The following is a 114,008-nucleotide window of genomic DNA, read 5'->3' on the forward strand; positions in this document are numbered from 1 at the left end:
AACCAGGAAATGTAGACCCTGTTGTACCTGTAGTCATGAACTTACAGCACAGGTACTGAGAGCTGCCTCAAAGCATACATGCTTGATTTCTCACAGTTTTATTTCTGCTGGAAAGTCCAGAGGATTCCTGATAATGCTGTTTTTTTCAGACATTAAAGTTTTTGGTTTCAAAATAAACTAACCAATTGACAAAAACCTTCTAAATATGTACTTTTTATCTTATCACTTTAAACTCAGTTTCACACATCAGCCTGTCCTTTAAAAACATACGGATGTTATTTAGTGCAAGCAAGGACGGCCATAATGGAAGATAAAGGGGAGAGATTATTTTAGGTCAGCAAAGTCATGGTCCATTAAAGTAAAGACATAATAACTATATTTTATCTTTAACCTGCATAATAAGTATTTTAATTGAAGCAACAAATATTATTCTATTCATTTATGCTTTAGTATACAGCCTTCTTAAAAATGTAAGCCTTTTATTTAAAAAGAGAATTAAATGGGTTTGATAAAAATTGGCAATAAAAGGTGGTGAAATGGGATTTTTAAAGTATTAATGGGTTAAAAGAAGCACTAATTAGATAACAGACAAAAAATGGTGGAAAGTGGCAAAAATGGTTGAACGCAGCAAAATATGCATAACAAATAGTGAAATGTATCTAAAATTGGCAAAGAGGGCATAAAAATTTTGGAAAAAGGGGTTAAAAGTTGCAATAATAGAGCATCAGAGGCAATAATAGGCAGAAAATGGCAAGAATGGGGAAAAGGTAGAGAACTGGGAATTTAAAAATAACAAAAATGGGTCAAAATGATGCAAAAATTTGTTTTAAGATGCAAAGATGAGATAACAGAGGTTTAAAAAATGGGCAGAGAGTGGTCAAAAAAGGGTCAAAAGTGGCTTAACGGACAAAATAAATTGTGAAATGTGGTTAGAAATGGCACAAGAGGGGAGCACAAATGGTCGAGTGGTTTAAGGCGCTACCCATGTACGCGGGCGGCACGGGTTCGAATCTGGCCTGTGGCCCTTTGCCGCATGTCTCTTCCCTGTTTCCGAGTCTATCCACTGTCCTTCCTCTATCTAATAAAGGCATGAAAAGGCCCAAAAATAAACCTAAAAAAGAAAATAAATGGCACAAGAGCCATAAAAAGTGGTGAACAGGTATTTATAGGTACATTATTGGAGCAACAGTGATATCAATAGGTGGAAAGTAATAAGAATGGGGGGGAAGGTGGGGGAACAGGATTTTTAAAAATACCAAAAATGGGATAAACATGTGGCAAAAAATGTATTTTAAGTTGCAAAGACAGAATAAAAAAGGCAAAAATAGATAGAAAGTAGTAAAATGGGCATAATGAAGAGTAAAATGTGGTAAAAATCGGCAATAATGGACACAAATAGTGGTGAAATTGACTAAATAGTGGCATTAATGGAGCAACAGTGGCAACTATATATATATATATATATATATATATATATATTATTATTATTATTATTAACAATAGGTGGAAAGTGGTAAAAATTGAGTAAAAGTGGCAAAATTTGATAATGGGACAAAAAAATAAGTAGAGATTGGCATAAATGGGCTAAAAGAGGCAGAAATAGGGGAAATGTGGTAAAATGGGATATAAAAAGTAGCAAAAATTGGTTAAAAGTGGCAAAAATGAGACAACAGGGTAAATAAATTGATGGAAATTGGCATTAATGAGTTAAAAGTGGAAAAATTGGGCATAACAAACAGCGAAATGAAGATATATACTTTATTAATCCCTGGGAAAATTCAAGTGGTGAAAAAAAGGTGAAAAGGGTTTAATAGTGGCGATAACGGGTCAACAGACACAAAGATAGGACAGTAGAAGATTGATTAAAAGTGGCAAAAATGTTTGGAAAAGTTAGTGAAATGGGATTTTATAAGTCGCACAAATGGACAGAAAAAAGTGATAAAAGAGGTGAAAATGTCGTAAAAACTAGTGTAAGAGCCAAAGACGGGTAAAATGAAGCAAAAATGGGCTTTACAAGTGGTTAAAAATAATAAATTTACCATCAGGACCCAACAATCACGCTTTTCAGCTCCAAAATGAGGTAAAGGAAGCCAGAATGTTTGCTAGCACCAATGTTACTGTTCCAACACATATATACAGTGCTTAACAAATTTATTAGACCATCCTAACCCTAACCAAAGTAAGGTTTATGCCACAGCTGAACTAAATTAACAGCATTGGTAATGACCAAAATCATTTTTTATGTTTCTGCAATGGTTAATACACCAATATGTAGAAGCTCTTTAACCCAAAGGATATTTTTAATGCTAAAATATAATTATTATTGTTATCCATGAATTTTCAAATTTACTGATTTACAAAAAAAAAAAGAAAAAAAAAATAAGCACATGATCATTTCTTGATTAGTATGTCAAATTATAGTTTTTTACTTGCATTCCTGAACAGAAAAATTAGTGATAGTGGTTGAATGTTATGCTTGATTAATTTCTGACTTCTCAGAGAAGCCCAGTGAGCCGACTCAAATTTGGGTGAATTCAGTTTGAAATTCCTCATTCCTGTTCAAAATGGTAAAACGTGGAGAGCTCACTGAAAATGAAAGAGTCCACATTAAAGCACTTCATATGCTCGATGGTCTCTGAGACAAATATGACAGGTGGTCTAATAAATTTGTTAAGCACTGTACATTGGTACTATTAATAAATCACAGCTGGGGAGGGCCCATTCTCTGAATTTGTCAGAGGCCCAGACAAATCTGTGGGCAGGTGTGTGTACAAGCACTGATCAAACTGTATAACTGTGTTTCTTTTGAAATACCATGTCTGTTGAATGTACCAACTCCCTCTGCATGTTAGGCCTGCTTGGATGGTTTTTTTTGTCATTATCCCAAAAAAAGAAAAATATAAAAAAAGTTTGACTTCCTTCACAAACACATGAGAAGCCTGTAAAAAAAGATCTAACTTTTATGAGTGGATGTTTTAAATAATGAAAAAACAGCTCTTAATGTGACCTGCTGTGATTCTTTTCTTTTGTTCTGACATTCCTGTGACCTTTCTCAAAAGAGAAAAATGATTATGTACCATTATTATACCTGTTTACATCAAATAAAAAAAAATCTAGTTGTTTTATGAGAATTATAACACCTTTATTACTCATGTCTACTAAGAATGTAATTCTATTTTAAATATAAAATACAAACTCATTTCACTGTTTTGGACCATTTATAACGTTAAAACCTTAATAGATAAAAGTTCAAGTAACATTCATGTCAGTGGAATTCACATTTAACTTATTATTATTACAAGGAAAAAGCTCTGAAATAATCCATTGTTGTTAATAATTCACCTTTAGTGTGAGTGCACACCTTTACAGTCATTTCATTCAATCCTTTAAGAACGCCTCTTTCACAGAGTATAAAAGCACCGCCAGGCAAACTCTCACTGAGTTATTGTTTAACAAATAAGCAAACATATGAAAGATTATCAGAGGAGAGCTGATAATGTGAAGTATTGTTTTGTGTGCTAAAAGTCAGATAGAGGGTTAATATTGTTAGCAGCATTGTAATAATATCAAAAGTCATTAGATTTAGAAAAAGGCCATCCATGAGGAGGGATGAAGGGGAGAACTTTCTTGGGCCCACGGAGGTCAGAAATATCATGATCAATTGTAAAGTTAAGCTTTGAAACCATGTTTTAGTTTTAACCTGAATGATACTCATATATTAGAAAATTAATGTTGGACTTTATAGCCGAGCCATGATGTCAGGATGCCAGAAAATAAAGTAGAAGGAACTGAGACAACTTTTATAGAATGTAGTTACTAATGGAATAATTGTGAAAAGAGACAAAAATGAGTGAAAAGTGGAAAGAATGGGTTCAAATGATAAAAAGTGTAGTATAAATGGTTTAGAAGTGGTAAAAAAAGAGTAAAAGATGGGCTCAGAGTGACAAAATTGGGAGAAAGTAGAAAAAAAAACACAAAGAGTGGAAAGAAATGGGCAGAAGAAGGCAAAAAATTGGGGAAAGCAGCAACAATGGGTTAAATTTAGCAAAAACTAGCAAAAAGCAGCTAAAGCAGGCAAAAAGTTTCAAAAGATGATGCATCGATTAGAAAAAGTGACAGAAATGGGTTAAAAAGGGCAAGAATGAGGTAAAAATGGCAAAAAAGTGAGAAAAGGGGGGAAGAGTGGGCAAAAAGTAGCAAAAATGGGCAAAAAGTGGCAAAAATGGGTAAAAAAAAAAGTAAAAGAAGTCTAAAGTAGTCAAAAAGTTGTTGCAAAATGGGCAGAGAGTGGCAAAAAGGGCCAAAAATTGGAAATATTGTAAAACAGGGTAAAAAAGTGGCAGAAATGGGTGAAAGGGAAAAAATGGGATAAGTGTGGCAAATATGGTTGAGATGTGGCAAAAATTGAGGAAAGCAGCAAAAAATGGGTTAAACACAGCAACAACTGGCAAAAAGCAGCTAAAGAAGGCAAAAAGTTGCAAAAAGAGGTTGCAGAAATGGGCAGAGTGGCAAAAAGTGATCTAAAAGTGACAGTGAGGGTTGAAAAAGGGCAAAAACGTGAAAAAGGTGGGGGGAAAATTTTGAAAAAAATGGGCAAAAATAGGCAAAAAAGAGACAAAAAGTGGCAAAAATGGGCAAAAAAGTGGCTAAAGTCGGTAAAAATTAAAGCAAAAAGATGTTGCAGAAATGGAAGAAAAAGGGCAAAAATGGGATAAAGGAAGCAAAACGTGCAAAAATGAGTGAAAATGAGCAAAAAACAGCATATATGGATTAAAGTGGCAAAAAGGTGTGGTAATAAAGGATAAAAAAAGTGGTGAAGTGATTAAAAAGTACCATAAATAAATTATTCGAGAATCAGACATTTTTTTAGTTCCATAATGAGGTAACTGTTAGTCAGGATGCTAGCACCAATAATACTGCTCTAACACACACTAATGTCATCAATAAATCTAAACCAGTTAGGGCCCATTCTCTGGGTTTTTAGGGGTCCAGCCACTTCTGTGGCGTGGATTTAGGGGGTAGTGACTTTTTCACATCGGGCCAGGTAGGTTTGGATGGCTTTTTCCCTTAATAAATAAAACCATCATTTAAAATCATTTTGATATAAGTGAATTACTTTTTTCCTTGGGGTTTATGTGTGAGCTATGAGATATATAAATCAGATGTTGCATTCTACAGTAATGGTTATTGATAAGAGCAGCATGTTCCTCAGCCCTCCCTCTTGGATAAGCTGCAGATAAGGCACATTGTCCTGCAGGTTGAGACATGCAATCATACGGGAAGTGTTGATCTGTCCTGTCTTTGTTGGTGTGGGAGTGTCTGAACTGAAACAGCCTGCCTTACCTGCATGTTAGAGAAGTGTAACCTGAGCAGGAGGAGGGCGGTGGTAAAAATAATGTGACCCAAATCACGGGGAGGTTTCTTCTCTCCGGGAAAGGAAGCAAATCTGTGGTTGGGACAAAACTACAAAAACAAACACATTTAATGAATTTACTCTAAGAGAATAAAACAGCATTGTCTTCATAGCTGCATGAATTTTTGACTTCTTAGCAGACATGATGTCGAGTTTAGGACCAAGGAAAAGGGACAATGTACCTAAAGTGGATAAACACATAGACGACTTACCACAGGTAAGACATCATTTCATATACTTAGACACAAATCTATGTATAAAGGTGTGAAATCTTTGCTTCTGTGAATTTCAGCTTGACTAAAAGCTGTGTACAGTTAAAAGAAACTGCCCCTGTGCTTTCATTAACGTCACAATGTGCAGTGAAGCTAGACTTTTTTTAATTCTGTGTTTGGGGTTCTCTAATGTTTCTTACTTCCTCAATTCAACCAGACTTCCCTGCTGTAGTTTCCCACAGTGATCACACACTGCTATTACTCAGAAATATGTCTGACAACGACTGATTTAACGCTGACAGTAACAGTCCTGTAGTAGCATTAAGATGTACATAATGACTGAACTTTAGCAGTTCCTCTTTCAGATTCCAGGGAACAGAGGCTGATTAATTCAGTGGATTATGGATATCTGTATGAACAGAGCAGAAATTCACTATTTTTGAAGATAGGCTCTGCATATTAGTGTGAAACATTGGTCATCAACTGGCGGCCCGAGGACCATATCAGGCCCCCCAAAGCTTCCTATCCGGCCCCCGTTAGATTTAGAAAAGATGTTGAGGTTTTCAGGGTATCTTTTGGCTGCAGCTGTTAAATCCACCCCAAAATAATTGAAATTGAAATGGTTTTAGAATGACTTAAAATTTGATCTGTGTTTACAAAAATTCAGACTGGCAAAAATGTTGCAAAAAGGGCTAGATAACTGTCAAAATGGGTTGTGGAGTGGCACAAAGCGGCAAACATTGGCAGGGAAAGTGGTGAAAAGAGGTTAAAATATAGCAAAATGGGTAAAAGAGGAAAAAGGGGAAAAAGTACCAAAAATGTGTTGAAAGGGGCAATAGTTGTGCAAAAAAGTAATGAAAGAGGGTTTAAAATGAGATAAAAATTGACAAAGGGGATAAAACATGAAGGAAAATGTAGTAAAAGGGATAAAAGTATGGAAAAATCAAGTTAAAGAGGCAAAAAGGAGCAAAAAGTATAAAAAGTGGTAAAAACATAGCAAAAATTCCCTGGCAAAGTAGTAAAATTGGGTTTAAAAGTAGCTCTCATGGGCAATAATTGGCAGGAAAGTGGCTTAAATAGGTAGACAAATGGGCAAAAAGTGAAAAAAATTGGTTTAAAAGTGGCATATTTTTAAAAATGGGTTAAGAGTGGCAAAAAATGTGGCAGTAATGGCCAAATGAAGTAGTGAAAAAGGGTTAAAAAGTGTAAAAAAAATAGTTAATATTGGTGCTAAATTACCATTGGGGAGGACCCATTGTTTGGGGTTTGAAAGAAAATATTAATACAATAATTTGTTAATTAGGCCAAAATATTATCTTTTTATTTTTATTTATTTGAAAGTCCAGCCCACAGAACCTCTGTCAAGACTAAATCTGGCCCTTGTGCAAATGTACTTGATGACCCTTGTTGAAAAAGGAGCACAAAAGCCTCATGAAAGGTTGCAAAATGCTCCAAAATAGAGAGTAATGCGTTATTTATTGTAGGATCTCTTGCACATATAGCTTATTACATTACCATGCATGCTTTGGAAAATATAAACCAAATATTTAATTCATTTTTCATAAATTGCGTGTAACCTCTACTTTCTAGAAACAACAACAAAAATGGTGCATAATAATGCAGCTGCTTTTAATTTACCATGTTTTGCTTTCAGCTGAGCAACGAGATGCAGCTGAGCATCATGAACAAGGTGAAGCGAGGAGAGCTGTCCATCGATGACGCTCTGAACCAGGCCATGAGGGACAGGAAGGAGCTGCAGAAACAGAAGAGCCAGGGGGAAGAGGTATCTGCAATTTAGATCAACTTTCATTGATATTTTGCTGGTGTAATCTAAGAAATGCTCACATTTACTTTACTAAAATGGAGATTTAAGGGTTGTATTGTTGCTTTAGACCTTTATGAGCAGAATAAGCTATGAATAGTGTTATTACTGAAGAGAAAAGAAATCCAAAACATGAAGTTAAAATGCTTTGAGTCCTCCATGGAGCTTCATGAAGCACAGAATCAGAAATCAAGCCCCAACTAATCTCATATGAGCTTTGAGTTACAATGATTGCATCCACTTTAATAAGCATCCATGCATAATTCAGGTAAGTTAAAATGCATAGCGTTCATTTATTAATGTTGCACACTCACTACTAGGTAGTTACCATGAGTGTAACAACAGGAGGGCGAGGGTTGACCATGGCTAACCTAGAAACTCATTTATTCAGCAAACCCCTACGGTCATCCCAGAATTCTTGACTGTGATTGGCTGCATGCTTTGTCAGAGAGAAGACGTGTACTTTGGTCAGTTTCCAGGTTGTTTTGCAGTCTGTTCAGAGCTCTCTTTGTGTGGCATGTTTGCTTTTGTAAGGACATGTATATATATATCATAATCTGGTCAATAAAAAGTCAGTGCTTTATCAGGGGCTTGAGCCCCAGCAGAGGGCCTAGGACTTAGTTTTGAATTAAAATCAGCTTTACTTATGCAAACAAGGAACTTGTTAAAAAGGACTATAATTAGCTTTGCTTTCAATGTAACAGAATTAGACAGGGATTGTGTTTACATGGGCTTTGTATCCTGGTTATGAGTCATAGAAATAATTTTATGAATATATTTTCACAATAATTTATATTTAACATTTTCTTTCTATTTTGGAAGACATCTCAGAGGCCACCTTTGAATACCAATGCTGTTGCTTCATTAACTAAAAAAAGTGACAACACTGAGTAAGCGCCAGTGATATTGATGTATTTTTAAACTTGTTTCTGCCGCCCCCAAGTGGCCAACATGGTTATTGCAGGATAAACGGAAAAAAAAAACCGCACTTATAGATTTTAATTTAAAAAATACCGGTGTTATAAAACAAATATCTTATCTCATAGGATTCATATATGTTTACACTTTGAAAATGTTGGGTTAGCTGCATGTGTCCCTCTGATTCTAGCTTCTTTTCGGCTTCCATTGCCCTAAAAACATCCAATAAATGACCTGCTTTGACTCTTAAGTTTCAGGAAACCTGTCTGGTAAATTGCACCCATGACCTACTTTTGTCTTTGTCTTCTCAAACAATGCCGCGTTAATAAGCTGCTCAGCCGGCTGAAGTGGTTAAAACAAATCTGTCTGACTTGTTTGATTCACTCAACAGTGTATTTATACAGGAATGTATGCCAGGCAGCGTCTGTGACACCTTAGCAGGAAAAGAAAACAAAGGACAACAGCTAAAAGATCCTTACAGGTGCTTTTTTTGTCTCAGTTTGAAATATCTAACTTTGTCTTTTTCTGTCTGCAGTTAGAAGAGCAAGAACCCTCCCAGTACAACTTCAGTATTCACAAACATGGCCGCTACAGGTGGCAGAAGCGGGTTCTTCAGGTGAGTTTAAACAAGCAATAAACCATTAATTAGGTCTAGACCGTACTTTCTGGCCTACTATAATAAAGGCTAGTGTTAATTATTGATACTATAATAAAAGACAAAAATACAAAACCTGACCAAAGGTTAAGAGCAGACTGCTCCCCAGGCTGAACTTCTCGGACTTGCTAACGTCCTCATAATACAGCAGCAATGCTAATATGACGTCAAGACAATACTCTTACCTTCTTATTGTAGCGTGTTACCATGTTAGTGTTAGTTAATATGCAGTACATGTCATTAGAAGGTGAAATATGAGAAACTTCACACTGGAATTTTCGTGCGCAATACCAAAACTTATTGATTTATTCATTCATTTATTAAATGAAGAATTTTAATGACAATGCTTGGCCTTACTGGGAAACTTTGTGGCATGATGGAGTCACAAAGTCAAATTAACTGATGTTGCAGGCATCTGCAAGGTCACCTTCTATTCACTTTTCTAAAATTCATGTCTCCAAATGTGCTTTGTGACTCTGAAAGCGCTCTCCTTGCAACTTTAATGTCTTCAAAAGCACTGATAAATTCTTAAAATCATGAAGGGATCAGTGCTCTAGAATGTTTAACGGTGCCACTAGGTAATTCAGCACCAGTTTAACCATGACACCCAGTGCAGGGGATGTATACCCACCTATTTTTTAGTCTCCGTAGAGTATACTCACTTATAAACCCCCATTTCAGTAAGGAGCACTCTTGTCATACATTTAACCATTTTTATTGCCAAATGGATATACAGTTTAACTTGGTGGAGAAGGCTCTGCTCTAACGATGCTGCCTGGGTTAGTCAAGCAGCATGCTTTGACTTTCCAGAAAATCCAGAAAATAGCCAGAAATCCCCATATGGACATATACATTTATGACAATCCATACTGAATACAATGGAACAAATTCAAAAGCAGTTAATCCATAGTAGCGTGAATCTGAATATGAGGGTGAAACAAGCTTTATGCTATAAATGAGGAGGCTGGGGGGGAGGAGGTTGAGCTTTGCCAGTTGTAGCGTGGTGCATCAGCAATAAGGCAAGCAGGGATTAGTGAGGAGTACCGCATATTTAAAATGCTTGCTGTGCTGAGGGAAAGCGCTGTAATTGGCTGTGGGAGCTAGGAGGCAGGGCGTATGACTACCATGTGCTGCATGAACTAACGCTGACCTTCATTTGGTTGGATAGGAATATTAACATAAGCCTGTCAGAGGCAGAGTCATACTTTTACACTTCTCTGCTGGTCGCTCTACTTTCTATCAGACTGCTTCCCTTATCTTTATTCCATTATGACCATTTTTTCCTGAAGTCAAGCAGCAGAAACTGAGAGTCTGTTTCAATACCAAAAGCCTGTTTTGAGATGCATACAATTTAGGAATGAAAAGTAGACTCACTTTTGCAGACATGGCTGCTCCAGTGACGACACTGGTTCTTATCAGACAAATTCACTGATCAAAAGGTGACATGCAAGTTAACTCTTCTGGTTGTGTTTTGCTGCTCTGGATTTTTTTAAAAAGAGGGTAGAAATGTAATCTAGTTTTACCAGTATACAAAGAGAAAACCAGGCCCTCCAAGCATGAAAAAATGAGGATGGAAACACCATTAAAAAGCCTTTTTTATAATGGCCAAGTCACAGGAAATCTGACATGTTTTGACCACATTGGTCTTCATCAGGACTGAGACACCATGCTTGGTTAGGATTTTTCCTTCTGTTTTCCAGTAGCACCTAACTTTGTTTAACAATTCTTCCACTTCACCCACACTGAGCAGCCAGTCATCACCCCTTTGTCTCTACATTACGTTCTTGATGAAAATCTGTGCAGAAATATAAGAATAAAAACTTAACCTGCTGGTTAATTTCAAGGTTAGAATTAAAATCAGCCCTGAATATCTGAGAAGTAGAATTAAACCATATATTTCTGCTTAAATTAGCCCATACACATGGCTTAAAAATATATAAAACAACATATTAAAGGATGAAATCTGATCATTTTCGTAGTTTTAATTAAATATGAGAGCTGCTCTTAATAATTTAAACCCTCTTTTTTCACCACCCAGTTTGACTTCAAGACCAAAATGCTGTGCAGCATAGAGAAAGGCATCATCAAACGACAACTCCTCTTCTCCAACGTGAAGAGCTGTGAAGATGGAGCAGGCACCAGGTTCTCAATTTCCTTTAAAGAACATCATGATTATGAACTGGAGGCCAAATCAATGGAGGACAAATACAAGGTGACAACACTGCAACTAGATTAAAACAGTATGTTTTAAAACTGCCCTTTTAAGGGGAAAATATTTAATTGTTTTCATCTTTTATGGCTGTTTTGTACTGAAGCTTTCTTTGGGACCTTTCTCGTGTTTCTGGTCTTGTTTTGGAGCAGATGATGGAGCTGCTGAATCGAATCATTTATGGGAACATTTACAGTGATTCGGAGGAGGGAAGTGCCAAAAAAAGTCAGCAGCCTGAAGCATCAGAGAGCCTTCGGGAGGGCGTCCTGTTGCTGCACAGAGGAGGCCTGGCGTCCTTCAGATGGGTGAAGTACGGGAGCATTGTTCTCTTCACAAAAACATCTGAAAAAAGGCGGACCTCCAGTTTCTAACACTACTTTAACCTCCCTCTGACTTTAGCTTTGTTTATTCAGAGATACCAGATCAGAAAGGTCAGAGATGAGACGCTTAAGCCAGAAAAGACGAGCTATAAAAGTGGAATATTTTTTTTTCTGAATGCACTACTTTAAAAAATGTTCACCTTCTACCTTCTTTGGTCAAACCTTGGGTTTTTTTTTTATTATGACTTGAAAGCAGAGTTTCAAAAACACTTCTCTACTCTACAAGCTTTTAAAGTTTAAACTTGGCTGAAGAGAGGCTGATCTGCAGATAACAACCCATTCTGTAGGCAGGGGGCTCGGAGTGTTTGAAAGAACCCCTCCTCACGGCTAAAGGTCCAGAATTTAAGTATTTGTTTGAAAAACATAATGGAAGCCCAAACATCAGCACTGACCTTGTCAAAAGCAACAGTTTAGTGATTCTACTCCTTTAATGGTTTAAAACTTGAACGTGTGCTGTTGTCCCAACTGAACATCATCTGAGCTGCAATCGTGACTGAGACTATGTCATGAATAGGAAGGAATAGCATTTTTTATAAAACCCTATAAGTAAAATTGCTTATTTTGCAAAGTACAAGCCCCAAAAATTCTGTTCAGTAACAGTAAACAATTCAGATAAAAGCAGACAGAACCTCTCAGGAGCTCAGGTCAGGTATGGGAGCATTTGCTGATTCAGCAATTCCCCGTGTCAACCTTGGTCCTGTACTGCTCCAGTCTCCTAATGGCCATCTTCCAGGCCTGAGCCAGGCCCATGCCCCGTCTCTCCAGGTATCCTCCCAGCTGCCCTCTCCATGATGCACACAACTGTCCCCAAGTGTCTAGACCAGATTACTGAATCCTTTATTTGACCAGGAGTATTCCCACTGAGATACAAAAAAACTCCCTTACAGTCATCATTCAGTTGGAAAACATGCATACACTGGTCGAAATTTCCCTAAGGCCACACACTACAGGATTTTATGCCTGCAAGATTTGCCCCCCCCCCAACAATCGTGGGGGCATATCCCGAGAGGAGCCTCGTCGCAGAGGACTGCTTGCCTGAATAATCCTCAGGTGTGTGGTGTCAACACGATTGTTTTACTGCTCCAAATCGCATCGTAGCCAAAATTGTAGTGCTGCTGACGAAGTACCCACAACAACCAATGAGAGCGAGCAGACAGGGTAGCATCACAGTCGGATCATACATACTTTCACTGCTCACAACCGGAAACACTACTTTAACTTAATTTCACCAAGGATTTTATCCTGAGTCTTTCCCATGTTTTATGATTTTTGCTTCACCTGTAACACATGCCAGGACAGCCTATTGTGGAGAGACAGCAAGATGGTATCGACAGACATCTGTGCTATTTTATTTTATTTTATTTTTATTTTTTTTTGAAGTCACGTGGTCACGCGAGGTCGTTGGCAGGTCGGCAGGTGTGTTGTCTCCAGTGATCTGACAGTCTGGCTGAGTCGTCTAGTGTGTGCGTTCAGAGGATTAACGATGAAAATCTTTGAAATTTGTCCTGAGGTCTGTGGGCTCTTGCGGTTTAAAAATAATTTCAGATTAAAAAATCGTCTAGTGTGTGGCTGGCCTAACTCTGGCTTTGAAATTTCCTAAACTAATACAACGCTTGAGCTTAAGATGACCCTGATGTCTGGCCATCAGTCAGCGTCCAGGCCTCACAAGAGTAAAGTAAGACTGGGAGGACCAAGGACTGAAAGACTCAGACTTTTGTCTGCATGCTCAGGTACTGGGAGTGCCACACTGCCATGCCCAGCAAACCCATTGCTCCAGACGTTAGGCCAAAGTCTGCTGTTGATCTCAGCCTCACAGGTAGTGGATTGATGGATTACACTGTCAGGATAGGTGAACTCCTCCACAACTTCCACACTCACACCATTCATAGACTCATGAGTTAATAAGCAGTTCCAAATGCCAGTCGTTTTATGGCAAAAATATCTCCGGATATCTGCCAGAAAGCCGAAGATGAAGAGGAATTTAATCTTTGAGTGTGACGTGACCTAAGACATACATGCAAATCTACAAAAGAATGTTTTACCAGAAAATAAACATGTTGGACTGGCCCATCCAGAGTCCAGACCTTAATCTGCGGGTTGACATGAAATGTTCCTGTAATCGGACAGATTTTGAATTGATATGGGGGTATACAGATAGACGACTACTATCAAAATAGTCCAAATGACAAACTGAAATTAATGCAACCAGGGTTTTGTTATAGTAACTCATTTTTATCCATTTCTCCTAAATGATGTTGTTATTTAATCAAAATCGTGTATGTTTAAGGTTACAATAACTCTCTGGTATCACTGGACATTTTTATCCAAAAGGGTGAATTAATTTTAATTAATTAATTAATTTTTGGTGGGATGGTTTATTTCTTGATAAATTTTTAAATTCCAATTAAAAATTTTTATGGGCTTATAGTTACTTGGTGCAAATTTTGCTTTCTATTAGGTCATTCAGGACAAAAATGTACACTTTTAAAAAACATTCATTAAAAATAGTGCTGCCATTGGATTAAAAAAATAAACTAATTACTTACAGGCTTCGTTATTGATTAATTGAAGTTTATCACATATGTTGATAATTTGAGAAAGATTGCACTACTGTAAGATTTCATATTAATAGTTACAAAACAATCAGAAAGGACGTGTGTCTGAATCACATCAAAACTCTATTAATTTAACTTTCTTTATTAATTTCTGAAACGGAAGAAGTTGAGACCAAGCACAGACTGTCCACTTATGAGTCAATCTAGGATGGTGTTAACCGCTAGAATATGGATTTTTGTCCATAAAATTGAAAAAAAACCCAAAAAACTAAGAGCAGAGAGAATTTTTACATGCTGGAATTGAAGCTACAAAGCGACTTTAGCTTGTTGAGAGATGACATCAGAGTGTGGTTAATCAGCAGACATTTTTGATTGCTTTTGCATTTTTTGACCCTGTGATTAATTAATAAAACAATTTGACTGCACTGTTAAAAAGTAACTTAAAAACATTTTTTTCATACCCATTCTTTAATTTAATTCTTTTCTATAATGAGTCCTGATCAAACTATAAAATACTTGAGTATTTTAACCCTTTAAATGCCAGTTTGGATGGGCAAAGTCACTGTTTAATATGAAAATTACAAATACAAAAAAACGTATTTTTTATAAATGATGGGGATTAGCTTATTTTTTTAAAATAAATGTCTTTGATGTGTCAGAGATAAGCAATAAAATTGATTATCATGCGTGCAAAGTTTTTTGAAGACATTTTTTCTGTACGAATGACTTAGTTGGGTGGTACAGTTTAAATCTGACCGGATAAACCCTCCCCTAATTATAAGAGCTGAACAATGAGTGAACATAATTTAATTGCGATTTTTTTCCCCAAACATTGCGATTTAATGTTTGTTGATTTTTGGGTTCCTTGTCTTATATATTTTTCAATAAATAATGGAAATTAAGTATTCTTTTATTGTAACCTACACAATATTAGATAGAATATAAAAAAATTAAAACAAATATCTAATTGCGATTTTTTGGCTCATATTACAAATATGATATCAGTGGCTATGTTGAAGGGATGATTGTTTTTATGTCATCTTATTTTTAATAAAATAACATTTACATAAATAAAGCAGAAATTCTTATTCTAAAAAAATTTGAACATTTACATAATATGCATGAAATATCTGCTGCTGCAAAAAATATTAAACTGGTTTCAAGTTTAAGAAATATTGCAGCAGGTCATATTGTGATTTAATCTAATCTGCAATTAATTGCCCAGCCCTACTAATAATGCATCTAAGTCAATTTTGTTGCTCCTGTTATGAGGTATTTAGGATCATGCTTAAAAAATTCCCACGGCCACATGACAATATTTTTTCTTGGAAATGTAACTAAATTTTCAAAAATTTTCACAAGAAACAACAGTGACTTCTTGGATTCAACCCATCATTTCAGGGGTTAAATCAATATTTGGTAGTTTTAATCAGGATTGGCTTGATGAAAAGAATAAATTCAGAAAGTGGGGAAAATATCTATATACTTATTTAATGACATTTTTGTCCTTATTGACCTCTTTTTTCACACCTCAAAAATATGGCATTTAATCAGGAATTTCTAGACTTTTTATATCCACTGGTCATCCTGAGAACATGTTGGTACTGTTGCTCTATGGACACTTCTCTGCCCCATAGTGTTGGAACTTATCCTCAAATTGATCCCTCATATTTCTATTTTAGATACGAGGTCCAGCTCCACCCGGGTCAGTTAACCCTGACCCCCTTAAAGCGGCGAGCCCCTGCTGATGGTGAGGTGACCACGTGGGTGCCTCAGTCCACCGTGATCCACCTTTCAGACGGAGACACCAGCGTTCAGAAACCTCCCAGCCCTGACGCGTTCACTCTGGTTACACCCAAAAATAACTACCAGTGAGTGATACCTTCCCCTTTTCTCCAGCTGCTTGCTGTGTTATATATGCATTTTCATTACAGAAATAATGATGCAGCCTAATCTGAGTTATGATGTCACAAATCTAGACTTAAAGTGTTATCCAGCTGGTGAATTTCAGCTTTAAAGAAAGATCAAATTTGGTGGATTCATTGCAGGTTCAAGGTTCCTGCACCAGATCAGACACTGTCCCCTGGTGCAGTCCAGAAGGAGCGGGATGCTTGGGTCCAGGCCATCGACAAACTCTGCAAAGACTGGAAGAGGAAGTCCATGGGTGAACAAGTGTTTCTGGAAAATATGACAATCAGAAACATCAGCATAGCCGAAGACGTGGAGGACACAGAAGACACAGAAACAGAGCTGGAGTCAAGCGGAGGTTGTACGAGCATCATTCTTCCTCCGGTTGATTATAGAAATGCAGATCCTCCTTCGAGTGCAGGGGATCATTTATCAGCAGGAGACACGAGTCAAAGCCATCCTTCAGCCGATTATACAAAGCTGGTGCCTAAACCTCGCAGCCCAAAAAAGACTCAGTCTCAAGTTACTGAGGCTGAAAATTCACCTTCTGTGCCATCTCTGACCTCTCCTGGTGTCTTCCCCTTATCTTCACCCACCTCTCCTCAACCCTCGCCCCTTCAAACCGCCCCCAAATCCCCTTTAATAGTGCCAGAAACCCCCGAATCAGTTACTCCAGTTGTGAAACCTCCTCGACCTCCTTTCATCCCCGCCCCGCCTCCTTTACCCTTAAAGTTTGTTCTAAATCCACGAAAACCTCGAACCAAGGCCTTCCACTGGGACCTGGTCAGCTCAGAGAAGGTAACACTAACAATTTCCACTTAAAACCACATCTAACAGAAAAAATACCTTCAGTTTGCTATGTATAAATCTTAAAAACAATCTCATTGAGAAACAGCCCACACAAAGGTCAGTTTCATCTCAGTTTCACTTCATTATTCCTCATTCTGCATCATTGTGGTGTATTATTCTTTGTTTCTCTCCTTAGAGCTGCTCTTTTCTATTGCAACCATTGATTTCCTCCTAATGTAGACTTGTCTGAGATCTAAATTAATTTGTTTCTTTTGCAGATTGCAAAATCATTTTGGGTACATGCAGGAGATGGGAAGATTAAAATCGACACGCCGCGCTTGTTGGAGCAATTTGCCGTTAAAGATCTGGGGTCGTTCACCGTGTCTGAGACGAATAACATGCAGCACATCATCCTCAATGAAAAGATCGCACACAACTTCAGTGAGTAAAACACATCATGATTGAGTTTCTACACCGCCTGTCACACCCAAAGTCCTAACATTTAGCCAGAAAACCTCAGGAGAGCTTGTTCCTAATGTTTTTTAGAAGTTCCCTTTCACACATGGCTCTCACAGTGGGAGGTTTTCCCAGTCTGATAGGAGTCAAAGGGTGCTGTGGAAGTCAGAATCTGTTAGTTTAACATGCCAGGTCATTTAAGACAGTTTTACAGTCATGGACGAAAGTATTGGCACCCCTGAAATTTTTCCAGAAAATACACCATTTCTCCCAGAAATTGTTGCAATAACAAATGTTTTTGGTATACATGTGTTTCTTTCCTTTATGTGCATTGGAACAACACAAAAAATCTTAAGAAAAAAGACCAAATTTACATAATTTTACACAAAACTCAAAAAAATGGGCCAGACAAAATTATTGGCACCCTCAACTTAATATTTGGTTGCACACCCTTAGAAAAGAAATAACTGAAACCAATCACTTCCTATAACCATCAACAAACTTCTTACACCTCTCAACTGGAATTTTGGACCACTCTTCTTTTGCAAACTGCTCCAGGTCTCTCAGATTTGAAGGCAAACTGCAAAAGCAGTTTTAAGATCTCTTCATAGGTGTTCAATGTGATTTAGATCTGGACTCACTGCTGGCCACTTCAGAACTCTCCAGCACTTTGTCTCCAACCATTTCTTGGTGCTTTTTGAGGTATGTTTGGGGTCATTGTCCTGCTGGAACACCCATGACCTCTGACGCAGACCCAGCTTTTTGACACTAGGCCCTACATTGCGGCCCAAAATTTTTTGATAGTCTCCAGATTTCATGATTCCTTGCACACAGTCAAGGCACCCAGTGCCAGAGGCAGCAAAATAACCCTAAAACATCACTGAACCTCCACCATGTTTGACTGTAGGTACTGTGTTCTTTTCATTGTAGGCCTCATTCTGTTTTCTGTAAATAGTAGAAAGACGTGCTTTTCCAAAAAGCTCTACCTTAGTCTCATCTGTCCACAAAATGTTCTCCCAGAAGGACTGAGGCTTACTCAGGTACAATTTAGCAAACTCCAGTCTGGCTTTTTTATGTATCTGTCAGCAGTGGGGTTCTCCTCGGTCTCCTGCCATAGAGTTTCATCTCATTCAAAAGACGACGTATGGTGTGAGCTGACACTTTTGCTCCCTGAGTCTGCAGGACAGACTGAATTTGTTTGGAAGTTGACTGAGGATGTTTATCCAACATTCCAACTTTCCTGCGTTGCAGTCTTTTGTCAGTTGTTCTCTTCTGTCCACATCCAGGGAGATTAGCCACAGTTCCATGGGTTATAAACTTCTTGATTATATTACACACAGTGGACAAAGGAATTTCTAGATCTCTGGAGATGGTCTTGAAACACAACACAACACAACACAAAGGTTGAGTCAACTCTTAGATATTCTAACTGGCTTCAGGTGTGATTTCTAGATTGCCAGCACCTGTTACTGCCACAGGTGAGTTTAAATGAGCATCACATGCTTGAAATAAAATGATTTACCCACAGTTTTGAAAGGGTGCCAAAAATTTTGTCCAGCCCATTTTTTGAGTTTTTTGTAAAATTATGTAAATTTTGTCTTTTTTCTTCAGATTTTTTGTGTTGTTCCAATGTGTGTAAAGGAAATAAACACGTGTATACCAAAAACATTTGTAATTGCAACAATTTCTGGGAGAAGTGGTGTATTTTCTGGAAAAATTTCAGGGGTGCCAATACTTTCGTCCATGACTGTAGCTCACTTAGACCTGGTTAGAGTACTGTTAGAGTCCAGTATACAGGTACCTGAGAATAAATGCCTTAACTGAAGGATCTCTTATTCCAATTCAGGTGGTAATATGCCCCCTTTCAGCTACTGTAGTTACAAGAACTTGATTTAGACCAGCAGTTTTCAAAGTGGGGGCAGCCAGAGGACTTCAGAGGAGGCACTGGATGAGACAAAACGAACCACAAAAAGTAATCTGCTCAGCTAACTTCATCTATGAATGAGGTAAAAGGGAGAAGTTGCTATGGTGGGAGTTACTACTGGAGAGAGCAGAGAAAAAGAGGAAGCGCAAACTTTGAGTATTTAAAGTTTTGGGTTTCTGGATGGCTCCTGGCCACAGAGTATAATTTACAAGAACTCTAGTGTCATATTGAGACAAAGCACCAAAGTTTGTTTACCAAGCAATGGGAGTTTTTTGACAGCAATTGCAGTCTCATTAAAAAAGGAACTGAGATACTGAGTGCTGTAAATACCAGGGCCACTGAAGCATCATATTGAGTGGCTTTATTCATAGTGAAAACAGGAAAACCCCACAACATAGCTGTAACATTACATCCCCTACTGCTAGAGAAAAATGCAGGTTTGGTAATGATGAGAACAGAGTTGGATAAAGAAAAAGACTACTGGACTCAGGTTACAGTGCAGTTACTTGGTACTAGGGCCTGCTTTTCTTGACAGATGCAATGGGGGCCGGACATTGAAATATACTTTAAATGTACTGTTGATTACTAAAATAATTGCCCCCTTTCATTAAAGGTCTATAAAATGGTGCAATAAACTAAAATCAATTGAAAATCAAAATTTGGTGTAGTTTGCATATTCTTGTGAAAACATTGTTGTTTCCATCTAAAATTAATGGCACTTTTGCCTTTCACAGTGAGATCAGTCCCTATCGCCTATACTGCAGCCAGCACAAGGGGGTGATTGAGATATTAAAGCCATAGATATATATATATAGAAGAGTGGATACGACACGCCCTTTTGAGCTGCGTGCCTACGGCGAGGCTAAGCTAGTGCGGGCAAAAGTGTCGGGGCATTCAACGGTTGTAGATGGCACGAAAACTAAAACAACAAGGATGCCTGCACATTGTGCTGCATACAGTTGCACACTACACCGTACGGTCGAAACAAGGAAACTAGAAATAACCTTTCATAGGTAAAAATAGTTTTTGGCTCTTTTTTCATTATTAAATCTTGTTGAGAGCTTCAGTAACTACCTGGCTACTAGCAAAACACTAATGCGAGCTAGCAGCTTGACAGCCAAACACCAGACGATTAATAGTAGCTGTAGTATAGTTGTATAAGCAGCAGTAGTAGTATAAATAGCCGTTAGAGTTGTAGAAGCAGTACCAGCATTTGTAACAGTATTACCAGTTGTAGTAGCAGTGCCAGTATCAGCAGTAGTAGTTGATACTACCACTACTACTAGTAGTAGTTATATAAATTATATACGTTATAGATATATGTATAGTTATATACGGTATTTAAGTCCAAGATGAAGTGTTACTGTTTACTCAGTGACACGCACAACAATTTCAATGTACCTGTTTCTATTATTAAAGTACCAAATTACTTTTCTCAGTATGTAACGCAGTAATCTAACAAGTTAGTTTCAAAAGTAAGGCTACCCAACACTGGTCTTAGTCTTAGTCTAGTTTTTGTCATGGTGAAAAAGGCTGTCGACGAACATTTTTTCATCATAGTTTTAGTCGACGAAATTAACATTTGTTAATTAACAATTAACAAGTGGTTATTTGAGTTATTATTGCCTTTCTATCATCTTGAACCAGTCTGCCCATTCGTCTCTGACCTCTGACTTCCACAAGGCATTTTTGTCCTCTGAATATTTTCCCTTTTTCTGACCATTTTCTGTAAACCCTAGAGATGATTTTATAAGAAAATCCCAGCAGATCAACAGTTTCCGAAATACTCAGACCAGCCTGTCTGGCCCCAACAACCATGCTACATTCAAAGTCACTTAAACCTCCTTTCTTCCCCGCTTTAATGCTTGTTTTGAACTTCAGGAAGTCATCTTGACCACGTCTACATTCTGAAATGCATCAAGTTGCTGCCATGTGATTGGCTGATAAGCTATTTGTGTTAACAAGCAATTGAAGACATGTACCTAATAAAGTGGCCGGTGAGTGTATTATGAATATGATATTGGGCAAGCCTTTATTTGTAGCAGGCCATGACTCTGACTGTACCAGGTGCTGTACCAGGCTGCTACCTGGCCTGTTTGACCTGTATTTCAAGATTTAGTGTAATAAAGAAGAAAAGAAAAGAAAAGTTTACAGAAAAGTCGATTAGACTGAAAGATTCCACATCAGTTTGCTTGAGTTTGATTAAACTTTAAATGTATTACAGCTTGGACTAACTTTTTGAAGTTCTAAAAAGTGTTTTTTTAAATGAGTGCATGTGTGAAAGGGACTTATGAGTGTTGAAGAGAAGTAATTTGGAAATACTGTGCATGCAAAGATAAATTTTAGCACTTTATGTTGGAGATTGGATTTCCACAGTGGAATAATAAGTGTAATATCTGTATTGTGGAGCCCAAATAAAGGAGCTTACACTATCTCTGTGGTTGAAGTGAAGCTGTGGTGTGAATTAAACCCACACGTCCCACCACAAGAGGGTGGCAGCAGATAGAAAGAGGAACCAGGAAGCCTTCAGAAGGAGAGTTAATGTCAGATGTGTTCGTTTTCATAAATTAAACTTTAACAGGCCAATTAAGAGGAGGTTGACCTGAAAAGTCTTTACCAGAGAGCCTTTAAATGCCGCCATTTTGCTCTTTTAACTGATGAAAGTAATGACAGCTGTGAAACACAGAAATGGATGCTGCTTTTTACCGCCAGCAGGGGGCAGTGTGTCACTAATTTTGCAGTGTAAAAAACTGCCCAAACAATCTGCAGAGCAATTGTGAAGTGGAACATATTCTATATCTCGTCTAATGGCTTTTCACTTTTGATTATGCCAGCGTGCGTGGTTTGTATATTTCAAGAGCCAAAGCCAGGGGAGAACATTTCAGAATCTTCCTCTCACAGCTGCTCAGACACTCACACACACACACACACAGACACGCAGTGGGAGGCGATACAGATGTGGTGGAGGTGGGCTGCTAACAGGAATCAGCGTGAGTGTGCAGACCGGGAACATAATTAGAGTTCACATGTTTATAAAATATGGATAAAGGAGCTGAGCGACAAAGACAGCGATTTCCTGTCTTGATACAGAAACACAGACGGAGTTTGTGCTCCTCCCTGACCTGAAAACTTTGAGAGTGAGAGGAGCAAGAGCAGATTGATGACAGCCTGAAGGCAACCCGAGGCTGTGCATCTTCCTGCTCTATGATTCAGAAAAAAATAGACGCTTGAAGTACAAACGTCGCCCCGTATGCCCCATTAAGGTCTTATTAACGCTAATTTACAAAGTGACATTTCGGCTCTGTGATTCACATCTTTTACTTTAAAGCAGTGATTCTATGAAACAAAAATTCCCCACTTCAAGAAAATATTTTCTCAATGAAAACTCTTTTCAGGTTCCCAGGAAGTTGGATGGATGTTTAAGGCTCAGTCCCATTCCTAATTCTTACCCCTATACCTCGATTCTGAGCCTGTCTTTTACTTTGAAACAGATTTACCAGGTCTTAGAATGCTGGAGTGTTTTTGTGTGAATTTGTGCCCATAACTGTACAGCTACTTGAGGTACTCTAACACGTTTAAAAGGGGCTATATCGTATGGATGTGCTATATATGGTGTGTCTTGAGATTTTGGCTTGATGTTAGGTGTGCCTTGGGCAAAAAAGGTTGAAAACCACTGCTGTAGAGCATTTATGAGATCAGGCACTGATGTTGGGGGAGACAGCCTGGCTCTCAATCACATTTCCAGTTCATCCCAAAGGTGCTCGATGGGGTCGATGTCAGGGATCTGTGCAGGCCAGTCAAGTTCTTCCACATTGAAACCTTTATAGTCCTTGCACTGTGCACCGGGGCGCAGTCATGTTGGAATAGAAAAGAATCTTCCCCAAATAGTTGGATGTATAGCATTGTCCAAAATGTCTTGGTATGCTGGAGCATTAAGATTGGCCTTCACTGGAGATAAGGAGCCTAGCCCAAACCCTAAAAAACATTCATTATCCTCCACCAAACTTCTCAGCTGGTTCAGTGCAGTCAAGCAGGCAACTGCTAAACCCGGACTCATCCATCTGACTGCCAAAAAGAGAAGTGCAAGTCGTCACTCCACAGAACACGTGTCCACTGCTCCACAGTCCAGGGCCATTCTTGCCCCCCCCTTTTTTTTTCACCTTTTAGCCGTTTCTTCTTTCTTTCTTTTTGCTACTCTTAACCCATTTTGTCTCTTTTTGCCCTGTTCTGCCACTTTTAATTCAACTATGCCACCTTTTGCCCATTTTTTAGCCACTTCTCTCTTGCTACCCTGCCCTGTTTTCCACTTTTTCCCACTTTTCACCCATTTGTGCAACTTCTTTACCCTTCACCTGTTTTTTACCACTTTTTTGCCACATTTGACCAATTTTTGTCCTTTTTGCTACATTTTTACACTTTTCAGCTGTTTTCGCCACTTCTTTTTGCTACGTTTAACCCATTTTTGTTACTCTTAAACCGTTTTTACCACTTTATTCGACCGTTGTTTGCCACATTTGACCAATTTTGCCTTTTTGTCACAATTCTACCACTTTTAACCCATTTTTGCCACTTTTTGAACTTTACAGCCAGTTGTTCTACTTCTTTTTGTTAATTTTAACCAACTTTTACTGCCTATTGCCCTGTTTCACCACTTCATGTCAATTATGCACCCTTTCATCCATTTTCCCCTTTTTTGCCTCTTTTCACCCACTCGTGCATCATGTTTTTGCTGCGTTAAACCCATTTTTTTACCCTGTTTTGGAACTTTTTTGCCACATTAAACCATATTGTTTCCCTTTTTGGCCCTAACATTACTAATTAAAAAGGTAATTCTGTTTTAGGGAAAGGGGTGTACATTTTTAAGAAGGCTATATTGTACCAAAGTTTGGACAACTAAAACTCATTTTTGTTGCTCTATTTAGAGTACTTCTCACATAGGTTTAATATAAAATATAGTTATCACAGCTTAACTTAACAATGGAACATGATTTTTCTGACCCCTATGGGCCCTCAGTTTGGCTGAGCCCCAGATAGCTCTCCTCTTTATCCCCCTTTACGGGCGGCCTTATGGAGGACTCTATTTGTATTTACTCTGCTGATCTAATATTAAAATATGTTAGATGATCTGAGACATTTAAGTGTTACAAATATGCAAAACAACCAGAAATGAAAACCACAGTCTAGGACCTGACTGTTTGATGTCACTGATATTAAGAATTTTAAACTGTTCCTTTAATTAGGGTACTTTGTAAGTTAAATACATCATTCTGTTTCTGTTAAAGTGAGATTAAGTTACAATAAAATTAACAGAAAGAAAGGAAAAATGATTAATTGGGGCTTTTTGTTATAAAATTAATCAGAGAACACTGAATATTATTTTGTTTACACAGTAAACCCCTAAACTCCTCGGGGGTTCAGTTTCTCGACGCCTCAGAATAAAAATCTGTTAATAAGTCTCTTCTTTGTCTTTCCTCACTCCGGCCCCTCCCTGTTCCTTTCTTTCTTCTTATCACGACAAACCTGTCTAAATTTGTGCTGTTTATTCAGCTCATATCGCATTCTTCACCACACTATTTATTCATCTGATCCCATTACAGTCAGAGGCAGTGTGCATGCCAGATCTCACATTGTTTTTAGCACTAGCTCAGCAGACACTTGCACTACAGCCGATCAGATAAAACACGAGTACGAGATCAATAATTAACAACAAACCAAGAACTGTTAATTAGCATCAGGCTGTTAGCTGGCGCTCAGACCGCGTCTGTGTGTGTGTTGACTTTAAAAACGCCACGCTGTTTGCAGTTCCACGCTGAGGCAGATGGAGTCAGACAGCTTGAGCAGGTGGTTGTATTACTGTTGTACTGCGGTTTTGAGTGCTTTCCTCTGCTAATCAACATGATCCTTGTGGGCAAGAAACAACATCAGCTGCATCCAGAGTCCACAGGATGACGCTGAAATGATCCATGCGCTTATTTATAGCAGGTCTAAGTGCTCCACAGGATCCAAAACACATCTGACAACAAGATTGTTGCTCATATTGATCTTTTGGATTGAGTTATTTTAGAAAATACCCGCGTAAAGATGGTGTGAGTATATATGTGGGTGTTTTTATGGGATTCTGTAACATTAAATGACGCAAATGGCTCGTCTCCAAATGCCACAACAACATTTAAATCAGTTAATCCTTAAAAAAAAAAGTCAGATGTAGAGTTATGTCTTCACACAGTCTTGCTCCTGAAGTCACCTGTCTCCTTTATTGAGAGCAGTGATGAAGGTCGTATTCAGGCCCTATAATTGAGTAAAACAACCACTATAACTTTGTTCAAGCAAACAAGTCCTTCATAAAAGCTCACTTATGCAACATACAAGTACATCACTGTTTGAAAAATACATCACATAATAAGGGGCAGCACGGCGGCGCAGTGGTTAGCGCTGTTGCCTCACAGCAAGAAGGTTGCTGATTCATTTCCCAAACAGGGCCTTTCTGTGCGGAGTTTGCATGTTCTCCCCGTGCATGCGTGGGTTCTCTCTATATGTCTGTCTCTATATGTCAGCTCTGTGATTGACTGGCGACCAGTCCAGGGTGTACCCCGCCTCTCGCCCAATGACAGCTGGGGTAGGCTCCAGCCCACCCTCGACCCGGAATGGAATAAGGGGTATAGAAAATGGATGGATGGATCACATAATAAGCCTTCTTAATGTAATGGGCAGTTTTATCATTCAGAATAGTAATAAAGGTATATTGCATAACTCACAGTTTCTCACTTTTGTTAGACACAATACCTCATGAAATGTCCTTATGAAGAAAAGAATAAAACCACAAAAACATTTTCTATATTTTCTGCACAAGTTGTCAGTGTACATTTCCTCAAAAATATAATTTTGCACTGAAACAACGTTGACTGCAAGCCCAGATCAGCGACTGGCAGATCCAGGATCCAATCCAGGATTACAACTTTTTCTGCACCTACTGATAACAAAAGTTTAACCCTTTCCCCTTCTTACTGACATTCTAGACTTTTTAAAAAATAAAATACTGGAGATGTTTGAAACATTTAGCCCATGACAGAGTCAGTCTTTAATTTGCTAACTTGATGCACAAGTAAAGCATGCCGTTCTCACTGCCCAATCCAACACTATGATTGAGTTCATTTTCTGCTATCTAGAAACCCTTAAATCAATTATCAGAAGACTGTTTTTGAACTTACAGGCAGGAGAATTCTCTCCTTTTGATGATAAGCGTGAGTTATTGTTTGTTTATTAATGGCAGAAAGGTTTACAGTTTGATTTTTGCTTTAAGAAATGTAAAGCCAATCAGTACTCTAGTTTAAAGGTAAATGGCTGCTTATGGCGATAACAAGGAAAATCTGATTGCTAGCATCTGAAAATACTGGATGTAGATTTTCTCACCTATGTTTCTCACATTGGTCGAATGATGCGAAGGAAGAACAAAAAAGTTTCCTAGACTCAGTGTAAACCAGGCTTATATATTCACTGACATGCCATGTTGAGTGATGTCACATCTAAAAGTAACTCTTTGCCTTTCAAGATTACTGCCATTAAAAAGTAACTTGTCAGATTTCTGTTACTTATTGAGAAAAATAACACTTTTGCATGACTATTTTTATTTTTATTCTGGTGCATCGTTGTCCAAACCGCCTTTACTTTAGCAGCTGTATTAAAGATACAATATGCAGAATTTTTTTAACTGAATTGTTACAAAATATTAGTTTAAAAAAGTCACCATTTGCATGTTACATAAATGCCAGAGCATATGCAAATCCTTGGACTCTGGAGCACATGTTAATCTGGCACCGATTGCAGCGCGAACGTGGAAGTGCACTTTTCAGTGCGTTTCTCCCTTATTATGACCAAACTTTGTTTTTGTGATCAGTAAATGTGCCTTATGAGGTGCCGTTTGATTTGATCAGAGTCTGCAATTCAAAACAAGAAGTAAACAATGGATATGAGCAGAGATGTATAGCGCTGGTCTGTTTATTGTGTCATTGACTTGATTGAGAGCCCCTTGGCTGCACAGTGAAGTTATTTTTCAGTACATGTTGCACCGGGCTGCAAAATATCTAGCTTTTGCTTTGTTGTTCCAGTAGAAGCATTTACAATAAACACATCATAAAAGTCTGAATCTATCAGAAAAGCTCTTTATTTTAGCCAGCTTTGCTTTCACACCCAGTATGTACACATATTACTGGCAAATGGAATCCTGGATGTTAAGGCTATATGCTTTTTCTTCATGCTAATGCAGTCAGAACAAAATCAATCAAGTTATCAGCTATCAGTCTGTTGCGGCAAACTTTTTGTTTCATTTTAGATTCAAGAGAAACATGATGAAATAGTTCTGTCTAACAGGGGCTCATTAAGATTAGTTTAGTTAAGGGATTTTCAACGTTTTTTGCCCAAGGCACACCAAAGATTGAGCCAGAATCTCGAGGCACATCATCTCCGTATTCACGCAAAATCTATAGTTGTAGTAGTAATGTATGATTATTCAAATTCACAACACACCTAGACATGACTGGTCTTCACCATTTGGGACAACTGAAGCACACAAATACAGTCTAAAGTTTGTGTTTTTGAAGCGTATGTTTCAGCTATATCTGCCTGATTCATAGTTGCTGATTAAGCAAACTGCTGTAGCATATCCATAACCTTTTGCATCTGTTATAGGCATTTTTACACTTAATTATCCCTAATATATAGAGTTAGAAAATACCAGAAATACCACAGAAAATGTTTAACTTTCAAAGTGGTTGCCCAGTTTTTGATACCTTATGATAATGCACGTTTTAAACCAATTTTACCATAACAGTGGTTATTTTAATCAGTGATAGGATCAAAACCTTCCAGTGCAAACACATGTAAACTATCTTAAGTAGTTGTATGGCCAAATCAATCATGCATGGTTAAACAAATTCACAAGGCACACCGAGACTTTCCTCAAGGAACACCAGAGTGCCTCGCCACACCATTTGGGAACCACTGGTTTAGTTGTTGCTCCGCTTATTATTAACTCAGTATACACAGTGTTATTGCACATCACAACTTTTTTATGCAGGTGAAAACAAACAGATTTAAATGCACAGTATGATAATTCCACCACCAGGGGGCCTCCCAATTAGTGCTTTACATGAGCTGGTACTCTGAGGTAGGGGCCAATTTTTTTACAGCTTTTCCTGGGTATTCACGATTAAAAAAAATGCATTGCTGTGGCACACTGTTTTTCAAGCTACTCGCAAAGCAATGTGAACAAGGAAGGACACTTTTAACAGCTTTTCTCCCTCGTTATAAGACAGAAGCTGAAACAGGTTGGTAAATACCCCATTTTGAGTGCTGTTTAAAAGAACAGGGTACTCAATTCAAAACAGGAAGTAAGCAAGCAATCGATGGTGGCACTGACCTGCAGACCTGGTGACATGGAAATGTCTACTGGGGCCACAGTGTAGTGAGTGGTGGAAGGGTGGAGTGAGCTTAGATGACTGAACTTGTAACCCCAAACAGTGTAAAAACTTAACTAAAACAATAAATATATGACATAAGAGCAGTCTTTTTAATTGATATAGACATTTCATTATAACAATTTTACATATTTTAACTTTAAAGTACAAAATAACTACAATTATGATTGTGTGATTGTTGATTTTCCATATTTAAGCCTACATAAAGTCATTTCATTTGGTTAACCTGCAGACAGAATAGATCTCACAATGCCAGATTTCTCAGCTATGGTTCAGCTCTACTGAATGACACCTTTTTCTAACCCTGGGGTTTTGGCCTGAGGGGTTATGAGATGATTCATGAAGCAAAAATCAATCAAACGAGCCGCTTATAGCTCCCAGCAGGGCAGTGTTTCAACATTAACAAAGATCTTCCAGACACATGCTTTTAAAGGTCACACTGAGGCTGAACTGCTAATATTCAGGCAAAAACACATTTATCACACAGGTAGTTTAGATCTACATGATTGAAGCTCAGGCCGCTGGGAGATGAGCTGAAAATAACTGGATTCTCTCTCAGGAGGCACCAAGTACGATTGTTTTAAAAGAGGAAAAATAATTAAAACAATCAAAGTAAGTTTCAGTCTGTGTTTAATGCAAATGAAACAAATGAAAAATGTAAGTTTTCAATTACTCATGCTGCAAAAGAGAAGACAAGAGGACATTTTGCTGCACAAATTATAATACTGCCAATTTTTAGACTCTTCTGAAAAGTAAATAAAGAGGTAAAGTGACTGTATTGGATTATAAAATACAACATTTCCCATCTAAAGTGTGATGCATCAGAAGTTTGAAATAGTACAAACTTGAAACGCTCATGTTCAGAGTACAAGGTCTCCAGAAGAGTACTTGTGTGAGTATTTCCTCCTCTGGCCGCGCTCCGCTGTGGTTCTGCATGATCAAAGTGCACGTCTGTGTCCGAGTAATATGGTTATTTACCTTGAGAGCCGCGGTGCATGCTGCCTATTTAATGACTGGAAATGTCGCACTCCTAATTAAAAGTACACCTGTGGCTCGGCGCGCTCAGTGGGATCACTCTCCGTCTCCAAACTCTAATTTGCCAGGGCAGTGCCCAGTTTGTCTGAGTGCCAATCAGCAGAGGCCTGATTTGCACTCGTTTTTTTTTTTTTTTTTTTCCATGCCGGAAGCTGATCCTGCACTCCTGAGGACACGAGCAGCAGCGCTCGTCGTTATTTGGATGTTTGAGGCTGTGGCTCCTCATCTGAAAATGTGACACGAATGTCTCTGTTGGTCCTGGTGAGGGAATTATCGCCTCCAGACTTTAATGTCAAGGATTTAGAGACGTGCTGATTGCAGCTTTGTATCTCCAAAATGCTTCTCATTTAACATGATTATCTTATTCACTTTGTCATGATGAGATTTTTAATCAGTTTGTTGATATGATTCAGTAAGCTCTGCTGGTGGAAGTCAACTTTTAAGGATGGATGAATATTCTGTTATCTTAGGGAAAAAACGTAGTCAGGCTTTAACCTCTCGAGGTCTGAGCTTTTGTTTGGGGTGCATCATTATTTTCTTTCACTTATTTGGGATCAGTAAGATCAAAAAAGTTCAAAAGCTCAGCCTTGTCTTTGAACAGGAAGTAGTTTTTTTTACCACAAGTGATCTCGACAGATCTCCTGAAGGTCGTGTTTCTGCACTGGATTGGGTTTAAGCAGATGTTTTGGTTGTGCATCAGTCAGTTGTTGGGAGTCTTCAGACATTATGAAATGGAGAAAGTCATTTGGGATGGTGGGGTTGTTTTTATTTATATTTGGTGATGGACCAAGCATGAACAAAATGTCCCTCTTTTTTCACAAAAGCTCTGATTTTTTGGAAAATTTTCCATTTAAATTCCTTAAAATTTCAAAGAGGTCAAAGTATCCCCTGAAGGTACCCCAATATTTCTTCAAATATTCCCCAAATATTTTAGTGAAACTGTATAATAATGCCTAAACATTTCAATTAACATTCCAAGTAAATTCCTAGAAATTTTTGAGCCAATCACAAATATTTCAATGCAAAGTCCCCAAAAAATCTATTGTTTTAAATCCTTAAACTTTACAAATGACGGAAAGTCTGCCCCACCCAATTTCCCATCAAATTCCACAAAAAAAACTAACAGATTCCTCATATTTCCATGAAATTACCTAAAATTTCAAAATAAATTTAACCTAAAAACTCAAATAAGTGCACAAAAATTACAAATACATTTACCAAAATCACATGAAAAAAGAAAACAAAAATTCAAAGCATATTTAACCCAAAACTTTCAATAAAACTCTACAATTACAAAAACGCCCAAACAAATTCCCCCTAATTTCATGAAATTGCCTACAAAATTTAAAGCAAGTTGTCCCTAAAAATTCAAATCAAATCCCAAAAATTAAAAATACATTTACCAAACTTCCAAAATGCCTAAAAAGTCCCAAACAATACGACCCAAGCATCTTTTCCAACACCCTAAAATTCCCATGAAAATACTCTAGGAAATGTCAAAGCAAATTTACCCCAAACCTTCCAGTGAAACTTTCCAAGGACTATAAATACATCTAACAAATTTCCAACAAAATGTTAAAAAAATTACCCCTAATTTCCATAAAAATGCAGGAAAATTCAAAAGAAATTTCCCCAAACATCCAAAACCAATTTCCCAAATTCACATGAAAATACAAAAAAATCTAAAAGCAAATCTACCTCAGAACTTCTAATGAAACTCTCCAAAGACTGTAAATACATTGATCAAATTTTCATGAAAATGCCTAAAAATTAAAAAAGGAAAATGTTTTGCTTGCTACTCTTGTGTTTGTCGAAGCCTGCTGACCAAACATCTGATCTGGAGATAACAAAACGCTGAGGTGGAAGAACACGCAGCCGATAATCTGGCAGTGTGGAGGAACCAATTATTTGAGCTATACGGCAGAGTAGAGGCCAGTGTTGGCATTTTGGAGACATTTTGACATAAACAGGGATAACAAGAGATGGTCAGACTGCACACTACCACAATGTCAAGCAGAATAAATAACATCAGCTTTAATTATGAACATGTGACATCTGCTATTGTCGCATAATGCATGGTACTTAAATCCTCTGTATGTTACAGGTTACATAGATGCAAATGACATGACATTGCCATGTCTGCAAAGATAACCTTTCTCTATTGGTAAATCTTTATAAGCATTGCAGGCCTTATTTTGGTTTCATATCATGGACTAAGATATCAAACCAGATTTATTGGTGAATGAGACTTATAGTAAGTGTTATTAGATATTTTTGTCTAGAAATCAGACACATAAATTTGCTTAAATTTAAGTTTTTGCAGTGCAGCATCCAAGAACACATTGTCGGCTGCATTTATCTGTTTAGAGACATTTATTTTGTTTTACCCAGTATGAAGGAAGAGACAACTGCTTGCAAGCTCAGCTTAGCTTAGTTTAGTTTAACATAGAGCTGTGGTCATTAGTTTTTATCATAAATGACTTCTTGTTTTAACCCATTTTTGCAGAAATCCACCTGTCAGCCATTTTTAGTAAATACTGATGCATGATAGACACAATTGGATTATTTTCCTAAATCATTTGGCCCTAGTTAGAATCAAAAAACCTGCTTCCTGCACAAGTTTCTCACCAATAAGGATTCACCTTATGAGCTTCAAACTCAGCGATGGACAACATGGAAACCTGAGAAATTAGTGCCTAAAATAAGCCCTTGTAGGCGGCTCCTGTATTAGCATTAGGGACTGATCTCACTGCGTAAAAATGACTTACGTTTTGAAAGAAAATATAAATATGAAAACAATTAGATGTTCATCAGACCAAAATGTTGATTTTATTTTAGTTAATTTGAAAAGCACTGCTCCATAAGTGTCTGTCAAGGCAAAATCTGGCCCTTAAATAGAAATAGTTGAAGACCCATTGCATAAAGATTATAAACTTCTGCTCTGCCTCAAAAGTACAGTGCCCCCTAAAGGCCAAAAGAAGAAAATTTGAATCCATTTGCATATCCACCTCATGGTTAAGAAATATGGATTTGTACTCTGTGTACTGTTTAGAATTTGTGCCAGTGGATCTGTTATCAGGACACACTGTTTTTTAAATAGGTGTGGTTACATTAACTGTCATCATGAATTTCACTGTGAATCCACTGCCGACTCTTCTCATGGATTTGTAGACTTGTTCCTCACCTGAACTTTGCACGACTTCAAATAAAAGTAAATTTATTGGTGTGTCTTCATGCTCAAAAAGTGTAAAAATCGGTTAAGACAAATTATTTTGCAATACTAAGGTGCACATGTAGATTTTGCAAGACCACCCTTGCTGTTTTTATCAGTCTCCAGTCTTTATGCCAATGCATTCATGAGAATTTCCTGGTTGCAGCTTTATATTCACCAGACAGCAGTTTCTGTCTCTAATCTAACTTTTGACAAGAAGACTTATTTCAAATAAAGCTCTCTACTTCCATGACATAAAGTGTTCCCTTTATAACTGTTCCCATTGTCATGAGTCACACAGCAGAAGTGCAAAGCTCCAAAAGTTTTGACCAAAAGTTGACAGATTGAATTCAAGAGGTGGCAGCTTCTCAATGTGGAGAAACTTGGCTATTATAAGTCCACACATAGATATGAATGTAAAGTGGTAGCTCGATGGTGGATTCAGGTAAGACAATGTGATCCTTTTGTGTTAAGATGGTCCCAGTGTCAGATAAGGCGATCACAGAGACATTAATTTGTGCCATGACTTGACCAAAAATGATCATGACTGACCTGATGGCATTGGAAGGAAGAGGGGCTGGGCTAGGATACACATTTGTTATTCTCTCTGATCATTATGATGAATGAACCGCCATCTTGGGATTCAGGGGTCACAGTTCAGTTCGTACCTTGGAGTTTGGGTCACGGTTTGGTTCATCTGCAAAAAGCGACATAAAGTCATAGATTTATAATGCTAGTTCAATCTTATTTTGTACTCTTAACTGAGAGTAGTGACAGAGTTTGTTTCATTTAGTTCGCTGGAACTATGTATGATAATTGGTACAGTCTGTAGGGCAGGGGTGTCAAACTCAAGGCCTGGTGGCCAAATCCAGCCCCTGGAACAGTTAAATCCAGCTCGCAAGATGATCTCATATTTCTGTTATTACTGGCCCATCACTATGAGGTCTGCAGATTTCCTAAAGGAAAAAATGTGATATTATCCTTAATGATTTAAGATATCCTTGTTAAGTCATAAAATCTGAAAAAGTAAGGAGTAAAAATAATCGGATAAGAAGTCAGGAATTTGGGAAAATCAACTGATTTATTTTAATTTCATATTTTCAATTTTGCATTTCATAATAAGGACTCAAACCGGTATTTTAACTTTTTATTTTATACTTTGAGCATTTCAAGCTATAATTTTGACTTCTTATGTAATATTTTGAACTTAAAAATTCATAATCTAAAATTTTAAGTCATGTTTTGACCTTTTAAACTAATTAATTTTCATTTTTTCTCATATTTTCAACTCCTTACTTTGACTTCATAATCCCTTAGTTTGACCTTTCAGACTCACAATTAAAAATTTTGCATCATATTTTGACTTTTATTTTCATGATTACAAAATTGTATTTAATATTTTTACCTTTTAAGCTCATAATTTTGACTTTCTTTCTTTCTTATACATTTGCCTTTAAAAAACTTTTTTTTTTTAATTTCAATTTCATGTTTTGACCTTTTAAACTAATATATTTACTTTTATCATATTGTGAGCCTTTAAATTTATCTTTTTCACTTTTTAACCTCAAAATCATTTGTCATCGGTGCAAAACTTTTTCATATTTTATCACTGGTGAAATGCAGTTGCCAGTTTAGAAACAGGTTAGACCTGAATCCAGAATGCGGCCCCTGCTGTGACTGAATTTGACACCCCTGCTGTAGGTTATCAAACATGAGACAAAAAGAGGACAACCCCCCAAAATTATGCAAAATAAAAAGAATCACAAAAATGAAATATGTTATGTCTCCTGATTTGATATAATAAAAAATTGCTTGTGCAATTTAGAGCACTGCAGCAGTGTGCTGTGACAAAATTACATTTGTTTGCTTACAGGTGGTGCAGCAATGGCTCATGCAAAATCCTAACTCGTATACACCAGTAAAGCACTGTAGACTAGCGTATGCAAAACAGGATGGGATGTTGTTAAGGAGCCTGAGCAGTGCACTTAAATACATGCTTGCATACAGACTTAAAAAAACAGCTCAGAGAAGTTAAGGAGAGAGATAAGAAGCTAGCGGTCTTGTTGCTCCACTGTTCCTCTTTGTGTGTTTTGTTGTGCCTGTTTCTTTCTCTTCTCCTCTAGTTGTTTAATAGCAGTTAACCAACAATTATGAGCGTTACTACTACTTAGATATACTGCCATCTGTGACTGCCGTTTTCCTCAATTTAGATGCATTAGCTGGGTGACTATGTGCAACTGCTCCAGCCTGACTAATGACAGTCATTCACCCAGTTGCTGAAGAGCATCTGCTAATTTTCACCAGCATTTCTCCCTTTTCAGTCTGTTGTTGTGGTCTCTACAACACATCATTACGGCAGGGATGTTGTTGCCAGAGCTCACCAAACTTTTCCTCTGTCTCATAGTTTAATCTTCTCCCATCGGCTTCTTAGTGAATGAGCAGTGTGCTGCAATAATCACTAATATGGCGGAGGGGATCCCCAACTTTTCTACCACTAATGATATGATTAAGTCCACTTGGTCAGTCCACTCTGCTCCATCTTTCACATTATAAACCTGTATGTTCTGTCTGGATTTATTTTCAAGACACCCCAACTTTTTATTCATCTTTTTATGTTCCTGCAGCAAAAGTTTTAAAGCTGCGTCTGCTACCTCTCTCTCTTCCAGCTGGTGGATCCTTTGCTCAGCTTGCTCGATTTTGTTTATGGCTTTTCCCAGATTAGAACACATTTAATTCACCTCTTTTTGTATTTGCTTCGTGAAAAGTTTTTAAATTACAGTCAGTTCTCCAATATGCCCAGAGATATCCTCTTAGAAGTCTGTCAGCAGGCCATAAGCAGGACTTCACGACTTCAGACCTGTCGCTCTGACCCCTGTGAAGTCTTTTGACCGCCTTGTGCCGGCACACCTTAAATCCGTCCCAGACCCTCTGCTGGACTCCTGGCAGTTTGCCTACAGAGCCAACACATCTGTTCGACCATTTTTATTTTTTATTTAACCTTTATTTAACCAGGAAGAGACTCGTTGAGATTAAAAATCTCTTTTCCAAGAGTGTCCTGGCCGAGACCATAATCCCAGCTCTGCTACAGGAAGGCACTCCCAGTCAAACGTGCCCAACTCCAGGATCACAGACTTCCTGTCTGACAGGAAGCAGCAGGTGAAGCTGGGGAAACATTGTCTCTGACAGCAGAACCATCATCACCGGCTCCACCCAAGGCTATGCTCTTTCTCCTCTGCTCTTCGCCCTATACATTAACACCTCCAATCACCAGTCCATCAAGGTCCTCAAGCTGGCAGATAACAGGACCCTCACTCATCTCTGGAGGGCATGAGTCCACCTACAGGTTGGAGGTAGACCATCTTCAAAACAACCTGGAGCTCAATGCTCTAAAGACAGTGGAAATGATTGTAGATTTCAGGAAAAATGCTGCTGCCCATTCCTACGCCCCTGCCCCTGTCACCCTCTTTGACACCCCAGTTTCCACTGTGGACCCTTTCCCCTTTTAGGGACCCTCATCTCCCAGGACCTCAAGTGGGATCAAGAATACCCAACAGAGGATGTTCCAGCAGCAGTGTAAGAAATTTAACTTGCCAAAGACAATCACTTCTAAACCGCCATCATGGAGTCCATCCTCATATCATCTGTCAAAGTTTATTCCCATCACTTGCCTTGGCTGCAGCGTATCAAATGCTCTGCAGAGAGGGCGACTAGCTGCAATCCTCTATCTCTCCAAAATCTGTAACCCTCCAGGACTCTGAGGTATGCAAGTAAAATTGCAGCTGACCCCTCTCACTCTGGACATGGACTTTTTGAGGCCTTCTCCTCTGGCAGGACCAAAACCTCCCACCACAAGAACAGTGCCTTCCCCTCTGCTATCAGTCTCATGAGCAGTACTCTGGCCCTCCCCTACAGACTCTCACTGACCTCAGAACCAACAGACAAAAGTAATGCAGGTTTGATAAGTCTTTATGTGTTATGTTAACCCGCAATTCCCACATACAGCGACTGCATCAGAATTCGCTAGCGAATCATATTTCAGAGCAAATCACCTCCTCTCTGGTCAGTCAGTTCCACTGCCCGTACTACAGTCTGGCGTGTCCGCTGCCCTTTGTTGGAGATATGCTGCAGGTCTATTTTCAGCGCCGGTCGCTGCAAAACAGCATCAACTCCCTTTGATCAGTAAGCTCCAAACAAGAAGTCGAAAGCGAAGAGTATCTGGTACTTTCATGATACAACACAATGCACAGAGTCCAGATCATAAATCATCTATATATTTCAAAATTACTTCTCCTGCAGCAAGCAAACCTTCCAGGTTGGTTGGAGCAAAACGGTGGAGCTGTGGAGCGCGGTGCTGCTGTTGTATGTGGAAATTGCGAGTAACGTACATCAGACTTAATCTTTTTTCTTTACAATTGCACACTGTGTGTGTTAAACTAACTAAAGAGAATTGCGCTATAACCTATCCATCAGTCTACCCGCACATCTGTACATTTTCTTCCTTTGTATGTTTGCACACTCTTTGTGATGTTTATATTCTTTTTTTAACATTTTTGTTAGGCTTCTTCTTGTTCTTGTAACAATCTTTTTAAGTTTTATAGCCCTTTTATATTTCTATTAGCCTCTTAATACTTTTATTCTTACTCTGTTATTTGTTTTGCACCAAACACAAGTCAAATTTCTTGTATGTGAAAATGTACATTACAATAAAACCTGATTCTGATCAATTTTAACACTACAATGGCCATCAGGTAAAATTTACCCAAAGATATTCTTAATGGCGTCTAATATAGAGACAATTGTAAAGTCTGTCAGTTGTTTTTTAACACTGGCATCATAAAAATATATTTACATAACTCTAAATTTTATAAATAGCCATTGATATCTAGAACTGCCATGGAGAAAAAATGTGTGAGAAAACCATTGATTTTCTTTGTGTTTTATTTCACACTAGTAGACAAACAGTAACCTTGCAAAGCAGATGGATTTGCCCACTTCTGAGTTTCTCATTGGTGAATCCATCTTGCAAAGCCCCCGTCTGAACAGTTTGGGCCGGGTTAGAAAGTGACAGGACCAATCGGCGACGAGGGGCAGTACTTCTGAGCATGGCAGAGTCGTGACGTAAGCAAGCAGCAACAAGAGGCCGGTGCAATTATGGCGGAAAACATTAGCGTGGATGCTGCAAAAGCGCCAGTTTTATCAGAACTTGACGACATTTCTTCGTTAAAAGAAGAACAAAGAACAGCAGTGAGTTTTTGTCTTTTCAAAAACGACAAAAGTCATATTCTGACATGTCTAGAGATGGATGTGTGAAACAAATCCATCTGGCGGGCCAGGTTAGATAAACAGTAGATGTTGCAGTGAAAACACCTTCCCTCTCTTCCCTCTCAAAAGTCATTGACCAGCCTTCAGCATGGGTACCACAGGAAACAAAGGAAATACATTATTATGAAATGTACTTAGAGTTTCACAATGGTTTGAGTTAAGAAGAATTTGATGTTGGGGAAATTTTAGGACTGATCAATCAGTCCTAGGACAGTTTTGGGTGTGACGGATCATCATCCAACAATCTAGGTCTCTTTCTGTGGCCAGTGCTGTTAAGATAGCTGCTCTTGATCAGTGCTATTAATGAAAATCAATGCACTTTAATAGTCTAACAGGCTGTTTTAGGTATATTGAGATCCCTGGCAGGTCTAGCTTTGTTAGAGGCTTCTCACTTCCATTTCTTGCTTTGATTCGTTTTTTCCTGACTGCATGGTCCCAAGCTCAGATTTTTATTATCTAAGAAAATGAATTAGTTTATTTTAACTTGAACTTTTCAAGACATTTGGAGGTTTGAGAAGATCTTCTCTCATAGTGGCACTACTTGCAGGCCAGTCAAGCGAAAGTCTGGTAGTTTGATAGTTCATTACCACCTCACCATGGGGCTTGTTTATGCTTGTGACTTTTGTGCCAAGAACTGTTTTCTCATAGAGCACATCCTAGGAGGCAGAGATTTATTTCTAAAATGCTAGACTTTCTGTTGGGAGGTGGTGAGGCTTCACTCACCACATGTGGCTTTGGTTGTCCTTTACTGTGACATGCTACATGGAGGAAAATAACGCTGATGGGTCCTTAAACTACATGTTTGCTCACTTATAGTCTGACCTCGGCCTGAGTTGTGTTACTTTACTTTCCCTCATCGAGCAGAGCGCCTCACCTCCAAACTCATAACGACACATTTATGTTTGTCTGTGTGAAAACGAAACAACAGACACATTTCAATGAAGGGGTAGATAAAGAGTTTCCTCTGTTTTACAGTCAGAAGAAGCCAGATGTGACAGTTTCAGATCAGCGCCTCAGTCGGAGTGACTGGCACCAACGTCTCAAATGTGCTTTGTAGAACTCACCATTCATTTTACAGACGTCTTAAATTCCTGGCTCCTAATGAAGGCTTCTCACAGCTCCTGATTTATGCAGAGACATTTCCTGTAAAACAAAAAAAAAATCACATCAGCTTTCACTTGATAGAATGCAAATTTGTGCATTTCCCTCAGGCATATGGGGGAAAGTAATTAAGCAAAGGACCCTTTGTCTTCACAATGCTTTTTTGAGTCATTTCATGGCGGGATAAGAAGACTATCTGTCAAGAGAAAAGCTTTCATGTAATACTGCATGTTTTGACTTTTTCTAATCTATTGTTCTTCCAGACATTTTCCTCAAAAGTTTCCCTGTGCAGCCGGGAGAGCTGAAGGACAAACTGTTCATCCTTAATGAGGAAGATGGAGGCCTGTCTGATGAGCACATCACCTCTCTGAGGAGGTACGACTTTGTGCCAAAAACAGCTGATTTGTATTCACTCCTAATCATGTCACAACTGAAGCTGAGAGGTGAATGGCTTTATGTGCCATGGGCGGTTGATGTGTGTTTCACTTGGCAGGAAGATTATCTATGGTAACAAGCAAACAGGGTAGCAAATAACCACTGAAGTATTAAAGTGCATGTTACAGACAGGGTGATAGGAAACCCAAAATAGTCTCCTCCAGGCTGAAAATAAGCCAAAACACAAGAAATAGTGCCAAAAACTGCAAAAGTGATCCGAGCCCAACAGAGACACATATGAAAACGATAGACTGTAAATCAGGATAAACATGTTTACAACCCTCAGGGGCAGTTTGAGTCATTCTGAGGCCCCAGGCAAAGAACAATGTGAGGCCTTTTTCCACGTTTCTTAAGAAATGAAGAAAAATGTGTTTTCAGTTAAAAAAGCCAAATAAAAACAAAAATACTGTATGTTCACAAATGTCAGCTAGCAGTACCTGACTGATAAACTCCACAACCAAACAAAGCTTAACAAGTCTTGGCAAAGTGTAACTTAAAGACCCTTCAAAGTGATGATAAATCTGTATTTAGGTTTGTTGTATGATAGCTCACTGTGTTATAAACCCACAGGTCAAATTTTAGTAAAATAAAACGTTTATAAAATTAAGCTTGAAAGTCATGAAAAATGAGGAAGTAAAGTCTGCTGCAGGATAGTGTGGGCGTGTCTGTTGAATCAGCTGAAGCCACGCCCACTCGTGTTATAAGCCCGCCCCTTAACCTTATGTTGACCTTATGATCAGAGCACAGCTGCATGGCGCTGCCAGAGCAGAGGCAAAGTCCCTTTTCTGGCTTAAATCTCTTGTTTTCTGATTCTTCAACGATCCATATGCCACTGTGGCTGATAGATTTGGCAAATTTACCTCACAATGAACAGAAACACAGCATGTATCTTGCTGTGAACTTTCAGTGAAGGCAACAACATCGGCTAACAACAGACTGTACCAAGATGAACTGCTCTGATTTTATATTATTGTAGCTTTAGGAGGGCGGGGTAATTCTCTAATGTAGGCCAGTGACATCACCAGTCCACATACTTGCCCTGCCCAAATTAAGCCATGCCAGGAAAGAGGTGAAAACCTTTCAAATGGTCTAAATCCAAAATTCAGTCAAATGTAGATCTAAGTGTTTTCACATGTTTACAGCAGCTTTATTCCAACATATCTGGTGTGTTAAGAGACACATTTTGGTTTTCACTTTACAGCAGCTTTAAATAAACAACATACAGTATGAATATTGCAGGTGTAATATCTGATTTATGAGTTTTAGAATCTGTTTTATACCTTTTACTACACAGTGATGCACTTTTTTCCTAATTTGATGTTTGTTAAACTGAGATCATAATTTGCTTGACATTTAGACACATAGGGGTTTTAAGAGGCTTAAACCTCAGTAGGGGTGCAGAGCCCTACCCAGGGATTCTTTTGTGACACCTCATTAATAACCTGACACACAAGATAGACTGTTTCATTTATCCATTGAATGATAAACAGTGAATTCAGACAATATTCAGACCCCTTTTACTTGTTTCAGTTTTGTCATGTTGCAGCCTGATGCTACAGTCGACTGAATTCATTTCTATTCTCATTTATCTACACTCACTTAACCTCGCAAAGCAGATGGATTTGCCCGACTCCATCTCTGCCATCAGGCAAATCCATTTCAAAAAGCTCCAACCTGCAACGTTTGTGCTGAACCCAACACTGTTCAGGGGAATCAGCGTCATATAAGGAGAATGAGGCGGTAGCTACAGGCGGGGTTTAGTTTGCAATGGCTGCCCCCAGTGCAGTGATTAGCTTAGATATAGCTCTATTATAGCATCATGTTTACCAGAACTTGACCATGTTTCTGCATGCAGTAAAGAATAAAACAACACTGAAAGCTTTGCATGATGGGAAAGATGTTTTCGCTCTTCTGCCGACCTGCTTCGGCATGAGTTTATGGGAGTTTCTTTAGAAAATGGTTATTGGTAATGTGAATGAGTGTATACAATGGCTGCTAGTGGAGTGTTAAGCTCGGACTTAGCATCAGCGTCAGGCACAGCGTCAGTTTTGTCAGAATTGAACGTTTCTTGATTAAAACAAGGGCAGAGAGCAGAACTGAAAGCTTTTCATAACAGAAAAGATGTTTTTGCACAACTCCTGACCGGCCTTGGCATCAGTTTTATTCACAGAGAAGCTCCACCATTAATAATCTACACAGCAGTGACCTGTCAGCTCAAGAGTAGCACATGCACTGAATGTCAGTTTGTCTTGTTGCTCTGATTGGCCCATCATAAATGTGACAGACGTTTTTGAAAAGTCCTGTCCTTCCCAAACACTTTCTATGGGGGCCTTCCCAGATGAAGGTGAAATATATCCATGCAAAGGAGATATGAAACAGTCCATGTGCCGTGACAGGTAAAACCATCGCTGCAGTCCTCCACTGATCTGGCCTTGACGCCCGTTTCAGACTGGGAGCGTGTTTTGCTGCTTACGTGTGTCGCGCAGTCTATACAAGTGAAAGGAGTTTCTCTACAAAAATACTAAACCGGGCTTTTAATTTGAAAAGCACAAACCAGAAAAGCATTCATACGGTGTTTATCTTTCCTGTGACATAATCTACCAGTGTGGAGACATATAGCTTCACTAATAGTTGCTCTTTAGAGAACAACTTTATCAAACAGGCGCATCTAAGCTAGTGGCTTTCCTCAGGGTTATCAAGAGACACATTGTAAACATATTCTATGTGCATATTTGCCACAACAGTGTAAATATGGCTCTCCATTGATCATTTTCCTGTCTAATATGGTCCAAAGCCACCTGCGGTGCGTGGAAAAAATAGGCAAGACTTCGAATCTCTCAACCCTCCACGCCTGAGCCGGGCATATCAGCCCCGCGAGATGCAGCGCACATGCAGGCAGTCTGAAAGCCCTGACTTGTTAACATGCAATCAAACTGAAAATCCACGCGTGTCGCGGTAGAGACACACGCGTCACGCTTCCAGTCTGAAACAGGCTTAAAGCAGACTGGCTAGACAGAAGCCTCTCAACAAAGCCAAGTGGGCTTATATTGGTTCTTCTATGCTTCTTTGGACTTATTTGCTTGTGTTTAATAAAGAAATGTGGCCCAATTTGGATGAAACTGCTGCTTTGGCTACATCTAAGCTTATCGCTCAAGCAACACAGCCATTTCAAATCCCAGCTCACAGTACAACTGAAGCCCTACTGTAGCGATTGCATGCAGATGCAGGGCAGAAGAAGAGTGAAAATGTCTTTTCCATCATGAAGAGCTTTCAGTGTGATTCTTTGCACTTTAATAAATAAATGTGGTCCAGTTCTGATAAAATTGTCTCTATCCTATAGCTATATCCAAGCTAGTTGCCATGCCAGTGGTAGCCATTATTACCAGCTCCCAGTTCATCTCAACCTCACCTGTAACTACCACCTCGTTCTCCTCAAATGATGCTGATTGATTCTGTCCCTTCTTAGATCTGGCACAATCATTTCACATTGGAGCGTTGATAACAGACATAGAGTCTGATAAGTCCATCTACTTTGCAATGTTAGAAAAAAAAGCATGTCTAGACTTTGAATTTTGTTGATTTGTGACCCGATATACTTGGAGCTACATTTATCAACAGTGGCCAAGAAAATCTTCAGTTATAATTTTTGAAGAGCCAACACTGCTGGCATGGGAAAAACATCTCTGGTGGAAGATTTTTCTCTAACTATTTCATTAACTGAAAATCTTTCTAGTATTTCGAGTTGTGGAGTGCCAAGCACAGGGGTTAGAATTACCTACGAAAGAGCCCTGTTATGAAAAGAGCACTGGTTATTTTGTTTTTCCAAGCTGTTTATCCACAGCTTCTTATTCTTGTTAAAAATCCCCTCTTCTATCTCTTTCTTCAACAGCATTCAAGATTCAAGTCATTATTTCCTTTCTGCAAATCAGTGGAACAACAAAGCATTTCCCTGAGCGGCATGGTGCTGAATAAGATGAAAGCACTTTTAGAAATAGGATAAACAAAATTTTTTAAAAATGACAAATGTTTAGGGTTCTAGTTAGTTAGTTTAGCAGTTAGATCGTGAGTCCCATGTACAGAGGCTGTGATCATGACAGTGGGCAGCACTGATTTGACTTTCTTTGGCACCTTTCTGCATGTCACCCCCCCACTTTTTACACTATTTACTGTCCTATCCTCCAAAATAAAACATGAAAGCCCAAAGTAGATTAAAATACAGCCTGCTGAATAAAAAAGATATGAAAGGTTGATCATCTTATCGACACTTAATGAATTAGGCAGTCATGGAGATGGGCTTTAGGCATTGATAACATGGTTTCTGCCATTCCCTTGCTGCTCTCTTTCACCACCCTTTTACCCAAATATCATAAACTATATGAACTAAAAATTTTTGGCTACATTTGTTCATTGTCGAACTCAGGTGTTACAGTCAGACCCATTGCCACGGGTAAGTGATATTATGAGAAAGTGGAAGCGTTTAGGGACAACAGCAACTCAGCAACAAAGTGAAAGACCATGTAAAACAGGGGTGGCCCTGGACCAAATCCAGCCCGTGGTTCATTTTTGATTGGCCCTCAGAAAATTCTAAAAATAGAATAGAAAATTGCCCACTTTAGAGCATGAACTTTGTGCATGACTGAACTGTACTTCCTGTTTTCAGCACAAGGCGGAGCTACCATGCTAATTCTGTAAACAAACATTTTGACACAAAGAATTTATTGATGTTGTGGTTTTTTTTGTGACCAAATTGAGACAACACTGTAAATGGTAAAAATGTTGGCAACCAAAGTGATAGCATTATTTTTATTTATAATGGCCTGATTGACTGCTACACTAAACAGCAACACCAATAGCATTCCAGGGATGAAGCCAGTGATAGCCAGGGCCAACCATGGCCTCCTGAAATCCAGTTGGCCTCCCCAGCATCCTTAAAATCTTTAGCTATTTGACTTGTTAGCCATTAACTATCTATTTCAGCATACTCAATCAACAAGCTTATCTTAACCTGCATTAGACTGGTTATAATTGTAATTTCTTCTGTATTTCTGTATGTGGCCCTCAGTGGAAAAGTTTGGACATCCCTGATGTAAAATCACAGAGCAGGGTCAAAGACTGCTTAGGTGCATGGTCAGTACAAGTTGCCAACGCTCTGCTGATTCCATAGCTGAAGAGTTCAGAACTTCTACTGCCATGCAGTGCAGTGGGAGCTTCATGGAATGGGTTTCCAAAGCCAAGCAGCTGCATGCAAGCCTCATATGATCAAGTGTAATGCCAAGCATCAGATGGAGGGGTGTAAAGCACACCGCACTGGGCTGTGGAGCAGTGGAAACGTGTTCTGTGGAGTGATGTTTGGCAGTCAGATTGCCAAGTCTGGGTTTGGTAGATGCTGGCAGAACATTACCTGTCTGACTGCACTGTGCCAACTGTGAAGTTTGGTGGAAGAGGGATAATGGTATGGGACTGTTTTCAGGGTTTGGGCTAGGCCTCTTATCTACAGTGAAGGACAATCTTAATGGTTCAGCATACCAAGACATTTTGGACAGTGCTTTGCTTCCAACTATGTAGCAACAGTTTGGGAAAGGCCCTTTTCTATTCCAACATGACTGTGCCCCAGTGCACAGTGCAAGGACTATAAAGACATGGCTTGATGAAATGGTGTGGAAGAACTTGACTGGTCCTGACCTCAACCCCGTTGATCAACTTGATGATTTGAAACAAACACAAGATACTTGTGCATTACAGAAAGGATTAGCACTCTTCAAAGAAGTCCCTAAACCCAACCAAATCCTTTCTATTTGCCTCCACAAGTCAACCGGCTGACAGATGGTCATCAAGACGCCAACACTTAACCAGGGTTGTCAAGTTGGAGCCTCTCTTCGCCCGTGTTTCGTTCAGTTATTCACACGACACCTCCAGAGGGCTGAACAGTAACGTCCAGCATTCTAGAGCCACCCCCCTACATGCTACCTCTCATCACCCACCATGCCAACATGGAGACATTCTCTCTCTTACCCACCTGACCACCTGGCTAAATTGCATTGCCACCTTCAACAGACTCAGGCTTAGCAAGAGGGTGGAGGGAAGCAAAGCTTCGTCTGGGGTCAGCACTCACCCCCGCCAGACTAGGCTGATGTTGAACTGGAATGATTTCAAGTCAGACCTTCTTGTCCGACATCAGTCTATGAACTGTTCTACATAATGAATGGGCTTATACTCCTACAGAAACACTCCAACAGAATAATAGAGGCTCCATTTTAAAGTACATGTATTTGTATACAATGCCATTACAGTCCCCGTTGAAATGGTGAGGCAGCCACATACTTTCGTCCATGTAGTGTACATGACTCCAAAAACCAACACTGCTGCAGACACAATGCCTAACGTGGGGCTTCAATATTCAACAAACCAATGAGTGGCGTCACAGAGACCGAGTCCATTATTTATATAACCTTGTGTGAGAAACAGCTTGAACCACTGCCAGTTCTTGTGAGAAAAACACACGTTTTGCACTTCAAGCCTTCCCTGAGTTCTAATACTAAAGAGCAGATGCCAGAACCTTTTACCAGAGCAGCTTACTAATAAAAGTTTTATCTCGGGTTATTTGCGGAGATGGAAACTATTGACATGCCCTCAGGAATATATGACTGAAAGTGGGTAAAATGCTTCCTGAATCTTACCTGTAGTTTACTCAGCTGCTCTGGATGCTGACCTCCTTGAAGGCGAGTGATCTAATGTACTGTGTGGAGGATTTTATTTATTCTAAGAAAAACGTAATATATATTTTAATGCGCTGTGGCGTAGGCCTGAGGAATACAATCTTGGAGGAACCACTCCCTAAAGATGCTGCAATATTAATGACCGGTGCTACTCCAGCGGCACATGGAGCGGCTCATGAAAAAGTGAATGTGCCTTCAGTCAGATCGGAGGAGGTCCACTTTAAGACAAGCGGGGTTCAAATTCAGTACGATCGAGTAAATGGCCGTTTCCATCAGCACCGTGTCGCTTTATAGGAGCTGACAAAGAGCATCAGCACTTGGCTTTTAATCACTTAACTTTCTCCAGACTTCTGGAAATCAATGTCATAGCACAAGTCTGAATGTGGTAGCTGAAGAACATGGTGACACACAGAAGCAAAGGTCAAAATGAGAGCATACACATTATAAAAAATAAACTAAAATCCTTATCTGTGACATCAATTTTTAAATTAATCTATCTTCCTTGTGTGTTTTTGTTGGACAAAAATGGCTGATGGCTTACTTGAACAATCATTCATGATCATTAAATTTTAAATAAACAAACATAGCTGAGAACATAGACAGTACATAAAGATGAACAGGAGCCTACAGCACCAGAAGAGGGGAGGGCCCGCTGTTCATGGGAACACAAAGCTGACATCAACAAATCCAGAGGGAGTTTAAACCTCATCCCTCTCATTAGGAGGTGATTACTCCTCAATCTATGTGCAGAGGGTCTATGCATTTTCATACATCCATTGCATTTTATAACTTAAAACACTGTATTTGCAATCCCAATCCAAAAAAGCTGGAGCACTGTGTAAAATGTGAAAAAAACCACCATAATGCTCTGCAAATCTCATAAACCTGTCTTATTCACCTAGAAATCATTAACATCAAAATACTGAAATGAGAAATTTGACCATTTTATGAAAATCTTCTCATTTTAAATTTGTTAGCACCAACACATCAGGGCCATATTTACCATTGTGTAACATCCCCTCTTCTTTTGTTAACAGTATTTTGGGAATAAGAAGCCATTTGTTGGAGTTTTGGGAGAGGAATGTTGTCCCATTCTTGTCTGATTTAGGATTCTTGTAGCTCAACAGTCCTGTGTCTTTCAGTGCTTATTTTGGCAGCTATTTTTAATTTTAGTTTTAGTTTTAGTCGTTAAAGGAAATGCATTTTAGTTTGAGTCCCATTTTAGTCATTTCTACCCTTTTTAGTTTTAGTCTAATTTAGTCGATGAAAACTCAAAACATTTTACTCTAGTTTTAGTCCATAAAAAGTCCTCACATTGTAGGCTTTACTTTTAGTCCACACATTTATTTTCTTGCCTAAATCTGGTACCAAGTCATGGTAGTGTGTTCTCTGTACTCTGCTAAACCTGAGGTCCCTGCAGAATAGCTACAGATGCATTGCAGATTTACCTACAGTGGAGAAATATCGCAGATTTTGAATGTCCGTCGAAAAATAAATTACATTTTAGTCTAGTTTTAGTCATCTTGACGAAAACTAAACTTAGTTTTTGTCAGTTTTAGTAATCACAGATCTGTTTTTGTTAGTTTTAGTCTAGTTTTTGTCATGGAGTAAAAGGCTGTCAACCAACATTTTTAGTCATAGTTTTAGTTGACAAAATTAACACTGGTGACTTTGTCAGATTTTTTGCCCTAAGATGTGCCAAATGTTTTCTGCACCTGGATTCTTCTACTATGAAGCCATGTTGTCTTGCTGAAATTTACAAGGCCTTTCTTGGAAGAGATGTTGTGGGGACGGAAGAATATGTAGCTCAAAAACCTCTGTCTACTTTCAGCATTGATAGTTCCTTTCCAGATGTGAAAGCTGCCCATGGCATAGACACTAATGAAACTCCCTACCATAAGAAATGCAGGCTTTTGAACTGTGTGCTTATAACAAGCTGGATGGTGTCATCTTTAGTCTGCAGGATATGATGTCTGGGTTTCCAAAAAGAATTTCAAATTTTGATTCATCTGACCACAGAACAGTTTTCCATTTTGCCTCAGTCCAGCTCTGGTCTAGAGAAGACAGTGGCGTTTCTGGATCATGTTCACATATGGCTTCTTCTTTGCACGATACAACTTCACCTTGCATTTGTGGATGGCACAGTAAACTGTTGATGGATGATGATTTCTTGAAGTGTTCCTGGGCCCATGCAGGGATTACCAGTTCAGAATCATGCCTGTTTTTAATGCAGTGGCCCCTGAGAGCCTGAAGAACTCCAGCATTCAATATTTAATTTTGGCCTTGTCCCTTGCTCACAGAGATTTCTCCAGATTCTCCGAATCTTTTGATGATATTATGTACTGTAGATGGTGGGATATCCAAAGTCTTCCCAATTTCTCAATACCCAGTGATATTATTAACCTTTTGCCAATTGATAGCCTGATTAGTTTCAAAATGCTCCCCAACTGTTTTTTATCAGTACCACTTACTTTTCCAGCCATTTTTGCTCCATCTCTACTTTTTTGAAATATTTTGCTGCTATCAAATTGACAATGAGCTAATATTTCATGAAACCATAGAATGTCTCAGCAACAACATCTAATATGGTGTTTATGTTTTATGTTGTGAATAAAATATGGGTTTATGACATTTGCAAATCATTGCATTGTCCTTCTATCTACATTTTTTGCAAATTGTCCCAGCCTTTTTGGAATGGGTTGTGCATAAACCTCTGAATGTTGAGGGGTTGAACCTAGATTTACCCATCTCAGGAAAATTTAAATAATTTTATGGAGCACATTCTGACAAGAACATTGGAATAATTATATTTATTCTGTTTGTTTAAGGTACATCCCCACCATGGACGACGTGGAAAAGTACAAATCCCACAAAGGACCAGTATCAGAGCTGCACATTGTGGACCAGTACATGATGGAGGTACTCTTCTTCCCTCCCTGGAATAAATTTTAATTGTAGCTAACAAATTAAAAAATGAAATTTCCTCTGGGACTTGAATCTATCACCAGAACCAGAGCCGGCTCCTTTGCATGACGTACTCCCTTCAGGAGGGCTTGTCGGGCCTTCATGCACCTGCCACCTCGTTCACACACTGTGGGTGTCATGACGAGCTCTTTGAATTCATCCGGTTATCACCTTCAGCATGCCTGGCAGTCATCTGACCCGTGTGTGCCGGGCTAAAGACTGCAGGAGGGATGACTGATGAAATGCATTGCAGAGTATTTGACTCCAGATATAAGAGGTTTAGCATGCAAGACACACCCTCATGTACTCCTGGAGGCACAATTTTCTGTGCTAGACTACAGTCAGTCTGAATACTTCTAAATAGATAATCATCACATAATATCTCCTCTGTATGGCAGCCAGCTAAAGCAGGTATTTAAGTATTACTCTTAATAAAAACTGAAATGGCTTCAGCTGAAGTCCTGTGATTAGACATGATTGCTGCCTCTTTCGTCAATTTTTTTCTAAATCTAATGTTCTGCAATTTATCACTTATTGGACTCATGCTGCCCCTTTAAAGCTGTTATGTTCAAAAACTAACAGAAAAGGCTGACACGTACTGTATGAATCATCACAGTTTTATAATTTCAAACATCATTATGGTGTGGGGTCATATTTTTCCTCAACATGGTGCTTAGTTCTGCCTTGTTTCCTCCATCATGTTAGCAGCATGTGTTCATAGCCTGAGGCTAGGAGGGGCTGGAGTGGGGAAGGTTGGTCTTGCAGACAATAAAGAGGGGAAGAAATCAAAAACATGATTATTTTGATTGATGTCACGAGCAGTGTAGCAACTGCAGACTTACATTGTGAAGAATCTTACAATTGAGAGGTTAGTTGAGTGCTGATGGTCATCAGATTATCTCTGTGACTGTTGAGTGGTCGTCAGAGTAACTCTGTGACTGTTGAGTGGTCATCAGAGTAACTCTGTGACTGTTGAGTGGTCATCAGAGTGACTCTGTGACTGTTGAGTGGTTATCAGAGTGACTGTGACTGTTGAGTGGTTATCAGAGTTATTGTGACTGTTGAGTGGTTATCAGAGTGACTGTGACTGTTGAGTGGTCATCAGAGTGACTCTGTGACTGTTGAGTGGTTATCAGAGTGACTGTGACTGTTGAGTGGTCATCAGAGTATCTCTGTGACTGTTGAGTGGTCGTCAGAGTATCTCTGTGACTGTTGAGTGGTCATCAGAGTGACTCCATGACTGTTGAGTGGTCATCAGAGTGACTCCATGACTGTTGAGTGGTCATCAGAGTAACTCTGTGACTGTTGAGTGGTTATCAGAGTTATTCTGACTGTTGAGTGGTCATCAGAGTGACTCCATGACTGTTGAGTGGTCATTAGAGTAACTCCATGACTGTTGAGTGGTCATCCGAGTAACTCCATGACTGTTGAGTGGTCATCAGAGTGATTGTAACTGTTGAGTGGTCGTCAGAGTAACTCCATGACTGTTGAGTGGTCATCAGAGTAACTCCATGACTGTTGAGTGGTTATCAGAGTGACTGTGACTGTTGAGTGGTTATCAGAGTGACTGTGACTGTTGAGTGGTCATCAGAGTGACTCCATGACTGTTGAGTGGTCATCAGAGTGACTCCATGACTGTTGAGTGGTCATCAGTGTAACTCTGTGACTGTTGAGTGGTTATCAGAGTTATTCTGACTGTTGAGTGGTCATCAGAGTGACTCCATGACTGTTGAGTGGTCATTAGAGTAACTCCATGACTGTTGAGTGGTCATCAGAGTAACTCCATGACTGTTGAGTGGTCATCAGAGTGATTGTAACTGTTGAGTGGTCGTCAGAGTAACTCCATGACTGTTGAGTGGTCATCAGAGTAACTCCATGACTGTTGAGTGGTTATCAGAGTGACTGTGACTGTTGAGTGGTTATCAGAGTTATTGTGACTGTTGAGTGGTCATCAGAGTGACTGTGACTGTTGAGTGGTCATCAGAGTGACTCTGTGACTGTTGAGTGGTTATCAGAGTGACTGTGACTGTGGAGTGGTTATCAGAGTGATTGTGACTGTTGAGTGGTCATCAGAGTATCTCTGTGACTGTTGAGTGGTCATCAGAGTATCTCTGTGACTGTTGAGTGGTCATCAGAGTGACTCCATGACTGTTGAGTGGTCATCAGAGTGACTCCATGACTGTTGAGTGGTCATTAGAGTAACTCTGTGACTGTTGAGTGGTTATCAGAGTTATTCTGACTGTTGAGTGGTCATCAGAGTGACTCCATGACTGTTGAGTGGTCATTAGAGTAACTCCATGACTGTTGAGTGGTCATCAGAGTAACTCCATGACTGTTGAGTGGTCATTAGAGTGATTGTAACTGTTGAGTGGTCATCAGAGTAACTCCATGACTGTTGAGTGGTCATCAGAGTGACTCTGTGACTGTTAAGAGGTCACCAGAGTGACTCTGTTACTTTTTGTATATGCTGTATAATATCAACTAGTGCATCACGCCACACAACCTAAATCATAAATATGATACCTCACAAAGGCTTTAAAATACATGCATTTTAGTTTCATCATTACGTTTTAGTAATTTCATTATTCTAAGGAGAAATCAGACTTTTAACATTTTATTGATTTTCTTCTCTTTTTTCAAGTTAATACACCACAGGTCTTTATCAACTATTACAGGCAGTTCTCACAGAAAGGATCAAACTGTACGCTACACTGCTGTCAAGTTTAAAAGTAATAAATGAAGTAAACCTGGAATTAGGTCTAGAAATCAGGACTTACCCATACCAAACCATGGCCCAAAAAACTCTGAGACCTGTAACACCTCTACTATCAATGCAAAACATTTGATTGGCATAAAACCACGGTTATATGATGTCCCCGTTTCTGTGGGAGTTAGGGTAGTTGCCTCAAAGCTGACTGCTGTATTCAAACCCTCCACATTTAGAGAGGGAACTTGTCAGCTGAGGTTCTTTCCGTGTATAAGTTTGAAGGAGAGAGAGCACTTTGAGAAAGGCCATATTTTTCTTTATGATCCTGTTTCCAGCCCTGCAATCTCACTCCCTTACATGGAAATTAAAAGGGAGTTTCTCTAAAATAATAAGAAAAAGCATTGACAGGCTTCCAGCTCACAAAGACATAACATTTATCAGTTTAAGAGCACAGGAGGAAAGTATTCTCCATTTCAAAAACAGCTCCATGAAGACTTCTTTGGGTCCTTTAAAGAATAAAATAAAGAAAAATGTTAGGAACATATGAGTGAATGAGGCCCATGGCTGTTTTTCTTTAAATCAATGAAAAAGGTATGATGTTCTATCATGTAGTTCAGGTCGATCATTTACCATTTAGGACGTCTATAGAGAAGACACAACTGTCATCTGCAAACAATTTTGCTACCATAAAGAGACCTCTCCATCAATATATTAAGGTAGAGGAGGCTCTAACCTTTTCCTTAAGATGAATCAAATCCTAATCATGCTTTGCTCTGCATTTGAGCTTGTTTCATGTTTCTGAATCGGGTTTGTATGCCACATTGGGAGCTTAAACCCTGTGCTTTGCCAAGGTAGAAATCTACGAGAGTCCTCCTTTTTTTTACTCTTTTAATTTAGTGAACATGAGCGCTCCTGTTATGGATGTGAGACAAAGTCAGCACACTATGAGAATGTGATTGCTGACTAATGTGAGAGCAAGTTCATTCCAGAAGGGAACAAATTATCCCGGAGCTACCTTGGCGGAGAATCGATGTGATCTGTTAACATGCAATTAGAAATTTAAAATGTGTCAGAAAATGTGACAAAACAAGGTGCACAGGGCTCAGGAATATGGAGGATGACAAAATCTGGCTCTTCACTTTTAAACAAATATTTAAACGACGATATGTTCTTGATATTTTTTACACCTATCCTAATATCTTCCCCGACCATCTTTCAGACTGAGTGCCCTTTGGCTTCTAGGAGACGCTACCTGAGCGTGAGTGGGGCTGTCTGACAATGTGGAGTGATTTATTAGAGGTTAGCACAGACTCAAAGGTCGACTAGGCAGCTCAGCCAATCGTTTCAGGGTGTCAAGCCTTCAGTTTCTCTATTAAATCAGCCTGTCGACAGGCCTGCAGCACTCCTCTTTTGCCCGAGGTAATCTTAACACAAAGCCTGTGAGAGAGAGGTGCAGCCGTCCAACAACTATACCACCCTGCAGCACATCTTAAGACATAATTCTATATAATCACTTAAAATAGGCCGTATGATGTGATAATTGTAACTATTTCTCCCATTACAGATGTGCAACATCCCCCATCTGAGCACACAACTGGATCTGCTGCTGACTCTGAGAGAGCTGCCGAACAGCATGAACGATCTGCAGCCAGTGAGTATAAATGGGCACCTATTGAGTCAAATCTATTGGAGATCAGGGCCATATGTGAAATAATGTTTTCATGCTCTGGGTTTAAAATGCAGAATTGATTCTGTTTTCAGAATCTCTGGAATAGTAACACCCACAAAACAGATTCAAAGATAATCTCTCAAAGCTTTCTTTGTGATGCATTGATGAGTAAAAGACATAAATGAAACCTATGACCTTTGACCCCATAAGTCTAATCAGTTCATCCTTGAGGGAGACTTAACATTTGGGCAAAGTGAAGAAAATTGGGTACCATATCTGGCAGGATGTCAGATCTGCTTGGGGTCCAAGTGATGTCACATAATAGTGGCTGTATGTTGGAATGATCATGTTCATGATATGGCGTATTGTGATTGGCTATATGTCAGAGAGTTTAAAGAGGAGTTTGCAAAACCTTGAAAGTTTACTTTTATGTAGTGCTGTGACTCAATTAAAAAAGTTGAATCAAGTTAATCACATCACTACCTGTGATTAATCATAATTAATCACAGCATTTTTTTTAAATAGTTTAAGTATATTTTTATGTTTGTAGATTTTTAAAGGTTGTTCTAGCCAAGTGTTTCTATAGTTTGATGGAAGGACAAAATAGGGGCAGACAAAAAGACAAAAAAAAAAAAACAAAATAAAAACACATATTCACACTGTATTCATTGAAGTTTCTTATAAAAAAAATTAAATTTCCCATTTTATGTGACATTTTAACACATCATAACTTATAGAATACAGTTGTCTAATTTACTGAGATTGGTAATAAATCTTACACCGCTGGAAAGCCCGTTTACTTCCCTTTTAAATGGTGACACATTTGTAAGGAACATGCATTTGTGGGACGAGCAGCAGAGCTGAGTATGTGGGTTGCACCCATGAAAATCTGCCAAATCTTTTCTTCCCAGCTGCCCTCCCCACAACGCATGCGGTTTCCCCCGGAGTCTGAACCAGCCCACTGGGTCCTGGGCACCCAATATATGTTGGGCAGGATCTGGCCTGGGAAAGCGCGTCATGTGCCTATAAAAAGCACAGCTGCCATTCCTGTATCATGCAGTTGAACCTTCCCATCCCTGCTCTCCTGAGCACATAAGCATTAGACCGATGTTCTTGTCAACGATACCCAAAAATGTGAAGAGAAGTTGTTACAAAGGAGTCCAGCCTGAGCCTCTGGCCATTAGTTAACGTCCAGGCCTCATAAGAGTAAAGTAAGACCGGAGTGACCAAAGACTGAAAGACTCTGACTTGTCCACATGCCTGGAATGCTACACTGTCATGCTCAGGGAACCCGTTGCCCCATAGGGCAGCCTTTGGCATTGAAAAAAGAAGCTGATATGGAAGTGCATAAAACCGCAGTTCCTCAAGTGTCCACTTGAGGCTGACTGCAGAGAATAATAAATACTGAAAGAGTGTGTGTCCGTTTCCAGCTGCAGCCCAACTGTCTGTGTTTGATGATAAAAGTGATGACAGAACTCCTGTATGCCTCGTTTGTCAAAAGAAACACCTGTCAAACTCACAGCAGGATGGAGCCTGACATGGTTGTGCAGGCACTGAGCTGTCTTGTAGGTCTTTATCAAAGTAACCAAAGATGCTTGATCATCCTTTCAAACAGAGCAGCATGACAGGTGTCTCCTTTGGAGCCCACCAATGCTAATACAAATGTACTGGACACAGCCCAGTGTTCATTTAACAAAGAGAAAGAGTGAGTATGTGTGCCATTGTACACAGAGGAAGAGGCTGAACTTCATTTGATCATCTGTCCAAATTTAACCTCCAGAGAATCAGTTCACCAGTGAAGTGTGTGAACAACTTTAAATCAGTACTTCCATGCCCACTATAATGAGGGCTGTAGCGTTCTTAGAAGGATGGAAAAATATTGGAGAAAAAAATGACTTTGCCTTATTTTTCTTTCTGCAGACTAAGAAGAAAACTAGTATAAATACATTTCTGTTCTGCAGATTAATACAGTTTTCAATCAAACAAGTGGATCATTTTAAAATCATTTTAGGATTTTACATCCAAACCCCCTTCATCTTTCACCCCAGCCCTCTGACAGCAGCTCTGATCTGTTTGTAGGTCTATAGCATAAGCCCTGAGTGTAACCTCTAATTCAAAGAAAGCTCTTGAGCTGTCTCTGCAGTGTACAACTACAGGTGAAATGTAAACACCAACAGTATGTCCATCATGTTAACAGAGCGTATATGCATCTGCAGGATTAATAAGCACTGGGACAAGGTGCTGGTGGTAGTAGAAATACACACACTTAAGATCAGCATTGTGTGACTTGAATGTCTGCCTCGAGCATCATGCTGGTGTATCTGTGATGGCAGAAGAATCACCTGTAGCCAGAAGTGGAAAAAGTACAAAACCATTATACTGAAGTAAGAGTACAGTTACTCTGGCTACAATTTACTTTAGTAAAAGTAAGATTACTGGTCTATAAATCCACTCAAGTGAAAGTATAAAGTATAAAGTATACTTAAATAGTATAATAGTATATAAAGTTTACTTAAAGTACAAAGTACTGAGTAGCTACTGAGGAGCTGTACAGTAAAATCTAATATTTCCTTATTGGCAACAATGACAGGAGAATAGATCTCCAACCATTTTTTCAGGTAAAGTCATAGCACTATATTAAAGTGAAATACACAACAAAATTGAAAGTGTTAATTCTCATACAGTTAATTTAACAACTTAAAAGTGTCTATATTAGTCAACACTACAGTTGAGCTACACTTTCAAATTATTTTTTTGTAATTAGACAGCTGCAATAATTTTTAAAATCTATGGCAAGGTGGGTCTTTTTTAGCAACAAAAGAGCCAAGCAACGTTATACCAAAGCAATACATACTGTTGAAGAATTGTCACTAGCACCGCTTAGAGACACCTTAAGTCACAGGTGGAAACTTTAACTAGAGGGATAACTTCACTCATGGTGCAAATATGTATCACATCAAAACCAACAATCCTCTGAAAAAGTAAGTGCAAGAAAAAACCCAGCAGCCATCAGCTGTTTTGGGTTGTGGTGTGGAGTTGTCCTCTCTCTCTGTGCTGCTGTTGTGTAGTCAAAAGAAGGAAAAGATACAAAACTATCTTAATCAAGTAAAAGTACAGCTACTCTGGTTTAAACTTACTTAAGTAAAAGTAAAAGTAAAAGTACTGGTCTCAAAATATACCCAAAACAGTACAAGTACCCAGAAAAGCTACTCAATTACAATATTTTGAGTAAATGTAATGTGTTATTTCCCTGTGGGTTACTATTAATGCCACATATGGCTAATTCAGTCAATGAATAATCATGTAATCAAGACTGAGTACATCATGCAAAATATGTCTTCTGTGAAGTTTAAAACTACAGAAAACTATGCAGGAAAATCATAGCATGAAAGGGTTTTGATTCAACATCGATGGTAGATATAATGAAGCTAAAACCTGGAAGACTGCAGACAGATAAGCAACATAATCACAAAGCAACAACCCTGAGCCTGACTTCAGCTGAAGACTGCTAAACTAGAGGAGAGCACCGAAACATCCACAGTAGATGTTTTTCTCTTTCTTCAACTGCTCCAGATAAACTACGGTAGTTTGACTTTATAGTTTTAAGTAGGGATGCGTACAGTTAAATGGTTCAGTATGTTCATGAGCTGGTGTGAGATTTATGGGCTTGAAATCCTGGTCTGTAATGCTCTTTTAAACTGTAATGAACTTCCTGGCACTGGAGGCTGCTGTAGCTTCAGTTAATGGCCACCGCCCTCCTTTTGGAGCTTTCCCCCGGCACTTAGCCGGATGCAAATATGAGAAGCTTAGCGGCAGGCATGTTGTAGGAACAGTACGGTATGATAGTTTTTCTAAGTAGTAAATGGAAATAAAGTGGTGTGTAGGCTGTCGAGGGTTGCACTCATGTATAACTGATCAGCCGAAGTAAAAAAGGAGGCCACATGTTTAAATCTGTGAAGAGGAACAAAGTCTGGCGGAGCTAGCTGCTAATGTTAGCCACGCTGTACAGACCCATATCATACCCACTGACACAATGACCATGTGGGAAATTTGACTGTTTTCTAAGTATTTTCTTCTCTTTAGACTAGCCTGTAATTTAAATAAGCATTTAGCCATATAAGGAAATAGACGCCTGGAAACATCCTTAGCTTTAAACTAACAGTGGCTTAAGTTGAGTTCATCAACCTATGAGGAATTGGACAGTGAGGTTCCAGTTTAATTAAAAGGCTGACTTTTTATGTGGTGTCTAACATTATATGACTGTTGGCTAGCTATTAGTTGTAATAGTTTGTTTGTATTTATTCACACAGATGTTATTTGACTGTTAAATGATAGTAGCTAATGTGCTAAATGAGAGCTAGCGTGAAGCTACGTGTTGTTTACGTGTTGAAATGTAACCTGTATATTGTAACTGACTGTGCACGTTAGGAACAGCTCATTGTGGCATTATGTTTAAATAACTTACATACAGATAACATGTTTATCTGTGTAAAAAAGCAGGGAAACAGCTCAGGTTCACTGTCGGGGTCAGTCTCTACAATATTAGGTTTAGGGGACTTTCAGACAGAAATATGTGACTCAGGCAGGACCAAATAGTGGAACATTTCTCTTAGTGGAACATTTCTCTTATACAACAGGCCTTCTGTGCTAATTATGGTAGCTAACATAGGATTGGACAGTGACCATTGTAAGGTCAGTTTGGGGTCTCCAGTTAGCTGAAGGAGCATGTTTTTGGACTGTAGGCAGAAACTGGATTAGCTGAAGAGAGCTCACACATACATTGTGAGAACATGCAAACCCCACATTTAGGGCCCCAGTCTAATAGTTTTCAAATCAGGAATCTTCTTGCTGTGAGGCACAGCGCTAACACCAATGCTAGAATCAAATATACCCAGATTTGAGCAAAGGCTCTGTAGCTGGTGGAAGTGGTTTTATTTCAGAAAAATGAATGAAAATAAAACAGTTAATGCTTCAGTAGTTTTACTGTTGAAGTACACTTGAATTTCTATGAATTAATACTCACGCTTTGTCTTTATTTAGTTCTGCCTGCCTTCATTTATAAGTGCTCATCTTGAAAGAAACTCTTAAAGTTTTGATTGAAGTTAAATTCATGAATTTCTCCTGAGCTCTTGCCAAAGTGGGTGTCTGATAGAGATAACACCTCTCTACGTTTTACACCACCTACAGGAAAAATGGAACTTGATTTGATTAAGATCCATCTTTGCTGCTCCGTCAAACGATGAGAGGTGTCTTAAAGTGCCTCTCATGCCTCTCTGTTTTTCAACACTCTAACCCATCCAGCAAATCGAACACAAACTTCTTCAGCAGCACTTCAAACATAAAGCTTAAACTGCAGGGTGAAAAAAGCCTCCCTGTATTAATTTAAGTTTGCACCAAGATGTTCTTTTCATTTATAGCTAAAACCACACATGTATCTTAACATTTGCATTTGCATTATAGAATACATTTGCATGCTCATGTTTGATCGGGTGCTGAGTGAGGAGGCTGATGTTTTACCCTTTTTGTGTTCCTAGGAAAGTGGCAGACTTCTCATTCAACTTTCCATTCTTATAAAGGGGGATTAAAACATCTATGGGTGATTTCTTTAGCTCAGAGTTTAAAGGCACCACTTGGAGATTAAAGTTTATTCTGGATTACAATTACCACATCACTGCACAACTTATTTCTAAAATATGATAGTGAGCGACATCTCAGAACTGTTTAACATACTGCTTACACATATCCAATCCTGGATTTTTTAAAACAACAAGTTAGCATTTTACCAAGTAATATCAAGGAGAATTTTCCTAGTAATAATATATTAACTATCAAAAAATTCTTGGTAATATTGTGGCAGTTCTCTGGTAACTAAGGGATCTTTTACTCTAACCCTAACCATAAACCTCATGATACTGTGCGATGTTTTGGTAATTAGGTGGTCTTTTACCCTAACTCCCTAGCTCCCTAACCCTAGCTGTAAAACTTGTAATACTGTGGGAATTGTCTGGCAATAATTTATTTATTTTTAACCCTAACCCAAACCCCCTTACCCTAACGCTCTAATATTGTGGAATTTCTCTGGTAATTAGGTGGTCTTTTACCCTTAATAACTCTAAACCTCCTAATATATTTGGGGGGACGTTGTCTGCTCTGAGGCTGCCAAAATTAGGTTTGTAAATATTGACAAAAACCATGATAGAGCAGTTATTAAGTAGTAGATACAAAGTTTTATTGATAAGAAAAGCATTCATGGGCCTTTTTTAGGGTTTTATCAGTGAAATAATTAAATTCTATGTGGACAGTGTGAAATAAGATATACATTTGCTGTATAAGTTGCATTATAATTCCATGTTAGTTTCTTTATTTTAGCCTAAATTAAAGTGAGCCCTTTCTGAATAATTTTCAAGTAATTTTAGGATTAGGTTAGGGATTAGGGGGTTAGGGTAAAATACCACTTTATTACCAGGTAAGTTTCCTCAATACTACAAGGGATTACTTGATAATAAACACTTTATTACTAGGTAAGTACTTCCTTAATATGACCTTATTTCCAAACTCAGTCAGGATATGGATTTATCAAAATAAGTGTGCAGTTTTACTTGGCAGAGAAGGCTCTGCTCAAAAGATGCTCCCTGGGTTAGTCAAGCAGCATGTTTTGACTTTACAGGGAATGCATATGGATCAATACATTTATGACAATGCAAATTGAATATAATAAAATGAGTTCAAAAGCAATTAATCCAAAGAAGCATGACTCTGAATATGAGGGTGCAGCAAGCTTTATGCTATAAAGGAGGAGGCTGGGGTGGAGGAGGTTAAGCTTTGCCAGCAGCAGCCGCATAGTGCATCAACATTTATGCAAGCAGGGATTAGTGAGAAGTGCATCATATTTAAATACACGGCTGTGTTGAAAGAAAGAACTGTGATTGGACGTGGGAGCTGTGAGTCAATAATTCTGTCTTGAGATGGGTAAAAGGAGTTTCAGGTACGCTGCTCCTGCAGCCTGGAATCTTCTTCAGGAGAACTTATTTGAGGAGCAAGTCTCCTTTAATCTTTTTAAAGGTAGATTGATGGCATTAGAGGATAATGTGTCAGGTTGTAGATGTATCAACTGATGACTTTCTGATCTGTGACTCAGATTTGGTATCTCTATGATTGTAATTGCTTTGTTTTTTGTGTCTGTCTTTGTCAGGACACCGTTGTAAATGAGACTTTTAATCTCAATGCAGATTTTTCCTGGTTAAATAAAGTCAAATAAATAGATAAAAAATTTGGATCAGCTGTCCATCAGCTGATCATGGCTGGTAGTATGACTACCGTGTCCTGCATGAACTAAAGCTGAGCTTAATTTATTACTTAATGCATGCATAGCTAGAAATGTGTTGTTACAAGGTTATTACAACCTTTCTTTTGGGAAATGACCACTTATTACCAAAGGATTATCAGGTAATTAGGGTGCACTAAAACAAAGTGTTACCGGGTGACTCACTCTGATGACAGTTTTTATTTTTATATTGATGCTTGTGATGTATTCAGATGCATTCACTGTACTTTCAAAATAGCAGCAACAGCCATTGAAGTGAGCTGAAAAGAGTGTGGAGCAGCTTCTTTTCGTGCATGACTGCACACCAGCCATGCACGGTTAAAGAGATAAAGAACATCCCTAACCTTGCACACCAGCTCACCTCGGTTTTTGCTGAATATTTCCCTGCTATTCAGACATCAGAACATCTCAACTTCTCACAAATATGTTATATTAAAGCCCAGGTGATGTCAGGATATCAATAAATGCAGCCAGTTTTCAACAACTGAGGTTGCTATTTTGTGTCAGTTAATTACATTTTGTATGATTCACATCAATAGAGGATGACCATAAATCAAACGTCCAAAAGGGGGCACCTTAATTTAACAAAACCCACATGTACGAGCCCATGGTACAACTGGATTGTTCATCAGTGCACCTTTCAGCACCATGAGAGCACCTTAGCAGATAAAAGAGCATGCCTCTAAATGTCAAACAAAAACTTATTTGAAAGTTGTGAAGCATACAGAGCATTCAGAAAGTATTTAGGCCTCCTTCATGGTCAGTGCTCAGTACTCAGTCTTTACTCAATACATAGCTGAAGCACCTTTAGCAGCAATTACAGCCATGACTCTTTTTGAATATGATATAGCAAGCTTTGCACACCTGGATTGGGGGATTTAAACCCTCTCATATATTGTCATGTTGGATGGGGACAGTCATTGGACAGCCATTTTCAGGTCTCCAGAGATTTTTGATAGGGATCAGGTCAGGGCTCTGACTGGGCCACTCTAGAACATTCACCGAGTCGTCCCTAAGCCATCCCTGTGTGTCTTGCCTGTGTGCTTAGGGTCATTGTCTTCAGCCCAGTCTGAAGTCCCGAGCACTGCAGAACAGGTTTTCACTGAGGATATCTCTGTACTTTACTCCATTTAGTTTTCCCTCAACCCTCACCAGTCTTCCAGTTCCTACTGCTGACAAACATCCCCACAGCATGATGCTGCCACCACCATGCTTCACTATTGATCTGGCATTGTGCAGGTGATGAGCAGTGCCTGGTTTCCTCCAGACACAACATTTAGAACTGAGGCCAAACAGTTTAATCTTGTTTCATCAGACCAGAGAATCTTGGTTCTTACAATCTGAAATTCCTTCATACTTTTGCTTTTTTGCAAACTCCAAGTGGACTTTTCATGTGTTTTCGTGGAGAGGCTTCCGTCTAGCTACTTTACCATAAAGCTCAGATCAGTGAAGCACCGCTCTGGTGGTTGTCCTTCTAAGACTTTGTCTGACCATCAGGTTATTGGTCACCTCTCTTACTAAGGCCCATCTCGTCCAATTGCTCCTGGTTGTGCCAGACTTCTTCCATTTGAGAATTATGGGGGCTACTGCTCTTGGGAATCTTCAGTGCAGGAGAAACTTTTTTGAAGCCTTCCTCTGATCTATGCCTTGCAACAATCCTGTCTTTAAGCTCATGGCTTGGTTTTTTACATGCATTGCCAGCTGTGAGTCATCATATCCATTCTATTTAATTTACCCCAGGTTGGCTCCAATCAAGGTGTAGAAACATCTCAGCAAAGACCAAGAGAAATGGGAGGAACCCAAGTCAGATTTCAAGGGTTTTTGCAAAGGGTCTGAATACGTAATTTTAATAAATTTGCAAAATTTTCTAAAACTCTGTTTCCACTTTGTCATGATGGGTTACTAAGTGTAGATTAATGGGAAAAAAAATGAAATTTTTTGACTGTAACACCAGGCTGCAACCTAACAAAATACACAAAAGTGAAGAGGGTTCGGAAGACACTATATATAAGCAGCCAGCTCAGGATTTTAGCAACTGTCTTATTGAAATTAAAAAAAAGGAAATCAGGAGTTCATGTATGAAAAGTGCTATTAATATGTAGTTTTTCCCTTTTGATGTAAGTTATCACAATTTTAGGGTTATCTTACAGTCGATCCCCAACTTACATTTCCTTTTGCCCCAGATAATTTCATTTTATATGCAAATAGATGATAAAAAGTCAGAGTATCTGTAGTTAATTGTGGTTATTTAAGTGTTAATCTTTCTTTTAGAGCCAGATGTGTCAGACTTTTGCAGTAGCAGCACCCTCACATTCCAGGCTGACATTAGTCAGACTAATCGTTAATACTCCTATAGAGGATTTCTGTTTATTGGCATCGGGGACTGCAGGCTGTGAAGATATTGCAGTCAGACAAGAATACCTCCCAGCTCCTTTGTCTTTTATTTTTTTCTTTTTTTATGTGATTCTCTGAAGCTTCTGTTCCTTTCAGCATCAGTGCCTCGGTCCTAATCTCTTGTCTGCTGACTGTCTGTGAAGCAAGAGAAACAATGGATAAGAATGATGGCCTCGTAATCCATTGACTGTGACAGCAATTTTTCTTTGTCTAAGACTAGGAGACAAACATATCGTGCGCTCTGCTAGATGACTCGACAAGAAAGATTAGCAATTTCATTAAGTTTCAATTTGTTCTGCGCTTTTTCTCTGTGATTTTTTTCCTCTTTCTACTTTGTTATAACTCAGAGATATTAAAAAACGGTCATTTTTCCATCAAACTGTGGCATTTGCAGGGGCTCTCCCTGACAAGAGCATGCCTCTTCTTAATCTGCAGTCCTCAGTGTAGTGTGTCACTGTTTCACAACACAATGCCTTCAAACATGGAGAGGTTAGGGTCGTCTCTGGCAGAATACTCTAAATCCTTCGATTCTCTGACAAGACAGACTTTTTAAAGCCTGAACATTTAGGAGGATTTACTCGCCACCTGACAGACCGGGCTGAAGGAGAGAAAATGGAGAAGTAACCACCTTAGGGAGGATTTTCACCTACAATGTGCTCTTAGGTGCAAACTTTCACTGCCAGGGTGACGGGCTGTACTCTGCATTTTCCACCCAGCCCTGTCTTTAAACTGTTTGCTGTGCTCTGTGAGAAACCATTTCCAAATATAAATAGAAGAGTCAAAGGCTCAGGAGCAAAGCCAGCGATGCAGAAGACAGGAAGGCATCTCCTGAAGATGTGATGTAGGCAGACTGAATGGTAAAACCACAGCACATTCACATACTTTTTAATCACAAGCCCTTTTTCTACTTTAAGTAAAAATGCACCAGAGGATAGAGTTTCTTTAGCTTCTGTAAGATAACAGATTTTGAGAGTGAAGCAGAAAACATCGCTCTGCTAAAGTCATACAACCAAGTCTCACAACAGCTTGAGAGATAGTCGAGAAACTTTCTCCCATTGTGCGCATGGATATAATTTCTGCATAAACTTTAAACTGATGGATTCCAGTTGGATCTAAGTATCATGCTTACAGTGAGAAGGCTTTAAGGCAGGGGTGTCAAACATAAGGCCCGGGGGCCAAATCCGGCCCATGATAAAAAGTCAGGAATGTGGTCTCACAGTTATGATGCAAAGTTTTGGTTTTGACTTTTTATTTTATATGTTGACATTTTCAATTCACAATTTTGACTTTTTATCTTATTTTTTGACCTTTCAGATCCTCAATTTTAAATTTTTAAGTAATATTTTAAACTTTTAAACTCATGATTACAGATTTTTTTCCCATGTTTTGACATTTTTTGCTCCTTACTTTGACTTTTATATCATAATTTGACCCTTTAGATCCTCAATTTTAAATTTTGAGTAATATTTTGACCTTTAAAACTCAAAATTTAAATGTTTTTCTCATGCTTTAAAATTTTAAACTGATGACTTTGAATTTATCTCATATTTTGACTGTTAATAATCATGATTCCAACTTTCTATCTCATATATTTGCCTTTATAAACATTATTTTGACTTTAAATGCCATGTTTTGAACCTTGTGAGCTAATCGTTTTGAATTTTTAACTCAGATTTTGAGCCTTGAAATGTACCATTTTGACCATTTCACTTTCAAAATTCTGTATCATCAGTGCTAAGGTTTTTCCACCCATAATTCATTGCAGGTGAAAATGAGGTTGACAGTTTTTGGTTAAATTTGGTACCCTGCTCGGCCCTCAGGTTGGACCCAAATTCAGAATTCGGCTCCTGCTGTGATTAAGTTTGACATCCCTGCTTTAAGGAGTTAAGTTTGGTGCACAAACTATATAAGAATGGACAGGGCAGCAGATGCCTGAGAGTGAGGCCAAAAAATAGAGTCTGCCTACTGACTGGCTGCAGTATTGACCATAAACACAGTCTTCTCCATGATAACATTCATTTTAATCAGTTCAGTCAGGATCACTCTCATCATACATTTTACCATTTTATTGCAAAGTGGATAAACAGTTTTACTTGGAGGAAAAGGCTCTGCTCAAAAGATTCTCCCTAAGTTAGTCAAGCAGCAGGCTTTGACATTTCAAGGAGTGCATGGCTAGAAACGTTCATATGGATAGATACATTAATGACAGCTGTGTTGAGACAAAGAGCTGTGATTGGCTGTGGGAGCTGGGAGCAAGTGGTTTTGTTTTAATTTGTGATGTGCACTGCTTTAAGTGGGCCAGAACACTGGCACACAGTACCACCACTTCTAATCTTCACCCCAGCAACTTTTTCTGGTGTACCGGGACACCTCTGCTGAACACGATCTCTGGCTCTCGGTCAGAGTGACCATAGGGTTCCTGGCCACCTCTCTTACTAAGGCCCTCCTCCCCTGATTGCTCAGTTTGGCCGGGATCAGCTCTTGGAGACTCCTGTTTGTGCCGAAATTCTTCCATTTGAGAATTATGGATGCTATGCTCTTGGGAAAAGTCTGAATCTGTATGTCAATGTGATTTTTTTTCTTTTTGATAAATTTGCAAAAATGTCCAAATTCTGTTTTCACTTTTCATGATGTGTCACTGAGTGTAGATTAATTTACAGTTTAATTGATTGTGGTTTCGTTTTTTTTTTTTTAAACTTTGCATTAATTTCCACCGTGACTGAGATATAAACTTTTTAGATTTTGGAGATTTTAAGTCAAAGTTTAAGGTCATAGTACATCATGTTCATCTCCACCTTGTGAAAGCAATATCTCAAGAATGCTTGCCAGATATTCTTCAAAGTTTTCACACATGTCCACTCTGACTCAAGGTTGATATTCTCGGGGTCAAAGGTCAGGTTCATTGCTCTCTCTGTCATCTCTTTATCATAAGATTTCTACTCTGAAACCACTAGATCTCCTCTTCTTATCACTGTACTGTCACAGTCCTGCCATCATATTCCTCACAGAGGCATATAACTCCTGGAAGTAGTTTAAGTTTCGATTAAATTAAATTTAACTTAAACACTGAATGAAATGGCACTGCAAAAACCCTTTCTCTCACATCCCGGCTGAGCTATTAAAGTATTTTTAATTGAAGCTGCATTCATTTGTTTAAGCTGATCCAGAGCAAACAAAACCAATGAAAGATTGAGCCAGACATCTTCATCTCCTCTGTTATTTAAGTCTGCGGTAGTGGCAGCTTTGAGAAAGTTATTCTTATAAAAAGGAGCATATGGTGAAGGTGTTTTTGCAAGCTGGCACACACCTTCCTCTGCAAAGTTAACTCTCTGTCAAGGACTGTGATTTCCTCAACATCACGTCTTTTCTGCTCAGACGAATCACTGGATAACATTTAATCCCCTATCTATTTCTTTTCAGTAAGATTTATATGAGACAGGGTCTGTTTAGAGCGGGCTGCAGGGGAAATGTACAATAATCTTAAGGGAAATATGTGTCTGAATTAATTGCATGCTATCATAATAATCTCCTCAAACAACCAGGCCGTGATTATTCATTTTTAGGTCAAATGAGGGACTGTGAGATGGCTTTTTATCGCTCTAATGTAAATTACTAAAGCCCTCAGTTATTTGTGTCTACGCTTTATCGGCACGCAGACTTCCTAAACAAGCTTTATTCCACTTAAATTTCACAGTTGTTGTGAGGAGGAAATGAAAGCTAGAGCTGGTGTGTGGTTGGATTACAGAACAAAATGACTCTGCTCTGTGCCCCTGTGTTTGTCTTCCAGCTGATTAACCAGAAGATCAGAATGTGCACGCAGCTGAACAACTGCAGGTCATTTGTTTCCGTGCTGGAGTACCTCCTCGCCATCGGCAATTACCTCAACGAGAACGCCAGGAAGGAAAAGGCCAAGGGATTCCGCCTCTCCTCCTTAACTAAAGTACGACTCTTCTGCTCTTTCCTGACCTTTGATTGAGTTGCAGCAGTAGGCTAATAAGACTACTCATTGATATACACGGCAGGCCGTCTCTACATCCTCTCAACCCTCTCTCATGTCTTTTTGGCAGCAGTTGTTCAGATTCACCCCGGTTTTATTTTTCTGTTAGATGTGTGGTTTCATGTCACTGCCTGGCTTCACAGAGTGTGGTCGTTGGTTTGTGAATCTCTTAGATGTGAACATTCATTAACCACTGTCAGTCAGAGCTTTGATAAAAGCAAAATGTTTGAGCCCATTTTCTACTTTATTTAATGAACACTTTGACTTTGAAAGGGAAGCTTGTATGCTTTAGTAAATGTGAGTATTTATACCTCTCACAAGTCCATCCAAAACCTGATTTGTCTCAAAACAGTGTTAATTTTGGCAGCTATTTTTAATTTTAGTCTTAGTTTTTGTCCTTAAATGAAATGCATTTTAGTTTAGTTTTAATCATTTCTATCCTTTTAGTTTTAGTCAAGTTTTAGCTGACGGAAACTCAAAACATTTTAGTCTACTTCTAGTCCATAAAAAGTCCTCACATTTTCGTCTTTACTTTCAGTCCAAGCATTTATTTTCTTGCCTAAATCTGGTACCAAATCATGGTAGTGTGTTCTCTGCACCCTGCCAAACCTGGGGTCCCTACTTTCTACAGCTGAGAGGCAGACTAGCTACAGATGCATTGTTTTTTGACAGATTTACCAACAGTGGAGAAAAATTATAAATTTTGAGTGTCAGGAAAAAAAACTACATTACTTTTTAGTCTAGTCTTTGTCATCTTGATGAAAAATAAACTTAGTTTTTGTCAGTTTTAGTCAGTACAGATCTATTATTGCTAGTCTTAGTCTAGTTTTTGTCATGGAAAAAAGGCTGTCCACATTTTTAGTTGTATATTTAGTCGACGAAATTTACACTGTCTCAAAATATTGGAATATCGTGAAAAAGTTCATTATTTGATGTGATTTAACGTCCTAACACTCTGAATGTACACATGAGGACAGATATTTTGGCTTTCCTTCAACATAGTAATACTTTCTGCTGTTAGAATTTATGACATAATTGTCTAGAATGTCCATTGAAGTTCAATAATATTACTTGACCTGTTTAGAGAATTTACTATAGTCAGGAAATTTTTAAGAATTTGAACGTCTTAGGGATTTTATGTGCACATTTTCAAGTAATTTCATGTACATTTTGGGGATATACAGTATCGGTATGTTTTGGAAAGTTTAATTGTAGGGGAAACTGGGTATTTGGGTTTTTTTTTTTTTTTTTGCATTTTTCATGGAAATTTCAAAATTTGTTTTTGCTGCTTAGGGGAATATATTAGAACATTTTCAGGCATTGAAATAGAAATGCATGTATAATGTGGAATTTGATTAGATTTTTTGGAGTGAATTTGCCTTAATGTTTTAGGGGATTTTCAAGCAAATTTAGGAAATCATCTTGTATATTCATCAAGATTGCAAACCTTTTATCTCTGACGGCCGCTCTCACAGCCCATTCATCTGACATGCCACGTATCTCAGAATGGAAACAGACACAAAAACCTTTCAAAATAAAATCAGATTAAACTTCTGTTTTGCATTTAGGCGCAATTATCATTTATTATTGAAACTGCTCTGGGACTGAAACTGCTCTGGGTGGCTGGCTCTCATTTGATGTGCTTTTACTTTTCCAATGACTCTTTATGTCAGAGGTGCACATGAGAGACACAATATTCTTACTCCAGTAGAAGTACAATAGAAAAACTCCTACTGGCTCCAAACTATGGTGGCCCACCAGGAAAATACCCTGTATGCCAGATTGCCAGTCCAGCCCTGCACCAGATGTTCTATTAGTGAAAGGTCTGGACTGAAGGCAGGCCAATTCAGCACCTGGACTCTTCCACTGAAAAGCCATTCTGTTATGATGGATTCAGCTTGTGGTTTAGCATTGTCTTGCTGAAATAAGGCCTTCCTTGAAAAAGACATTGTCTGGATGAGTGCATATGTTGCTCTAAAACCTCTGTGTACTTTAAGCATTGATATGCTGTGAAAGCTGCCCACGTCATAGGCTCTCATGCAACCCCATACCATCAGAGATGCAGGCTTTTGAAGTGTGCACTGATAGCTGAATGGTCCCTCTCCTCTTAAGTCTAAAGGACATGGCGTTTGTGGTTTCCAAACAGAACTACAAATTTATCTGACCACAGAAGAGTTTTCCTTTTTCCCCCTCAGTCCTATTTAAATGAGTTTTGGCTCAGAGAAGAAGCTGTAACCTGGATTTGTGGATGGCACAATGAACTGTGTTGACAGACAGTAATTTCTGCAAGTGTTTCTGAGCCCATGCAGGGATTTCCTAACCTGACACACCAGATGGATTTGTTTCACACATTCATCTGGGAAAGCTTCAATAGGAAACGTCTGAGAAAAGGCAGAGGCTTTGAAAAAAACTCGGTGTGTGATTGGATGAACTTTCTGTCTGTCACATCTCTACGGGCCAATAAGAGCAACAAAACACGTGACGTAGCTGCTGTAGAGCTGCGCGTACGCAGCTACTGTGGAATAACACAAAACATGGCGACTATAGACATGTAGTACTCGACTTTTGTCGTTTTTGAAAAGAAAACAACTCACTGCTGTTCTTTGTTCTTCTTTTAATGAAGAAATGTTGTCAAGTTCTGATAAAAACTTACGCTTTAGCAGCATCCACGCTAATCTCTTCCTCCATAACTGCACCAGCTCTTGCTGCTGCTTGTTTACGTCATGACTCTGCTGCACCTGAAAGTACTGCCCCTCGACACTGATTGGTCAATTTCGAATTAGGCCCAAACGGTTCAGATGGGAGCTTAACAAGATGGATTCACCAGTGAAAAACAAGGAAGGTTAGGGATTTCCAGCACAGAATCATACCTGTTTTTAATGCAGTGCTGCCTGAGGCCTGAATATCATGAGCATCCAGTATTGACCTTCAGCCTTGTACCTTGAACAGAGAGATTTCTCTGAATCTTTTAACGATATTATGGACTGTAGATGCTGGGATATACAAAGTCTTAGCTATTTAACATTGAGGAACACTTTTCTGAAATTGCTCCATGACTATTAGATGCAGTTTTTCGCAGATTGGCAAACCTCTGCCCATCTTTACGTCTGAGGCCTCTGCCTCTCTGAAGTGCTCCTTTTATACCCAGTCATGCTACAGACCTGTTGCATATTAACCTAATTAGTTTCAAATACTCCTGCAGCTGTTTTTTTATTAGTACCACTTACTTTCCAGCCTATTGCTGCCCCATTCCTATTTTTTCCTAATGTGTTGCTGCCATCAAATTAAAATAAGCATTTATTTTTCATGAAATAGTAAAATGTCTTAGTTTCACCATCTGATATGTTGTTAATCTTAATTTTTGAATAAATAATATGAGTTTATGAGATTTGCAATCACTGCATGCTATTTAAAATTTCTAACATGTCCCATCTTTTTTGGTTCTACATCCTGCTTAATACAGGCTTGTGTACACAGACACACTTTTCTATGTGCATATGCAGTTTGAATCTCTAGTTAATTTGGGCAAAGATTAGTTCAGGAACTGTGCTTAAATACTAATCTGGACAGGGATTTTTCTCCTTTGAGAGGCCCTTTTGTTATTAAAAGTTTAAGAGTAGGCATGCACTTAAGACTTTGGAAAGTTCATCACATAATCACTGCAAACCCCTTTTGTTTTCACACATTGATAAAGAGGGAACAAACACGCCGTAATAATGCACTGGTTTGTTAAACAACTCTACCTTCTTTCTCCTTTTTCTAGGCATTGTGCTAAGCTGAGCTAACCATCCACCAGCTTTAGCCTCCTTTATTCTGAGTAGTTAAAAGAGTGGGCCAATCTTCTTATCTAACGCTCGGCTAGAAAGAGATAAAGCTTATTTCCCAAACCGTTGAACTCCTGCTCTTAAGGTCTGCTACTTGCTGGAAGTGTTAGGTGTATTTTCTGCCTTTCTCTGAATGAAGTTTGAACCTCTCTTTTGTGTGGAAGTCTCTCTGCTGGGATGGTTTCGGGGGCCGTGCTCTCGGCACAGAAGTAAAAACGTCCTCTGCTCCTTTTAATGAAGCCGGGCCCTTGTGTTCCCTCTGAGGGGTTTCCAGGTCTAATTGAGAATAGTAAACTGTTGCTGCTTGAGGGACACTCTCAGAAAATGAATAGACGGCTACTCTGAAGAAAAATGAATCAAGGCTTCCCAAGGTGTTTTTGACTCCTGTTTTTACATGTGAACATCAGTACTTCCTGTTTGTCTCGTCTATGTATGGGTGTTAGATCTCTAAACTATGAAACAAGTGCCTACAGGTGTTCATCTCAGGATTAAAGAGATCCCTTCAGCATTTTAAGCATTTGGTACCCGCAGCAGAGGCATGGCATGAATTGTAGATTCATTATTACAATTTAACACTATCATATGAGAGCAGCACCAACTGGTGCTACCACTGCTAACTAGTAACACTATTAATCAGTGTTACTCAACCCCTCTCAACCAAAGAGCCTAATTGTGACAAACTGTTGACAATTAAGTTTGAAAATTAAAGCGTACTGTATAAGTGTGGGAAACAAACTGATTAATGCTATTTGCAATGGATAATTTCAGAGGTCAAAGTTTCCTTTTTTAAAGGTTTCCTGGGGGAATAATATTTCAAATTAAGACATGAAGGAGCCACAAATCATAACAAAAGAACCACATGTGGCTCCAGAGCCACACGTATATAAATGGTCCACCAAATAGGCCCTGATCCTGGATCAGCATCACAGGTATGCATTGATTTCAGACAGCCCTCTATAACCATTTGCTGCTTCTTAACAGTGAAACTGACATAATAACCGATTGTCATTGATTTTTAATCTGTTTAGACTAGTTTGGTGAATTAAAGCCAAACATGCCAGGGATGGGCCATAGGTGGCTACATGTGGCCCCTCTCTTCACTTATCCATTTGAAATATTGGTGATTATGAGCACAAAGAAAACAAAGTTTTAAAAGCATAAACCAAATGCATTTATAAAACATCAGAATCTTTCTTAACAAGTGGATGTTTTGTTCTTTGCAAGAATAAGTTGATACAGATTGCTTTTATTATTGCGGTGAAATGAACGTTGGAGCGTGTAAAATACACCAGATACGTCTCCAGTCCATCTTGGCTGCGCTGCAGTTTGACTGCGTGCCCCGCCGTCCCTCAAAACCCACCGACTGTGTCAAAAGTGCCATAAACTGAACTGCAGGAGTAGGATTACCTTGCTTTGTTTTGTTTCTGTTTTGTCCTTTCATATGAATTTTTGTGCTTATACCATAGGTCAGTAACCCTTATGAATACATGTGCTTCCTCCTGCTCCTCCAACCTGTAGACCACAGGCTCTGCTACGCCCCATTACTACCTTTTGTGGATGTAATGAAAGGAAATATGGTCTGGCAATTGTCTGGCGTTAACATAGAGCATTTAATTTGGAAATTTAACCGGATATATTAATTTGGTTTCCGTAAAACTTCCTAACCCATTCAATCTGCTCCGTGCTGAATTTATGCGCAGGTCTACAGCACCCGGCAGAAATAGAAGTCCAGTGTATCTGCTGCGAAGGGCTCCTGACTGCTGGAGCGCTGGCAGAGCAGAGAATGTACACTGCCTGGCCAAAAAAAAAAAAGTCACCACCAAAAAAAGGTCACACACTCTATTCCGTTGGACCACCTTTAGCTTTGATTACAGCACACATTCACTGTGGCATTGTTTCAATAAGCTTCTGCAGTGTCACAAGATTTATTTCCATCCAGTGTTGCATTAATTTTAATATTAAAGATGGGAGAGTCTGACCACAGCGCAAAGCCTTCTCCAGCACATCCCAAAGATTCTCAATGGGGTTAAGGTCTGGACTCTGTGGTGGCCAATCCATGTGTGAAAATGATGTCTCATTCTCCCTGAACCACTCTTTCACAATTTGAGCCCGATGAATCCTGGCATTGTCATCTTGGAATATGCCTGTGCCATTAGGGAAGAAAAAATCCATTGTTCAAGAAATGAGAAGTTACTCATTGCATCAGCTGGGGTTAAATAACTTGGTGCCAGCTGAAAGATAAATGCCCAGGCAGTAATTATCCAATAGGAGGCTGGTACCTATTTGCTAAGTGAAATCCAGGTGGCGACTTTCTTTTTTGGCCAGGCAGTGTATTTTCCTATGCTTTAATGCACTTTCTGTACTGTAAATGCACTTTATATCTATACCTTATTTTCTCTTTTGACTGCCACAGGGACTGCAGATGGAAATTAGCTAGAAAGCTATAATCTGGTGCAGAGCATCTCTGCACCATCTCAAGTGCAAAAAATTGCAATGCAGTGAGAAACACAGGCTGCATATTGGCCCAGAGATTAGCGCTGTTGCTTCACAGCAAGAAGGTTCACTTCCCAGTCAGGGCCTCTCTGTGCGGAGTTTGCATGTTCTTCCCGTGCATTTATAGGTTCTCTCCGGGTACTCTGGTATCCTCCCACCACCAAAGGCATGCTAGTTAGGTTAACTGGTGACTCTAAGTTGGCTGTAGATGTGCCTGGTTGCTCATCTTTGCCCTGTGACTGACTGGCGACCAGTCCAGGGTGTACCCTGCCTCTCGACCAATAACAGCTGGGATAGACTGCATCACAGCACAACCCCAAACTGGATAAGCGGTATAGAAAATGGATTGATGGATGGCATAAAGACGTAGATCTTAATTCAAAGATCTCAAAAATTAGTTTTCCTGCAAATTACTCTAAGAAACTTGATCAAGCAACTTCTACCTATTAACCAACTCAGGCCTTATTTTCTGCTTTATCTGGACTGATGAGGTGAATGTGGCTGATAGTAAGTGTATTTACACATTTTTGACAGCATAGAAGAGTACACTCTTATCTGTTGACTTCATTGTCAATAAGAATTACTACCAAGGATGGCAACCAAGGATCATGACATGCAGCTTAAGCCACATTGTGTCTCTATAATAAATGTGTTAAATTAATCAATGGATGAATTAAGAAAGCACTTATGAGCATGAACCCATTAACAAATCAATTTTCTCTAGTAGGGGAACATGAAGTGAGTCTTTTAAGCAGAAACTCCAAGGTCAAAATGTGTTGATTAGAAATAACAATGAATGTATGTCACAGAAGAAACATCCTATATGAGTAAACAGGATCTGTGTTTGCCCCTCTATTCTTCCCCTGGCCTTGAGTAAAGAAGCTGCATTTTTCAGCTCTGCACACAGGAGCAGATATCACCGCTTACATCTGTCTTGCTTCCTTTAGGTCCTCATGCTGATCGGCGGGGGACAGCTTTGTACAGGCCGTGCCCTTTTTGTTTCACTGTGGGTTTTTTTCTCCTCTCCATTCCCAGCTCTCGCAGCTCCGTGGGAGAGACAAGAACTTCACCTTGCTCCATGCCCTTGTGGAGCAGATTATGTTGCACGAGCCGTGCTTGGCCACTTTTACCCAGGAGCTGGCAGAATTTGAAACTGTCCCGGGAGGTATGTGCTAATCGAGATTTAATCAAAAAGCTGGGAGAAAGCTGTGTTGTACTTTTCCAATCGAGGCCTGTTAAGTGTATTTTCTGTCTTTGTGTGTCTCTTTTGGACAGCCTCCATCAAAGGCCTCACCGCAGAAGTAGACGGTGAGTAGATCGGATTTACTACAGCGCTTGAAGACTGCTCTCAAATCTGCTGAGATCACTGTAATACTGACCCGACTTTTTTTGTGCCAACGTAAGCTTTTCTGTGCGGCGCTGTGATAGTAACATTTACTAGCTCCTTCTGTAATTGCACTTCCACTATACTGTGTTGAAACAGTGCTGCCTGTGGGGAATAAATGGGCTCAGTCCAATATATTGTCTGTATGATGACTTACAAACAGTTACAACAAGCACGGATACAACACTCCACATGATCACACGGGAGACAGCAGCTGATTTAAAGCAGCTATTTGCCTCAGTGGTCAGATATGAAGGATGGGAACTGATGTTTGTGTGTTCTTTCAGTCCTGAAGAATGAACTACAGAAAGTCGTTCAGTACAAAAAGGCTGCCAGGAAGAGAAACCCTGGACTTCTTCACCCCAACTTCTCCAAAGACCTGAAGGTGCAGCGCTTAATCTTGCTTTTATTATTTATTCACACATTCATTTAAAGGTACAATGTGTCTTCTTGTAAACAAACACAGTATTGATCACACTCATTGTTCCCTATCTGCTTTCTCAGCTTGTGATCTTCTTCTTCTCTGCTTTTATTGGCATGTTGCTGCTTTAGAGGAAGCTTAATGGCCATTGGGGATGCTATCACATACATTACCCCAACATGCACTAAAGATTTCCTCTTCCAAAAGCATACACACAGACCTCAAACACATTATTAAAGCCCTCCTAGCAAAGCTGACAGTATCTCAAGTCCATAAATCTGCAAAAAATAGAGAATAAAAGCTCCGCCAAAGACATCCAATATAGCTTTTCTTCTGTTTCAAAGTAGTGTTTAAAAGTTTGACACCCAGTGAGGTTTATTCTGAGCATTTTTCATCAGATTTCATCAGTTTCTAACAGATCTATTGGCAAGAAGTAGGATACAGCCGGACTGATGATGCTATTTTTACCTCATGATGGCAGTCTGCAGTCCAGGCAATAGAACAGTGAAGAGATATATACAGTTAATAAAAGTCACACTTAATAAAATCATGTTTCATTTAAATTTGATTGCAGATGGCCTAGATATGATTACTTTGTCAACATTAAACCGTCTAAAAGATGAGTAGCTCACATCCAACGTCAGCCGTTTTTATACCTCTATGCTGGTAAAGGCTGAGGCTGGAGGAATAATGTTTTCAGACAGGCCGTCTCTACCTCTGTTCATCTTTACAAGCCATTCTTGTGGGTGCTCTATCTCGAGGAGGGTGTTCTTTAAACTTTGCACAAGCGTTCTTCCTAGCTCAAGGATGGACTGATGGGATTTTGGAGGTCATAGAATAGTGTTTTAGGGCCTCATATTCATCCTTTGCTTTTCAGTCACTGTGTGTGAAGATGATATCTCAAGAGTGCTTTCAGGGAGTTCCTTCAAAATTTGCTCTAATGTTCACTCTGACCCATGATAAACTGATTTGATTTTGGACATTAAAGGCGAATGATTGCAGTTATAGCACCTCATATTCATTCATTACTGTCAGGGCCATTTTTGTGGATGTAATATTTTCAAACACCTTGACAGTTTTTCTTCAACTTAAGCCAAAAATCACCCTTACTCAATGATGTACTACTTGGATTTAGGAGGCCATAGAATCCTTGTATCATTCATTCATTTAAAGTGTAAGTAAACCCCTAGCTCAGAGCTAACTCCGCCCACTTCAGACTTTTGAATAATGCACAAAAAATGGGCAGTTTGGTACTGAGAAGTGGGAGGTGAAAGGACTAAGTTTTCCAGATGAGGCGGGAGTGACAGTAGCGTCCCCTTGCCAGAAAGTGACACAGAGTCCCACAGCAGTGCATCCACATAGCGATCTTTAAAGGTGGAGGATTTTTTCCCCTCCGGAGTCCCCTGAAGTAGGCTGTGGAGTGGTGATGGACCGTGGTGGTCCTGAGCACTACCTGTCTCCTGCACCTGTGCTGCCTTGGAGCCGAGGCAGTGCAGGTGCAGGAGAGGCCATAAAATGCAGATTTTTATCAGTTTGGTGCAAATGTCAGAAATAACACCTGCACTGATGTGTTTTATCATAGTTCAGTCAGATACCTCAGTGTTCAGCTGAGAAAAAATGTTAGTGTTCACTACTTCTTTAATATTTAATCGATAATTGAATAACAAATAAATGGAAAATGGCTTGTTTTTAAAACCAAATCAAATATTGAAAAATGATTTGTTTTCTCGTTTTTGTTCCTGAAACTCAAATAAACAAATTACAATTTAGACATTTAACCTCCCAAAGCCTTACAGCTCAAATAATAGCCAGAGCCAGGAGATGGGACAAAGTTCCAGAAGGGCAAACATCACTGCTTGGGGCTTTGGGGCAGAGTCACTAGACTAAAGCCTCAGCTCAGTGCAAAACACGTGAAAGCCCACTTTGAGTTTGCAAAGAAGCACCTGAAGGACTTTCAGCCTATGAGAAACAAGATTCTCTGGTCTGATGAAGCCAAGATGTTTGGCCTCAATTGTAAACATTTTGTCAGGAGGGAATCAAGCTCCACTCATCACCTGCACATTACAATCCCAACAGTGAAGCATGGTGGCGGCAGCATCATGCTGTGGGGGTGCTTTTTAGCAACAGGGACCAGGAGACTGGTCAGGGTTGAGAGAAAGCTGAATGGAGCAGAGATATCCTCAATGAAAACTGGTTCCGTATTGCTCAGGACCTTATACTGGGCTGAAGGTTCACCTTCCAAAATGACAGTGACCCTTAGCATACAGCCAAGTCAGCACAACACACCTGATTGTAGCATTAGGCCTCTAAGTTAACAAAGTGAAGTGGTCTGAAAACCTTCTGAATGCACTGAGCTTAATCAGCTGACTTCCTGCTTTTTTCCTGTTACAATCAGTGGCTACAAGGGGTCACCACAGAACGATAAACATACAAATGGTAACATAAAGAGCTTCTTGTACTGGCAATCTACAGTGTTTACAGGCATTTTTTATAGAAGGTCAGAGTAAGACATGTCCAGAAATCAGGCCTTGAGTTGTCCATTCTTCCGAGCAAACACATTTATTGTTAATAGAAATAGAATCACACTTTCTGTTTGGTTTGTAGCTTTTCCAAGGGCAAAAATACACTGTGGAATGTCACTGTACTCTTTTTAAAACATGTTTATTTACCCTAACATGTATATCATAGGGGTTTTTGTTCTGGTTTAAATTTGAGCAATGCCAAGTTCAACTTCTTGGAAATATCCACAAAGTTTGAGGCATGGTCTACCAAAATAATGGCAAAAAATCACAGGGAGTTTCTATTTCTTCTCTCTATTCCCCAGATGGCAATTGAGAAATACAACACGGATCTTTCTGCACTGACGAAGACGTGTGAGGAAATGAAGAAACTCTACTCTGTCATACTGGTAATCCTTGAGTTATTATTTCAATATCTCTTCTGTACAGCCTCAGAGATGGATTGCCCCCTGTTCCAGTAGTCTCTGGATGGCCCTCTTCAATTATTTGTCATGTTATCTCCCTCTCTACTCTGGGAAAGTACATATATTTCAGAGTAAGAAGTCCCCAAGGTTACTTCTTTTTCACTATAGGTGTCCTTCAGGGCTTGCCCAAGGACGCAATGCTGCAGCATGGAGCTGTGGCCTTGGCATCCTTTAACAGCAAACATGAGTGAAAGCAGCTTTTGGAAAATACTACACTCTTTGGGTTACTTAATTAACAACTTCAAATCCCTCATGTAGCCAGAAAGTGTGAGAGACAAGTTCATCTCGACCCTTGATATGAGGCATCGATGAATGGTTGTGAAAACTTTGGGAAGAGAAGCTGTTAGAGCCCTCCTGGTGGGTTTCTGATGTGTTTTTATAAGAGGCAATACATGAGGAAAAAAGGACACATACCTCAAAGTTCTGTGGTTGATTTCTGCAGAAATTAAGTTTGTTTCCATTTTTCAAAGAAATGTAAAAATATCATGCATCTTTCTTATATCAATGTTTGGAGTCTCATGCAGCAGCTGCTGCAGTTTCAGTGAGAGTAGGCATTCATACAAAGTAGCAGAAAGGATGAAGTCAATGCAATGGCTGAAAATGTTCTCAGAAGGAGAAACATGATTGCACAAATTTTTAAAAGCATGCAAAAGTCATGCATAGGGAATTAGCTTTACATTTAAAAAAGCAAACTCAAAAAACAAATGCAAATCAAGTTATCACAACCACTACAGTGGAGAGGTGGTTGTTTTGCTGTTAAAATATTCCCTGCGGTGACCAATTAATTGTTTTTACTTCAAGCTGGTTCCTGATTCATGTGTGACAAAATACTTTGCTTTCCACATCAGAAGCCTGGTGAACACGTGTACTGAAATTTTCCCCCCAAAAACAGACAGTTTATTCACTCTGGCATTATCAGGAGGCTAAATAGTTCGAGGCAAGAGAGGGATTTATGGGTGATACTGGTATAAAGTGAATTGCAATCACAATCAAGTCCAGAGAAGGTAAAGGTGGATGACTCTCTGATGTCATTACTTTCCATTGTTGGTGTTTTGGAGCTGATGCATAATTGATAGAGGCATGACTGTACTATTGTTTTTATGTGTGGTTACAATGAAAAGTTGTGGTCAAAGAATACTAATACATCTCTAGTTTTCTGCACCTACTTCTTCTCATTTTTTTGCACCTCCTCTTGTTTGGCGTCTCTTTCTGTATCTCTCTCTTCATTCTGCAACTCCTTCTTCTCTCTTTCACATCATCCTTTTCTGTTTTTTTCCATCTCCCCCTTTTTTAATTTTCTTCTTCTATCTCTTCTTTTGGCATTTCCATCTTCAGTCTGCATCTCCCTCTTCTCTTTTTTCTATACCTCTATCTCTGTTCTTTTTGAATCTCCCTCTTTGTCTTTCTGCATCCCCCTCCTCTTTTTCCACCGGTCTTTTCTGTTTTTTAGAATCCCCCTCTTTTCTCCCTGTGCATCTTCTCTTCTCTTTCTGTTTTTCTCTCTTTTTAGTGCATCTTCCTCTAATCTTATCCTTTCTGTCTCTCTCTGTCTGCATCTCCCTCTTTCTTTCTACAACCCGACACATCTTCAGCAGATCAACATGAGCATTCTGCTTGAGATTTCAGCCTTGCAAACAAAATGCTTTTCCTTGCATTAACTTTGCAAAATGTTATATAGTGCTGAGCTCATGGTAGATTAATGTTTGTTCTTTGAGATAGCATTGGTGATGAATTGGTTCTATACAAACAGTTTGATTGCTCAAGACTGACTGGGTGTAAATAAGACACTTTGTTATAAAGTTGGGGTCTGCATGGTGATGCAGGGGTTAGCGCTGTTGCCTCACAGCGGGTTCGCTTCCCGGTCAGGGACTTTCTGTGCAGAGTTTGCATGATCTCCCTGCACATGCGTGGTCCAGGGTGTACCCCACCTCTTGCCCTATGTACGGGGGGGATAGCCCCCCCCCCCCCCCCCGCACAACCCCGAACAGAATAAGCGGTATAGAAAATGGATAGATGGATGTTATAAAGTTAGATGGCTTTTTGTGTTTGGGTTCTCAGTTGCTTTAGGCACTTTTTAAAGTCTGGTCTCTGTGAGAACGATGATGATGATAAACTTTAATGAGTTTGTCTGAGAACTTTAGTTTCCTGTAAGCATTTGTCTCGGCATAAAGGTCTCTGATAAAAATAATTCCTCTGCCTCACACAGCAGCAGATTCAGTGGAGGTCCCTGTGTTTTCCTTGATCCCATCGTCTATAAAGGAGGACATTTCCTTCGCCCACTAACCTGGTTAGATTAGCTTTATAGAGCTCAAGCCTACTTCTGACATTTTAGCAGGTACTTTGTCTTTTTTTATGGAGTCCCCACCAAAAACAATCAATACAAAAGCAGAGCCTATTTTCTCACCTTTCCCATATCTCTGAGGACGATCCATCATCATAGAGAGTCCACTTACCCTTCCTGCTGTGTTTGAGCGCTCACATATTATAGAGTGAGCTGTGAGCTTTAGGCCTGGTAGGGAATTGTGTTATATTAGAGGCACAATTAGATTCCTGTGCACTGCAAACTTTTCCCACAACTTACACGCAAGTAAGCAACAAGGAAGTGACTAAAGACAGCGTTAAAGTGAGCGTGTGAAATAAAGAGGCTTAACACAGTGGGATTTTGCAACAGTGCTGCAATGAAGCCATCATTATTACATTTTTATAATCACACATCACATCCTCCGGTGTGTGATACTGGTGTCCCAGTGTGAGGGTTCATGTTGTGTTGCAGTTCGTCATACAAGGTGTGAACACATATCAGGAGCTCATCAAACACAGGCACTGTTAGACTTTACAGAGGTGCAAAAGGGGCGTAAACATCCCACCTCTAGCTAGCAGCATGCAAGAAAAGCTTGTTTTAACTATCCCTAGCTCTAGACTGATCTCAGAATAATGAGCCTTATTCACCAATATCTTCTATCTTCCTTCAGCTATGAAGAAAAGTTCCTAAGAAACTCTATTTCAGAGACCTGTTGTGCTGTTAAACAGGGCACTGCAACTGTTCTTATTCCTGTTTTTGAACTGATCATTGCAATGGCCCATGACCTCATAAGCATAAACAGCTGTGCATGTTTTTCTTAATTAGCATATGAAAATGCACGTTTACACCCATATTCCTGAGACTGCAGGCCGCTCATTTAAGACACCTGCCCCTGCAGACCACCTCTGCCAGGATAGAAATACATGCAAATCTTTCAAAATAAATCGGATTGCACTTCCAGTTAAGGTTACGAAAGAGTGGCTTAGGGCATCAAAAGTTACTAACCTAATTTGAAAAACCGTAAACAGCCGACTTAACAGTGTGTAGACAGCATAAGCTCATCCTCTGTGACAACAAGCTAACACAGCTAACATAACTTTAGCTCCATCTGGCCCATACAGTGTATTTGCTGTGAAAGCAGAACCATGGCTAAAATTAGTTACCTAGCTTTAAGCCGGGTGTACACTGTGCGATTTCAAGTCGACCATATGACAGTGGCAGAATGTCATCTCATACTGTGCGACTGAATTGTTTACGATGTGTGAGCATCGTGCACGAGTTGCGTGCTCACACTGTACGATCCCACAGTCGTGCCGACCTGAGTGCCTACACCGTGCGACTAAAGTGGGAATGGACTGTGACAGAAATCCGCGGGGTTTCCTTTTTAAAAAGTCACACACTGAGGGTGAGGTGTTTCCAGTCATATCCTCTCTTTCTCCCCCCTCTATCTCTCCCGCTCTCTCTCTCTCTCTCTCTTTCTCTCTCTCTCTCTCTCTCTCTCTTTCGCTCCTGCTATCTCTCTCTTTCCCACACACACAAACAGCATCACCTCTGTATCAGCTGCAGGTCTTCGGGTAGGAATATTTCCTGCTCATTTATTTCCTTTATCATCTCTGGCGTGCATCAGAAAGTCATTCTAGCCATTGTCATGGTAATTTAGGATGTTGTTTGACAGTTTACAAAGGAAAACAATCCCCCAAAGTTGTTTATTCTGCTCGCGTTTCTGCTCTCACTGTGAAGTGTCTGGAGTCATACGACCAAAATATCAAACATGCCAGAAATACTTCCGACCAGTCGGGAGCAGGTTGTCAGGTTGTAGTCGGGCCATGGTCAGCCGTCGTACTCCCCCATACACAGCACGACAAACAACGCCTGATCCGACTGAGAGTCGGCCCGACTTCAGAGTGAGTCGTGCGACTCGTATCTTATGCGGGTATTTTAACTTTGGATTACGGCAGTTTAAAGATTAAACATTTAATTGCGATTAATCTCAGACAAAGATCAAGTAAATTTGTTTGGTCTCCTTTTTTTGTTTATCTATCTTGTTTCTCTTTTTCACTCAAGGTCCTAATGGCAAAAATCTGATGTATTATTTTTTTCCACCTTAAACAAGCCAATCATTTAAAACGACTTCAGCCTGAAATATACATATCAAATATTAATGATATTCTTGGGGTTTTAACCCTTTAAAGGCCAGTATGTTTGCACAACTCCACTGTTTTTAATAAAAACACACCATTGCCAAACACACTTAACATATCAGAGGCATGCGCCCTTGCAGAAAACAGTAAAAAGTGTGAAATTTTGCAGCATGCTTGGAATGGAACAAGTAGCCGTGGACAAATGTGGAAATATGAAACTGAAAGCTATTTGACCAAAATGAAATCTTAACATAAAAAATGCATTAGTTTATGTTAAGATAAATGTGGGATCAAAAATCGCATTTTTAATGGTTTTCAATGGGACAGTTTTTGTGTGTAGGAGCTAATGTGTCGGTTTTATGCCTTTTTAGGCCAATTTAAGGAACTGAGACAACAATTCTAAAAAAATGTAAAAAGTAATATACTCTGGCAAATTTGAGCCTTATTCATTCAACACAGCCAAAATGGCTTTGAAAAAAAAACCTTAATGGCGAAACATGTCCCTAGGATCTCTTAAGGGCTGAACTTAAGTTACGGCACAGGGGTGGTGTAGAGTCTTTGCAGCAAGACCCGTCTCAGATCTTTTGCACACATGAATCACAAGGGATGAGTATCGAAATCCAGTACCAACATACTACTAGTAGAAACACATCCATAACCAACCATATAGAATTATGAGACAGATTTAAGTGCTTCATTTTGGTACCAAAGAAAATGCACAAATGTCATCATGTAAAGAAGTTAAACCTGTTTCCTTCACACATATATCCTATTGGCATTTCATTTCTGAATCATTTAAAATACTGAGACAGCTTTTATTCAGCTGCTGACTTTTAAAACACTTTTTTTCTCTCTATTAAGTATTGATATTTAGGCACTGTAGGTACCAGCATCTTTTATAAACTGTCGATTTATCACCGGCATCAGAAAAAAACTAAATGATGTATAACCCTACGAGTCATACAGGATGGAAGAGAGATAGAGAAAGAGTGCATATGTAATAAGTGCATCAATATGTGCAGAAACGAAAGGCTCATTTTCTTGCATTTTATGAAATTAGATGCCATGAGGTGGATAGCTTTTGCTGGACGGGACACTTCTAAAATGTTGGGGTTAAATTAAGAGTGCACCGTCTTGTCCAGCTCAAGGATTAGAGAACTACAACAGGAATCGATGTAATCAGGTTGATTTTGTTTCACTCTGCTTGAGAGAGTTTTAAGAACAAGTCTCGTGTGGTTGGTGTATTTGTGCACATTTAAACAGAAAGAGATGGAAATAAGACCCACAGAACATTTGGTCATTTCACTGTTCAGCTCCTTATATGACTTTGTTCCCCTTTTAAAGTAATAATAGTTAACAAATGAACATGGGACCTCTGTAATCAAAAAGTATAGCTTTGAGAGTTTGACATCCTCTGACCATTTGGCTCAAATCTGGTAAAATCTTTCCCCTTGGACTCTGAGGGAAAATGACAGCCTTTCCACAGTATTGATTCATGTATTTGGACATGTTTCAGTCATTATATGACAGTCTTGAAAAGTGGGTCAGTCAGATTTTAGCCTTTTCCTTACAGCAGTGTTTTGCTCACTGTCAGAAGAATTGAGTGGTAAAAAGTCTACTTTATCTGCCATTTATACCATAGATATATTACTGCATCACTTTTTAGTAAAAGGCTTCTGTACGTGTAAGATTATAAAAGACAGCCGATCTGTGTGGTAGATATGAAGTTACAGCAGAAAATAGAGAAAAACTGGTAGCTTTGCAACTGCCCTATGACAAAAACATATTACATGACCAAGAAGTCTAATCCATAAGACCTGATGATTCATTTGTTCATACCTTCTGGTACAATCAATAAGTGCTTTCAGCGCCGCTTTTGATGACAGGAAACCCTGTCACCTCCTTCAGTACAGCAACATTCAAGAGCTGGTTCATGCAGACGACTTGAGCTGCATTGATTTCACACTTGACATACGTCATTATCCACATTCACCTGACAAACGCATTCTTCCTCTTTGGAGTCTATTAAAGCTGAAAGAGTTCCAGTTCCTCTCTGTGCTCTGTTATCACCATCTCTCTCAGAACGGCTTTCTTGCATTTAGCCCCCCGACACTCAAGGATCCATCTAGGCTCTGGCTGAGGGTTAAGATATGATATATTTTTTGCTGACGTACAAATGTTCGATGGGAAGAAGGAAGTGAACAACATACTCATGACTTTCTCTGCAAGTGGAAGAAAGCTAAACTTGTACAAAGACAAATGCATGCTGAAGATTTATAAAGCTCATACAGGTGAAAGAGCGCAGCAGTAAATAACAGTATCATCTGCAAAAAGATTTAACATGAATTGGGAATATTCTGCCTAAGGCAAAGTTATAATAGTTTTGGATTTCTTTTGCTAGAGGGGGTGCAGAAAGAGAAGAGGGAGATGCAGAACAGGAGAGGCGGGGATGAGGAAAGAAGAAGAGAGGGGTCTGTAGAATAGGAGAAGAGGGAGAAGCAGAAAGAGGTAGATACTGAAAGAGAAGAAGGGAGATGCAGAAAAAGCAAAGAGGATTTTAGAGTATGTATACTGGATGCTAGCAGCCATACTGACATGCTCCAGGTAGGGACCCGCTTTTCAGTTATTAAGCCCTGCTGGCATCAGGATCTGCTTCTGCATGGGCCTCAGTCCAGCTGCACTGTCTTCACTAGCCTCTGGCTTAAACACTTTAAAGCTTAACCTTATAAAGTAAGCTTTCTAAATGACCTTTTAAAATAATCTTTTATACTTAGTGAGAATGAGGAAAAAATTAACAGCTGCTTTTTTATGAGATGGGAGTCATCATTTATGCAGCATCCTACATCTTAGATATGAAGAACCAATTAATTTCAATAACTCCTTGGAGAATATCCTAAATTGGTATTTTGTATTATGGATGATATTTGCTACAAAACATCATTAAATAGGAGCACATTAATCCTCTCTCTGTGTTGTCCGTGCTTAGTTAATGAATTTAAAAACATTGTAAATAGTCTTCTTACAGACGGCGTCTTCCCTCTTCTGAGCGTATATCACATAAAAGTCAAACTATTCTTTTAAAGCAAGATATAACATGATAAATCTTAAGATTCAAGAATTTCTCCTCACTCCATTCAATAAATCACTCCAAGTAATATTGAAAACAGTCTGCTGGTGAAGTGGCGGTGGCCTTTAAAACTTTTACAATTTGACCTTTAGCTGCAGTGTTCCCCTTTAGGCCACAAGTTGTTTTTAATCAGCAGGGAGCCGTGACAAAATGCACCGTCATCCCTGCATGTTTAAATAAAAGCTGCTCTTGTGACTTATCCAGTTTTCATACTTTTAATTATTAAGAGTTACTTTTTAAACTGTGGCAGTCCATTCTGTGTCCTCTTAAAATATTGGATGTCAGGTTTAGTCACGATCAGATCATGGCATTTAAGGTTCCACACAGTCCAAGTCCTGGTCCCGGAGCTCCACCTGCGTTCCCGATTTCAGCGTGTGGGAGCCACCACTCTAATATTGTGTCTGTGAAAGCTCCTGAATATACAATAACGCCCTTCAGGAGCATCGGAGAAAATGATTGAGAGTGACTCGGCTGTGTTTCTGTGCAGAGGAGCAGCAGGTTTGGGAAAAGGCTTCATATTTAGTCACATCTTCTCACTGGAGAGGAGAATTTATAATGATGCCCTTGAATAGCCAACATGCAAATTTATTAATCATAGAAGAAGAAGAAGCTCATGAAATTTTTGGGGGGTCTGACTCTGGAGAAGTATATTTTTGTGGAAGTTATTCTGCAGGCATGATTTTATAAGAGTTTAAAATAGAAGCAGACATTTTATGTAACATGCTTTTCTTCACTCCTGTATTGAATCCATAAAAGCTACTAGTTATGACATAATCATAATATCTCCTTATACAGTCAAATATAACTTTAATACGCCAATACATTCCAGCTGAGTGGCAACAGATAAAGTGCTATTAATCATGCTTTTCATGAAAAAATAGATTGAAGATCATTCCAGCTGCTTCTAACAGGAGTCATGACTCACTTTAAAGACTTAGAACTTTCTTCGGGAAGCAGCCGTCTCCAAAAAATCACATTTCCATACAAGTTATGTGCACCAACAAAGACACAGGGAGGTATCTGCAGACAGATTATGTTTGCTGCTGAAATAACAAAGAAATATGATGAGGAAAATACCTAACAAATCTCCAAAGTGCATAATCGTCTCAGATCATTTATAGGAATAACAGTGTTGAAAAAGTATTTGCCCCCTTTCTGATTTCGGATTTTTTTGCATATTTATCACACTTAAATGTTTCGGATCATCAAACCAATTTTAATATCTCACAAAAACAACCAGAGTAAATAGAAATGCAGTTTCTAAATGATGATTTTATTTATTAAGGGTAAAACAATCCAAACCTATCTGGCCCTACAGATAGCCCCCCTTGTTGAATCATGACTGAACAGTGGTGAGCCTTCCCAGGAGAGGCCAGGCATAATCCAAGAGTGCAACAACAACTCATCCAAGAGGTCACAAAAGAACCTAACCTGGCACGCCAGATGGATGTGTTTCACACATCCATCTGGTAAATCTTCCATAGACGGTATTTGGGAAAGGGCAGAGCCTTTGAAAAAAAACTCGGAGGGTGATTGGATGAACGTTCTGTCTGTCACATCTTTACGGGCCAATCAGAGCAACAAAACACGTGACATAGCTGCCACCAAAGAATAAACTCCACATAGAACTGCATAACGTGAACCATGGCAACTGTAGACATGTCAGTACATGACTTTTGTCATTTTGAAAAGAAAAAAACTCACTGCTGGTCTTTGTTCTTCTTTTAACGAAGAAATGGATGCGCTTTAGTAGCATCCACGCTAATGCCTTCCACCATAACGGCACCAGCCTCTTGTTGCTGCTTACTTACGTCATGACTCCGCCACGTCCGAAAGCACTGCCCCTTGATGCTGATTGGTCCTGTCACTTTCTAACCAGGCCCAAGCTGTTCAGATGGGAGCTTTGCAATATGCATTCGCCAGTGAGAAACATGGAAATGGGTGTATCCATCTGCTTTGCAAGGTTACCTCTGAATGGCTCAAAAAAAAAAAAAAAAAAAAAATATATATATATATATATATATATATATATATATATATATATATATATAAAGGTTTTGGAGTGGCCAAGGCAAAGTCCGAACTTAAATCCAATTGAGATGCTGTGGTGTGACCTTAAACGGGCAGTTCATGCTGGAAAACCCTCCAATAACGCTGAGTTAAAACAATTTTGCAAAGAAGAGTGGGCCAAAATTCTTCCACAGCAATGCCAAAGACTCATCACCAGTTGTCACAAATGCTTGATTTCAGTTATTGCTGCCAAGGGTGGCACAACCAGTTAATAGGTTCAGGAGGCAATTACTTTTTCACATAGGTCCAGATACACTATATTGCCAAAAGTATTCACTCACCCATCCAAATAATTGAAATCAGGTGTTCCAGTCACTTCCATGGCCACAGGTGTATAAAATCAAGAACCTAGGCATGCAGACTGTTTCTACAAACATTTGTGAAAGAATGGGTCGCTCTCAGGAGCTCAGTGAATTCCAGCGTGGTACTGTGATAGGATGTCACCCGTGCTACAAGTCCAGTGGTGAAATTTCCTCGCTCCTAAATATTCCACAGTCAACTGTCAGTGGTATTATAACAAAGTAGAAGTGATTGGGAATGACAGCAACTTAGCCACCAAGTGGTAGGCCACCTAAAATGACAAAGCGGGGTCAGCGGATGCTGAGGTGCACAGTGCGCAGTGGTCGCCAACTTTCTGCAGAGTCAATCGCTACAGACCTCCAAACTTCATGTGGCCTACAGATTAGCTCAAGAACAGTACGGAGAGAGCTTCATGGAATGGGTTTCCATGGCCGAGCAGCTGCATCCAAGCATCCAAGCCATACATCACCAAGTGCAATGCAAAGTGTCGGATGCAGTGGTGTAAAGCACACCACCACTGGACTTTAGAGCAATGGAGACGCGTTTTCTTGAGTGACGAATCGCGCTTCTTCATCTGGCAATCTGATGGACAAGAACTGACGAGTCTGGGTTTGGTGGTTGACAGGAGAACTGTACATGTCTGACTGCATTGTGCCAATTGTAAAGTTTGGTGGAGGGGGGATTATGGTGTGGGGTTGTTTTTCAGGAGCTGGCCTTGGCCCCTTAGTTCCAGTGAAAGGAACTCTGAATGCTTCAGCATACCAAGAGATTTTGGACAATTCCATGTTCCCAACTTTATGGAAACAGTTTGGGGATGGCCCCTTCCTGTTCCAACATGACCGTGCACCAGTGCACAAAGCAAGGTCCATAAAGACATGGATGAGAGAGTTTGGTGTGGATGAACTTGACTGGCCTGCACAGAGTCCTGACCTCAACCCGATAGAACGCCTTTGGGAATGAATTAGAGTGGAGACCGAGAGCCAGGCCTTCTCGTCCAACATCAGTGTGTGACCTCATAAATGCACTTCTAGAAGAATGGTCAAAAATTCCCATGAACACACTCCTAAACCTTGTGGAAAGCCTTCCCAGAAGAGTTGAAGCTGTTATAGTTGCAAAGGGTGGACCGATGTCATATTAAACCCTATGGATTAAGAATGGGATGTCACTTAAGTTCATATGAGTCAAGGCAGGTGAGTGAATACTTTTGGAAATATAGTGTAGGTTTGGATTTTTTTCCTCCTTAATAAACAAACTGTAATAAACTGTACAAGTTATGTGCACCAACAAAGACGCATGAAATAATCTGCAGACAGCCCCATCCTGATGGGGCGCAGCCATGCCCCATGTACAACATGTAAGTGAGAAATGGCACCATGACGGAGTTGTTATAACATTTTTTGCAGTGATGTTCAGTATTTCCAAATTTTTATTAATACTCCTAAAATGCAGCATTTATGAGGTTATGGCTGCTTTGTTACTTCTATTTTCTCTCAACACACCAGCCTCCACTTAAAGATCCTCACAGGTACACTTCAGTACAGTAAGCTACAACTAATTATGTCATCCTTACACTGTTAAGTGCTAATGAAGGTTAAGTTTGAATTGAATGTGTTTCTTTTGCACCTTTGACTCATTGTAACTTTATCATTATAGGCTATATTTCTAATATAGAAATTCTTTCACTCCCATTGGTGGATTAGTTTCACTAAATATGAATTTCTGATGCCAGCAGGGCCACAAGGCAGCTTTGAATTCACTTTTTACTCTGAGTATTTTCCACCCTGGTGTGATACACAATGCAGTCTCATTATCCTTCTTATCCCCACTTGTTAAAGAGGAAACACATTGACTCATAGAACAGGCGAGCCCTTTATTCCCCCTAAAGCCGTTTGGAAGAGTGACTGTAGATCTGTTGGCTTTATTGGCCACTGTATGTGTTTGTAAAAAATGCATGCAAATATTTAACGTACACAGAAAGCAGCCGAGCTGATCAGCTAACAGGCAGAGCAGAGGAGGATTATATTACTCAGACTGAGAATGGAAAAACAAAATCTCTCCTGCCTTTGTTGATAACTCATGTTGTGCATTCCTGACAGATTGGGCAAAAATTTTGGGTAAAAAGTATGCAAATAGACTCATTTGCACACCTTCTGTGAGTGTTATATAATATCAAGAGGCAGGTGTGCAAATATGACATCTCCCTCATGTTAATAGGGAATTTGTTAGGAAAAAAAAAAACGTGTGTCTCACACCTGTGTAAAGCTTTCAGAGAAGTCAAGAGAACCTGATAATAGAATGTCCTCACTGTCAGCGGGACGACTTACGTCAGTGCTTTTCTACGTTTATCAGACCAAAATGTCTGGCCGATTATTTGGAGACTGCTTTGACCCTCACAAGCACTGGGGTTGTGGCACATCGGGACCAGTGATGACTCCTTTGCATCCTACATGTTTAAAACTTGTGCACATAACTGTAGCTTAACCCCAGAGATGGCCCATCCCTGCTATTCCCAATCACAGTCTATGGGGTGTTTCCAAGATGGATATGAAATCCATACCTGGTGTATCAGTTAGGTACATGGACAATTTTGATGACACAGCTGATTGTGCATGCAAACACAAGGTTAAAATACAGCCTAAGTGAAATAAAGACCATTTGTTTGGAAGGTTAATAAGTCATAATTCATGTTTAGTAAGTTGTCATTTAAACAGAGTGGAGTTATGTATCGCCTAAAGGTCTGCATGAGTTAAACAAAATAAGTAGTGAAGAAATTTAGAAGAGTGACAGCCTGAGCTTTAACCTGCACAGTCAACAGCATATAATAAGCCAATTAGTCCACTCAGTCCCCATGACCCTTTCTGACAAAGTTTGACTTCAGAATTAGCAACATTTCTCTGCACAGGACCTTTAACCTCCTCTGTGTATGTCTTAATTCAGCAGTAAATGTTCACATCAGCGTATGAGGGCTCTCAAGGAATGGGTTGCATGCAGAGGAAGTATATGAGGTAATTATATGAAAAGCCCATTGTAAGGAGGAATGTGCACGACCCAGGTAGCAGTTTACTAATGAAAGCTGTTAATTGGGAAATATTTTAGTAAGCTCGGAGGTCTCAGAAAGTGTAATTACTGTCAGACTAAAGTTTCTCATTTCAAAGACACTAATGCTGTATGTTTTTTTCTCTCTTTGTCAAGGTTAAATTCGGAGAACCGGCAGATCAGGACTCTCAGGAGCTCTTTGGGTTGATCTGTCAGTTTGTCCACGACTTCAAGAGGGCCCATGCTGAAATTATATGAGTTATGGAGGACATCCTGGTTACCGCCGAGACTGCAGGGATGCCTATTAAACAAACTGGAGATATCCTGCTGGCTTAGTCACAGCTCACAGAGATAGAGATCAAAGAAGAAGATAGAGCATGCAACTTTAAATGCAGTATTTGATACTAAAGATGAGAAAGTTTTGTATGGGTTTATATATATTTTGGAGCTGTTTGTTTTCTCCTTCTGTATCTATGAGAGAAACAGGTTGTGATTCATTGTATAGACATTGTGTATGATATGTACAGTGACATAAATGCGCCCAGACAACAGGATGACAATGTAAATCCCTTTTGTAAATATAAATCTTACCTCTGTTGAATAATTTCATGTCAGAGAGGGCTTTTGTTTTGGGCTGACTTCATGTTTTCTGACATTTGTTTTGGAGATGAATCCATAATGAAGGCTGTAAGAAACTCTCATATGCTGAAGAGCGCCACTAATACCCACCGCTCCACGTTGGCGGAGGAACAAAACAGACAGCACTTCAGAGGCCGGCAGAGGCTGGTGTACTTTGGGTGCGTGATTATTTTGAACAAGGAGTCACGCTGTGGTCGGGGACATCTCCTCTCACAGCGCTCCAGGAGGAGCTCCAAGGCCGCCTCTGATAAATAACCAGGTCTGCACGGCGGCAATGACACCACGAGAAACACCACCCCCACCTTCAAAGAGGTTGAAAGGTATTCTTAACCCTGGTTGGATCTGATTTATGTCTTATACTGGGTCTGTGTGACTTACATTTTAATCAGCTAACAGGAAATTACTATTTTTAGTTTCCACATGGAGGTACGCTTTCATAGAACAGACCTCTGACAGAGAAGCAGAACTCTCTCCTGTAAAAGGAGAGAAGCCACTGATTTTAATTAAAACTTTATGTCTGCAGAAGAAGGTGATTCATTAGCAGAAAACATGCACAACTCTTATTAAATGTTTCCTTTAAAGTGCTTTATCTTTCTATTAATTTTTGAATTTCCAATTTGTCATAATTATAGCTGGATGGATTATTAGAGCTTCTTTTTAACTTTTCTGTACAGTGTAGTTTTTTTTTACCACTTTAGAAGTTAGAAAGGGAAAAGTAATCCAAATTTAGCAAGTAATAAATCAAATCCAAAACTCACCTCAGTTGTTTAAGGTATTACTTTTCTCTCAATAAATTTACACTAGTTTTTTTTTACTAATAACAAACAAAATTCCCAAAAAGTTGGGATGCTTTGTGAATGTATATCGAATAAAATGCAAAAAAACAAACCATTTTATCCACAATAGAACATAAAAAACAACAGATGTTGAAACTGAGACGTTTTACAATTTCATGAAAAATGTTAGCTCGTTTTACAAAACAGTAGGGACAGGACCATGTGTCCTGAAACAAGCCATTCTCAGATTTTCCCCTCATGATGTCATGTGGGGAGTTAGCTCCGTCCCCCAGGTTCGGTTGGCCCCTGCTTGGAAGAAAGTTCCACCCTCCTCTTCTTATCCTCCTCTCAGCTGGCAGTTGAGAGGAGGATCAGGAGAGCCCCATTCAGTAAGCCATAAACTCATTTCCTGAGAGGGGCGTGGTCATGGGCGGAGTCAGGCAACTTAGTAACATTTAAAGCCACAGACACAGAAACAGCTCGTTCTGAGCAGGGCTGAAAAAAATCCAGTACCAGACTGTTTATTCAGCAACAAACTTCACAGGCATGTTTTGGGACCTCTGAGACCAATATAAACTTGTCTTAAAGGTAAAATATGTGACCTTTGACAAATGCCTGGAATGAAGAGAGTTTTGGGAGAAGAATGCTGTCCCATTCTTGTCTGTTGTAGGATTCCTGCTACTCAACAGTATTCTTTGCTGGATTTTTTGTGTAATGATGCACCAAATGTTTTATATCAGTTAAAGGTCTGGACTGCAGGCAGGTCAGTTCAACACCACTACTCTTCTACTGCAAGCCATGTTGTTGTGATAGATGTGGTTTGTGGTTTAGCATTGTCCTGCTGAAATATGCAAGGCCTTCCCTGGAGGTGATGTTGCTTAGATGGGAGCATATGTTGCTCTGAAACTTCTATATGCTTCAGCATCAATAGTGCCTTTCCAGATGTGTAGGCTACGTGTGCCATAGGCACTAAAGCTGAGCAATCACAGTATGATCTTAAGGGTCACATATTTTACCCTTTTAAGACAAGTTTATATTGATCTCAGAGGTCCCCAAAACATGCCTGTGAAGTTTGTTGCTAAATAAACACTGCAGTATTGGATTTTTGCATGTCTGAAAAACCACTCTGTTTCAGCCTTATTCAGAACAAGCTGTTTGTGTGTCTGTGGCTTTAAATGTTACTGAGCTGTCTGACTCCGCCCCCATCCATGTCTCAGGACATGTTGTGCTTAATGGATATGGTTCTCCTGATCCCTCTCTAGAGGAGGGCGGAACTTTCTTCCATGCTGGGAGGGCCAACCAAAGCTGGGGGCGGTGCTAACTCCCCACATGACATCATGAGGGGAGAATCTGAGAACAGCTGGTTTCAGAACACATTTCTGAAAGGTGTAGGAAGAGAGGAGGGTAGGGCATGGATTTTTCTGATTTTTGGGGGGATTGCCAGGGGCACATATTTTTGCCAGAAAAGCCTGTAAAGGTGAATTTTGCGCAATATCTTTTTAGTCTTTTTAAAGTTAAAACTACAAAGTTTATTCCAATCTTAACAGACTCGCTGTAGGTGCTACTTGCATTGAGTAAAATAAGAAAACACATCTTTCCCTGTATGCATTTTTACTTAAACCAGATGCCTGTAGATGACTGCAGCTGAGAAGTATGGGAGGTAACGTAGCTACATACATGTAACTACATTACCTGCATAGCTAACTTATCTACGTTAGCATTAACTAAATTTACTGTGGCTCATGTTGCCACAGCTAAAGATAATGTAGCTACATTGCTTTATGTAGTTACATTACTACATAGCTGTTAGGTAAAGCTACGACTACATCTGACACGCCTGTATTGTTTCTCACGCACAGAGAATCTAGAGAGTAGAGGGCTTGCCTATTTTTTTCCATGCCTCAGCACACTTTATAGAAAGGAAAATGAAAGAGAGCCTTATGTGAACTTTTGTTGAAAACAGAAATATATACATCAACATAGGTAAAATGTATTTGCAATCAGTTCTTATTGACCCAGATGAAGGTCACAATCTGTAATCCAATTGGTAAAACTGAAGCTGTCTGTTTCCACACTAGTACAGTGTCTAAAGCCCTTTTTACATTGCTGCACGGTAACTACCCTGAAAACCACCTCCCTGCTGAAGGAGTGCCCCGAAATGCCTAGCGTTTTTTAAAGTGACTGCTGCCGCCGCGGTACAAGGCAGCAATGATGTAGAGGTGCTTTGGTGAACGTCACACCAGAGCCCACCCACAAGTACATCACAACCCCCCTCCCCAAAAACATGTAGACTACTTCACAATCTCTGTATATTAACATGTATAATGTACTATTAAACTAAGGGAAAAATAGGTTCCGTCATAAAAATAATTCCCCCTAGAAAATACGTTTCAATGATTGGTTCCACAATTTTTCTTCTAGTTGTCTTTGTATGATGGTAGCTGTGTTGTAGAGCTTAGGATATTCATGATACACCAGCATTATGAGCTCCTCCATTATTTGCTTAGACCCACGAAGCCTGCTTTTTCCGGGTTCTCTCTCTCCTTCGAAGTGTTTGGCTGCTGCCAGGCGGCTGCCACCAGAAAGTTCAACACGCTGAACTCAGAGCGGCAGGGCAAAATCTGTGCGCGTTCATGTGGGCGGCAACCGTTTCTGGGTCCTACCGCCGCAGTTAAAACCGCTTCCCGTCTGCCGCCCATCCCTCATTAAAATGACAGGAGGCGGCAAGTTGCCACGCGGCGGTGTGAAAAGGGCTTTACAGGGAAGATAAAAACAGTTTATGTAAACTTCTGATTTGTCATTTTCAAAGTAAAGGCCTAGTTTGGCACTTCGTTGGATAAACTACCTTCATTCAGACAAACTGCTTTTATTTTGAAAAGCTCCCGTCTCGGTTCCACTGTACACTGAATCAAGTCAATTGTAAGGAGATTAATTGAGGTTAAACTTATGAATAATGGCTGTGCTTTGACATTAAGAAGTTGGGGCCAACACAAAGCAGGGCCTCATATCTAAGCTGTGACGGTGCATACCAGAGCAGACATGCACAGAAGCAAAACATGCTGCCAGTCTAAAACAATGTCACACCTCCTCCTCCACTCTGCTTCTGCCAGTCACGTGTATATCCTGCATTAGTTCATTTTTGAGGATGTGCACAGCTAATGTATCAAACCGACACTGTGGATGCATGGCAGCCATGATGCATCTTTGTATGCATAGTTTACAGCAAGTACATCTCTGACCTTTATCTTCTTTGATTGCTCTTTGTTCAATTTAACAGTCCACAACTTCACTGCCACAGCTCTGAATTTAGCAGAAAGCACTCATGAATATAACTTTTATATGTTGGCTGCCAATTTGAAAAAACTTTGCAAAATTTCCCTCACTTTATGGCGTTCTAGTGTGTATTTACAGCTCCATGCCAAAAAACGTAACAGACACAGATCTATTAATATAACTTGTGAATTTAAACTTCCTAATCCTCTCTTTCTGGCAGAATATAAGTGAAAGCTATCTGTGGATTGACAGCCCGTATCTCTGCTTGCCTCTGGCTTATTCTCCTTTTAATTGCTCCCAAAATTGGCACATGCACCGTATTAAATTAATGTTGAATTAGTGTAAAAGTACATACAATGACTTTGCAAAAATGAGCCTGTGCTTTTTTGAAGATTACCAAAGCAGCTCATTATGTGCGACGGGGCTGTTGGACATGATCAGTGTGTTATATCTAGAGTACATGCTCTCCTTTTGACCGCTAATTAAATTCCTCCGAGACCCGTTCTTTTTATCAAGTCCCAGTCATGGCTCTGAGCTTTTTTTCTTTTATTTGTCACTTTCAGATGATAAAACGATGGCTGTCCCCTTTGGATGGCATTGGCCTGAGGCAGTAAGAGCAGGACAGAGAAGGTAAAATGTTAACCTGTTTGCTTTAAGAGCAGCTCTGGAGGAGCTGCTGCCACACCTGGATGGAAAGTTTGGCACCAGCGTATATTGTTGCACGCTCTCAGGCTGGGTTTCTAATCACTGAACTTCACCTCAGCCTTACATGGTGACACATGAGTGCTTCAGGTGATGTTATGTGCGCTCCATGTTGAAGTATTTTTCAGCGACACAGCACAAAGGAGCACAGCTGTCACTGCTACGGAGCCCAACAAGGTCATTTCTCAGGAATCCTCACAACTACAAGCTGAATTCTTCACATTGGCTGCAGAATTGGAGCTGCCTTTAAAAGCAGAATGCTTTGTAATGACCTAAAATAAGAAGATTTCCAAAGCCCTGCAATTGTTTAAAAGAAGACTTCATATTTCTTTTTCTCTGAGGTCATGGTTACACTGCTCCTGACATAAAACCTTGAAACATTTTGTCTTTGTCTCTTGCAAAAAAAAAAAAAAAAAAAAAAAAATGTGGTGGGTTTTTGGGTCTCTACAAAAATTAACTTAGGAATCTCAGTGAAAAACTGAATGACTCTAAAGAAGTCCAACACATTCATGCACCACAGAAATACTGAGATTCAGTGTAAAATCAAACCCACAAAAAATTAACTAACACCGCTGTGATACAAACTGTGTGAATGAGAATCTGTTGGATATTTTTTCAGTTTGGAAACATCCTGACAGATTTAATACTTATGAAAGATTTAAATTTCATATCTAAATGTAGCAGTAACAATTTTTATTTCACTCAATACTTGGTTGGGCCTCCTTCTGCATGAACTACTGCATCAGTGTGACGTGGCATGGAGGCGATCTGCATAGTTGGGTCTGGTGTCTCATCTTCCTCTTGACAATACCCCATAGATTCTCTATGGCCACTTTGCTGGCCATAGAGAATCAAGCACAGTAACACCATGGTCATTGAACCAGCTTTTGGTGCCTTTGGCAGTGTGGGCAGGTGCTAAGTCCTGCTGGAAAATGAAATCAGCATCTCCAAAAAGCTTGTCAGCAGAAGGAAGCATGAAGTGCTCTAAAATGTCCTGGTAGATGACTGCGTTGACTGTGGACTTCAGAAAACACAGTGGACCAACACCAGCAGATGCCATGGCAGCCCAAATCATCACTGACTGTGGAAACTTCACACTGGACTTCAAGCAACGTGGATTCTGTGCCTCACCACTCTTCCTCCAGACTCTGGGACCTTGAGTTCCAAATGACATGCAAAATGTACTTTTATCTGAAAAGAGGACTTCGGACCAGTTCTTTTTCTCCACAGCCCAGGTAAGACGCTTCTGATGTTGTCTCTGGTTCAGGAGTGGCTTGACACAAGGAATGCGACATTTGTAGCCCATGTCTAGGATTGGTCTGTGCGTAGTGGCTCTTGATGCGCTGACTCCAGCCTTAGTCCAATCCTTGTGAAGCTCCCCCAGATTCTTGAACAGATTTTGCTTGACAATCCTCTCAAGGCTGCGGTTCTCCCTCATGCTGGTGCACTTTTTCCTACCACACTTTTTCCTGCCACTCAACTTTCTATGAATATGCTTGGATACAGCACTCTGTGAACAACCAGCTTCTTTAGCAATGACCTTTTGTGGCTTACCCTCCTTGTGGAGGGTATCAATGACCGTCTTCTGGACATCTGTCAAGTCTGCAGTCTTCCTCATGATTGTGTAGCCTACTGACCCAGACTGAGAGACCATTTAAAGGCTCAGGAAACCTTTGCAGGTGTTTTGAGTTCATTAGCTGATTAGGGTATGACATCATGACTTTCCAATATTGAACTTTTTCACAATATTCTAAGTTTCTGAGACACTGAATTATGGGTTTCCATTATCTGTGAGCCATAATCATCAACATTTCAAGAAATAAAGGCTTAAAATATTTCACTCTATGTGTAATGAGTCTATATAATATGTGGGTTTCACTTTCTGAAATGAGTGACAAAAAATATTGAACTTTTTCATGATATTCTAATTTTTTGAGATGTACCTATACAATGTCTTACCCAGTTCAGATTAGAAATTATTCATGCATAACTTAGTGGTTGACTGTGGATCAGTAGGAAGAGTCGGTCATCTTGTAATGGGAAGGTTGAGGGTTTGATCCCCAACTCCTACAGTCTGATGTCAGTATGTCCTAGGGCAAGCCACTTGACACGATTCACTTTCACTGCTTCATTGGTGGTGTGTGACTGGGTACGGGAGCTTATGAATGGGATTAGCTTATACTGATGGTCAATCTATAGCACCTGTGATGTAAAAGGGCTTTGAGTATTCAGATGACTAGAAAAGCATTATACAAGCTCAAGTCTATTTATATAACTTGGCTTTACCTCATTTAAAACTGACTTAGCCGAAAATGGAAAACTGTTCTGTGGTCAGATGAATCAAATTTGCATTTCTTTTAGGAAACAATGAACACAGTTTTCTGCCGACTAATGAGGAGCCAGCTTGTTATCCTTGCACAGTTCAAAGCCTGCATCACTGTTGGTATGGGATTCCATTAGTGCCTATGGCATGGGCAGCTTACACATCTGGAAAGGTGCCATCAATGCTGAAATGTAGATAGAGTTTTAGAGCTCCCATCCAGACAACGTCTCTTTCAGGGAAGACCTTGACTATTTCAGCAAGACCGTGCTAAACCACATACCACATCCATCACAACATCATGGCTTCACAGATGCAGAATCCGGGTGCTGAACTGGCCTGTCTGCTGTTCAGACTTTTCACAAGTACAAAACATTTGATGCATCATAATAAAAAAAAAAAAAAAAAAAAAAAAAAAAGAAGACCCAGGACTCCTACATCAGACAAGAATGGGACAACATTCCTGTCGCAAAATTCAAAAAGAGGTAAAATGATTAAAATGTTCCAACAACTGATGTGTTGTTTATGTTCTACTTGGAAAAAAATACGAGTTTATGAGATTTCCAAACTATTGCATTCTGTTATTATTTGTATTTTACCCAGAGCCCCAACTTTTTTGGTAATTGGGGTTGTACTTTTTGTCCATGGCTGCAATGTTTACAATACAAAGAACAAACTTTTGCTATTGATTTAATTCTTATCTGTGAGCCTGCATACCAGTCAGAAGTTTTGTCTAAGTGTACTGCAGCTATCTGCTACCAGTCGTTCATGGGCCTGCTCTCTACCAAACTGTTAGATGTCATCCAGCACACTACAGATCACACTTTGCCCGGATTCTGATCGAGGAAATGGAGATCAAGTTGTGTGAGGGCATTGTCAGGTCAAACTGGCATACATTAAAGATCTCTAGCACTGACATTTGGATGTTACCACACTGTACAAGGCTGATTGTAGGCCGCTAGTGCTAGCACTGCTAATTTTAGCCACACTAAGATAACCAATTGACCCTTTGTTGGCTCACTGATTGGTGAGCCAGCCTCCCTCTCATAGCAAGTGATGCTGGGTTTCTTACAGTTATGCAAACTCTCACTCCTGCCAAGTCTTTTCAGAGAGTTTCAGTGAAAGAGTGACCTTAGTTTGTTACTCCAGCGTGTTTAAAACGTGTGCTGAGGGTGTTAAAGATACCCACATGATAGCATCCTGTTTTCTAAACTGAAGGTTAATCATGAAAAATGCATTCTTTGACTTCAACTCTGCAGAGCTAACTTGTAGCTGCCAGTTTGTGCAGATAGTGAATAAAAAGCTATGTTAACAATGCTGAAACTAAAGATTATGCACAGTCAGAAAATGCAGAATGAAGGGAGAAATCCCAAGAAGCACATTTAAGCAAAGTCACAACTCTCTGGTCCAGTTCTCCAGACTTTCCTATTCTCTATGCAGTACTTGTCTGTGGATCGTTTGTTGAATGCATTCTTAACTGCTTGCAAACTCCATCTGGTTTGTGTGACTGATGGTGTGGACACAGAGCATCCTGGAGAGACTATCCTGTTTGGTAACTTTGTTTCTTTAACATCAAAACTACTTATCCTTGGGTGTATCTACTATTCCACTAAAGTGCAAATATACTAAACAGGAAAGCAGATGAATGCACAAACCAACTTTCTTGCAGTGGATTCTCCAGACACCTCAGCTCATTCAGACTTTACAGGAAGATTATGCTTGGAAGCTGGTGAGGGAAAAGTCAATTTTAAGTTTATTTTGGCTGATGGAGGAATTTTCTTCTTTTATGTACAGCCCCCTTTTGTTGCATGTCTAAACATGCAAAAAGGTTCTAAATTGGCTGCAATGCACCAGCTTTAATTCACTGTTTTCTTCCAGGTATGAACGGCTCCACAGAGATTGCTTTGCAGACTTTTATGAGACAGTAGGCGTTGGTACCGATGCTCCGGATGAACTCTGTGAACCTACTGTTGTTTAAAAACCAAGTGAACCACTTTACATTTGAGGAATATGGATAGAATATTTAAGCAGAACTATTTTACCCCTCTGTAATGAAACTATTCAATAATAAAATGATGCTCTACAGGCTCGAGACCGAAACGCCAGGTGGAATTAGAAGTACTGCACAGATGTCCCACGTGGCTAGCATGTTAGCATCTACGAAAGGGCTAACATGCAAGAAAACGTCGCCTCTACTTCCCCTTAGGTTCCCCAAGATTTGTGCACAGACTTGCCGTCCGATGTTGTTCATGTAGAGAGCTAAACATAGGCCTAGAGCAGGGGTGTCAAACTCCAGGCCCAGGGGCCAAATCTGGCCCATGGTGCAGTGTTACCAAGCCCACAGGATCATATCCTAATCAGAACAGGCCCGCAGGTTTGAGATCTGCAGATTGCCTCCAGTATAGACATGTAAATTTAACCTTGAAGATTTAAAATTTCCTTTATTAAGTCCTAAAAATGTGAAAAAGTAAAGAGTAAAAAACATGAGATAGAAAGTAAGGAATGGGGGAGAGAAATTCATTTGTGTTTTCATTAAATAGTTTCAGTTTGCATCTCAAACTTCTGTCTTAAACTCAGCATTTTGACTTTTTATCTCATGCTGTGAACTTTCAGATTCCAATTTTAAATTTCAAGTCATATTTTTAAAATTTCAAGATCATGATTTCAAATTTAATCTCATGTTTTGCCCTTTTAAACTCCTAACTTTGACTTTTAATATCATATTTTGAATTTTTAAACTCACAATTTAGAATTTCATCTTATACTTAGACCTTTTAGATTCACAGTATTAAATTTTAAGTTATATCTCGACCTCTTAACTCATCGTTTTGTTTTTTTTATCTCATACTGTGACCTTTTTCAACTCCTTTGATTTGTAATCTCATATTTTGAACTTTAAACTCATGATTTTGACTTTCTATCTCATATATTTGCCTTTTGAAAACATTTTAACTTTTGATTTTGTGTTCTGATCTTTTTAACTAATATTTTGACTTTTATCTCAGATTTTGAACTTATCCTTTTGACTTTTATTTTAAATCTCAAAATCATTCATCCTCAGTTTTTCTCCCCTTAATGAAAATAATGTTTACAGTTCATGGTTAAATGTTGATCCTGTTGGGTCCTCAGGTTAGACTTAAATTCAGATTTCAGCCCCTGCTATGGTTGAGTTTGACACCCCTGACCTAGAGGGGCTGTAGTCCAGACAAGGACTCCAACAAGGAGTTAGCAAGGAGAGACAACTTCACTCAGTTACTGTTAGGCCAGGAAGTGGATTTACAGCAGCAGCATGTCTACACCGCATTCCAAATTATTATGCAAATTGGATTTTAGTGTCATAAACATTCAACTTTTTGTTCTTCAATGAAACTCATGGATGCTGTTGTGTCTCAGGGCTCTTTGGATCACTGAAATCAGTCTCAGACACCTGTGAGAATTACTTTGCCAGGTGAGCCCAATTAAAGGAAAACTCCCTAAGAAAGATGTTTCACATTATTAAGCAGGCCACAGGTTTCAGCGATATGGGAAAGAATAAGGATCTCTCTGCTGCTGAGAAGCGTCAAATAGTGTAGTGCCTTGGACAAGGAATGAAAACATTCGATATTTCAGGAAAGATTAAGCGTGATCATCGTACTGTGAAGAAATTTGTGGCTGATTCAGAGCACAGATGGGTTCGTGCACACAAAGACATAATGAGGAAGGTTTCCTCCAGACACATTTATCAGATTAAGAGAGCAGATGCTAAAATGTCATTACAAAGCTGCAAACAGGTATTTGAAGCTGCTGGTGCCTCTAGAGTCCCATCAACCTCAAGGTGTAGGATCCTCCAGAGGCTTGCATTCATGCATAAACTACTATTCAGCCACCCCTAACCAAGGCTCACAAGCAGAAACAGTTGCAATGGGCCCAGAAATACATGAAGACTCATTCTCAAACAGTCTTGTTTACTGATGAGTGCTGTGCAACCCTGAATTGTCCAGATGGAGGAGTAGTGGATGGTTGGTGGATGGCCACCATGTTCCAACAAGGCTGTGATGTCAGCAAGGAGGGGGCGGAGTCATGTTTTGAGTCAGAATCATGGGGACAGAGCTGGTAGACCCCCTTTAGGGTCCCCGAAGGTGTGAAAATGACCTCGGCAAAGTAAAGAGTTTCTGACTGACCACTTTCTTCCATGGTACAAAAAGAAGAATCATGACTTCCGTAGCAAAATTATCTTCCTGCAAGACAATGCACCACCTCATGCTGCAAGGAATACCTCTGCCTCATTTGCTGCTATGGGCATAAAAGGAGAGAAACTCATGGTGTGGCCCCCCATCCTCCCCTGACCTCAACCCTACTGAGAACCTTTGGAGCATCCTCAAGCTAAAAATCTATGATTTTCATTGGGAGGTTTGTTTAATAAAATTTGAATTATGCTCTAACGGATGATGACTTACTGACTGTCATTTGCATGACTATTTTGGAAAATCAGAGAAAAGTATCATTCACATAATAATTTGGAACGAGGTGTAGACATAGAAGTCCCATTAACAGCTTTATCTGAATGTCTTTTTTTACATACAAAATTAACAGATTTTCAGCCTGATGAAAAATATTTGGTCTGACTAGTTCATGGGATTCAGCTAAAGAGTACAACCTGACTCCAGGGTCGGTGATGCCGTCACGTTGTGTGTAATATGCTTGTGTGATGCACTTAGCATGAAAGCGATACCTGAGCTTCCCTGAATGAGTATACAACTCCTCTGTCTGTGGAGTGTGTGAGTGGATGACTCACCACAACTCACTAACTCAGTTCAACAACCAGCTCTCTCTCACACTAGTCAATGGTGGCGTTTTACATTAAAACAGTGCAACTCTGGTTAGGTGACTCCAGTGTCATCAACTCCATCTTCACAAGGGCCAGATTTTTCCTGACCGATGCTGTGGGGGCCGGACATTGAAATAAATAAAATCAACATTTTTGTCTAACTAACATATACTTGTAAAAATATTCTTCCAAAATGAATGGAAATTCTAAGCCTTTAACAGTGAGATCAGTCTCTATCATCGTTACTGCAGCCAGCCACAAGGAACAATTAAGATATTTTAGCTGCATATTTCTGGAGCCCTCTTGATGTCTGTCACTGAGTTCGATGCTAACATGCTGTGTTGTGATTGGCCAAAAACATGTGCAGGAAACAGATCTTCTGTTAGGATACTAAGACAGGCAAATTACACTCTTAAAGAGCTTTATGTGGAAAATTGATGCCAAAAACTGCAACTTTAATCAAGATAACAATACCAAGTATGTGTTTACCATGCCAAATTAAGAAATACTAATGCGCTTCTTGTCTGATAAGCTGCTAGGTTAAAGGTTTTATTTTTAAAAAGTTAAACTAAAGCATCCCATATTTTTGCCCTCTCAAAATTTCTGAATTTAATAATCCTCTGGGGGCCAGATGAGAAGCCGTGAGGGGCCTGATGTTGCCCGCGGGCCTCCAGTTGATGATTTCTGGTCTAGAGTGAGCAGATCCCGACTCACCAGTTGTGGGACAAAGGCTATGTTTGTTTGGGACAATGTGGGATACTAATGCATCCAAGTGGTCTAAAATAACTTTGAAAAATAAACTATTCTTAAAAAAAATAGCTATTCTTCCCCTTAGGTCATATCATTTTTATGCTGGCTGATTAAGTAGCAGACAATTGACTTTGTAATTAAAAATAAATACAGAGTATACATGCAGTCTTTTTCCTTTGCCTTATCTCCATTTCCAACAACATTTGTGCACCAAATCAAATGTTTTTTAGTCATGGACACTCAGATTAAAGAAGACATATTTTACCCCTTTAAGACATGTTTATATTAATCTCAGAGGTCCCCAAAACATGCCTGTGAAGTTTGTTGATGAAAAAAACACTTCACTATTGGATTTTTGCATGTCTAAAACCCCTCTGTCTCAGCCATGCTCAGAAGGAGCTGCGTCTCTGGCTTCATATGTTACTGAGCTGTCTGACTCCGCCCCTGACCACGCCCCTGTCAGGAAATGAATGGACTATTGCAAGAATGAGCCTGTGTGGGCGTGAGGCTGTCCATGATCCTGGATTGACAGCTGCCACTCAGAGAGTAAGCTGTAAACAGCTGATGTAAAGGCGTTATTTGTGCTCAAGGCACTGTACATTTTGATGCATTTCATGACTTTTTGTCTTTCTCTTACCTCCCAGAACAAGTTACTATTTTCTGTGCTGTCAGGGTTGAAATATTGTTTCTTGTTACCTACAGCTGTAAACTGAGAGGCGGCAAAATTGCCTCTTGCCTCTTGGACTGGTTGGAATATTTTGTATCATCACAAGATGGCTGCATAGCTTTAATTCTGGTTCTATTAAGAGAAGAGGGAGCTTTGAAACTTTCAACAAGAAAAAATACAATAAAAAACTTAGTTTGGGTTTAACAGTGTGGGCCTAAGAGGCTTTTTGTAGGTCCTGAGATGGTGGATATGTTCAAGAATTTGTAAATGCCTTGGTAATATGTGCTACACCCACCCACGACACAAAGAGAGGTCATCTCAGATTCCCACTGTGCATTTTGAACGGCATTTGTGCACCAAATCAAATGTTTTATAGTCATGGGCACTCAAATAGATAGATACTTTGGTTCATGCATTAAAGGGGACATATTTTACCCTTTTAAGACAAGTTTATATTGGTCTCAGAGGTCCAAAAACATGCCTGTGAAGTTTTCTGCTGAAAAAACACTTCAGTATTGGATTTTTGTATGTCTAAAAACCCCTCTGTTTCAGCCCTGCTCAGAAGGAGCTGTGTCTCTGGCTTTAAATGTTACTGAGCTGCCTGACTCCGCCCCTGACCAAGCGTCCCACAGGAAGTGGCTCTCCTGATCCTCCTCTCAGCTGGCAGCTAAGAGGAGGATCAGGAGAGGAGGGCGGAACTTTTTCCAAGCGGGGAGGGCCAACGGAACCTGGGGGCGGTGCTACCTCCCCACATGACATCATGAGGGGAAAAGTCTGAGAACGGCTTTTTTCAGCACACAGGCACTGGTGCTGGGATTGTGGACAGGCCAGGGGCACATATTTATGTCAGAAAAACCTGAAAAGTGATTTTTGCCTCATATGTCCCCTTTAACAGTGTTGTAGTAAGGATTTTGCAGAATCTCTTTATGGGAATTGATTGGCGAATTTCACTCCCAGATCCAGTGTCGCTGAAAAGTGGGTGGGAGATGTTGAGCTCTGTTGGCTTCTAGTGGAACTAAACCCCACCTGTAGACCTGGCACAGACCTGTATCAGTTCGGAGCTTTGGAGGATAGATTTTCCTGATAACAGACATGAAATCTGACCAAACAATCTGCTTTGCAAAGTCAAAACATTGCTGCATATTAAATGAATGAAGGAAAAATCTAGATTGAAGCACTTCTGTTCTCTAATCAGTGTTATTCCTGATGGCCTCATTTAGTTTCCTTTCTCTATAGAAGCGTCTCTTTTTAGTCTGTTTACCTAAAAATCCTCATTAATATAAAGAAAGTTAAATTCTTGTCACTGATATTGACTCGAGGAAACATTTTTCCCCTTTCCTACTTAGTGATTTGAAAGGTTATTACAGCCTCTTTGCAATCAAATATTCTCAGGTAACAGCATCTGAAGTTTTTATCCAAGAGGCCTTGAATCATCAAAAGTCATCTTGAAGAAAAAGTTCGACAGCATAGCTTCCCCTGTAAAACTGTCCAAGGTGGTGCTTTTTTGGATTGGTTTAAGCCGCCACTCTGAGCTCTAAAAAAAAAAAAAAAAAAGACTATCGCCATGGTAACATATTGACATGCACAACATTAGGCTCCGAACCATTTGTCAGAGCTGGGTGATGACACAAATCTCACAAAATGGCAGGTCGGGGTGCTGATATCTACAGAACGGCTCCATTTACAGACGGATTGATTCTGAAAAAAAGCAACAGAGTGCAGAGAAGTCCGATTTGGATAATTTCATGCAGAGATGTGAAATATTTGATTTGCTTTTTAGATTTTAGATGGATGCATAAGATATACCATGGACAGTGTGCTTTTTAAACCTGTGCAAATATTAATCAGCACAAATATTTCCCATTACACCAGTTCTATCCCACTACAAATGGCTGTTATTTTGCCAATTTCCATTTTTATATGCAGACCTCTACATTAAATCTGTGGCTGACCAGCTGTTCGTGCCTACATTCATTCCTCTGTTGTGTTTTCAAACATCCTCACCCCTCCGTGTGCTGGCTCGGGCTGATTTGTGTCAGCGTTCAGCTTCATTTGATTCTCGGCTGTTTAAAATTCTTCCACTTTTCATCACTTTCAGCAGCGTAACCTAATGATTTGTTGTTGTTCAGTCTCGGAGATCAAAAGGCTGCATTCATAAGCGTAGCTTTAATGAGAAAGCAAATGAATCCCCAACACCAAATGTGCTTTTCAGGATTCAGCCTTATTCTGGTTTAATAGCACAAAGACTCACTCCACAATGACAATAATTAAAACACCATTTCTAAAGGCTGTTGATCCATTTGTCTACCCATCACTTAATTATATTTGAGTGTGAAATGTTATACTTAAACCACTGTTGCAGCATTCTACATTGTCTTGAACCAAAATACAGACAAATAACCCTTTTGATTATTTTAATATTCAGTAAAAGCTCCACTCCACATATTAAAGACTGTGAAAGCAAATCAAAATAGTTTTGATTTAATAAGTTACTTTACACCAGCTCAGACAGCCCAGGAATGCTCGATTTTCACAGATTATGACAATTTAGGTTCATATGCTTAAGATATGAATTTGCCTGAAAGTGAAAGTACAGTGGTGGGTCAAGAAAAAGTGGAAGGATGGATTTTTGACATTATACCTTTAACTGTATGTTGTTCATCCTTGAGTCAGAGTGGACATGTGTGCAAAGTTTGAAGAAAATTGTGGCATTTTGTGTTCAGTTGACTGTACCCATGTCCCTCTGGGCTGTTCTTGTGAATCTGCCACCTCAAGAGCATGAAATCATGTTCTCCAAACTTTGCACAAACATCCAGTCTGACTCAAGGATGAACTGATAATATTTCAAGTTGATAAGTCAAAGGTCAACGCCACTGGGTGTCATACTTATCCAATGCTTGGAAGTTCCTTATAGCTCTGTACAAATCAGAGTTGATTTTGTCCACTAAAACTATGACTAAAACTAACAAAAATAGATCTGTGATGACTAAAACTGGCAAAAGCTAAGTTTCGTTTTTGTCAGAATGACTAAAACTAGACTAAAATGTAATGTGGTTTTCGTCAGACATTCAAAATCTGTAATATTTCTCCACTGTGGGTAAATCTGTCAAAATGCAATGCATCTGTAGCTATTCTGCCTCTCAGCTGTAGAAAGCAGGGACCCCAGGTTAGGCAGGGGCAACACCTTAACCCCTTAAAGCCTGTTGTATCATTTTTAATACATACTTTTATGATACCTCTATCTAATCAATATGATTAATAAATTACTAAAAAAAAAAAACCCTGAAAACAATCAGATAATTAATAAAAATGCCCTCAACTGGATTATCAGTTACCAGAAACGCCTAATAGACCAAATGAGATAGAGAAAATATATATGTTAGATTTCATGGAGATTTAGATTTTTTGAATTTCATTAGAAAGTAAAAAAAACATTTCAGTTCCAAGAAATGAGAATTTTCTGGCTTTAATTTGTGTTTTCAGGCTTTAATGGGTTGAGAATGCTTCAAGGAAGTTTTCATAACTTTGCTCAAATGCCCCCTCGACTCAAGGATGAACTAATAATATTTGAAGTTCGTTAATCGAAGGTGAAGCCCAATGGGCCTCATGTTCATACCTTGCTCGTGACTGTAATATCTAAAGAATGCTTTAAGGAAGATCCTTATAACTTTGTACAAAAGTCCACTTTGGCTCAAGGGCAATAATCAGATATCAGAGGTCATGAATCAAAGAGCAAGGTCACTGGATTTTATGTTTATTCCTTGCTTGAGAAGAGGCAACTCAAAAATGCTTTCAGGGCCTTTCCTCAAAATTTACACCAGTGTCAACTCTGACCCAATGGTGAAATCGTTAGATTTTTGAGATCCTTAGCCAGAAGTTAAGGTCTTTGGGTCTGATCTTATTCCCTTGCTTCTGAACACAAAATCTTGGAGAGAGTCTAGGAGATTTCCTTATCTTTCCACAAATGTCTACTCTGACTCAATTTTTGACCTGATAATATTTTGAAGTCCATTAGTCAAAGGTCAAGGCCTAATGCTCCCCCACAGCTTACATTGGCAAGTTCTCAAGAATGCTTTCAGAAAAAACAAAAACAAAAACCTTTGTACAAATGTCCACTCTGACTCAAGGGTCAACAAATTTGATCTTGGAGGCCAAAGGTCAAGGCCAAAGCTACTTCAGCCCTTCTTCTGTCCCCACTTCTGTGCTTTCACCATTCAACAGGGCACAGTTTGTGAAGGCACATAACAACAGTTTGAATCTATAGTATGATATGTTTTAAATTGCATTTTAAAATTGGGTTTTTATGCTTCTTAAAGCTGCTTTATAAAAATTATACTACAGCTAGCAAATGCTCTAAACTCTCTGTGCAACTCATCAGTTTCCTGTTTTGTTTTGCTACTTTTCCTTTGCATCATCACTGTCAAGTTGATAAATTCAATGATGTGCTTGGAAACATAAATAAGGAGATTATAAAGGGTTTATTCATTTATGTGTCAGTCGGTTATAACTCATTGTATAATCTATTAAAGCCAGCACATGCAACTAGGGAGAAACAGGTTTTCAATCAAAAAATGACACTGCATCTCCCCCCAGACATAAAAACATTTACCGCCTCCTAACTCCTGTTGGACTGACTTACTGCAAGGCTCTAACAGCGGCTGAAATAGAGGGTTTATTTTTAAAGGTGGGTTTGCTTTTGCTCAAGCATTTAATCAATCAAATGTCGGCTGTCTCCAAATTATAGCACAAGCATCTCCTCTCTAGAATCCTGGGATAAGTTCCATCATGAGTTTGCACCACATAAACAAAAGTAAAAATGACTGATTGATCATTTCATTAACTTGAACAAAAGAGCTTTAAAGCGCCTGTGAGAAGTTCTAAACTGGATATGAAACAGAATAGAATATCATGGACGAGTCTCCATGAGCTTCAAAAGCAAACAAGACCATCAAAGAGAAGCTTGATCAGACCTGATTGTTATTTTAAGTGCCTCTAAGTGCTGCAGCTGCTGTGTGTTTAAAGCACGCCACGGATAAACTTACAGCAAAACCTTACATGGGATAATCTGATTGAGTGTTAAAGACAAACAGCTGATCAAAAACATTAAAATCTAACACATGATATCAGCAAAGATTAAGTTCAGCTTTGCCCACAGGGGGCGCACAATCAACTAAATCCCTCACAGTAGCTTTAACCCCCTTTCTTTTTAGGGTTCTTTGTGTACATTTAAACCTAAATAAGACATTTTTCACTTCTTATTCTGAGATTTTGGTTTGTTAGAAGGATTTTCTTTCTTGATAAATGTTTAAATTCTGACTTAAAATTTTAATGGTTTTAAAATAAATTTCGTAAAAATATACCACCCTTTAAGTCAATTAAGGACAACAAGTTCCACTTCAAACATTCATAAGAAATATATATAAATATTTTCTGAGAGAGATCTGTCTGCATAGCATGATTTGCTGGTACATGAATTGTGGCCAACTTAAGCTTGGTTAGCTTTAGCTAAAGGTAACATAGCTATGCCAGCTACATAATGTTTTTATGTATCTTTTAATGTAGATACATGAACCACTTAGGCTAAGTTAGCTTAAGCAATGTGAGTTTTAGCAAACTTGAGCTAAAGCTTATATTGCTACGCTAGCTATGTAACGTTACTACATAAGCCAATGTAGCTAAGTTAGCTTTAATGTAGCTTACATAGCGACATAGACAAGATATCTACACATCTTACATAGCTTCTTTGTAAGCTTAGCTTTGGCTTTTTCTGTTATGTTAGCCACGATAGCTATGAAGCTCTGTAATCTATAGGTAAGATAACTTTAGCAATGGAGCTTCAGCAAAAGTCGCTTAAGCTAACTTAGCTATGTAGAGATATGTAGCTACGATGTGAGCTTATTTTGAGCTATGTTAACTATGTAGCTAAAGCTAACATAGCTTTGTAGTGATATGTAGCTGCTTTGAGAGCTTAGCTTTAACTGTTACCTATGCAGTTAGAACTACCTTAGCTACACAGATGAAATAGATATGTGGCTACTTTGTGAGCTTAGATTTAACTATGTTAGCTATGAAGCTAAAGCTAACTTAGCTACAAAGATAAGAGAGATGTATCTGCTTTGTGAGCGTAGCTTCAGCTACATTTGCTATGTAGCTCTGTTATGTCTGGCTCAGTTTGCTTCAAAAAGGTTAGCTTTAGCAAATGTAGCTCAAGCTAACTTAGCCACATATATAAATGCATATATAAATACATAGCTGCTTTGTGAGATTAGCTTTAGCTAAATTAGCTACATTAGCTACATTAGCTACATATCTCAGTTATCTGCAAAGCATATGCCGCTAATGAAGCTACATTTGCTGCATAAGAGTTATTATTTTCCTGTAAGCAGACTGTTTACTTGACTTTATAAATTGTTTTATTATTAGGTTTTAGGGTCAAGTGTTCAACTTTTAACTTTTGGTATCCTAACGCTTACTTTAATTCTTACCCTAACTCTGAAAGGAAATTAAATCTGATTTAATTCAAAAGTTTTATGGTGTATATCCTTCCTGAGGTACAGGGTGTCTCAGCCAGATTTAAGCTCAATACATGCCAATACAGGTGTTTCTCAGCAGCCAAGGCTGCTTGATGGTAGATCTTTTGCCCAGGCCTTTTTACCCCTGGTGATGCACCCAGAGACTGCTGGCATTTTCAGGCCCAGGGACTTGTTCCAACCATACTACTTGCCTAGGCCCTGCTCACTCACCACATTCACCCCTTACTCCCCCCAAAAGGTGTGGATTTTGTTATTTCATTCAACAGACTGTTTTCCCGTGGAAATCTGCAAGGACATCTAGATCATGACCGGGGTTGTGTCAATCCTCCTTTCTGCTCGATGGTGCCCTCCGGTGGCTTAATCGCCAACTCTACACTTCAGACTCAATCTTTGGTCTAAACATGCCTTAAAGTTCTGCACAGTACTGTGTTAATATAGATCACTTTATATAATTTATATTTTTGTTCTTTAAGGCCTATCCAGCAGAAAACTGAATTACTACCAGAGGGTGAATAAACTTCTTTAATTAGCCATTTGTGAATTCCTCACACAGCATCTGGGGCTGGTTTTAGTCATTTGGAGGCTGCAGGCAAAGAGCAGTATGGCTCCATTAAGCTTCAAGCAATAATAACAAGTAAAGGACAAGAAATTTGAAGCATTTCTATTCAACTGACAAAGCCAAAAAACACAAAACAATATATGGACACTCTAAGTGTACTTCTGTTTTCTGTCACCAATCCTGATTTCAGTCAGGATCAGTCTCGTTAAACATTTACCCGCTTTATTGCAAAATGGATCCACAGTTTTACTTGGCAGAGAAGGCTCAGCTCAAAAGATGCTGCCGGGGTTAATCAAGCAGCATGCTTTGACTTTCCAGGGAGCGTGTTGGTAGAAACCCCCATACAGATAGGTACAATTATGATAATGCATGTTGAATACAATAAGATTAGTTAAAAAGCAGTTAATCCATAGTAGGATGAATCTGATTATGAAGCTGCAACAGCTTTATGGTGTAAAGGAGGAGGCTGGGGTGGAGGAGGTTAAGCTTTTAAGCAGCAGCAGCGTGGTGCATCAGCATTAATGCAAGCAGAGATTAATGGGAAGTACGTCATACTAGAGTAGGCTGCTGTGTTGAAAGAAAGAGCTGTGATTGGCTGTGGGAGCTGGGTGATCTTTTTTGAGGGTTCAGGGAACCTTTTCAGGAGACTTTTATGGTCTATAAAACTGTATTCTGCTGTGATTTTGTGCACTTGTGGTCCCTTATTAACACTCTAAACACTCAGCTCCATTATTGGAATACTTTTAGTGTATAGCTCACATTCGATGCACACCTTTTCCAACATCTTGAGGCCCATTGAAGCACAAAGTCCCAGGCCATTGCTGACCTTAGCCTACTGGTAAAACCCACATGCATCTGAGAGACTCATCTTATTTAAAGTGTGCATCTACTCTAAGACGGTTATTTATTTGTATTTTGCTAAGGCACTGTTTGGTTGAAAAACACCTTCAGGCTACACATGATTTATGAGTTTTAAAAACAAGTTTCAATCTCTCACATGTGTGATGTTTACCTTTGAGTATCTAGAGTCAATAAAGGATAAATAAATAATGAATGGTAGGAGAAGTCGGCTTTATAACAGTTGTACCTGATGGGAATTTACACATCATATACATCTGAGAAAAAATGTCTAATGAAATTAAAAAACACAGAAAAATCTACTTTAAATGCTGGATTTTTCTAACATAATCTATGTAGAGAAACTTTTTTTTGCACATGTGCAGAAGTGCTCCTGAATGTATGTGGACTATAGTCACAAAGTGACCTGGCCCACCATGTAGATCACTGGTTATCAACTGGTGGCCCGGGGGCC

At 39.4% G+C, this 114,008-nt stretch overlaps 1 protein-coding gene across 1 annotated transcript; it reads left to right on the plus strand.

Annotated features, from left to right (window-relative positions):
• The first annotated feature begins 5,495 nt into the window (after nt 1–5,495).
• On the plus strand, nt 5,496–92,234 carry LOC121517949 (formin-like protein 13). Its single transcript, XM_041800073.1, has 17 exons — nt 5,496–5,630; nt 7,280–7,408; nt 8,901–8,981; nt 11,059–11,232; nt 11,382–11,539; nt 15,847–16,035; nt 16,213–16,870; nt 17,140–17,302; nt 39,647–39,758; nt 49,363–49,453; nt 53,770–53,856; nt 67,380–67,532; nt 74,942–75,071; nt 75,182–75,214; nt 75,578–75,675; nt 78,536–78,619; nt 91,827–92,234. Exons 1-17 carry the CDS (start codon nt 5,556–5,558, stop codon nt 91,926–91,928), a joined length of 2,517 nt encoding a protein of 838 aa, XP_041656007.1. The 5' UTR covers nt 5,496–5,555; the 3' UTR covers nt 91,929–92,234.
• Nucleotides 92,235–114,008: the final 21,774 nt, after the last annotated feature.

This window comes from Cheilinus undulatus, linkage group 11 (genome assembly GCF_018320785.1).
Source record: "Cheilinus undulatus linkage group 11, ASM1832078v1, whole genome shotgun sequence".
NCBI classification, from domain to species: Eukaryota; Metazoa; Chordata; class Actinopteri; order Labriformes; family Labridae; genus Cheilinus; species Cheilinus undulatus.

Bases quoted from the DNA above. Each gene is read 5' to 3' on its own strand.
- LOC121517949 (XM_041800073.1), top strand. From the start codon at position 5,556: ATGATGTCGAGTTTAGGACCAAGGAAAAGGGACAATGTACCTAAAGTG. The intron at 5,631-7,279 runs GTAAGACATCAT...TTTTGCTTTCAG, and splicing joins ACATAGACGACTTACCACAG to CTGAGCAACGAGATGCAGCT. The intron at 49,454-53,769 runs GTACTCTTCTTC...CTCCCATTACAG, and splicing joins TGGACCAGTACATGATGGAG to ATGTGCAACATCCCCCATCT.